The sequence below is a fragment of the Dendrobates tinctorius genome, unplaced genomic scaffold, assembly GCF_039654945.1.
Source record: "Dendrobates tinctorius isolate UK_male_01 unplaced genomic scaffold, ASM3965494v1 ptg000047l, whole genome shotgun sequence".
In the NCBI taxonomy this organism is placed as follows: Eukaryota; Metazoa; Chordata; class Amphibia; order Anura; family Dendrobatidae; genus Dendrobates; species Dendrobates tinctorius.
In genome coordinates this window covers 11,658,312-11,802,490 of record NW_027361715.1, presented here as the reverse complement: position 1 = coordinate 11,802,490, position 144,179 = coordinate 11,658,312, and the positions used below count along the sequence as shown (strand labels likewise).

The following is a 144,179-nucleotide window of genomic DNA, read 5'->3' as shown; positions in this document are numbered from 1 at the left end:
TGACAGGATAGAGTCGCTTGAAGCTACAATCGGTCTCCCAGGAGGATGTTATAAATTTTTATGAACTTTTGGTAATGTATAGAAAACTGGTGTGACTGGGTTGGTATTGGTGAGATAGTCACAAGTTTTAGTATCAAGGACACCTAGAAGTGAGTATTTATGGAGTATATCAGAAATCTTGTTTCTTATTGAACTAGTGGGGTCCCTGGTCAGTGACTGATAGATGGTATTGTCGTTAAGTTGGCGTAGAATCTCAGAAAGGTAGTCGGATTTATCCATAACTACAATTGCACCACCTTTGTCCGCTGGTTTTATAATTATATTCTTATCATCCTGAAGGGACTGTAGGGCTTGGCGTTCAGTAGAACACAGGTTTGGTGGATAATGTAATCTACCTTTATCAATGTCAGTCCTTAGTGTCTGGAAAGAGTCTTGCACAAAGTCTATGAACGTCTCCACTGCATGTGATGCATGAGGCGGTCGAAAGTGGCTTTTAGTGCGTAGGCCTAATCTCTGAGATGACAACAATTTAGACTGGTCACAAGTAGAGGGATTAGACACTATGGGGGGAGGAATCTTAGAGAAATTAACTTTCAATCTTAAGGAGCGAAAAAAACGTTGCAAATCCATTTCAAGATCAAAGGTGCAGCACCTGTATGTAGGACAAAAGGAGAGTCCTTTTTGAAGTACGTGGTATTCAGAAATACCCAATGTTCTAGAAGAAATGTTGATCACCAATGGGTACCTGTGATCTTATGTATACACTTTAACAGCGCCAATCACTTCCTTTTAGGCGTTTTCAGTGAATAACATAAAAAGCGCCCTCCTTCAAGCTACTTTCAAACATACTAGCACGGTATGTCTTATCCTTTTCTCCTTCAATCTGAGCACCCTGATATATTTTTTGGTCTCTGTTGTAGTATTTCTTGTATAATATTGTATATATCCATGACCGAATTGCATTCTATGTGATTTTTGTACATACTTTATTTATTTTTGTTTATTTATTTATTTTTTTCACACTGTAGTAACTGATGAAGGTCTATATTGACCGAAACGTTTTCTGGTACTACAATAAACTGCCTCACCAAGCATTAAATTGAGTGCCAGGTTTTCATTTTATCATATATGGTTTGGGAACCTAACTTGGCACCACTACAGTAGTGCACACGGTGTTTTCTACTAAGGAGCGTTAGAACGCTCCTGCAGTGTGTAGCGCTGATGTGAGAAAGGTCATCGCAGTTCATAGCTGATGAACCCCGGTCTCCTCACGGCACAGCTCGCATCGTGGGAAAATAATCACCCAGCATGGGTGACCTCTCTATTTTTGATAACCAGACAATATAAAGCTGATAGCTGGGGGGTTATAAACTGCAGCTGTCAGCTTTACCTGCCTGGATATCAAAAATAGTCGGGAACCCACACCATGTTTTAAATTTATTTATTTATTGCACAGGTGCCAGCTGATGAATACTCTCATCTGCCTCGCTTGCTCTCGCCACTACCAGCGAGAAGAGGTGTAGAATGATGAGAGTAGTGCTCTCATCAGCCTGATGCCTGTGACCAGCGGTAATCTTTTTACTGCTGTTCACTGCTCCTGGCTCACATGCTGTCATCTGGGAACCGCATTGCTTTGACCGGTGGTAACGATCTTACCGCCGATTAGAACCCTCGCTTCCCTTGCTGCACACAGATGACAACATGGGAAACAATGGATGTTTGAGCCCTTCATTTATCTGAATTGCATCCATGTTCGGGTACCATTCTAGTGCCCGAACCAAACTTTTTTTTAAATGTTCGACCGAACCCGCCAGACCCGAACATCCATGGGTTCGCCCATAACTACTGCTCAGCCTTAGAACTATATCTCATCTAGCTCTGGAGCTATTCTGGTTAGATGCAGAACTTGCAGTAATTTAAGCCCATAGGGTTTACAACATGTGAATGGTTTTACTATACTTGAAATCTGCTTACTGTTCAAAGGGGTCTATATGTTGAGTTCTGCTGATCTTTCATTTTGATAATTCTCATTGCTTCGGTATGGGCTGATGACAAATCCTCTTACTTTTTGCCTGTTAACTCTGGGAAGCTTTTGACCTTTAAACAATAATCTCAGGAGTTTAGTCAGGTCACGTGTATTGCCAAGTGACAAGTTCATCCTATACTATCAATACCCTGCAGACATACTTATTCTGTGTCAGCGCTACATTTTTCTTTCACCTCTATGCAATCATTTCATTGCATTCTTATCCCTGTTTCACCCAGTAAAGCTTTAAGGCTATTCACTTGGGATACACACGTGGTCAAAATTGTTGGTATCCCTCGTTTAATGATAGAAAAACTTACAATGGTCACAGAAATAACTTGAATCTGACAAAAGTAATAATAAATAAAAAATCTATGAAAACACACCATGTCACCAAACAGCACAGTGAGTGGTGAGCGGGCACACAGTCACAAATTGCTCACAGTCAGTAGGCGCATGGGTTGGCAATATGCAGTACGATCCCGTACTCTGGCATCTCTCTGTGGAGAGTAAATCAACCTTCTCCTGCTGCGCACTCTGTCTTCCCGCCAAGAGCCCTGCATTAGCGTGCAATGTACATTTTAAGTCTGACCCGCCCCCTACAGTCGAGTGCAAAGTTCTGCCCTGGTCAGAAAGCTCTCCCCCCCAGCAACAATGGTGACAGCCCCAATAGTTCCGGCCCTGACACGAGAGAGGTACCACTGGCCCGGTCCATCTCCCTATGGGTACATAGCATAATATCGCAAAAGCACTTTACCTTAATAAACATATAACATATGTACATAAAATGCAAGGGGGGGTCATATGGAAGGAGGAGAGGGTGCAACTGAGGGGACCCGCCACCTCCTTACAGGTACACAATGCGTCACTGCTCACAAAGAGCCTTCATCAGGTATATTAACAATCTTTTTTTAATGGACATGTAGGTTTTTTTTTGTTTAACTTGTAACCTTTGTGAATAAACCAAACCTTTTGGAATAGCAAAGTGTTCCCACCAGTTTGATTATTCAGTCAAAGACCAGATTGAACCACACACTGGGAATAAACCTTCAATCGAAAGCACCTCCGGAATTTTTAACCATGAACTAGTACAGATGTGATGTTCCCTCGTGAAAACCTCTTTATGGCATTCCCCACGTGGTCTTCAAATCAATTGTAGTGTCGGTGGTGGGGTGCCGAGCTGGGGGGGGTGGTCCTACTTTTGTACCGCGCAGAGATGATGACAGAGACACGATGAGGCAGATTCTGGGTGCAACAGGTCCAGGTTTATTTCATTACTTGCCGTCCGCCTGACGGCCTCCGCAGCACACCGCACGTTTCTTCACTTATCGGCCCTCCGTTTCCAGAGCCGTTTACACACCGTAATTATACGATAGGGAGGTACATATGCGTACTGTCCCTCCTTCACTTGTTCGACGCTCCTGCCAGGTCCGCCACTGTGGCCGCCCTAGGCCCAATAACCAACAGCGCTTTCACTGGTCAGTCGTCGTGTCAAATACGGTATATGGCACTCACTGCCTCGTCTCTTCTGCGGTATCTTTCTGTCAGGACCACCCCCTGACGTTTCCCTCTCCTCAGTCCCCTTGGTCGGATTCTCCTCAGGGCACACAGACTGGCGAAGTCCTCCTGTCACTTGGGCTCCCCCTGGGGACTGGAACCTTCTGGAACCCTCCCTCAGAATTTATAACTTCCCCGGTTCCTTGAAACTGTCACTAACTGTCACCACGCCCCCCATGACCAACGGTTTCTAAAGCCCTAAGCTGCTGTAAAGTCCTTTGCTCACACTCCACCCTGCCATCTAATGGTCATCCCAAGGTACTGCACGTCCACTACACTTTTCTAGTTGTTTCCCCACTGTAATCACTGTCTCCTACCTACACTGTGCAAACCTATCTTTCTTCACTCTGACTAGTCCGTCCGTCCGTCAGGTCACCTTCCCTACACTCCCCCTTCCTTTGTCCATTGTCGTCCTCGACAATCGTCATCCCTGCCTTCGTCGTTCTGAATCTACACCTACATTCTGTTGTCGGACCAGAAGTTGAGCCAAACCCACTATCTGCGGGGGCCGAACCACACTGGGAGCACTATGCTCTGAGCAGCCTACTGCTACTCACCAGCGCGCACGCCACATGACAACGTCTTTCAAATTGGGCAAGGTACACCCGTATTCTCTCTACGGCGTGTATCTTTCCCCTACTCTCCCCTACTGTTACCTTTCACTATCCGGTACGCCATGATCGAGGCCACTCACCTACCAGATCATTGCCGGCGCCCGCCTTTCCTTCTTCAGGGGTGTCCGTGGTGTCGGGGGACCTGACCTAGGACGGCTGTCTTTCTCACATCTTCCCATTCATTTTCCTTCTTTCAATTACATGTCATGGTCGGCGTCCCGGTCTCCCAGACCTCAACTCTTAGATCCCTACCGGATCTCACACTTTCCTTTGGTCCCGCAGACCTTCCCTTAACCCGGACCTGTTGCATTTTACTTTGCATATTATACATCATACAACTTTATAATAGCACAAGTACCCCATTTTTTATAATTTTTTTTTTTCATTTTCTCTTGCTTTTAAAACCAAAATATAACATAACATTGCATTTCCTCTTTCTTCCTCCCCCCCTTCCTTGGACCTGGACACTCCTCCACTTTTCCGTATCCCCGTTCTGTCAGGTAAACATATTTTCGTATATAAAGAACATAGAAAGAAGAAAGAGAGAGAGAAAATAGTTGCATCAGTTAAACAACAACAAAACTTTTTTCTAAATGCAACTGTCCTTATAATCTGCACAACGGTGCATTGAACTCCTGACAGTCTATACCACTCTCAATGGACAGAGGTGAGGGCTCCACGGGGATACTGAGGGTGTCCATTCAAGTCCTCTTCTTTTCCATGACGGCCTCTCCTTGAGTGTGGAGCAGGTTCCACACTTCCTGCTCCCGGGCCTTTTTCTTCCTGATCACCTCCGCTTCCCACACGGAGGGAACAGCACGGGCCCTGGAGTCCGGTGGGCGGGACTCCACTGAAAAAGACCGCAAGACAGAAACGGCCGAAGATTTCTGCGGCCCAGCAGCCGCTGGGGTCAGGTGGCAAATGGGGACAACCGGGTCCTCAGGGGCTGGAATCACAGGGCCCGCTAAATCGGTCGCAGCCGACTCCAGCAGCGGCATAACCGCGGCCTCAGGACAGGCCGCATCCACTACTTCCAACGGAGTCGGAGTAACGGCCGATTTCAACAATGCAGCTGCTATTAGCAGGGAAAGCGCAGCAGCATCTTCTTTGGGTGAGCTCTGCACTGGTGACTCCGGGCGGGGTAGTTCGGGGACATGAGCGGGGACCTCGCTCAGCATTACATACATCACGGGGCCCGTGGTAACTAGGCCTTCCGGTGCGCAGGGGGCCGCGTGCTGCAGCAGAATGGTGGGGGCCGCTTGCGGAGGCACTGGTAGGGCCGGGGGTACTCTCACCTTCCCTGGCGCTGCGGCCTCCGTTCCATCATCACGCAGTTTCCCCCGCAGCCTCCGTTCCTTGCTCCACTGTCCTGCGGGCCTTCCCTCCGGACTCGGGGGCTCCGCTGAGAAGTCCTCTGCTGGTATTGGTGGCAGCCGTTCTCGCTGACTCCCCTCAGGCTCCGCTCCCCGGCTCAGCATCCCGCTGCCTGCCCGTAAATCTGAAGATGACTTCTGGTGCAGCTCCATCTCTCGCCGCCATTGCCACTCTAGGTGGCCGATGCCCCGACACCCGCAGCATCTCATACCGTCCGTTGGGCAGCACTCGAATGGCGTCAGACAGCCGCAGCCAAGTTTTTCTTCTGTGCCACTCCTCCTGCTGGGTGGGGCGTTGGCAGACCTTTCCATCCATCTGCCAGGGTCCAATATATGGAAACGTCGGTCTCCGGGCATATACTGCTTCCTTTTGGGGTACGTTGGAGGGGGTCCCAGTCCATTCTGAACAACTGCAAACACCCGGACCTCTCCTCTGCGCTGAAGTAATACCGCCATCTTGGGCAGAATCAGCTACTGCCTTGGATCCTCTGCAAGCAACACAGATCCGACACAGCGTCCCAATTTGTAATCCACAGGTCAGTAATTTTTAGTCCACAGGTGTTTATAATCCGAAATAGAGCAGTCTAAGTTTTCCTCAGTCCTTCAGTTGCAGGCCTGCCGCAGAAGATAGCGTATTAGCGGCGGCGATCCTGCCGACTACGCCAAATGTAGTGTCGGTGGTGGGGTGCCGAGCTGGGGGGGGTGGTCCTACTTTTGTACCGCGCAGAGATGATGACAGAGACACGATGAGGCAGATTCTGGGTGCAACAGGTCCAGGTTTATTTCATTACTTGCCGTCCGCCTGACGGCCTCCGCAGCACACCGCACGTTTCTTCACTTATCGGCCCTCCGTTTCCAGAGCCGTTTACACACCGTACTTATACGATAGGGAGGTACATATGCGTACTGTCCCTCCTTCACTTGTTCGACGCTCCTGCCAGGTCCGCCACTGTGGCCGCCCTAGGCCCAATAACCAACAGCGCTTTCACTGGTCAGTCGTCGTGTCAAATACGGTATGTGGCACTCACTGCCTCATCTCTTCTGCGGTATCTTTCTGTCAGGACCACCCCCTGACGTTTCCCTCTCCTCAGTCCCCTTGGTCGGATTCTCCTCAGGGCACACAGACTGGCGAAGTCCTCCTGTCACCTGGGCTCCCCCTGGGGACTGGAACCTTCTGGAACCCTCCCTCAGAATTTATAGCTCACCCGGTTCCTTGAAACTGTCACTAACTGTCACCACGCCCCCCATGACCAACGGTTTCTAAAGCCCTAAGCTGCTGTAAAGTCCTTTGCTCACACTCCACCCTGCCATCTAATGGTCATCCCAAGGTACTGCACGTCCACTACACTTTTCTAGTTGTTTCCCCACTGTAATCACTGTCTCCTACCTACACTGTGCAAATCTATCTTTCTTCACTCTGACTAGTCCGTCCGTCCGTCAGGTCACCTTCCCTACACAATCTCTGGTAGTCATTTATATAGCCCAAGCTATATGACAGTCTAATGCCAGTCGGCTGGCAGCTTTCCAAACCTTGCTGAAGGTGATAGTGTCACGTCTCGCGGAGGCGGAGCAGAGAGTTTCTGATCTGGAGGACGCTGTAAAGGACATTACAGGAAGACTAGAAGCCAAAGAAAAAGAAACTTCTTTTCTATTGGACAAGGTCGATGACCTACAGTAGAAAATAGATCTCCCCACAATAATTTAAGGCTGGTGGGCCTCTTCAAGTTGGCCCCATCATCTAATCTCATTAACATCACATCAGAATGGCTTCCGAAAGCGTTGAATTTAAACCTAGCTTCAGGGGAAATCAGGATTCAGAGAGCCCACCGTGTGGGTCCACCAAGGAATGGCGTGAAAGACAGACCGCGACCAGTCATCTTCAGCGTCCGGGACTTTCAAGACAAGTTACGAATTCTATCAGCCTTCAGGAAGAAACAGAAGTTAGCCTATAACAACGACAAGCTCCTTCTTTTTCAGGACTACTCTGCGGCCCTAGCGGTGAAGCGTAAAACCTTCAGCCCTGCATGCAAAATCCTGGTGGATAACAACATTCGGTTTACCATATCGGAAAGAATTGGGCTTTTGATGATCCAACAAAGGCCCTAAACTATCTACATTCCGAGATCTAGTCATCACCTCGAGATCTGGGTGACATTTGAACACAGGGGGTCACCATGCTTGCTCATTTCTGTGATGTCACTGAATTTTTTAAGGCATTGGCTATTTTCACGCATGGGGGAGGGTCTTTGCGTGCTCCTATACAGCTTACAGGTTTCAGCAGCTCCAATATTTACTCGCTGGGATGAGTGGGGAGCTGGAATACAAATATTGATAATTTCATGGCTGTTTCCACCCTCAGGGATAGGTTAATGGCGGATACAGCCAACTCAGAGATATCCATAACACAATCTCTTTATTGGTGTTCTTGGAACAGGCTTAACTCCCCTGTAAAAGGATGAAAGTACTGAATTAATTTCAATGTGCAAACTTCCATATTATTTTGTTGCAGGAAACGCATTGGGTAAAAAATAACCAATGAAAAAATCCAGCTCACCAGAGACAGCATCCTGACATCGGAGCAGGAGACCGATGTGTCAAAGCGCTTGATTTAAAACAATGAAGAAAGGAATGTCCAGCTCCACGGTGTAGTGAATACATAAATCCTTTTAAAAATATTCAGAATTGAGAGTCCTCAGTGGTTAAATCCTTTTATTCACTTAGTCACTTCAAAGGTGAGGTTAAAAGGCCAGCATAGAAAAGCAAGGCTTGCGTTCTCAACGCGTTTCTGGTGACTTCGCACCCTTAGTCATGATGAACGGCTTTGTTACAAATAGATCTTATATACTATGTCCGGTCGGCACACCGGTAAAATAATTAACACACAAAAAGTGAGAGACATGTGAAACAGACAGAATTAAAATCCTTAACGAAATCCTAGGTTATGCATGACAAGATGTACAATTCAACCATCTACAGATAAATTATATTTTAATAGATAAAAATTTTTTTTATTTTGAATTACATTTTTTATATCTTGTTTATATTTTTTTTTATAGAAACTATTTGTATAAAACAGGGAGGGAAGAGGAAATAATTACCTTTTATTTATGTGCAAAGAAGGATTTTTTCGTAGCATAAATATGCCACAAAAACACTTGCGATTTTAGAAAAAATTGTGCGGCAAATCACAGCAGTAGAGAAAAAAAAAAAAATACTTTTATCAGAATCAACAGGTGGCAGATAATTTGTTTATAGATAAATCAGTTAGTTAGAATGTTAATCCCAAACAGATTTATAATCTTATAAATTCATAACTAAAATAAAACACTAAATATTCATCATAATTTTATTTTCAGAATTTTAACCTTTTATCCTCACCTTTGAAGTGACTAAGTGAATAAAAGGATTTATGTATTCGTTACATCGTGGAGCTGGACATTCCTTTCTTCATTGTTTTAAAAAAATAACCATCCTTCTTTCCTGAGCAAACAATATACGGTATGCGCGGAGGCCTCTTATGTCAAAAAATAAAGGGGAGTAGCTATACCATAGCTCCCAACCATCCCGATTCTCGCGGGACAGTCCCGTTTTTGACACCCCCCACCCGCGTCCTGTCTGGGACGCTATTTTTCTGGCACTGCACTGAGCCGCCATACCCCCCTGCACCGACCCCATCCTCGCCCTCCCAGAGAACCACCGCAGCCTGCAATGATGTGGCTGGGCTCTTCTGTGGCTGTGCACACAGGACCTGTGATGAGGTCACAGGAGGGGAGGAGTCAGGGGTCACATGATCAGGGGCCTCCGTGTCTGCAGGACTCTGCTGTGCTGGTTGTCATGGTGCAGGATGAGGTGAAGTTTGTGTGGGGTCAGGAGGGGTTTACAGTGTGGATGTAGCAGAGCTGTGTGTGTTCGAGGTATACGGAGCGGAGCTGTGTGTGTGTGAGGTGTACGGAGCAGAGCCGCGTGTGTACGAGGTGTATGGAGCGGAGCCACATGTGTGCGAGGTGTACGCAGCGGAGCCGCGTGTGTACGAGGTGTGCGGAGTGGAGCAGCATTTGTACGGAGCGGAACCATGTGTGTACGAGGTATATGGAGCCACGTGTGTACGAGGTGTACGGAGCGGAGCCGCGTGTGTGCGAGGTGTACGGAGCTGAGCCGCGTGTGTACGGAGCAGAACCATGTGTGTACGAGGTGTACGGAGCCATGTGTGTACGAGATGTACGGAGCGGAGCCGTGTGTGTACGGAGCGGAGCCGTGTGTGTCTGGTGCGGAGTCGCATGTGTACGAGGTGTACGTAGCCACGTGTGTACGAGGTGTACAGAGCGGAGCTCCGCGTGTACGGGGCATATGGGGCAGAACCGCAGGTGTATGGAGGGGAGCCATGTGTGTATGAGGTGTACAGAGCGGAGTCATGTGTGTACTTGGTGTATGAAGCAGAGCCGTGTGTGCATGGAGTATGCGGAGCAGAGCCATATTGTCATGATCCATGCTGGATCATGACAGATAAAAAGCACTAGTAACCTTTTTTTTTCCTTAAGCTGTGTGCTTAATGATAGTTTTGCCCCGGTGGCCATTAGGGTCATTGCACTGTGGTGCTTTCAGTTCTAGTTTTGCCCCTGATGGCCATTAGGGTCATTGCACTTGATGTTTTCTTTGCTTTGCCTTTTGCCCCCGGTGGTCAGTGGGGTTATAGCAGCTTTTTGCCCCTGATCATTTGACATCCCCTTTTCCTATATAGGGTCACATGATCTATGAGCAGGTGTTAGTGATAGTGTTCATTTCAACCATCCTTGGTGGAGGAAGGATCTAGAGAGAGGTCCTGGCAGCTCAGTCAGAGCCCTGTTGTGGAAGGAGTCAGAGGGGATTTCTTTGCAGCTCTGACAGAGCTTGGTGGCAGCTATTCAGGAGGAAAAGCTGCATTCTGGTGGTGGACTCTTGCTGGGAGCAAGAGCAACAGAGCAAAGCTAAGTGGTGTTTCCCTGTTTGTATTTTTCCCTGGTGTTTATTAGTACAGCGGTGGGGCCCGTGCCTGCATCACCCAGCTCCCTAGCAAGGGATAGGTGTAGGGTGTGCTAGGGTGACAGGTATCCTGAGTGGACTAGGGAATGTTAGGAGTGTGAGGGACATTGACTCAGGGGAGTGCAGGAGGTCTCCACGTCCCCGTTCCCTATCACAGGGCCCACCGTTGTAACTGTTTCCCCTTCCCCCGTGTCTTGTTGTTTTAGTTACCGGCCTGCAGGCAGTGTCACACAGGACAGTTTCACGTGCCGTGTCTTGTTGTTTCAGTTACCGGCCTGCGGTCGCGTCACACAGGACGGGTTCACGTGACACATATGTGTACGGGATGTACGGAGCGGAGCCAAGTGTGTATGAGGCATACAAAGCGTCCTTTCCCCACGGACATAGGAGTACACGGAGGAGCCCCGAGGAGCACTTTAAAACTCGCACATGACGGTCCACCGGAAGTGATGTGCTGGAAGCTGACTGGAAATGAGGTAATTTCATGAGGAGATTGTGACAGAACCAGGAATGCTTCAGATCCATCACCATGTCCTCCTCCGACAGTGCTGACAGCAGGATTGCTCGCCTTGGAATCAGGGATGCCGACCATGTGAGCGGATCATGATATGTCCTGCACCGGGAGGCTCAGGTGGGCATTACAATGGGAGCTGGGCTGCTATAGTATCTTTATAGAATCTTTCTTTCTTTCTTTCTTTCTCTCTCTGTTTCTTTCTGTTTCTTTCTCATTCTCTGTTTTGTCTTTCCCTCTCTTTTTCTTTCTCTCTCTCTGTTCTTTCTTTCTCTCTCTAATCTTTCTTTTTTTCTTTCTCTCTCTGTTCTTTCTTTCCCTCTTTCTTTCTTTTTCTTTCCTCTCTCTTTCTTTCTTTCTTTCTCTCTGTTCTATCTTTTACTTCTTTCTTTCTTTCTCTCTCTCTGTTCTTTCTCTGTCTCTCTCTGTTCTTTCTTTCCCCTCTTTCTTTCTTTCTGTTCTTTCTTTCTTTCCCCGCTTTCTTTCTCTCTCTGTTCTTTCTTTTTTTCTCTCCTTCTTTCTTTCTTTCTTTCTCTCTGTTCTTTCTTTCCCCTCTTTCTCTCTATCACTCTGTTCTTTCTTTCTTTCTTTTTTCTTTCTTTCTCTCTCTGTTCTTTCTTTTTTTCTCTTTCTTTCTTCTCTTTCTTTCTTTCTTTCTCTCTATTCTTTCCCCTCTTTCTTTCTCTCTCTGTTCTTTCTTTCTTTCCCCTCTTTCTTTCTTTCGCTTTCCCTCTGTTCTTTTTTTCTTTCCCTCTCTGTTCTTTCTTTCCCCTCTCTCTGTTCTTTCTTTCTCTCTCTGGTCTTTCTTTTTTTCTTTCCCCTCTTTCTTACTTTCTGTTCTTTCTTTCCCCTTTCTTTCTCTCTCTCTGTTCTTTCTTTCTTTCCCCTCTTTCTTTCTCTCTCTCTGTTCTTCCTTTCTCTTTCTCTCTCTGTTCTTTCTTTCAGTTCTCTCTCTGTTCTTTCCCCTCTTTCTTTTTTTCCCCTCTTTCTTTCTCTCTCTGTTCTTTTCTTTGTCCCCTCTTTCTTTCTCTCTGTGTTCTTTCTTTCTTTCTTTCTCTCTTTATTTCTTTCTCTTCCTCTGGTCTTTCTTTTTTTCCCCTCTTTATTTTTCTCTGTTCTTTCTTTCTTTCTTTCCCCTTTCTTTCTCTCTGTTCTTTCTTTCCCCTCTTTGTTTCTCTCTCTCTGTTCTTTCTTTTGCTCTCTGTTCTTTCTTTCCCCTCTTTCTTTCTCTCTCTGTTTTTTCTTCTTTCTCTCTGTTCTTTCTTCTCTCCATTCTTTCTCTCTGTTCTTTCTTTCTCTCTCGGTCTCCTTTCTTTCTCTCTCTGTTTTCTTTTTTCTCTCGCTCTGTTTTCTTTCTTTTCCTTAGTACCAGCCACTGTGCCCATAATGCCAGCCACTGTGCCCTCAGTACCAGTCAGTGTGATCAGCAGTGCTAAATGGGTGTGGTTGGGGCATGGACATGGGTGTGACTAGTTGTGAAATGGGTGTGGTCGGGCATGGCCTAAAATTTGCAGCATGCTGCAGCCTTTGTCCCTCTTTCCCTTCTTTAAAAGTTGGGAAGTATGCTATACTCTTTAACAAAAGTATCAGACATGAGATTCTAGATGTTGTGGCAGATTCTCAAGGAAGATTTCTGTTGGTTAAAGCTAACATAGAAGAGGTTACTTACTGTTTGGTCAGTGTGTACGCACCTAATGTTTTTTATCCTCAATTTCAGGCACAATTAATGGCAAGCATAATCGGCTGGGAAATGTCCAATTTAATAGTAGGGTGGAACTTCAATGAGGCCCATGATGTGCTATTGGATAGGTCCAACCCCCACACTTCACACCAGTCATGAAAGAGTGGTTACATACCATCACTATTGGATCATCTGAGATTAACTGACATATGGAGACTGCAACACCCCATAGAAAGAGATTACTCATATTACTCTCATGTACACAACTCCCATGCTAGGTTGGACTGCTGGTTGCTGGGCACATCTATGCTGCCATTGGTGTTCCAATCAGATATTTTGAATATCCATATATCAGATCAGCTCTCTGTGCATCAAATAGAACCCTGAGACTATCACAGAGCAGGTGCATTTATACGGAGACTTGATTACTCACAGGTGGATTATATTTATCATCATTTGTGATTTAGGACAACATTGGATTATTCAGAGATCCATAATGAACTTCTGGAGTGAGTTTGCTGCACTGAAAGTAAAGGGGCCGAATAATACTGCACACCCCAATTTCAGTTTTTGAATTTCCACAAAAATTTAAAATAACCAATACATTTCATTAAACTTCACAATGGTGTTCCACTTGTTGTTGATTCTTCACCAAAAATTTACATTTGGTATCTGTATGTTTGAAGCATGATAAGTGGGCAAAGGTTGAAAAGTTCCAGGGAGCCGAATACTTTCGCAACGCAAATTTTACATTCAAAAAGTCAAATGGCACTCTTTCCCTTCTGAGCTCTGCCGTGTGCCCAAACAGTGGTTTTCCCACTCATATGGAGCATGAGCGTACTCAGGAAAATTTGCACAATACATTTTGGGTCCATTTTTTTCTGTTACCCTTTTCAAAAATAAAAAAGTTGGGTCTTAAGTAACATTTTTGATAAAAAAAGGTAAATGTTATTTTTTTCCTTCAACCTTGCTTCAGTTTCTTTGAAGCCCTTAAAGGGTTAACAAACTTATTGAATGTAGTTTTGAGCACCTTAAGGGAATGTGCACACGATCAGGAATGGCTCAGTATTTTCTCAGGATTTGACGCAGGTGAAATCTGCACCAAATCTGCATCTAAGATCACTGGCTGATCACTTGTGTTTTAGATGCATTTTTTACATGCATTTTTGATGCGTTTTTTCATTGCATGTGTTTTTTTTGTCACTTGAAATAAAGCTAATGGAAAGTTGGCTTCTGGGAAGGAAAAAAAAGTGATTTCCTGTTTGCATATATATTTGGAGTATGTTCCGACGGTCCGGAAACGCTGCTGGATGGACGCTGCATACATCCACAGCGTCCAACCTGCAGCATCCAGCTGTTACAGCCTAGGGGATGGGATTTCAAGAAATCTCATGCCCACTGTGCGTGCACCGACGCCCGAGGCTCACCTGTGGAGACAACCACGCGGCGTGTCTTTACAGACCGCAGCAAGTGAATTTATGTAGCGGAGGCGCTCACTAAATTACCCATACACTTTCATTAGATGTGGTAAAACCGCATTATCTTCCTAGTCACATGTGTATTAAGTGCGGGAAGGCAGCTTACTATGCATGTGTACTAATTTACATAATGGTGAATCTTGTGACACAGCCGGAAGTACATGACACAGGAAGTGGAGGAAAGCACAGAGAGATGTCCCCTCCTTTTTAATAAATAAATAATAAGAAGAAATAGCGTGGGATCCCCTTATATTTGTTAACCAGCCAGAGTAAAGCAGACTACTGGGACTGGTATTTCATGCTGGTAAGGATCCGTTATCCATGAACCTTACCAGCCTGCTAAAACCAGGCCACAGCAATCTGCTTACCTTGGATGGTTAGCAAAAATAGTGGTATGCCCTCCAAAAAAAAATAGCGTGGGGTCCCCCTATTTTTTTTAATCAGCCAAGGAAAAGCAGACAGCTGTGGCCTGGTATTCTCAGGCTGGTGAGGCCCATGGAATTTGGCCCTCACCAGCCTAAAAATAGCAACCCACAGCCGCCCCACAATTGGCACATCCAAAGATGTGCCAATTGTGGCACTTTACCCAGCTCTTCCCACTTGCCCTGTAGCGGTGGCAAGTGGGATAATATTTATGGGGTTGATGTCACTTTTGCCTTGTCAGGTGACATGAAGCCCATGGCTTAGTAATGGAGAAGTGTCTATAAGACACTTATCCATTATTAATCCTATCGTTACAAAGTAAATAAAGACATAGCCAGAATAAAGTCCTTTAATTGAAATAATGACACAGACTCCTTTAATAGATCTTAATTAAACCATACTTACTACATCACCTATTCCACCGATGCCCTCATCTCCTGGAAGAGAATTAAAGTAAAAAAGCAACAATATCCTTACCTGTCTGCCCAGAAGATATACAGGGGTTGGACAAAATAATGGAAACACCTCGAAACATCAACAAAAGTTAGTTTAATATGGTGTAGGTCCACCTTTTGCAGCGATTACAGCCTCAGTTCTCCAAGGTATGGATTCATACAAGGTGTGAATTGTTTCCAAAGGAATTTTAGCCCATTCTTCAGTTAAAACACCCTCCAGTTCTTCGAGCGACGATGGAGGCGGAAATCGACGTCTAACTTGAATCTCTAAAATCGACCATAAATGCTCAATAATGTTGAGGCCTGGGGATTGTGGGGGCCAGATGAGATGCTCAACTTCATTAGAATGTTCCTCGTGCCATGCTTTAATGATTCTAGCTGTATGAATTGGTGCATTATCATCCTGAAAGATGGCATTCTCCTCCGGAAACAGTGCTTGAACCATAGGATGCACTTGGTTGCCCAAAATGCCTAAATAATCGCGGCTGATGCTGAAATATCAGTACCACCTGCGCGATTACAGCAGGAGCTCGACGCTGCCTTTGGCCTAGCTCCTGACCTCGCATCTAGGGATGTTGCCATTATCGTGCCTAACTATTTAATCCAGGGTTCTCCAACTCCATTCCTCAAGGACCACAAACAGGTCATATTTTCAGGATTTCCCTTGCATTGTACAGGTGATGCAATTATCACCTGGGCAATACTAAGGTAATCCTGAAAATATGACCTGTTGGTGGGCCTTGAGGACTGGAGTTGGGGAACCCTGGTTTAATCCACTAAATGCTGTGATCGAGAGCAATCACAACATTTAGGAGGCAGGCAGAGGGAAGGGAGTGCCGCCTGCCTTAAAATTGGCGCCCCGTCATCGTGGGAGCACGATCATTAAAATAGTGACCCAGGGTTGTCATGGCGGCTCCCAAGTCACCAAGTTATGGAAAGCTTCTATCTAGACCATGCTCAAACCGTGGTTTAAAGAGCTTTTGTAAAGATATAATGCATTGCAATGAATTATACCTGAACTCAAAGTGAAAAAAGTGAAAGTTCCATAGAGGGACTAAGTAAAAAAAATAAAAATAATAAAATATATATGCACACACACACACAATATTTACAGTTTTTTTTAACTATCTATCTATATACAGGGTGTGAGATTGGGGACCTCCGGAGTGAACCCTCAGGACGGCGACAACGAACCTCCCTCGGGCGAGCTGAACCAGGTGGACCACCCCCTATACAGGGAGCGTTAGGGGCAGACCCAAGGGAGACTATCGCCGCGGAAGCTGATACCTGGGAACAGCCGGGTAAGTAAGCAGGCAGGGAAATACAGGCGACCAGATGAGAGATAACGACGGCCACAGGGATGGCTGCTGAGACTGCGGGAATGGTGGTGGACAGCAGACGAGACTGGCAATGGCGGGAGGCAGGAACCGGTACAGGACAAGACACAGGAGCAGGAGGACAGAAGCAGGAACGGACTGGATCTAGGAGGGAACACAGGAAAGTCACAAACAGGAAGAACAGCGGAGGCCACGGAGAGGTAGACAGCACAGGAACGAAGAGGAGCACAGGAGCGCGTGGACCCGATACCACAAATGATAGTCAGGCAGTGAGCATAGGGTGAGACTGCCTGATATGGGACATGCTAGAGAACTTCCGGGTTAGAGTGCAGCTGAACCATGGGACCAGGAGATAGGACGCCAGGTCTAGGGGGTGTATCCAGCAGCACGCCTGTGTGAAGGAGCAGGAGCCGGCCGCAGGAAGGATTATCGACAGGCGCCAGCAGAGGGGGCGGAGCGAGAGGAGCGGACACGCCGGAGAAGCCCAGACAGCGTGGAGGCACGGGAGGCGGCAGGGACCGAAGGCGCCGCAAACGGTGGAGCCGCGGAATCGGCAGATGGAGGGACCCGGGCAGAGGTAGCAGAGACAGCGGCAGTCGGGACTGCGGCCGCAGACGCCGCAGAGCGGACCAGAGCCGGGAAGGTGAGCGTGACAGTACCCCCCTCCTTACGCCCCCTCTTCTTAAGACCGGAAAGGAATCTGGCCAAGATACGAGGAACCTGAATGTTTTCCCGAGGCTCCCAAGATCTCTCCTCAGGACCGAAACCCTTCCAAACAATTAAGAAGAGGGTCTTACCTCTGGACTTTTTCATTGCGAGAATGTCTTTGACTTCAAAGACATCTTGTGCAGATACAGGCGGAGGAGGATGGCCGGTGGTGGGGTGAAAGCGGTTAAGTACGACAGGCTTTAAGAGAGAAACATGGAAAGAATTTGGAATCTTGAGCGAAGCGGGAAGTTTCAGCTTGTAGGCCACATCGTTGATACGAGCCGAGACTTCAAACGGACCTATATACCGAGGCCCCAGTTTATACGAGGGTTGCTTCAGGCGGACTAAGTTAGAAGACAGCCATACTTTATCTCCGGGCTGGTACCGTGGGGAATCCAGGCGTCTCTTATCGTCATGTCTCTTGATCTTTGCCTTGAGCCTGATCAAGCGTGGTTTTGGTCTCCTGCCAGACCCTGGAGAACTCCTCGGTCAGAAGATCGGCCGCCGGCACACCCGAGACAGGACGTACCGGCAAAGGAACACCTGGATGTTGCCCGTAGACAATAAAGAAGGGTGACTTGGAGGAGGACTCACTGTAATGATTGTTGTAGGTGAATTCGGCCCATGGGAGCAGGTTGGACCAGTCGTTCTGGTGAGCATTGGAAAAATGCCGGAGATAGGTCACGAGAATTTGATTTGTTCGTTCTGCCTGGCCGTTAGTCTGAGGATGGTAGGAAGAGGAGAAATCCAATGTTACCTAAGTTCCATTTCGCTAGCGCTCCCATTCTACATCGCCCCTATGTAGATAAGCCCTTCATTCTGGAAGTGGATGCCTCTTCCGTCGGTGCTGGAGCGGTCCTGTTTCAGAAGGACACGCAAGGTCGGAAGCACCCATGCTTCTTTTTCTCCAAGACCTTCACACCGATGGAGAGGAATTATGACATCGGGGACAGGGAGTTGCTAGCGATGAAGTTGGCCTTCTCGGAGTGGAGACACCTCCTGGAAGGGGCTCGCCATCCTTTCCAGGTGATCACCGACCACAAAAACTTGGTATATTTACAAACAGCCCAACGGCTAAATTCTCGCCAGGCCAGATGGTCTTTGTTCTTTTCCCGATTCCACTTCACCCTCCATTTTCTCTCCGGGGAGAAGAACGTCCGGGCCGATGCTCTCTCCCGCTCCGTGGTGTCACGGGGAGGGAAGAGGAAGAGGAAGAGGAGCCTCGGCTGATCGTCCCATCCGAGAGCCTGAGGACTGTGGCTTCGGTTGCCCTTGAGTCAGTACCTCCGGGCAAGACATTTGTCCCTGCCCGTCTGCGACCGGAGGTCCTCTCTTGGGCTCATTCGTCCAGGGTGGGTGGACATTTTGGGATAAAACGGACCTCTGAGCTTCTGGCGAGGATGTACTGGTGGCCGCATATGGCCCGAGATGTCAAGGACTATATTCAGGCGTGCGTCTCTTGCGCCCAGAATAGGTCCTCTCGGCAGCGGCCCACTGGGCTTCTTTTTCCTCTGCCAGTAGTGGACAGGCCCTGGGAGATGGTCGGTATGGATTTTTTGGTGGGGCTACCCAAGTCCAGTGGCAGCATGGTCATTTGGGTTGTCACCGACTATTTCTCTAAGATGGTGCACCTGGTACCTCTCTCCCGGTTACCTTCTGTGCGGGGCCTGGCAGTGTTGTTCATTAAGCACGTTTTCCGCCTGCATGGCATGCCGGACAAGATTGTCAGTGACCGGGGTCCTCAGTTTGCGTCCCGGTTTTGGAGAGAGCTTTGTTCCCTGCTCAGCATTGAGCTGAATCTCTCCTCGGCCTATCATCCCGAGACGAACGGGTTGGTAGAGAGAGCCAACCAGACCCTGATCACATATCTTCGACATTTTGTCTCGGCCAGGCAGGACGACTGGGCATCCTTGCTGCCGTGGGCAGAGTTCGCTTTTAACAATGCTGTGGCCGACTCCACCGGTCAGACCCCATTCCTCCTAAATTACGGCCAGCGTCCGCGCATCCCTATGCCCATGCCCGTGTCATCCACCGACTCCAGGGTGGCAGACTGGGCGGTGGAGGCACGCGACATTTGGGATCGCACCCAGGATGCTATCCGGGCTTCGAAGGAGAGAATGAGGACCTCCGCTGATGCACACCGGCACCCTGCTCCGACTTTTGCCCCTGGTGACTTGGTGTGGCTCTCTGCCCGAAACATCAGGCTGCGGGTAGAGTCCACTAAGTTCACACCGCGCTACATTGGCCCCTTCAAGGTCCTCGAGCAGATCAGCTCTGTGGTCTACCGTCTGGCACTTCCACCACACTTGGCTATCTCTGATACATTCCACGTGTCCCTCCTTAAGCCTGTTCACTTGTCCCGGTTCTCCGAGTCATCTGCCGGGACATCAGACTTGTCTCCGGACGAGTTTGAGGTCAATGCCATCGTGGGATGCAAGGTGATGCGGGGCAAAAAGTTTTATTTGGTGGATTGGAAGGGTCATGGTTCAGAGGCTTGGACCTGGGAGCCAGTGGAGAACATCCATGCTCCACTCCTCATTGCGGCGTTTGAGCGTAGCGAGGCTCAGAGGGGAGGGGGCCCTAGGAGGGGGGGTAATGTTAGACGTCGGGTTCCTGCCACTGCACAGCAGGAATCCAGAGCCTTGCACCCAGCGGTCTCCCATTCTTCTTTGGCCGCAGTGGAGCCTGCTCAGCAGATTCGTCGGTCCCAGCGCTCTGCCCAGGCCAAATCCGTGGGTTTGCTTGCTGCTGCCACCTCTGGCACAACTATGACAATGCATGCTGCTCAGCAGCGAGAATCTCCAGGGACTAAGTCCTCATGTCGGGCCACTGAGCATGCCCGTGGAGTGATCTCACATTGGAGATCGAGGGTCACGTGCTCAGGTCCTGCTCGTGTTTGGATTGGCCCATCCAAGAAGCCAGGAAGTTCCCGGACACCCGTGGCTATAAAACGTTCGCATGGCCGCTCGCCCATGCGCTAGTATAGACTGTATTTACAGACTATGTGGAGTGAGTGATGTATGCACGTATGAATGTCTCTGGTGAATGACTCATTAAGAAACCCCTACCCTTGGTACGCATGTGTTGTGCAGCCTAGCCTGCTAGCGCCCAGGCTTAGGCGTAGGTAGGTCTGAGGTTGAGTCAGGCATCTGGCCTCACCAGGGACTCGGCACGCCTCAGTGCACGTGCTCCATAGCCAGCGTCTATAGCGGCGCTCGACGCAGCGACACCGTGCATTCAGTGGGCCTAGAAGGACTCTAACCCCGTGTCCTTGGTAGAGTTCTGTGGCCGTACACTGTGCGCTCTTTTGGCCAAGCTCTGTGAGTTAACAGGCTCCGGCATCTACTTTCAGCGGTGGTGCGGCTCTGTGCAGTAACAGAGTTCGCCCTGTTCACATTGGATCCAAAATGGCGTCGGCGTAATCTCGCGAGATTTCGCCGAAGCCATCTTTTTGGATCACGATGTCGTCCACGCCAGCGACATGTTGTTTCGGCGATGCCATCTTGAATATCTCGGGATTTCACGAAATCCAAGATGGCGTCCCGCAAGAACATGTCGGCGGCCTGGAGAACGTCTGGATCCTGGATCGCGGCGGAGGTAGATGTCGGGGCAGCGACGATGACGGTGTGAGTATGAGAAACGGAGTGAGAGAAAGGAACGTATGTGGAGTGAAAGAGTGAGTGGACATGACTGGAGGTGAAAGGTGAGAGGAGTGTGTGTTGAGGCGGTGTGGTGTGTTGAGGGTTAACATGGCAAGAGGTGTTAACGAAGTCGGCGAAATCTCGCGAGATTTCGCCGACGCCATCTTGCATTCGTGAAATTGCGTCATTTACCTCACGCCGACTTGCTGTGCGGACGCTTGGCATTGCCTGTACCACCATAACTACTGCTGCCTTGGTCCTATGCCTGTTTACTGCCGGTGTCTAATTACAGGGCCAATTTGCCTATACTGCCATAACTATTGCTACCTTGCTCCTCTGCCGGTGTCTAATTACAGGGCTAATTTGCCTGTACTGCCATAACTATTGCTACCTTGCTACTCTGCCGGTGTCTAATTACAGGACCAATTTGCCTCTACCGCCATAACTACTGCTGTATTGCTCCTCTGCCGGTGTCTAATTACAGGGCCAATTTGCCTATACCGCCATAACTACTGCTGCATTGCTCCTCTGCCGGTGTCTAATTACAGGACCAATTTGCCTCTACCACCATAACTACTGCTGCCTTTGTCCTCTGCCAGTGTCTAATTACAGGGCCAATTTGCCTCTATCACCATAACTACTGCTGCTTTGGTCATCTGCCTGTTTACTGCCGGTGTCTAATTACAAGGCCAATTTGCCTCTACCGCCATAACTACTGCTGCCTTGCTCCTCTGCCGGTGTCTAATTACAGGGCTAATTTGCCTCTACCGCCATAACTACTGCTGCCTTGCTCCTCTGCCGGTGTCTAATTACAGGGCCAATTTGCCTCTACCGCCATAACTACTGCTGCCTTGCTCCTCTGCCGGTGTCTAATTACAGGATCAATTTGCCTCTACCGCCATAACTACTGCTGCATTGCTCCTCTGCTGGTGTCTAATTACAGGGCCAATTTGCCAATACCGCCATAACTACTGCTGCCTTGCTCCTCTGCCGGTGTCTAATTACAGGGCCAATTTGCCTCTACCGCCATAAGTACTGCTGCCTTGCTCCTCTGACTGTTCACTGCCTTTGTCTAATTACAGGGCCAATTTGCCTCTACCGCCATAACTACTGCTGCCTTGCTCCTCTGCCGGTGTCTAATTACAGGGCCAATTTGCCTCTACCGCCATAACTACTGCTGCCTTGCTCCTCTGCCGGTGTCTAATTACAGGGCCAATTTGCCTCTACCGCCATAAGTACTGCTGCCTTGCTCCTCTGACTGTTCACTGCCTGTGTCTAATTACAGGGCCAATTTGCCTCTACCGCCATAACTACTGCTGCCTTGCTCCTCTGCCGGTGTCTAATTACAGGGCCAATTTGCCTCTACCGCCATAACTACTGCTGCCTTGCTCCTCTGCCGGTGTCTAATTACAGGGCCAATTTGCCTCTACCGCCATAACTACTGCTGCCTTGCTCCTCTGCCGGTGACTAACTACAGGGCCAATTTGCCACTACCACTTCATAACTACTGCTGGGAAATTACAGGATCAATTAGTATCTGTTTACTCTACAATACTCCAGGACGCCTTCTTCACTGCCAGATAACTGCCAAATAGACTCCTTTACCTGTGCCAACATGAGTCATAACAAAAAGTATGCCAATGCCAGTGAAAGGAAAGCAGCTTTAGCACAACGACAAAAACAACGCCGTGCTAATGAGACTCCTGAGGAAAAACACCATCGCCTTGAGAAGATTAAGGCTTATAAACGCCGTTGCCTCACACACGAATCCCCTAACTCTAAATCCATAAGATTGGCTGAAGAAGCCTCTGCACGCCGTCACCGCCGACAACAGACGGCCTCTTCCTCATCATTATTATTAGACTCACAACAGGATGCTTCCACATCAGCATGTGGAACAATTTACTGCTACACTTCATCCCATATGCCGTTCACTGACATAACTAATCAGCAATCTGTTTCTGCCCTATCAATACCACCATTCAATACCGATGCACAGTATGCCAATGCCAGTGAAAGGAAAGCAGCTTTAGCACTACGACAAAAACAACGCCGTGCTAATGAGACTCCTGAGGAAAAACAGCATCGACTTGTCAAGATTAAGGCTTATAAACGCCGTCGTCTCACACACGAATCCCCTAACTCTAAATCTATTACATTGGCTGAAGAAGCCTCTACACTCCATCACAGCCAACAACAGACGGCTTCTTCCTCATCATTATTAGTAGACTCACAACAGGATGCTTCCACATCAGCATGTGGAACAAGTTACTACCACACTTCATCCTATATGCCGTTCACTGACATAACTAATCAGCAATCTGTTTCTTCCCTATCAATACCACCATTAGTCAATACCAACGCACAGTTTCTTCACATACAAGCTGCAGTTAGCCCGCAGAAAGTGCAACCAAGACAAATATACGTTGGTCTCAAAACTAGGCGCACCCCATCGGTTGGACATGCACTTCTACTACAACCTCACATTTTCACTAATGATGAAAATAGTATTACCGAACACAGCTGTGGTGACATGACCCATGTATGTGAGCATTGCGAAGCTTTGCATTTTGTAGCAGAGATACCTTCTGATAACAACTTTACGCTCTGCTGTCAGAAGGGTAAAGTCCATGTACCCATACTACAATATCCTGATGTCTTTACACGTTTGCTGAAAGGGCAACGTGAATTTAGCAAAAATTTCATGGATAATATTCAAAGTATTAACAGTTCCTTTGCTTTTGCCTCCATGGGTGCAAATATTTCACCACCTCCTGGATATGGCCCATACTGTTTCCGCATACATGGCCAGATCTATCATAGAACTGAAACACTACATCCCTCAGATGACCAGCAACGCGCATTTGCCCAGCTTTACATTCTCGATACCACTACCGCAAACGAACAACGCTTACGATGTAAAGAAAATCAAAAATGTCATCCTACATTGATGAACATTATTGCCCTTCAAATCCAAGCTATTAATCCTTTTGTGGAAGCTAAATCAAATGTTACGTGATGTGGAAGAACAAGAAAAAATTAAATCTCTACAAAACGGAACTGTCATGCCAAACATCACTATGGCTATTAAACAAGATCGTACTCAAGACCCTCGACGCTACAATAATCCCACTGTCAGTGAAGTAGCAGTCGTGTTTCAAAATGACAATGGTGAGCCACTAATGTCCACTCGCAGGATTTCAGAATACTCAAGATGGCATGGCCGCAAGAACATGTCGCCGGCGTGGACAATGTCGGGATCCAGGATGGCGCCGGCGGAAGAAGATGTCAGGGATCGTGGAGCAGCGACGATGACGGTGTGAGTATGAGAGACGGAGTGAGAGAAAGGGTCGTATGTGGAGTGAAAGAGTGAATGGACGTGAGTGGAGATGGTGAAAGGTGAGAGGAGTGTGTGTTGAGGCGGTGTGGTGTGTTGAGGAGGTGTGTGTGTATTGAGGGTTAACATGGCAAGAGGTGTGTCACAATCCTCTCGATGCGATAGCATCGGGCCTTAATCTACTATAATAAATGCGCTAAGCAGCTTCCGGGTTGTAACAACTTCCGTCCAGTTGTAACTGGTGACGTCACAGCACACCTCTTGCCATGTTAACCCTCAACACACCACTCCTCAACACACACTCCTCTCACCTTTCACTATCTCCACTAATGTCCACTCGCAGGATTTCAGAATACTCAAGATGGCATGGCCGCAAGAACATGTCGCCGGCGTGGACAACGTCGGGATCCAGGATGGCGCCGGCGGAAGAAGATGTCGGGGATCATGGAGCAGCGACGATGACAGTGTGAGTATGAGAGACGGAGTGAGAGAAAGGGTCGTATGTGGAGTGAAAGAGTGAGTGGACGTGAGTGGAGATGGTGAAAGGTGAGAGGAGTGTGTGTTGAGGAGGTGTGTGTGTATTGAGGGTTAACATGGCAAGAGGTGTGTCACTATCCTCTCGATGCGATAGCATCGGGCCTTAATCTAGTGAAATATAACAGTCTAAGGGCCTGTTCACATGACTAAATCTAAACGTGAAAAAAATAACGGCATGCACAAGTTTCTTGTGTAAATGGGTGCACCCAAAAAATCAGATGCCATATGGAGTCACAGTACAGCATCTGCTTTTGGAGATACTCTGCAATTTTGCAACTTGATAAACTGTAAATGGTCTTATAAATGATTAATCACTTCTGCTGTTAGAATTGGGATTGTATAAGGACTACACACAGGTGACAAGTGAGAAAAAAATAGTCAGGGTTGCCCGGATGAAACTTTGACAATTTTTTAAATGCTCGTGTGAAACTGGACAAATAATAGCAAAATTGGTCTCAAATACAAAAAAAATACTTTCTTTATCCCACACATTAAAGGATATCCTTGAATCATGGAAATTCCAGCCAGGTATATTTTACTCTGGGACAAAGCAGCATTTCAGAGTAAATATATGTCGGGACTCGAGCCCAACAGCTCTTGTGCACCAGTTCTTCCTTCTGAGCTATTCAGATCACTGGACAGTTCCTTGCTACACAGATACTAATACCTGTGTTGTTCCTGATTGGCTCCACCCTGAGTTCCTGATTGAACACCCTACTTAAACCTGTCACTGCACTTCCTTCCTTGCAAGATTATTGAGTTCCCAGCCTTTAGTCAAGCTCTCTTTCCACCTGCTGCTAATCCTCAAGACTATACTGCTGCTTCCTTGTACCAACCTCTGGCTATTCCTGACTATGCTTCCTGCCGATGTTGCCCCTAGTGGTTGCAATACCACTACTCCAACCCAGGTCAGTCCATAACAATATAGTTTGAAAAATTGGCCAGGGACTATGCTCTTGGCTGTGTACACCAACCAGGTTTCCCGGTGGCTTCTCTCTGATTGACAGGTCTCTCCCTATGTGCAAATATAGAATAAGATCTGTCATTCAACTGGAGCAAGGCGGGGAATTTCCACTGGGGACAAACCTTCTGGACTAATCAGCCAACGTACCTAGTCCCTGTCACAGGGATGCCGTGATGAAGAGAGGGGCTAGAAGATTGCAGCATCTGGTTACACAAAATCCTGCACTGATTAGAACTGCTTCGCAATCCTATTAAACAGTGCAGGCTTTTATTGCTCTGTCATATCATGGGTTAATCAGTTCAGATGCTCGTCATCCAGAATTTCCTCAGCTGTTCTCTGTTGGCCACTCCCCTCCGGTATATATGCTCCCCACTGTACTTGGGAGTTGCCAGTAATAGTTCACACTTCCTGGTTAGGTGTTGAAGGAGAATTTGAGTGTTTGGAGTAGGAGGTTGGAAATTTGTTCTATAGATTTCTGAATGAAGTTGGTTTGCATGCTTATCCTCATCCTCTCCTATTTTGCTTCTCCTACCTATCCCTCCCCTGCGTGCCACACTTTTGTTTAGTTAGTATATGTCTATGATTGTAGTTTTCTTTCGTTCCTGTCTGTCTTCCCTTGACCGTCTGTTTAGTATAATCCTATATACTTCAGCCTCATACCTCACTGGGTGGGGGAGTGAACAGATAAGGTTTAAGATAGGAGAATAGCAAGGTACATGACCCCAGCGTCTCCACTTTCTGGACTAATCTGGGGGCCAGGGATAGACTAGGGCACCCCCTACTTTGAGGGATCAGGTAGACACTCACCGTTCCTAGTCACTACATGATATTATCATGGGTCATACTTTCTTGGATCCATTATGGATCCTGTGGTTGCTCTGACAGGGCAGCTACGACAACTCAGCCTGAAGGTAGCGGACTTGTGCTAAATAGCTTTGCAATGCTCATTAGCTCTAGGCTTAGGGTCTGTGGCTCTCAGGCAACCCCTGGTGAAGCCCAAGATCACTCTGCCTGATAGATTCTGCGGGGGTCAGAATAAGTTTGTGGCTTTCATGGAGGCATGCAAACTTTATTTTAGGTTGAATCCTCAGTCCTTGGATACCAAGGAGCAACCGGTGGGGATCGTAATCTCTTTTGTCTAGGGTCACCCTCAAGCCTGAGCATTTTCTCTCCTGTCTGATTCCCAGTCGCTTCAAATGGTAGAGGAATTTTTTCAGGCTCTGGATCTTAATTATGATGACCGTGTCTCTTTGGCTGAGTCTAACCTATATCAGCTTCAGCAGGAAGACTGGTCATCAGAGGAGTATCACTTCGAGTTTCATAGGTGGTCTGCTGATACTAGGTGGTATGACTCCTGCACCTCGTAGTCAGTTCTGTCAGGGGCTTTTGGAGAGGGTAAAAGATGCCTTAGCTCTGTATGAGATACCAGTTTCACTGGAGGAGGCAGTGTCTCTAGCTATCCGTGTGGACCTCCGTCTACGTCAGAGAAAAAAGTGACACCTCAATTTTCGTGGGTGTCAAGGATCAATGCAACCTAGGGCCAAGTCTATCAAGGAACCCATGCAGTTGTGGGGGACAACTATTTTTTATCAGTCTTCCTGCACTTTGGTGCAAAGAGAGAGTGTGTTTTTTTCTGTGATAAGAAGGATCATTTTGTGGGTACTTGTCCATCCATATGCAACCGCAAAAAGCCACTGAAAAACTAAGGAGGCTGGGTTGTAGGTACAATAAATTATATGTGAAACCAGAGAAATGTATGTTTTGATTCAGGAGATCAGTTTTCTGGGTTATTTCTTATCGTCTATTGGTTTTCGCATGTATACGGCGAAAGTTTGGGTGGTAATGGATTGAGATCGTCCTGAAGACTTAAAAGCTTTACAAAGATTTTTATGGTTTGCCAATTACTACCTAAAGTTCAGCAAGAACTTTTCAGTAGTGGCCAAACCACTGAAGGGTGTGACCAGAAAAGGAATGTACTTTTCTAAAAGGTCCAGTCTGCCCATTGAGGCATTTGTAACTTTGAAGAGATGTTTTGCTTCTGCGTCAATTCTTATACAGCCTGATGCCACTCAGCCATTCATTGTAGAGGTTAACGTGTCAGAGATGGGCATTGGGGCTGTTTTGTCACAGGGTTCATCTCCAAGTAAACTTTTCCAAGAAACTGACATCAGCTGAGTGAAACTATGACATTGGTAATAGGAAATTCTTGGCAATAAAATGGGCCTTTGAGGAGTGGCATCATTTTGTGGAAGAGGCAGTTCATCCGGTCTTGGAAATCACCAATCATAAAAATATTTTGTATTTGGAATTTGCAAAACGTCTTACACCTAGCCAGGCAAGGTGGTCATTATTCTTTACTAAATTCAACTTTTTTGTGACTTATAGGTGTAGTACAAGAACATTAAGACGGATGCTTTATCTCATTGTTTTCCTGGGGAAAGAGGTAATTGCGAGCTGGTTCCTTAATTACAGAAAGGGGTAGTTATTGCTACTATACCTTCTGATCTGGAGAAGGAGGTCGTAAAGGCTCAGGGAGATACCCCTGTTGCCTGTCATTCAGGTAAACTGTTTGTTCCTGTTACCCTCTGTCTTAAAATTTTGAGCAAACATCATGATTTGGTCTGGGATGGACATTCTGGTTGCAAAACCACCACATATCTTCTTACTCGTCATTTTTCATGGTCAGGGGTGCACCAGGTTGTTTTGGAGTATATAGCTGCCTGAAATTAAGTCCCAGGGCACAAGGACGGGATAGTACGTCAAACTTTAGAAAGGGGTTAAAAGTAATTTTCAAACAAACATTCAAAAGGGGAAATGCAAAAACCTGGAACTTTAGGAAAGCTGATTTCAACAAAATAACAGAGAAGAGTTTAATTGTGTAGACTGCTGCCATGTCATGGTACCTGGGGATTCCGAACATAACTTGGGTGTGTTTGAGGATATACTACTAGAATCCTGTAGAAAAACTTATTCCAGGTGCTAATAAAATGTCCAGGAATAAAACGAAATCACTACTATTATCCATAATGGATAAATAAGACAGTATAAAATTTAATCGGACTAAAACAAAGGGCTTCAAAATCTTGAAGGCTGAGAATACAGAAATAGACCTGAAACGCTAAGTAAGAAATGTAAAGAAAAAAAAAAAAAAAGAAATCAAGCTGGCAAAGTTATCCACACAGAGAAACAAATACCAGCAACACTAAAATAAATCGATCAAAGTTTTCATAAATACATCAAATATGACATGGCATCCGCTAATTCCGAAAGTCAAATGGCGATCCTTCCCTTCTGAGCCCTGCCGTGCGCCCAAAGAGTGGTGTTCCCCTACATGTGGGGCATCGGCGTACTCAGGAGAAATTGCACCAATTTGTTGCTCAATTTCTCCTATTCCCCTGCAAAAGTAAAAAAAAAAAAAAAAGGTTTAAAAAGGAAAGTTTTTGTGAAAATAGATAAATGTTTATTTTTTCCATACACATTCTATTAATTCCTGTGAAGCACCTGAAGGGTTAATCAACTTCTTGAATGTGGTTTTTAGTACCTTGAGGGGGCAGTTTTTAGAATGGTGTCACTTTTGGGTATTTTCAAATGTGATGTGGTTCCAATAAAAAAAAAAAAAGTTTTGCAAATTTTATTGTAAAAATGAATAATCGCTGATCAACTTAACCCTTATAACTTGAATCCTAACAAAAAAAAAGTCTCAAATTGTACTGATTTAAAGTAGATGGAAAGTTTTTTTTTTTAACTATTTTGTGTGACATGACTAATTTAAGGGCATAAAAATGAGAAGTTTGAAAATTGCAACATTTCAAAAATTTGACAAATTTCTGATTTCATATCAAAGAAATGTTACCGCTATCATAAAAAAACCCAACAACTCAGAATCAGTGGAATCCGTTGAAGAGTTCCAGAGTTATGACCTCAAAGTGATAGTGGTAACTGGTCAGATTGGCCTGGTGAGGAAGGTGAAAACAGGCTTCAGGGTGAAGGTGTTAATATACACCTATAGAGAACTGCTGCAAAAATCTTGGAATGCCACATTACCTCTGCAGTGAAAGTTAATGGTGGAGCAGAGGTTTCCCAGGTGATTAATAATGCAATCTGTAGCTTCACTCAAGTGGATGGCCAGTCATAATTTCAAAGATAGCCCCTGATTCTTAAACAGATTTAGAAACTAAATTCATGAAAAAATATAAACCTTTATTCATTAGAAACCAGGCAGGCAATTTTACAGAGTCATTACAATGATTTGGAAAAATAATCTCATTATTTATAAAGCAGAATAACAAGTGCTACAACAGAATGATGGTTCATAGTCAGAAGAAGTAGGATTTAAAACCAAACATCACTTTGTAGTGAGGGCCTTCATACAGTAGTGCCGATACTGCGCCGGTAGACAAGAGACGACGTTACATAGAAAACTGATCATCAATAAACCATACTAACTCGGAATAAAATGTTGTCATTTTGTGATCTTGTCACCGCTCCATCTTGTGTGACCTGTGGGTTGTCCAGAGGGAGAAGCCAATGTAAGGCAGGAGACAGCAACATCTGACTACACACAAGGCTACCTTGTAGTCTGTGAGCAAGGATACAATAGGAGCTGTATACACATGGTTTCCAAAATTTCAACTTTGGACTATTTATACATTATTATTGGTCTGATGTGCTGAAGAAATACTTGTACATGGACATTAGATATGTTCAAAGATCAAGGTATAGTGTTTATGGGGTTTCTCAGAATGTTTGCCAAAAAGCAAAATAAAATATAAAGAATTAAAGGATGGATGTCCAGATCGGATTAAGCAACACTGGCCTCTCCTTAAAGAAGGGACTCTGTTTGAACAGCGCTGACAAATTCCTGCCGCTCGGTGCTTAATGGCGCGACCTAGAATTTCTATACACCGTCCCACCTGCTTGTTTTCCCCCAATCTCCTCTTTGATTGAGAGTTCTGGCTTCGCAGAACCATGGAAGGGAGGAGACGGATGGAAAACAAGCAGGTGGGACGGTGTATATAAAAGATTGGCATCCACCATGAAGCACCGAATGCAGAATGACTCTTCAAACAGATTCCCTTTAAGTCCCTGCAGAATTGGGTAGCAGATCTGTTGTCTCAACAATTGTCCTGTAGGTGTAACCACTGACTCCAAGAACAGTTTCTACAACTTTATTAAAGGTGCAGCAGAGAATTGAAATTCATGCCTGAATGACAAAAATTAAAAATTGCTGCATTAGTGAGAAAATGAGGTTTAAGTGTTCTGGCATTGAAAAGCACTTCAAGTCTTTTGTTTTATTCCCCTCCCAATCCCTTCTTCCACTGCTTGACTACACAATAAAGGAGCCTTGGGTCAAGCAGCAGAAAACGGGTCTGGGCGGTGAATAAACCCAGGGAGGCAGAAATTTGGGAAGTGCTTTGACACTCCCAGAGCACCTATGCCTCATTTATTAAATCTGAGATTTTTCAGCAACAGATTGCATGTATAAAAGGTATATATGACATTTATGTGATCATGTTGCACACTGAAAGATAAACAGTTTGATGGGGAAGGATGAATTGTTCTGACAGATTCCCTTTCAGTGAAATCAATGCAGTAAATTTATGACAATAGTAATAATACAATAATAAACAGATTATTATAGGAACACATAGCCCACAACTACTACATGAAACCGAATCATAATAAAATTATCGGATCTGCTGATTTGATTGATAATTGTACTAAACAGATCATCCCTTAATCTCATAACAAAACATTTCATTTTATGATTAGGATTAATCCAAAATTTTCAAAGACAAAAAAAAAATAAAAATAAAGTATTATATAAAGGATTCAAAGTGATGAAAACTACAATCCTCCAATGTCCATTCTGCTCTTTATTGTAGTCTCTATACTACGACACAATTATGGCTGCTGGTAGCTACACCAACATCAACTCTTGTGGGTAAAAAAAATTTTGGGAGCAGATTAGGATTTTTCCATTTCAATTTTCTTATTTACTCCAAGAGGAGCGATGTTGTACCTGAAAATAAGAGTATTTGGTACATTTCTCCAAACCGAACAATCTCAAAAGGAAATTATTTCATGGCTATAAAGTTCCTTCTATTTACGGGTGTTGGACCAGTTGGTTGTCAAGTTACAAAATTTGACCAGAAAACGATGAGAGCACAACACTGATACTGATTAGTGCAAAGTCCCACTGGTGTGTGCAAAACGACGGAGGCAAGAAGGCGCAACATTGAACGCTGGATTGTTATAACCACTTTTCAGAAACTTCTCTGGCATCCATGGTCTACCCTTTTTCCATAGCGGGATACCTGGAAATCTCTTTACAAGAAATGTTACATACTAGTGCACATGGGAATTGAATGTAGAAGTTCTATGACCTAACGACAATTTTATGAAGACACTTAAGACATTGTACACTTGCAATTAAAACCAAACTCACTTTTTCTTCAAGATTTAAATATAGAAATTAACAATTATATAGTGATTACTTAAAAGATAATTTAATATTGCAGATCTGGTGTAGCCAAATCATAAAAACCTGATCCATTCTGACCTAGAGTTTTCTTTTTTTATTAAACAAGTCCTTGAAATGATCCATTGATTGCGGTGTTTTAAACAAGACACAACTTGGACTTAAAAACCAGGTCACAAATATTAAACTTTTTTTTATGCGTTTTTAAATCAAAAACCACAAGGAGTTTTTAAAAACCATGAGTTTTGAATGGAGGGGTTCCATTTTGAGAACACAGCAAAACCTCAGTGAGCACACCTTTAAAAACATCAGAGAAAGAGACGGCAATTTCATTTGCTTGTACGGGAAGATAATTTCATCAATTGCCTTTTGTCCATGAAGATTTTAGGCATGTTTTAACATTTGAGGGTAGATTTAATGGGCAAGTTGGATTTTTCTAGTCCAATTTTGCTTTCTCCAAGATGACAACATTTGCTGGAGGTATCCAACAGGTGCTTGGTCTTACATCTACCATAGAAATTATATGCTTCTTTGAGGAGGCAAAATTTAGATAGCTACTGGTCAAGTCAGAAGAATTCTCTGCTGAAAGATAGATTTTCCGATATTAAATGAATATTCACATGGTAGTGTATTGCTTTAGTTTTTTGTATCTGCTGTCATTTTCCCAATAGGAGAGCTTTTATCTTCTATTGTGTACAGCTTTTTCCCCACATAGCTTTGCTTTGTATGCTCAGTTGTTATATTCCAGGAGTTGAGTTAACTCCTAACATCCCATCCAGCATCAGCAGTTTCTAGAGCAGTTCGCCCAATCACAGCTCTCACTTTCAAGAGCAGTGTGCTTGTTAAAAGTCACTTATAACTATATTCACATATAGTGGTAACAGTGTAGACTCTGAACAAGCCCTGACAGACTATTAATGTGTTCTAGCAGAATAAAGCGACTAAGCAGAACAGTCAATCAAGGAGGAGCACCCACGCCCAAAGCACCCTGGAAGCGAGGAGACAAGTTGAAGATAAACCTTTAAGTGCAAGACCAGTTTTAATCACTGGTCAATCCAGATGTCTAGAAATAAGTATAGTATTGATGAAGCCACAATAATTTTAAAACAGTGAAGAGGCAGAGCGTTGAAAAAAAATAAAGATTAAATGGTGGAATGTTTCACTGGAATGATTAGCATGACAAAGGCAGCAAAGACCAGTTTCACTACAAAAGTTTGCATCCTTTTTAGTTACCAAGTACTTTTCATCATGCAAAGACCTTTCCATTGCCTTATCTTCTTCTTTCCTACAATGTTGTGCAAATTAGCCAGGAGTTCCTGAAGTAGGACATTAGCTTAGAAGGAAATGTACTATTCTGTATAGAAGGTGCATGATTGAACGTCACCATATTGGTTCCCAGAGAAATCCTTCACAAATTTATAAAGTGGATTATGGAGGTGCTTTTATTCATTGTTCTTCTGCTTCTGAAGGGCTCTTGGCACACACCTATTCTTTAGAAATATGCCTTTGAAAAAGTTGTCACTGATACTGTGCGGCAAGTAAAGTCCAATGAAATACAATAGCCACGTGTTCTTGCCAGCATAGTATATCACTTTTGGGTTCTCGGACAGAATGGCATCTGTGATACTGTCCAACACAGGGCTGTAGTCAGAGCTTGCTGTATTTCCATAACTGAGAAACTTGTTTTGGGTTTCACAGATATATTCTTCTCCATACTCCAGGAGCAATTCACTTGGAAGACCAGCCAGCAGCTTTTTATGCTGATTTTCCCAGTAGGTCGTGTTGCCATGAGCACCTAGAAACAATTATACAGACAGATGATAAAGTGGAAAACAATATACAAGGAAAACATATGGGTCACATGAGCAATTAAATATACAGTAATATAAATCCGGCTGTACATATTATAGCTGTCAGCCAACTTTCCGATACACAGGAGTGTTTGTTCAGCCGAGACGTCGTTTCTGGAGTGGTGGTGCCCTCTGTCCTCCCCGATAACCCAGCTATCTCCATACAATACACACTGACAGTGCACTCCCTTTCAAATCACAGACAGTGCGCTCCCTCGCAAGCTATGCATATTAGCAAGACAATTACACAACAAATGAAATCCTAGTGAGCATACAACAGAAAAACAACTGGCGCATGCTCAGTAGAGCATGGACTCGCCCAGCCTCTGAAATGGACGATACTGATGACCTCTTGTTTGAAAATCCCAGTGCATGCTGGGATACGCTAAAAATGTTTGGACAGGAGCTTAATAAAAATTTTAAAAAATTAATTAGTTAATTAAAAAATATAAAAAGCAGTTAGAGTAGAGAATAAACAGTAGTGGTTTTTTAGTTTAAGTATATCAGAAAAGCTATAACATTAAGTTAGATAGCAATTTAGGATTAAGTCATTGTTCAAGTTTACACAACTTGTCTGCAGATTTTGTGTTGACTCTGTCCTTACAGTCAATGGTTTACTCATAATGTTTAGGTATAATTCTCCCAAAATCAGTCTTATTGGGTTAATTTTTTTGCAATGACCCGGTTGGTTGTGCTGCTCATTGGGTTACTTTACCCTATGGCAATCAAATCATGTTATTGTAGAATATAGTGAGAATGCGAGATGGCCAAATTTTTGTCAATTCATATAGTAATTGTTTAACCAATTTTACTGCTATTAGATTAACCAGCCCAGCAATGTGGAAAGCAAAATGAGCATCAAGTGGTAAAAAGGTACAACAAATGCTTTTATTGGAAGAACGATGTTTAAAAGGACAGAAAACCTTCTGTTCCCATCTACTGCTGCCAATAATCGTGTTACAAAAATATTTCTTCAGTTAAATTTTTTTGTAAGTATTTTATTACCCAGGCTTAATAATTGAGGGCTCTGTGAAGAGGACATTTCACCTTATATTGCTCAGTACATCTGCTGATATTGCGGTCTACCAGCCTAATTAAAGTGTCTGGACCATTGTTTATTAGGAGCTCAACAGAAATACACAGATCTCTGAAAACAAAAATAAAGTAGAAAATTAAAAACTACAGGACCCATCATGATGGGGCTGTTCACCTTCACATAGTCCACATGGTTCATGATGAGCCATAAGTGGACTTCTAAGTACCTGTGGGCATAGGAGTTGTTGTAAGGCAGAAAAAGGGCTGAAGTTCTGCAGGTTAATTTTGAAAGGGTAGAATAAATTTACAGGATCAAAATTAAGAAATGTGGAGGCCAAGTTTTAAAAGGCACCTGTCATGTAAAAACTATATTAACCCGCAGATAGGGGGGTTAAAAGCTTTCTGAAGTGGTACAGCCTCGCTGTTGACGGCCTGGCCACTGGGAAGAAATTAATCTTATTCCTCTCAGCAGCCTCTGACTGTCAGTCACCTCTTAGTATATTGTGAGCGGTGGCTGTAACCATGTCTCCACACAGACTGACAGTTGGCTCACTAGTGCAGAACCGGTGTCAATCAGTGCCAGGCTACAGCCGGCGCTCACTTTATACCGACTGGTGATTGAAGCCGCACCTCTGACTGAAAGCCGGAGAAATAAAGTTAAATTTCCTCTATGTAGCTTTCAGTGTGGCGGATACACAGCTTTAGAACACCATTAACCCCATATCCAAAGGTTAACAGCATTAGTTTTTATGGCAGGTTCCCTTTAAAAGTAATTTTCCATATCACAAGGATATGCCACCACTCTATAAATAGGTAGGGTCTGGCCTTTAAGACCTTCACGAACCAGAGAACAAATGAGTATGGTGCTGCATTCACCTCAGTAGTGTTCCCACCCAGGGAATGACAGCTAGTTATTTTCATTTGGTTAGGGCCAGAATATAGGGATAAACCATTAAAGGGGTGCTACACCACTAGGTACTGCAAGGAAGAGAGGTGGGAAACGTCACGTGATGAACACTGGCTGGCTGCAAATTGGTAGGCATGGGCTATTGGCTGGGTGGTGTGCAGAGAAAGTCATTAAAAGGCTGATAGCCAGACACTGCATCACACGTACCTGTGTGACTGGCGTCCTACAATAGTGCATTTTTTACTAGGCAGCCTCTCCCTCCATGAATTGGTAGCTTTGTGAGTGGCCGATTTCATCAGTATTTTGCACCTGTGCTGCCCCGCCTTTATCATGGGGGTCTGCTGCATCTTGCTAGTGCATTTGTAATCTGACTGTTGATAAGGCTTTCTCTGGTATATTTTGTTGAATGCTGAATTTATGCCCTTTGGTGAGCTGACCTGGTGTGCAGAGAACCAATTTTTAGCAGTTCTGCAAGTGTATTAAAGGAGCTAATGCAGAGAACCTTTTAGTCAATTTCCTTCCAAGCTAGACAAAGAAGTGTCCACACGGCCAAACCAATAGCATAAGAAGAAACTACTGTCTACTTCGGACAATCAACACAGTTTTTAAATGTATTCAGAATTGTATGTAGCATATGCAACCCAAATTGAACATACCTGTTCTGTAGGACCCGGGCAGTATCACGCTGACGTTTACTCCCCAGGGCAGCAGTTCATGACGGAATGTGTCCATGACTCGGCTCAGAGCAGCTTTTGAAGAGCCATATGCAGCCAAAAATGGAAATGAGTGGTCACCTAAAAAAGGACAAGAACATTTTAGTACATTATTTTCATTATAGAGGTTATTTGCTGATAGAAATAAACACTTGGTGCCAGAGGTTTAGCTTAATGGGGGAAATCCACTCAAAAAAACCCCACATTCTGCTCATCTCATACATACAGAAACATTAATGAGACTTCTCAATCTCAGTGAAAGCTCCATAAAGAAAGACATGTTTCAAATTATTGAACTGACACAATGGATTTAGGACCTTGACTTCTAAATGCATTTCGGTCTGTGCAATGACCATATCACAGTGGTTTAAAAAGTTTATTTATGGAGACCACAATCTAGTATAAGGAGACTTATTGGCAGGGCAATGCTTCATGGAAAAAGGATATTAAAATATTAGCTCTTCTATTAGTGGAAGAAAGCTGTCTCTTTGGGGTGTCACCTCTTGTAGGAACATGACTCTTGGGCAACCCTGTAGAGCCAAGGCCACCAAACACAAGATAAAAGAAAACTGAAACCACCAACTTTTGGTGGAAATGGCTACATTTAAGGAGTATAGGGGGGCCTCTACCTGTCCCCTACAGATTATGTTTGAGGATGTAGGGCGTTGGAATTCAATTGCCCGATCCTCTCGTTCAGCAGTGACTTTGGCTGGTTTCTAGCAGCAGCTCCCTCAAAGATTACAGAAATTCTTGATCGAGCAAAGTATTTGACTTGCAGCTATCTAATCTCTCCCATACAAAGAAATAATATATGGCTAGTTTTTATGCATGGCCCTTTTACTAGTTTTGCCACATGGGTTGGGATATTTAGCCAAGAAAATAAAACACACCTTTACAGATCATTACCTTTGGTGAAAATGTTGCCCAACATATCACATGCATATATGCAGATGGTTTTATTAAATGTTTGGTCTCATGCCATTCCCTTTAACATCAGGAGGCAAGCTACTCCCACTCCAGGACTGGGATGCCAAAGGCCCACCAGTATCAACTTTGTGGTGCTAGTGTTCAGCTACATGGACAGATTACACACATTCACAATTTTATATAGTTAAATTGGCTAGTTTGTTAGCTGAATGCTGAGAGGCCACCATTGTCTGTACATAATAAATCCAGGATTGTGCCAAGCACTGCTCATCTAGAAGGGTGGGAGGCCCACTCCTGTACAGGGGATTCACCTGCTCCCATGCGCCAGTCCAAGCCTAAAACCTTTACATGTGTAGTACATCCTGGGACATGTGCACGATTGGTAAGTATCATGCTCCTGTCCTATTAGAATTATACAAGATTACTTTACTGCATACACAATGGCAGGTATCATGCAAATTTGTAAAATCATGACATAATTACACCAATTCTCCTAATAAAGAACTGCGAGACCAAAGAAATTAATCTCTTATAATTGCCCCGCTGCCGTAGCAAACACAGGTCATCACTGGTTTTATTTCATTACAACAGCGACCTGCATGAGCCATTAGAATACTAAAGGTAGAAGAGAAGAAAATGTAATGGAGTTTTCCGGCATCATAAGAATTTTAAAGTCAGGCTCACATTAGTAGGACTGATAACAGTGACACATTGTGAATGAACTGGCAAAGTCTGAGTTTCCATTACAAGGTAGTAATTTCTTCATGTGAATGGCATGGATTATAAGGCACGATGACGAACACTGGCAGGCACTACAAACCTCCGCCAGAAACCTTTGACCAGATTAAACATTATAAAGCATAAAGAAATGCAAAGTATCATGCACAATACACAACATTTATGATCTTTATACAAAGTCAAAAGATATGAAAGGAGGCAAAATATACAAGTTTCATATAACAATATATCGTAGTATGGTCAAAACAGCTGTAGGTGGAATTACTCTTAAATAGCCATAGAGAAGTCTTCTGATAACATCGGACCCATTTCCAAAATTCAAGATGTACAAGCAAAGTCAACATTTACCCTACTTAAACTCAGGGAGTAAAGTCAAGCTAAAGGATCTGCACTGCTAAGCCCACCATAGATTATTAACCATCACTCAGCCAACAGCTCTCTCTCGAGTCCCCCCATACACATGAACTACTTTAGGAGAAGGCTGCTTCCAGACTCCTCTGTTAGTGGCTTATTTACCAGAGAACAAATGGATAGACCATTGAAAATAAAACCAGCTGGATCCTTCTTTCCTCAAATATCAATGGTCAGGAGAAATATCGGAGGGGGCAGCCGACTTTGGGGTCTTTTTGCTGGCTAGCATTGTAAGTCAGAGTAGCGAGTATATATTTACCAGCAGGGCTGCTAATAGTTACGATCCTTCCTTTAGATGAACGTAGCATGGGTAATAGAGCTTTGGTTATTTCGAGTGTCCCAAAAAAGTTAACATCCATGCAGCTTCTGTAGGTGGACATAAGGCACAGCTCCGCATCTCCAAAGTGAGCACAGTATCCAGCATTATTCACCAGTGCCCACAGCCCTAAAATAGCAAGAAGAAAGAAAACAAACCTTAAAATGGCAGAAACCACAAAAGGTTAGAGAGACTGACAAGAAGCTGGCCGCAGTGTGCTTCCTTTACACCTGCTGGATAGATTGAGAATTTGAAAACCTCCTGGCACTGCCACACTAAGTGATGGAATAGAAAAACTATATTAAGTTATAGTACAAGAGGCGATTAATGAAGCATTCTCTAGGGAAGAAATGCTGAAAAACAAGTTAGCAGTCCTGTCCTCAGTCTACCTTCTTGCCAAATGTTTACTTCTAAACTAGAATGGGGCACGGATACAAATGCGTGGAGCGGAATATTTTTTAGGTCATAAACTGAGAGCAAAGTCTTTACTGTTAATATACAAGAGGCAATGGACAAATAATTCTAATTATATTCAAGACACTGTATATACTCGAGTATAAGCCAACCCGAGTATAAGCCGAGGCACCTAATTTTGCCACAAAAGAACTGGGAAAACTTATTGAATCGAGTATAAGCCTAGGGTGGGAAATGTAGCAGCTACTGGAAAATTTCAACAATAAAAATAGATACCAATAAAAGTAAAATTAATTGAGACATCAGTAGGTTAAATGCTCCATAGAAAAATATGCCCCATATAATGCTGCATAAACGTTGACGATGGCCCCATAAGATGCTCCATAGAGAAATATGCCCCAAATAAAGCTGAATAAAGGTTGATGCTAGCCCCATAAGATGCTCATCATATCAGTGCAGTTTATGCTGATATGATAATATCCTATATTGCTGCTGCAATTAAAGAAAAAAAATGACATACTCACCTCTCATTGCTGACCGCTGCTCCTCAGCATCGCCGGCTGTCTGCAGTGACTGTTCAGGCAGTGGGCGCGCACTAAACACGTCATCGCGCCCTCTGACCTGAACGTCAGAGTCAGAGGACACAGAAGACAGTGCGCCGGTGGAACAGGGACAGGTGAATATATCACAAGTACCTGGGACCTGAGCAAGCGGCGGCACAGGCACCTGGCCCCCATAGCGCGCCGGTGTCCCCGCCTGCTCAGGACACAGGCATTTGCCACGGTGCCAATGCCAATTCCAGTGTCAGTAGCCGCCGGAATACTTAAGAGGATGCAGAGGAGTACAGACATGTTCCAGAGACGCCGGGGACCTCCGCATTGGGACCGTGACTCATGTATAAGCCGAGGGGGGTGTCTTTATCAGCCAAAAAAGGGGCTGAAAAACTCGGCTTATAAATGAGTATATACGGTATTCATTTTCTTGGGTAATTTTAGCTGTAATAACTGAATTTTTAAATGGGAATCTGTCAGTCAACAGATTGCGGAACCTAGAGCAGTATAATGTAGAGGCAGACATCCTGATTGCAGGGATATGTCCCTTACTTGGCTGCTTAAACTATAATAATCAGCAGAAGTTTTCACTAGACTAGTAAATCTGCTGCCATGTATTCCTCCATATTGATTTGCTTTGAATAACCCCTGCCCCACCACTAATAGGCTCTATTCTGCCTATGCACAGTGTACATAAAAAGCAGCCAGTGGTGTGGGCGGGGTTATACAGAGCTCACCATTCAGAGTACTGTTACATCGGCAGCACATAAAACAGTGATTTTATAAAAACTACAGCAAGCAACCCAGCAAGTGACACTGGTCTGGAATGCCCCTATACAATACTGTTTTCAGATGGGGTAGCAAAAACCTGGTGATAGATTTCTTTAAATGCATATTATGTAGTAATTATAAGGTATAGGACCCATGAAGAGATGGAAACCAGAAAACTCCTTTAAGCACAAAGTCTTTCTATAGGCTAGTTCACTCATAAAATAAGCTGAGCTGGTCCTCCTGTTCCCCAGCGCTGTTCTGTTGATGGCTTACAGGTCACAGGAGTGATGTCAAACCTACAGCACACCATGGCTTCTGCTGATCACCGATCTCAGCGGCTCTGCCAATATAGACAGCACAAGCCTCAGAGATCAGCGACTGGCTGCAGCGATGTGCACTGTTGTGACGTCACCACTACAACCTGGACCATTACTGGACCAGTGGTTGAGAGCCAATGCTGGGGCAGTAGAAGGAGAGTACCTGCTCAGTTTTTTACTTTATACCCATGATGACCTATGGAAAAAAAAACACTATGAAAGCCCCTTTAAACATCCCTGATATACTGTACATACGACTGATGTGCCCACCGCATAAGTGTAGGAACACTTACAGATGAAGTAAAAAAGAAACAGTCAGCTCCTAATGTTAACATATTGTAAGCAGTAAGGGTTGGAAACCATTAATTGGGTCATTTGGGTTATGACCTCCAAAGGATCATTGATGTGGGAAGTTGAACCCAAACTACAGAAAAAAAACATTGAGGGCGAGAAGGAGAGAAAGTTCAACTGTCCCACTATTCTGTGTTGGAGAACACAGTGGGGTTTATAGGGTGATCTTGCCTCAGGCTGGTTAGATGGCCAATGTAACAGTTAGAAAAGCCAAAAAAACGACATTTGTCCATCCAGTTCAGCCTATATTCCGTCAGAATAAATCCCCAGATCTACGTCCTTCTAAAGAACCTAATAACTGTAAGATACATTATTATTACGCTCCAGGAAGACATCCAGGCCTCTTGATCCCTTCTACTGAGGTCGCCATCACCATTTCCTAAGGCAAGGAATTCCAGATTCTCACTGCCCTAACAGTAAAGAATCCTCTTCTATGTTGGTGGAAAAACCTTCTGTCCTCCAGACACAGAGAATGCCCCCTTGTGACCTTCACATTCCAAGAATTTCAGCCACCGTTCACGGTCAAAGGTGCCTCATATGGTTAGATTACAGAATTGGATCATGGATCAGTAGATTACCAGGTCTGTTAATCACAATTTATTTTGTATCATGTGGACGGCTGATCTATTTGCATTTCTTACCTGGAGAAGAGATGGCACCAGGATGCATTATATGAAAAATAGCAAGTTGGAGAAGGCAGTGTGATGCACTGTGCAATTATTTTTGGTAGAGACAAGCATTGGAATTAATGTGGATTTTACTGTACCACAAGAAAGTCTAACTCACTCACCATGGGCTATGCATGGACCACATAGGGAACGTGCAGGAGCAACAAAAGAAGAGAAATCCGGCACCAACAAATCATAGATTGGTTTATTGAGTTATCCACAGATGACGATACAGACAAGTACAGTAACTGATAAATTTTGGATTAGTTATGATTAAGGACCATAACTGATCCAAAACGAGTCAGCTCCTATACAGGTGTCTATCGCCAATCTGGCTTTTTCCACATCCTTGGTGCTGGATGTTCCCCCCCCCCTTACTTACTAAACTATTGTTACACAGACCAATGGCAGTGACTTCTTTCAGGAGGAGAATGGGCTATACTGTGAAAACTGTACAGGAATGGTTTGAAAAACAAAGAATTCAAGGTGATGGATTGGATTGAGATCTTGGGATTTCTAAGACCAAGGTAACATTTGTGGGATAAGGTGGCAAATAAGTCCAATCCATGGAGGCTCACTGCTCCAAGGATCTGCTGCTAATAACGTGGTGGCAAATTCCACATATGATTTTAGAGCCAGTTTCTCAACAAATCAGAGTTGTTTTGGTGGCACAAGAGAGCACCTCAGACACGTATGGAAACCTTAGGGGACAATTTTCATTTACTTAAACGCATTTTTTAGGGCTTTTGCAGCTTTGCACCGTTTGGCTTTAATAAGCTTTGTTTCACTACACATTGCTGGCAGCTGAACAAGTAATCTTGTTCCATCAGTGTGATAAAGTATTTGTAACTATCGTTTTACCAGTTCCTCTTAGCCGATTTCTGACAACATCCAAGTTCAGCTCAACTTTGATGTGGTCATAAGTCAGCAGGGAAGTTCAAAGAAAAATAAAATCTCCCAAATCAAAACAAGTTCACTCACAGATTACAGTAACAGAATGGTAATTCACCAACTTTTTGAAGTCTGTCACCTCAAATGGAGTAAACTACAAGTCTTAATCTTTCAGCTGAACAGGTGTACAAGTACAAGACGAAAACTGTCACATGAAAGCAGGTGCATATTCATGAAAACATACCAACTTCTGCCGTTTTCTCCCTTATGATTTCAGAAGCTCTCTTTATGTCCCCAGGTATGGTCAGGTCCATTTGAATTATGGTTAACCGTTCCGAGCATCTCTTTTTCAGATCCTTGGCACCTGGGCTCTCCAGATCCAGAACACTTGCAATCACTCTGAAGCCCATTTGATCCATTTTATGAGCAGTGGCATTTCCAAAACCTGAATCACATCCTGTAAAGAAAATAATCTGCATAAGTAACAAAAAGGTTTTCAGCATTTTACGGTCCAGCAATATATATTGCTACTGGATATTTTGAATATCCTTTCCCTGCATGAGTTAACCCCCTCTTGAACTCCTGACCTAACTGCTCAGCTTCTCCCACCTGCCAGGAAAGGTAGAATTGTAGTTCTAGTGATGAATCATGCAAGGAAAATTGATCTCCTGTTTTTACATAGAGCTTAGAAAAAGTCAGCTAGTCTGCTTTTATTCACATGAGGTCATAGACCTAACGGAAAGGAAGAGTTATCTGAGTAGAAAGGCAAAATGAGCAATTGTAAGTAAACAATGCTATGTAATATGATGACTGCAATATATTAAGATAAAAACTTTGATGGAGTGCTTTAACAGAGTCCTAAATTCAAGAGTGATTAGTGTACTAAAACAGTTTGCACTATATAACAATCATGTAGCGGTAGATCTGAGCAAGTCTATTCAAGGCAAATCAAATTTGACACCTACACGTTTTACTACGGTTCCCCACCCAGTCTCTCTCTGCGTTTTTGGTGTCATTTCTTCTAGTGTGGTTTGATTATTCAGCTGACATTACAACAGGTATGTTGAGGCACCAAAGACATTATCACCACACCTGCACCTTTGTGGTGGGATAGGCAAGTGACAAGGAGTGTATACATCTATACACCTTCTTTCCCCCTCAGAAAAGACCCACGCATAGTAAAACACATTTGATTTGCATCATATTGGAAGAAAATCAAACGTTCTGTCCAAATGTGAGCCAACTAACAAATTCAAAGTTTTCGATAGTGATGTTTTGGGCCTGTCGCTGGGCAACACGGACTATCAAATCCTTCCAAAGGTTTTCAGTTGTGAACTCATTTTCTGGTCTGCCTCTGGTTTCTGGCGAGGGAGCTGGTTGTACTGACAGAGGAGTTGTGAGTTCTCTTTCCGGGCTCCCTCTGGTGGTGGAAGGAGGTAATGAAGCTGATCTAATTAACAGAGACCTGCCACCTGATAATGAGGATGAGGATTGGACCTCTGGAGTCTCAGACTGGATTTAAGACAGCCGACTCCCTATTACCATGGTAATTTTTTCCTGCCTCCTTAGGTCTTAGTTTCCAGTTCCTGCCTTCTCAAGCTAAGTTGTTCTCTGCTTATGTTCACATTTGATTGTTTAGTCTATTCAGTTTTTTGTGTGGTCAGCCAGCCCCGGCTGGGCTGTGCTGAATTTCCACTTTTATGTCATGGTATGTGCTAGTTTGCTTTTTGACCCTTATTAGATTGGCCTCTTTTTGCTCTGTTCTCAGAATATGCCAGAGTGCTGATATAGTGGGAGAAGTCTAGTGACTTCAGGGTATTTTTTTGCTATCACAAGTGTTGGACATTTTTGCAGGTTTTTTTTGGCGTAACTGCAGACAGTATCTTTCCTTTCCTGTCCTTTCTAGTTAGGCTGAGCAAACGATGGGGCCCACACTATTTTCCTGCCTATGTTTGTGCTTTCATCTTGTCTCACCGTCAATACATGTGTGGGGGCTGTCTATTCCTTTGGGGTCTGCTCTGGGGCAGTTTAGATTTCCCCTTTTCTTGCTTTAGGCTTATTTAGTCCTCCGGCTGTGACGAGGTGTCTAGAATCATCGTAGGTACGCTCCACGGCTGCTGTTAGTTGTGTGGTTAGGATCAGGGGTCTGCAATCCACATAGTTACCAACCTCTTTGGTTTTCTGTGACTTAGCTTGGTCTTGTTTTCCTCCTTGGTGACCCATTCATAACAGTTTTCTATGGGGTTATACATCTGGAGACTGGCTAGGTCACTCCAGGACCTTCATATGCTTCTTACGAAGTCACTCCTTCATTGCCCTGGCTGTGTGCTTGGGATCATCATCATGCTCAAAGACCCATCCATGTTTCCTCTTCAATGTCCTTGCAGATGGAAGGAGGTTTGCACTCAAAATCTCATCATACATGGCCCATTTATTGTTTCATGTACACAGATCATTCATCCTGGTCCCTTTGCAGAGAAACAGCCCCAACGCATGATGTTGCCACCCCCATGCTTCACAGTAGGTATGGTGTTCTTTGGATGCAACTCAGCATTCGGTCTCCTCCAAATGTAAGGAGAAAGACCGAGCTGCGGGTACCTGTACTGAGCCGAGTACGGAACTGTCAAGGCTGCATCCCATGTCGACCGGGGGAAGGAATAGGGGATCGGACAGGTCCCTTGACCCGGAAGGGGGGGCTGGGTAAATCGGAAACCAAGGCAGAGTTTCCTGCCGTCAGGCCGAGTACAGCAGGGTGAGCAGTGCACTCTGCACCAAGAGCGCTGGAGCTGCAACGGGCTGCAATTGATGGCTCCAGGTACTACTAGTGGGACAGTGAGAGTAAAGAGCGCTGTGCGCCCAGTGACTGAGTACGGCGCACGTGCGGAGAAGCGAGGGCCGGGTTTATGGACTAGGGGCTCAATGGGTAAAACCAGAGATTGCCTGTTGCTGCCAGAATACAGATCATCATTTAAGGGACCCATCTGTGGACATCTCCCTGGCCGTTGCTATACAGCAGATGATACCAGGGGGGTTGGAGGAACATAAAGGACATGATAAGTTTGATAATTGGACTGTTATTAATCTGCACTTGCTTTTCACCATTTAAACATCTATCTACCCTGTTAATTAAATTGTTAAATTTGTTAACCCTTACTCTGCCTCCTTTGCGTCACTGCATCCTGCAACCTGCTTACACAAATACGACGAGTTTTGTTTCTACCAAAAAGTTCTATTTTGGTTTAATCAGACCATATGACATTCTCCCAATACTCATCTGGATAATCCAAATGCTCTCTAGCAAACTTCAGATGGCTCCGGTCACGTACTGGCTTAAGCAGGGGGATATTTCTGGCACTGCAGGTTCTGAGTCCCTGGCGGTGTTGTGTGTTACTGATGGTCCCAGCTCTATGCAGGTCATTCACTAGGTCCCCCTGTGTGGCTCTGGAATTTTTGCTAACCATTCTTGTGATCATTTTGACCCCATGGGGTGAGATCTTGTGTGGAGCCCCAGATCAAGGGAGAATATTAGTGGTCTTGTAGGTTTTCCATTTTGTTATTATTGCTCCCACAGTTGATTTCATTACACCAAGATTTTGTTTCTGGTGTCATTCGACAGCTTTTTGCTCTTCACCATATTGGAGTGTGACTGAGGTTGTGGACAGTTGTCTTTTATACTGATAACAAGTTCAAACAGGTGCCATTACTGCAGGTAATGAGTGGAGGACAGAGGAGCCTCATAAAGAAGTTACAGGTCTGTGAGAGATGGAAATTTTGCATGTTTTTAGGTGACCAAATACTTATTTTCCACCATAATTTGCAAAAAAATCTTCCCAAATCAGACAAGGTGATTTTCTGGATTTGTTTTCTCATTTTGACTCTCATAGTGGTGGTCTACCAATGATGTAAAGGGCCTGTCACAGTAAGCGATATCGCTAGCAATATCGCTGTAACGTCACTGGTTTTTGTGACGTAGCAGCGATATTGCTAGCGATATCGCTATGTCTGATACTAACCTCCGACCGACTCCCCCGCTGATTATCGCTGATCGCGCGAGAACGTCCTGGACCGTTTCTCGTCGTCAGCTTCCTGTGGCGCTGACGAGCGACGTGTGGACGCGGGCGGGAGGACGTCAGGATCGCCTCGTCTGACAGGTAAGTAGCGATCCCCGACCCCTGCTATGTCGCTGGTGAGATCTGCCTGTGTGGCAGCTCACTAGCGACCACTTAGCGATGCACCAGCGATCCTGACCGCGTCATATCGCTGGTCGGGATCGCTGGTGCATTGCTAAGTGTGACAGCACCTTTAGTTACAGGCCTCGCTCATCTTTTTAAGTGGGAGAACTTGCACAATTGGTGGCTGACTAAATACTTTTTTTCTCCACTGTAAATGGAAAATGTATCCAAAGGTAAAGGTACACTAGAGCAGGGTTCCCCAACTCCAGTCCTCAAGGCCCACCAACAGATCGTGTTTTCAGGATTTCCTTAGTATTGCCCAGGTGAAGCAATTATCACCTGAGCAATACTAAGGAAATCCTGAAAACACGATCTGTTGGTGGGCCTCGAGGACTGGAGTTGGGGAACCCTGCACTAGAGGCACAAGGAAAGTCCATGGAGGCTAACAGCCACAATAGGAAGAGAAGTGTAGAGCAATGACAGTAAAAAAGAAGTACATGTATGCCTGAGGGATTACCTGTAAGGACATGGTACCACCCACCCCAATGTGCGTTTCCGCATAGTGCCTTCTTCCGGGGGTATCTTGTAAATAATGCCTGGGTGTTACCTTAAGCATTTCATTTTTACGTTCACGTCAGGGTAGTAGAAAGTATTTAAGCTAGAACAAAAAAAAGATGTTCGGCACTTCCAATCGGATGGAGAAAAATATAAAAAACTACTTGTAAAAAAAAAAGTGTTATATTGGCCGTCACTGGATAGAAGTGCCAAATATCTTTTTCTTTCAATTGCCGCTGTGCTCCATCAGGAGATCTTGGCCGTCACCAGCTAAAACTACATGGCTTTTCTCGGACGATCGCCATGCTTGCAGAGTTCCTTTCCGCTTTGTTTGTTTTTCTTTTTAAATCTAAAATCAAGGCCAGGGTTTCTCCGGAAACCTACAGTACATGGAGATTAGTGGAATCCCTGCACATTCTGGTAATATCCAGCATCAATTATGAACAGACAATAAAGAGTTTTCCTTGAACAGATAAAGTTTCATGTGTACACCTCAAGGTTTTATGTAATCCATTTACATAGCAAGTCCTAATGGAAGCAAGTAACCACATAGGACATTTTATTTACTTTCTTAGAAAAGACAGTGCAACCAGACCCTGGGGGAAGTTGTTGTAACATAAACAGTCACAGTTATGCAATGGTTGGATCTTGAACATACTAGTTAAGTGATTTGGCCTCTGTGGAAGAAAAGGTAAAAGAAAGAAATACATTGTAAAGGAATTTCAGAAAATAGTTTTAGCCAAATCTTTCCCTTGGACAGGATCTACTGATGCAAGGTGAATAGAGCACACAATACCAGGTGTAGCCCATGATTAAGTTGGTGCTGCCTTTATGAAAAAAATATTCTTTTTTTGGTAAACTTCTTAAAGTCCTTGTCACAGATTACAGAAATTTGGCATCATTGAACAAACTGACGGCACAGTCAGGTTGTCATCTATAGTGGTAGCTTCAAGGTGCTTTTTGGATTGTTTGGATGCCATTAAAGCAATGTGGACATATGGTAAGTAAACAGAAAACTCAAGATCCTTGAGTTGGCATTTGGGGGAAACAATTTAGTTGATAAAGATAGGGGAGCACATATCACTTGGAAGTTTGGTCAAGAAATTGTTTTTTCCAACAGTCTGGTTTTACACGTGTAACATTCATGTCATCATCCAGTTCGGGGTTTGTTTCTGATTATTCCCTCCCCGGGATGGTCATGCAGGGGTTATTCTTCCCTGCCTCATTTGGGATCCGTCTGACTTTCAGCCTGATGTTGCCTGCAAGCTGCGTCATTTATAGTTCCTGTCTCTGGCTTGAGCAACTGACCCTGTTATACCCTGATTTGTCCTCTGCCCGTTTATCTAGGTCCTGTTCCTGTGTTCCCCTGTGACTTTGCTCATTATAGTACTCACTCTCCGTGTTGTGACCCCTTGGTATTTGACTCGGCTTGTCCTCTGAACTGTTTGACTGTCTTACGTCTCTGGCTTTCCTGCTCCAGACTGACTTGGACTTCTCTGGCTTGTTTCAGACCACGCATATTGCTGTGACCACTGGTACTTTGTTCCCTCTCTGTTGCTGACCAGGCATTTCTGGCTACTCTTCCGCCACCTAGTGGCTCCTGCCTGCTGCTCTGTGGTTTCACTGTGAGTGTACCCGTTTTCCTTCACCCGCACCCCCTGGTGTAGGTTGTGTGCTGCTGCGCTGCAGTAGGCATTACAATTCAATCTCAAAGTCCTCATTTGTATGGAGTACAGACTGCAGGTCTCCTGATCAGACCGGAACAGCTGAATTTATCCATATGCAGATGTTGAGTATGGATGCACGATCTGTAACCTGTCCAGACATAGTGGTCCATACAGGGCCAGTTTCACAGGTCTAACATTCATGGTTTAGTCTTGTTAAATCACCCCCAACAGCCACGTCCATCAACAATAACACTCGACAGAGCGTACATGTGTCTTCTTTGACTAGATTGGAGAAAGCACTCATCGCTCCTTTTGCTGCATCTCATCTTACCCAAGATGAAGAATTGGACATCATTTGAAAACGAACAGTTGTAAAAATATGGCTGTACACTGGACAGTAGGTCTCAATTTTCTCATTTAAAAATCTGGTCTAGATCAACTGTTTTGTCCAGAAAGAAAACAGAAAAAAAGTTGCATTCTAGAAAAAAAAAAAAAAGTGGTCATATCCAGCACTAATGGCCCCTGTGCACTTTAGATATGTCTGCTGGCCCAACGATGCCTCATTTGATCGGCCAGCAATCATCTAGGCCGACTGGTCTATACGCAGGAGCGCTCATTTGGCCGATGACAACCTTCTCATAAAAGGCATAAGATCTAAAAGACATCTCTGGTGGCAGCTTCTCTCTGGGAGAAAAAAGTGAATCAGCAGCCAAAATAAAACATGTCCGATCAACATCTCCCCTGGCAATCAGTTGACTGGTGCCCCCATACACATTGGAGCATTGTCATTACTCTAATGAATAATGGGGGCTTAAGGGTTTCTAGTGCCATATGACTAGACAATACCTTATTTAAACAAGTAAAGAGACTAGAACCTATAGGTAATGGCTTCTGTTCACGTCATAATCCTGGTAAAAGTTTGGTGTATCTCATGAAATTTTGCCACCGTACAGTTCAGCATACTGTATGCTGGTCCGTTACCAAAATAGTGGAAAAAAAAGTATATTGGAAAGCAAATTTAAAAAACAAGCTCTGCTGGCAGACAGTCAGTACCACAAAAATCACTTTTTTGGCCTCCATGAATGTCCACTTTCGGTACATAAGCCAGGAGTTTTCCCCCACACATATGCAGAACATAATATGATGTTAACGGAGCCCACGAGATGAGGCACAAATCTTATTTCTCCAGGTTTTTTGTTTTTCTAAGTTTGGGCTAATGATTAATTCAACTAAATTTACTGTATTGTGATTCTGTATTTCTATTATCCTGCTCACACACAATGATGAGCATTTGTGTTACGAGAGAATTGTCTAGAATGACCTGTAGCATTGTGGCAAACAGCTCTCCATGTGTTGCCTACAGCAAATGCAACAGTATTGGGTTGTGTGTAAAGATTATATAATATACAGTATATACAATAATCAATATCTTTCTCTGCCATCATGAATAGAAAAATTCCATGGTTATACAATTTTAACCTAAACGTCAACGTGATTGGGTTCATACTAACAGTTGACCCCAAGGGCAAGTTAACATTAGCTTGGGGCTTTTCTATCACATGAGCTCTAATAAAGCCATATAATGCAAACGTCAGGGTGAAAAGGGGAAATAACTTCTCGAATGATGTCTCTATTGTAGACTTGTAAATGAACAACTCTGATGATACAACTGCTGTGATAAACAGGGGTAAGACACGGAGGTTTGAAACTAGGGATAGATATTTGCTGGTCAGTTCGAATGCCAATTCCGTACTGATGAAAATGCGCTTTACATGTATTGATCACAAGCTGTCAGAACAGCATGCATCAATTTGAAAATTACAGATTTTGCCCATTCAAAAAATATATACGGTATATATTATTACTACTGACATGTTTCAAGCAACTTTCCTTGACCAAAGCCAAAAGGTTGCCCAAAACGCCTCAGTACTAACCAAGAGACAAAAACATTTCTTTTAAAATAAAGTCATTACAAGTTTATTGTCAATTGAATTAGAAATGGTTCTTAGAAACTGTTTTTCCATCGATAAGGTAGAACTTGACTAAAAAGGGATAATTGACCAAATGTGTCAATAACCTTAAATGTGATTAAAAAAAGTTAAAAAATAAATAATATATTAAAAAGGAGATTGAGTCTCTTTAAATTCAAGAATGGGCTAATGAAGGGGAAGTAAAAAGAATTGTGGAGTTAAAATCATTAGTTCCGTATAGACTGAAAAGTGTGCATTGTGTTCTCCAAGATGACACAAGTTTATGGTTTAGCGTTCTGAAGCTGTTTAATAAGCTTCATAACATAGGTAAAGATTAACTGTGACCTGTGCGGTGTAGCACGTGTAGGACACATTTACCTTTCTCCTGATACAAAACCAGGAAGATTTGACATTAAAGAGAAAAACATACCACAGGAATAGCCTCACCAAAACCTTGTCAAATGACAAAGGCACTAGTAGGATGCAGCAGGCCTCATCCCGCTAGTGCATTTGCCATATATAGTGCTGGGCAGCCCACCTGGTAATATTAGGGGCGTCATCAATAGGCTGTAAGCCAGACACTTTGCATCACACTTACCTGGCGTTCTATGCCAGCCTTATCTGTGTGCATTTTTGCTACTAGGCACCCAACCCCTCCATAATTTGCCAGGTGAGTGTGTGGTTGTTCTCATCAGTAGCGTGCATCTATGCTGCTCCAGCCTTTATCAGTGGTTTGCACCTGTGCTGCTCCAGCCTTTATCAGTGGTTTGCACCTGTGCTGCCCCAGCCTTTATCAGTGGTTTGCACCTGTGCTGCTCCAGCCTTTATCAGTGGTTTGCACCTGTGCTGCTCCAGCCTTTATCAGTGGTTTGCACCTGTGCTGCCCCAGCCTTTATCAGTGGTTTGCACCTGTGCTGCCCCAGCCTTTATCAGTGGTTTGCACCTGTGCTGCCCCAGCCTTTATCAGTGGTTTGCACCTGTGCTGCCCCAGCCTTTATCAGTGGTTTGCACCTGTGCTGCTCCAGCCTTTATCAGTGGGGGCCTGCCGCATCCTGCCAGTGCATTTGTCATTTGACAAGGTTTTGGTGAGGCTATTTTCCTGTGGTATGTTTTTCTGAATTTTTCTATGTCCACTACATTAAAGTGAAACTCCAGCAGCTAGGTTGACCCACAGTCTGCCACCAATAACACAGCTGCCATGGGGCAGAGGATGTGGTCGCTCCACACTCCGAAGGGCCCACGCAGAGATACACTACTTTTAACTACTAGCGTGTGCAGCATGCCAATACAGTCACTCTGCATCAGAGCAGGGAGATAAGATATCCCTGCACTACCGTTCTCAGTTCTGTAAGTCGATTTAGTCCTGCGGCCTACAGAATGACAGGTCCATAGCAAAGGGTTTACATCACGATACACACAGGACGCGAGTCCTGGTGCGATGACATCACCTCATTCATCAGCCCAGGACCAGCTGCTGGACTCACTGGAATAAGGAGAAGAGTATATGAGGTTTATTTTTTCTTTCAAAATTATGTTATGGCCAATATGTGGGGACCCCACAAAAATAGTGTGGTCTACTAAGAGGGCCAAGGTATATTGTTGGAGCCAATGTGGAAGCCATCATAGTGTGTTGGGGCATTATACTGTGTAGAAGGGAGCCTCAGTACATTATTAAATGTTAACTGGGCACTTGTTATAAAGGCACTCAGGTTATTACGACTGTCAAAGGGGCATTACTATATTTTAGGGTTTGTTTTTACTATCTATAGGGCACAGTACCATGCAGTAGGTGCAGCAATATAGACACATATGGCAGCAGCGGCTCAGAATTGGGGTATCCGCAGGATAAGGAGTTTGTGCAGGTTGGGAATATCTGGGGACGGGGCTGGAAGTGTGAAAAGTCATATGTCTGCTGTAATCTCTGCAGACGAGTCGTGGCTGGAAGATGTTGTCATGTCGGTCTGGGCCAGATGGAAAAGACGGGAAAAGTGAATGACTCCACTAGAAAGATCTTCCTCTGTAAGTCACCATCTATAACTATGCTGTAATCTTACATGTTCTGCAGGACTGATATCTACTACTATATGGCAGTACAGTAATATCAGTTTTCATCTCTGTAGAGGAGGTTTTTTTACCTCCTTATTCTAGGAACAGTGCCGTCATCTTCTGAGGTTCTCATACATAAACTATTAATGTGCGCCACCATAGTTGCAATCAGGATTACCTGATTAGGGGCCCACTTAGAAGTTTTAACCCCCTCTAAACCACACCCATACCTACACCTATGACCTGACTGTTCTGCTCTGATTGTCTCCAAGGATGGTATTTACAGCCCATCTGTTGGGGGAAGAGCCCAGGAAGACCCCATACATACTACAGGGTGATTCCTACTACTTTACCTGGAAAAAATTGCTGTAACTTCCAAAAGTCTGTACTGAAGTTTGAACCGTACATACTTTGAAAAGCAAGTCCAATGAACCCTAATGACAGCAACGAGAAACATCCTCTCGCCTACTGGTGTTGTCAACTTGTCGCTCCGGTCGTCTCCACTACAAGATAGACTTGCTGCAAACCTTTCTGCTCGTTGGTAGTTTGTGTTTGCATTTCACTCCTGCCGAATGCCTTCGTGTGTTACCAAACTGTATGTGTAAATTGGTAAGTGTGTGCCTTCATTGTAAAAACTGAGTCCTTAAACTAGTGCCATAGGGAGTTTCTAAAAGAAGTTTGGAGGTGAAATCTGCAGTCCAAACAGTGTATTCTGCCATTGGTGAATAATCAGGAAAATTACTAAAGAAGCATGATGAAGGATGTTCAAAAAGGTCTAAGGAAACAATTAAAGTTGTCAAACGGCAACTTCTGGCACCTCCATAGAAATCGTTGCACAGTCTTTCCCAGGAGGCAGGCATATTGAATGCCACACGTCAACTAGCAGCCAGGAAAGGTTGTATTGCCCGTACAGAGTCACCATGATTGGGGAATTGAAAGGGCCCAAATCAAGAGAAAAGAAGGTTATTGTCCAGATCTTAATTGCTGAAAAAGAAGACATATTGGACTATACGTGGTACATTGATGAAGCCTGTGGCTATGGCAATTCACTAAACACGCTTTTTTTTGGACAACTGAACCTGCACGCTTAATCTAGAAAAGTGACAGTAATCTCCAAGATCACCAGATTTAACGTTGCTGGATATTTTTCCTCTGGGGCCATTTGAAAGATCGGGTGCACTGTATCAAGCCACAATTACAGGAAGTCAGAGAGAACATAGCCCAAATTTCTTGCTGAATGACCCCAGACGTTCTGCGGAGCACTTTCAACAATATTGAACGTTGCACGCAGGCGTGCTTGGATGCCAATGCTGGACATTTTCAACGCTCGCTTTAAAAGTATCAGTGTCACAGAGTGACTGACCAGTGTGACACGATCCAACGGTTGGTCAGTCACCAAATGGCACAACAACACAACGCCAATGGAATAGGGGAGAGGAAGGCCCTGACAATAGGGAATCAGGGACAGTCACCTTCTAAGCTCCACCCTGAGCCTGTCCCTGTTCTCACCTAACACCCTATGCAGGTCCTTCCCCCTGCCGACATCAGGATACCTCATCCCTATTTGTTACCTAGATCTGTCCTGGCTAGTGCACTGGCCGGCAAGGTGCGCTAGTCTCACCTCTGCAGATAAAACACACAGGAGGAAGTGACAGACACCAAAGGGACAAGGTAACAAAAATACAACATTTAGCTTGTGCACACTGCTGCTTAACTCCACACCACAGATAGCACAGCAACAGGACTCCAAACACCAGACATGGCTGAACACCAGAGAGCTGCTTCTGAAAAGGTTGGTCTCCAAAGAGGAACTGTATCACCAACAGTCAGCTGATGCATCAAGTGACCTTTTAAAGGATGGGACCAGGAGTGGTCACCAGCAACATCAGCTGACCCAGCAGCACTGCAGTAACACCAGCTTGCTAGTGGGGATAAGATGCATTTAACCCTGGTGGCCTGAAAGGAAAAACATTTTAATTTGAGAAGCCAGATCTGCCACAGATCCAAAAATGGATTGTGACAATCAGTTTATCATGTACCAAGGTATATACAGTCCAAATTGCAATACTATTATCCAGGGGATACAATGGCAGAGAGGGGTCAGAAGATCACAGAGTCTGGTCACATGAAATCCTGCATCATCCTATTCAACAGTATAGGTTTTCCTTGCTCTGTCATTGCAATGGTTAATCAGTTCAGTTGATCTCCTGGAGCTCTCCATCATGGATTGACTCAGCTGTTCTGTGTTAAGCCCCTGTCTCACATAATGAGATCGTTAGCGAGATCGCTGAAAAGTCACCGATTTTGTGATGCAACAGTGATCTCACTAGCAATCTCGCTACGTGTGACACATAGCTGCGACCGGCCCCCCCCGCTGGATATCGCTGATCGTGCTCGAATGTCCTAGGCCATTTTTTGATCGTTGGCGTCCCGCTGGCCAGCATGCATCGCTTAGTGTAATGGTACCCTTATTCACTCCCTTCTGGTATATATACTAACCACTAGCACTCGGGAATTGCTAGTGACAATTCTTAATTCCTGGTTAGGTGTTGGAGGGGAAAATCAGTGTGTTTAGAGTAGGCAGTTGAGAATTGTACAGGATATTTCTGCGTTGAGTTGGTTTGCATATTTATCCTACTTATCCCGCTGCTGTCTTCCACACTGTTTTGGAAGTACATTTGTATGATTGTGGTTTTCTGTCATCCCTATTTGTCTGGTTAGTGTAATCCTAGACTCTTCAGCCTCACACCTCCCAGGGTGGAGAAGGGAATAGGTAAGGTTTATGATTGGGAGACTAGCAAGGTATGTGACCCCAGTGTCTTTACCTTTCAGGGCAATTCGGGGGATAGGGATAGACTATGGCGCCCCCTTGTTTGAGGTATCAAGTAGGCACCCACTGTCCCTAGTAACTATGTGACAATGATAGATTGTATATAGTCTGCAGGTTCAGCTGGTTTAAATAAATATCTTGGCTTCATAGGGGGTCTTTAAAATTAATATAACTGTTCTGCAAACAGCCATGTTAAAAGGTCTGCTCACTGTAGCACTGGAAGCATCATCAAAATGGCAGAGGGAAAGCTCACATTATCAGGAGCCCTATGTCTATGTTCCCACTATGTGTTTTTGGCAAGTTTTTGATGATGTTGCAGATCTTCTGCACCTATTAAGTACTTGAATTTCGTGTGCTATTTTGTTTAGTTTGTTCCTATGAATTTTTATCTTTTTGGTAAGCTATGCATTTTCGAAAAAATGCATCATGGGATTGTAGCCTTAAGATCCATGGGCTGAGATCATAAAACGATTTACCCCTCCAATACCTTTTTAATAATTTGTATCTAAAAGGCTATGCATGTGTTTTAAAGGATGAAAAATCTTTCTTGTGGGTAGCTGACTAGTTGAAATCTCTATCAATCATTGCTACAGCGTGCCAAGATTACGCCCGACTGTGGTCCCGGACTGATCCACTCCTCGCAGGGAGAGCAGCAAGAATTTTTTTATTTTAAGTAGAGTTGAGCGACTTTTGCTTTTTTAGGGTCGAGTTTCGTTTCATGAAACCCAACTTTTCCAAAAGTCGGGTAGAGCAAAATCGGCCGACCAAAACACAAAACCCAATGTAAGTCAATGGGGAATTAAAGTCGGCAGTGAGAGGAGGACAAGAAACACACCTACAGTGCCCATTTGAATGCCAAAAGCATCAATTCTTCTTACTTAAGCTTGTCAACCTTAATTTACTTCATAATACAAGTTACGCACTGAAAAATGGGGGTTATTTGGCTAAAGTTGTGGGGGGGGAGGGCTGGCTCCAGGTTTTCATGTGCCCTGGGAAAAAGAGCGCCCCTTTAACACATACCACAACTCATCATGCTCCGATACGGCAGAGAAATAGCAGTATAGTACAATGAAAAATACTTCACTTTTTACATCTCATGACGAGGCCCATCTATTTCTCCAGACAGAATCATTGGTCCCATATAATGTTTGAAACAGTATATGATGAGCTCCACATAATGCTACAGTATATGTTGGTCCCCATGGATGAAGCTCCACTGTCTTATGGGCCCAAATAATGCTCCAAACATAATGGGCCCCATTTCTAATGCTCTAGTGTATAATGGGCCCTGTAAATGCTGCTCCAGTGTCTGATGTCCACCTTTGGAATGTTCCAGTGTATGGTGGGCCCCATCTATCATTCTCCAGAGTATAGTGCTCCCCAAAAATTGCTGTCCCAACATTGAAAACAATGAAATAAGTCTCCTCGCTAGGGAATCCCTGTACTAGTCTGGAATCCTCGTCGTCCCCATCTTCCATCTCACTGCACAGTATTTCAACCTTGCAAGGGCTGTGATCTTGAGCAAGCAGGGGGGGGCCCACTCGTTGGCGATGGCACTGGCACAGGGCCCCTGATAGTACGGTGGTGTGTCTGACGGCGGGTAGGCCGAACCTGCACTTTCATCTGCAGCTTCCTCTTTGTCACTGTGTAAGATGGAACTGTATATGGGAAGGGTAACCTGAGTTTCATCAGGGTCAGATTCAGGCCGTGTAGCGTGCGAGGGGAATGTAGTGGTCTGGGTCAATGTACCAGCAGATTCATCGAGCAGTGGCTGGGCATCAGTGCACTTGTGTCGCCCCCAGGAGTACGGTCACCACAGTGGCATTACCTTCCTCCTAGGGAGTGTGATGTCATGCTTGGGAGCAACGAAAGATCTCTCTAGCAGGTTAACTGATTTGGCAGCATTATTCCCACGAGTCACGACCCTCCAAACAGCGTTCATGAAGGCAAAGTGTTTGTTTTACGTGGGGAGTATGATTGCAAAACTGAACCTTAAAGGAATGTCCAAAAGGGCACCACCAGGAGTGGAGCCTGCGGCGTAATTTGACTCAACACGGGCAACCTCAACCATCCAGCAACAAAAAAGATGCACACATTGCAAGCTTAATTCCGTTAACTAACGAGACTCCGTCATGCCCCGCGGTCCGAGTCCGGCTTACTAGAGGGACACGTGAGGCTCTGGCACGTGAGACTGGCCAACAACTGGTGTGTCATGCCCTTACATGTCCGTGGCTGCATGTGCGCTACACTGAAAAGGCCAGCGTTTGTCGCTTACAGGTGCAGATAACCCGCTGAACAACGTTAGTGATGGGGATCACTGATTACAATTATTACTCGCGAACGATGATTTCCCAGTAAGTGCAGGTCAACCGCAGTTCCAGAATTAGGCCTAACCGTCATTCCTGAAAAAATGAAAAACTTACGTGTGCAAACCACAGGTGCTGTAGCTTGCTTAACAGCTCGCCAGCCGTTCTCAGGCCCAGTATGGATTACACGTGATTGCACAAAGGTGAGAAAGGGTACCGTATCCCCGGATAACATGTATGGATAGCGTACACATTCAAAAGATATGTCTATACATCAGGAGGCAGGCTCAGACGGTGTTAGGCCCAGTATGGCTTGCACAAAGGTGAGAAAAGGTACCGTATCCCCGGATAACATGTATGGATAGCATAGTGTACACATTCAAAATATATGTCTATAGATCAGGAGGCAGGCTCAGACGGTGTCAGGCCCAGTATGGCTTGCACGTGATTGCACAAAGGTGAGAAAGGGTACCGTATCCCCGGATAACATGTATGGATAGCGTACACATTCAAAAGATATGTCTATACATCAGGAGGCAGGCTCAGACGGTGTTAGGCCCAGTATGGCTTGCACGTGATTGCACAAAGGTGAGAAAGGGTACCGTATCCCCGGATAACATGTATGGATAGCAGAGTGTACACATTCAAAATATATGTCTATAGATCAGGAGGCAGGCTCAGACGGTGTCAGGCCCAGTATGGATTTGACGGCCCAGACTACACAGCGGAGGAGCAGGGAGAGGTAAAGATTGCAAATGCTGGGGCCCTGCCCAAGCAAGGGGGGCCCACTCGTGGGCGTCGGTACTGGCACTAGGCCCCTCATAGTACGGCGGTGTGTCTGACGGCGGGTGTGCACCACCACCGTCAGAGACACTTGATTGCACTATGAGGGACCCTGTGCCAGTGCCTGCGCCCAAGATTCAGCCTACCCACCTGTCCAGGGCAACGGCACTCGCACGGTTTCATGCGCTTGGTGGTGACCCCGGCCATGGGGGGGGGGGAGGCAGCACAGTTAGGGAGTTTTAGAAAGTGGCATATGTTGATGTTGGACATTCAGCTGATGCAAAAGGCGAAATTGTTCAAGTCCCAGGAAGAGGAGGGCCAAAGCAAGCCATTTTTCTGTCACCCTATGTGTCATCAGGGGAAGGTGGGACAAAATCCTTGGAAACCCATGCATGGTTCATTTTAATGAACGTTAGATCATCCACATTTTGGGTTGACAGACGGGTCCTTTTTTCTGTCAGGATTGATCCAGCTGCACTGAAGACTCTTTCCGATAGCACACTTGCAGCTGGGCAAGCGAGCTCCTGTAAGGCATATTGTGCCAATTCAGGCCAGGTGTCTAGTTTAGCGGCCCAATAGTCAAAGGGGAATGACCTGTGTGGGAGAACATCGATATGGGAGGAAAAGTAGTTTGTAACCATAGTTGACAACTGCTGTCTCCTGTCACTTTCCATCGATGCAGTATTACCAGTTGTGTGAGCGGTATTTGAAAAATCAGTCCACAACATTGTCATGAAACCCCTGTCTCCAACGCCACTTCTGCTGTGTGCACCACGAACACCTCTGCCAAGCTGCCCCCGGCCCGTACGGCTCGTGTAAGAACCATCACCGCTGCTGTGTGCTGGGAATGCCTCAACCAACCGGTTTACCAGAGTTGCTTGTTTATTAGCCAATATTAGGTGAAAGGTTCTCGTGTGTCATGATGTTTTGTAATTTGCCTTTATAGCGTGGATCCAGGATGCTGGCCAACCAGTAGTCGTCATCGTTCATCATTTTGGCAATGCGGGGGTCCCTTTTTAGGATCTGCAAGGCATAATCTGACATGTGGGCCAATGTTCCCGGTGTCAATGATGCACTGCGAGTGCTGGTTGGAGGAGCACTTTCTGGCAAATCCACATCCCTCCAGTCACGCAAAAACCCTGTACCAGACCTTGCCACGCCAACATTTTCACTTGCCCCACGAGATGCATCCTCCTCCCCTAAGTAATCATCCCCATCATCATCCTCCTCCTCCTCTTCTTCCTCCACCTCGTCCAGGAGAGGTCCCTGAGCAGACAATGGCTGAATGTCATCAAGGATTCCCTCCTCCTCTTCCTCCTCGTCAACATTGGCTGCAGACGCCTGCTCCTTAAGGTGCGTCAAAGTTTGCATGAGCAGACGCATAAGTGGGATGCTCATGCTTAGGATGGCGTCGTCTGCGCTTACCAGCCGTGTGCATTCCTCAAAACACTGAAGGACTTTACAGACGTCTTTCAGCTTCGACCACTGCACACCTGTCAACTCCATGTCTGCTCTCAAAGTGCCTGGCCATGTATCCTCCCACAAATGCATTATGGCCTGCCTCTGTTCACATAGCCGCTCAACCATGTGCAGGGTGGAGTTCCACCTTGTTGCAATGTCGATAATGAGGCGGTGGTTGGGAAGGTGGAGCAATCGCTGCAGCTTCTGCATATGAATGGAGTGTACAGGCGACCGGCAGATGTGCGCGCACAGTCTTCGCACCTTCTGGAGCAGGGCTGTTAACTCCGGATAATTGTTGAGGAAGCACTGCACCACCAGGTTCAAGGTGAGAGCCAAGCAAGGTATGTGGCTGAGTTTTGAAAGGGCTATGGCTGCCACAAAATTACGGCCATTATCACTAACTACCTTGCCTGCCTCAAGATGTACACTGCCCAGCCATGACTCAGTTTGTCGCTGAAAGTACTCGGCCAGCACCTCCGCGGTGTGTCTGTCGCCCAAACACATCATCTGCAACACAGCCTCCTGACGTTTTCCACTAGCTGCTCGATAGGGGGACACCTCATGTGCAACAGTGGCAGCTGCAGATGGAGTGCTCGTACGACTGCACTCTGTGGATGAGCTTTCTCTTCTGGAGGAGGAGGAGGGTGGAACGCCTACAGCCAACTGTTTCCTGTACCGTGGGCTAGGCAGCACTGTCCCACCACCGCTGTCCCCTGTGGACCCTGCATCCACCACATTAACCCAGTGCGCAGTGATGGACACGTAACGGCCCTGGCCATGCCGACTGGACCATGCATCTGTTGTGAGGTGCACCTTTCCACTCATTGACTGCTTGAGTGCATGGACAATGCGGTCTTTCACATGATGGTGGAGGGCTGGGATGGCTTTGCGAGAGAAGAAGTGGCGACTGGGTATGTCATAGCGTGGTACTGCATAGGCCATGAGTTCGCGGAAAGCTGCGCTTTCCACCAACCGATAGGGCATCATCTCTAACGAGATTAGTTTGGCAATGTGGGCGTTCAAACCCAGTGTACGCGGATGAGAGACTGAGTACTTTCTTGACCTACTCATAGTCTCTGGGAGGGTGAGCTGGACTTGAGAGCTGCATATGGTGGAACTAGCGGTGGACAGGGCGGACTGAAAGAGGGTTGATGATGGTGATGGAGTTGGTGTTCTTTCTGATGGCCTAGAATCAGTCTTTCGTTGATATAACAGTGGGATTCCCTGACTGCTTTGGCCTTGCAATGACACCTCAACATTTGCTGCTGTGCTAACCGGTGGGCTTACAGTGGGGGAAACAATGTAGCGTTGCTGACTACCTTCTTTGTGATCAGTTGCACATGTGGTACTTGAGGTTTGGTGTTGTGTCCACGCTTGCAAGTGCATGCTGGTTAAATGTCTAAGCATGCAACTGGTATTCAAATTTTTCAGATTTTTCCCTCGGCTAAAGGTCTTTGCGCACTTCTTACAGATAACCTTGGCCTGATCATGAGGATTTTGTTCAAAAAAGTGCCACACTGCACTCTTCCTACTTTGGAAGACATTTTGCGGCCTAGCACGCTGTGCTATTTTGACCGTCTGGACAAGCTGTCCAGCAACTCTTTTGATTTTTGGAACCTGTCTTTGGAGTGCTCCGGGCCTGCCAGATAACAGCTGTTGCGATGTTGATGTCTGCTGTGGATGCTCCTCCTCCTCATCTGAGCTATTGGAAGCAGCACCCTCTTCCCCCAATGGATGCCAATCTGGGTCAACAACTGGGTCATCCATCACCTCCTCTTCAATGTCATGTGCACCTTCCTCTGTGTCACCGTGTATGGTGGTATAGTATGCGGGAAGGGGCACCTGAGTCTCATCAGGGTCAGAATCTGGCTCATTACACTGCGAGGACAATGTAGTGCTCTGACTGAATGTACCAGCAGAATCATCTATCAGTGGCTGTGCATCAGTGCACTCCATGTCAGATTCATCTTGGCCTAGGTAATTCACCATTTCACTTGATTACTCCATGGAGCTGTTTTCACATACCATGCCTGGGTTATCAGTTGTATGGCCTGCGTCATCCTTCAATCTTGGTTGGGGTGAAGGACACAAGGAATGGTGTGGTTCATGAACATGACCCTCCAATGACGACTCAGTGCTTTTATTTTTTACAACTTCAGAAGAGGAGGCGATAGAGCTGGAGGCCGAGTCAGCAATGTAAGCCAAAACTTTTTCCTGAAGCTCTGGCTTTAAAAGCGGTTTTCCAACTCCTAGAAAGCTAAGCCTTTGAGGCCTTGTGTAGCCAGACGATGACGCAGGCTCAACACCTCCTGCATTCGGTCCTATTTTGCTTTTGCCACTACCATCAGATCCACCACCAACACCATCATTACCAGCTGGCAACCCCCGCCCAATTCCACGGCCTCTTCCACCAGCCTTCCTCATTTTTGGTAAAAATGTACAGAAAATCCCACAAACTATATAGTAATGTAAAACAAGGTACAAGGTGTATATAGGACAGGGGAGACGTAGAATTTCTGAACACACTTGTGGACACTGTTGGATTGTGTGAGGCCCAGTTAATATCACACCGCTATGTCACAGGCTCAATGTCGCAGGTGTGAAAAATGTCACTATAGGACAGGGGAGATGTAGAATTTCTGAACACACTTGTGGACACTGTTGGATTGTGTGAGGCCCAGTGAATATCACACCGCTATGTCACAGGCAGAAATTGGCTAGTGTATGACAAACTACAAGGTGTATATAGAATTGGGCAGAATAGGAATCTCCCTAGAGTGTAGGTCTGTAAGAACGGAACATGTCCTCGACTTATCCTTACAGAGTGACACACAGCTTCACTGTGGCCGTGATAACAGCCGTTACACGGTACTGAGAGAGGAGCGTGCACGTACACCGCTGTCTGGTGTACGTAAAATTGTCACGCTCTGTGTTTTTTAAGTATACGGACTGACACGCTGTCTCTCTATAGTTTTGAATGTGATCAAACAGCAAATATACTTAACTGTTTGAAAAGCAGACAAAACTAGAAGGTGGAGGCCTGTAAGAACGGAACATGTCCTCGACTTATTCTTACAGAGCCACACACAGATAGCTTCACTGTGGCCGTGATAACAGCCATTACAGGTACTGTGTGAGGAGCGTACACCGCTGTATGGTGTGAAAAAATGCACGCTCAGTACCTCACCAGGACAAAAAAAAAATTTGGATTGCTTTTAAAAAAGCAGTTTGCAGAGCAGTGGGAAAACAGCAATGCAGCTATCAGGAAGCCTTATAAGGCAGCCTAACAACCAACATAGCTGATCCAGCAAAATATAGCCTCCACTTGCACTGCACACACAGTGACTGGTGTGTTGTACAGGCAAAATCGCTAGCAGCAGAAGCAGTTTTTGGTGTCTTCTTCCCTGCCCAATGCTCTCCCTACAGAATCAGCAGCAGCAGCAGCTCTCCCTATTCTGAGATCAGCATGAGTAACATGGCAGTCGGTGTGCACGCCCTTTTATACCCCCTGTGACGCCCCCCAAAGCAAGCCAATCACTTGCATGCCCTTCTCAAAGATGGTGGTGACCCCTGCCTATGTCATCACGTTGCCCACAGTGTTCGTGGATCCTGATTGGTTGAAAAAGGGCGGAAAACAAACTTTTGAAAAGCGACTTTGGCGCTAAAGTTGCCGAGCTCGTGGCCGACCTCACCCTAGGGTCGGGTTTTGTTTCATGAAACCCGACTTTACCAAAAGTCGTCGACTTTTGAAATTTTTCGACCCGTTTCGCTCAACTCTAATTTTAAGTAACTGCACAAACTCATATTAGATATAACATGTGAAAAGAGGTATGGTGAAGGCCATACCAACTTCCAGACTAGAATTCTGCCTTCATGTTCCCTTTGAGTAGCATGTATTAAGAATGAACTTTGCATAGTTTTCACTTTTTAAGGTGTGTTTAACAAGCCTGACAGCACTTTGTGTTATCTTTATCTATCACACGCCCTTGATTCTTTCTTATTTGATTTCCCATAAGGTTAGTCATGAGGATGTGCTCAAGTAGAAGATCGGAAAGTTGAATTGGGAGCCCACTGGGGACAAAACAGTTCTGGGAATAATTCAGAGGTGCCACATACAGTTGTGGCCAAAAGTATTGACACCCCTGCAATTCTGTCAGATAATACTCAGTTTCTTCCTGAAAATGATTGCAAACACAAATTCTTTGGCATTATTATCTTCATTTAATTTGTCTTAAATGAAAAAACACAAAAAGAATTGTCCTAAAGCCAAATTGGATATAATTCCACACCAAACATAAAAAAGAGGGTGGACAAAAGTATTGGCACTGTTCGAAAAATCATGTGATGCTTCTCTAATTTGTGTAATTAACAGCACCTGTAACTTACCTGTGGCACCTAACAGGTGTTGGCAATAACTAAATCACACTTGCAGCCAGTTGACATGGATTAAAGTTGACTCAACCTCTGTCCTGTGTCCTTGTGTGTACCACATTGAGCATGGAGAAAAGAAAGAAGACCAAAGAACTGTCTGAGGACTTGAGAAACCAAATTGTGAGGAAGCATGAGCAATCTCAAGGCTACAAGTCCATCTCCAAAGACCTGAATGTTCCTGTGTTTACCGTGCGCAGTGTCATCAAGAAGTTTAAAGCCCATGGCACTTTGGCTAACCTCCCTAGATGTGGACGGAAAAAAAAAATTGACAAGAGATTTCAACGCAAGATTGTGCGGATGTTGGATAAAGAACCTCGACTAACATCCAAACAAGTTTAAGCTGCCCTGCAGTCCGAGGGTACAGCAGTGTCAATCTGTACTATCCGTCGGCGTCTGAATGAAAAGGGACTGTATGGTAGGAGACCCAAGAAGACCCCACTTCTTACCCCGAGACATAAAAAAGCCAGGCTGGAGTTTGCCAAAACTTACCTGAAAAAGCCCAAAACATTTTGGAAGAATGTTCTCTCGTCAGATGAGACAAAAGTAGAGATTTTTGGGCAAAGACATCAACAGAGTTTACAGGAGAAAAAAAAAGAGGCATTCAAAGAAAAGAACACGGTCCCTACAGTCAAACATGGTGGAGGTTCCCTGATGTTTTGGGGTTGCTTTGCTGTCTCTGGCACTGGACTGCTTGACCGTGTGCATGGCATTATGAAGACTACCAACAAATTTTGCAGCATAATGTAGGGCCCAGTGTGAGAAAGCTGGGTCTCCCTCAGAGGTCATGGGTCTTCCAGCAGGACAATGACCCAAAACACACTTCAAAAAGCACTAGAAAATGGTTTGAGAGAAAGCACTGGAGACTTCTAAGGTGGCCAGCAATGAGTCCAGACCTGAATCTCATAGAACACCTGTGGAGAGATCTAAAAATGGCAGTTTGGAGAAGACACCCTTCAAATATCAGGGACCTGGAGCAGTTTGCCAAAGAAGAATGGTCTAAAATTCCAGCAGAGCATTGTAAGAAACTCATTGATGGTTACCGGAAGTGGTTTGTCGCAGTTATTTTGGCTAAAGGTTGTGCAACCAAGTATTAGGCTGAGGGTGCCAATACTTTTGTCTGGCCCATTTTTCGAGTTTTGTGTGAAATGATCAATGTTTTGCTTCATTCTCTTTTGTGTTTTTTCATTTAAGACAAATTAAATTAAGATAATAATATCAAAGTATTTGTGTTTGCCATCATTTTCAGGAAGAAACTGAGTATTATCTGACAGAATTGCAGGGGTGTCAATATTTTTGGCCACAACTGTAACTCACTACCAGAGAGAGACAAGACAACAGTACTGTCTGTGCCTGTATATTTCAGTAGTTAATGGTTGTCTCGCTCTACTAGCCCAAACAGAAGCTATGAAATGGAATCGGTCACCAGGTACATGCTACTCAATCTCAGGGCACTATGGTACTGGGTGAGAAATTCTGAGCTCAGAGCAGCGTCATTTTTTTTTTGACAGATTTCATAAGAGCAGTTTTATTTGCTAGGCTTCTTAATGACATTTTCTGTATACTCTGCACCATAGATCGGAAGAAAACAAAGAGTCAATGTTGAAGGGGGGGGCTGTCAGTACAGCCAGAGCTCAGGAGTATGAAAGATTACATATCAGGTGCCTATCATTGAGAGCACTAGCAGAGCTGCAGCAGAGAAAGCAGTGAATTTATCAGAGCTACAGCAGAAAGCTCAGTAGGTAATCAAGGTTTCTGCCCATACTATGTGGCTCTTTGATATGGCAGGATAATCCTGGTCACAGATTTCACTAAGGTTCATTTCTTCCCACACATGTATGCCAATTATATAATATATAAAAACATTTGTTTAACCCCATTGCACATATGGATGTTACTGTGCACCCCCACTGGGGGTGACCACATGTCTCTGGTGCTGAGCTCCCTCCAAATGCCGGCTGTCAGTTTAACCCAACTTTTATCTCAGTTCCAGTTAGGAACTTGCAGCTCTCTGGCACCCCCCTCACCCTCAGGTCTGTCAGGGAACTGCACCAAGGATAAGTAGTCGCCGGAAAGGCTGTCCGGTCACATACTGGCTATCGGGCACTCAGCAGTGAGGGCGGTATGTGAATCAACAGTCCCAGTCTGGGAATACACACATAAACCTCCGATTCGACACTGCCAGGGTTCTCCAACAACACCAGGATGTTACGCTGCCACCAGTTCCTCATTTGATACCAAAACCTGTATCGGATCAGGAACCAACACAAGGTAGTAGGATTTTGTGCTAAGTAGGTGTCGGTTCGATCATAATGCAAAAAGAATGAAACTAGTAATTAAGTTTACTCCAAAAATAATCAGCAGTGTTTACAAAAATACAAAAGATATTGTATTTTGTCTCCTTTTGTAATATGTACAAACAGTTAGAAATAAAAGGGATTAAATATGAAACTTACTCTCTCAGTCACAGGCATGATGTGTCGATAAAGGGGAGGAGAGCCTTCCCAAAGCAATGGATCAGCAGCACAGCCTGTTGCCTAGCTAACTCTGGCTTCTTACACCTCCCAAATTGTGCACTTCAGTTTTATGCTTTGGCCACAAACCTAGAAACTCCTTCCTTGCTGACCTCACTGGTGGGCCATGTTCAAGGGTATATACCTCTTTTGGAAGAATATTAAAACACTTCTATGCTCCATATCTTTGGCTGGAAAACTCACAGGATGATGATGGGGCATTACGTTTTCCCCTGTGAATGTACTATTCTTTTCAGACCAGACATGGCTTGTCTGCGTATTACGGGGGACAGAAACTAATTTCCCAGGTTTTTGATGGCCCTAAAGGCCGCAAAATGTTGCCATGTGTAGCCCTACGTGTACTGGTCCTGGAACCCAATTTTCACTTTTCTAGGTTTAACGAGAGTTATTAAATTTGATTTCAAGTAGGTTGGGATGAGAACAAAGAAAGTTATAGCGGGAAACTACATTCCTTGCTAGAGCTGGCTGAATTTTACAGAGGGAAAAAGAAAAGAGGGGTTGCAGCCATGTGGGCTGCATGTGAAGTGTAGTGTTAGACAAACCAATAAGGGGGGGTAGCAGGCAGCTTTGTATGTGTACCTAGGGCAGTAGGAAGTAATTAATATTTTCCTGACACCGGCTATAATAAAAGGCCGGCATCTGTCTCCAACAGTCGGAGTAGAGTTTGTAGAAGTCTGATCTATCAACATATTAAAAATAATAAACCTGTTACCTTATCAGTAATCATTTCTTATATAATAGAAATTATATATACACACAGAGTAAGCACATATGCATGACGTCTTACAAGTAGAATGAATGCATTAATCTTGATACAACTCTTGAGTAAATTATATTCAGAGTCAATTTCTCCACCAAGTCACCCAGCTTTTTTTTTTTTTTTAATTGCTCAGTTTGTAATAATTTAAAACCTCAAATGAGCAACTGCCAAGTCATTAACTGAACCATCCACCGGAGGTAAAAGGTTGGCAGAACGCTCTGACACAGGAGATGTGGTGTTGTCCAACAATTGCAGTACAAAGCGTTCTCTTGGCATGAGAATTAAGATGGGGCATCCCTCCCTTCCTGATGAGAAAAGACGTTTTGTGAACTCCACCCCAAGCAGGTAAGATGAGCTCATAGCAAAGAGAGACCTACACAATACTGCTTTGGACTGAGGTTTACTCCCCCTCTATTACACCAGAGTTACAATACAGTTGAAATAAGTGGCAAATTCAGCAGAATTGCGTAGCAAAAAGATATATATTTTGTATTTTTGGCACCATTATTTTTGGTTTCTGAATATTTTGTTAAATATTTCCACATTTTGCTGCATAGTGCATGTGGCGGTCACTCGGTATTAGTCCTTTTGGTACACAAGTATGGCCGATCTAGTTGATAAGGAGTCAAACACCAGGTATGTGAGAAGAACATCTGAATGCAAATGACACATGGGGACAATAGAGGTGACATACTTTACCTTAGGTAGAAAGTGTCAAGAAAATAACCTGTTTGCAGAACACGCTACACTACAAATGCTAAAAAAAAAGCACCCAACACCCCAAGTAGCTGTTTATGCAATACATGTTCTGGCTGATGACAGTCTGGTCTCCATGCACATCTATGTTTGGTCAAGCCAGACCTGCACGATTTCCCTACGTGGAGTAGGACCAACCTGCTGCCCGATACCTCTTGTGATGGCTTCTAGTATCTCCTGGGAGTACAAAAAGCATCAAGAGTTGAAATGTAACATGCCCTATACTTCTACCTCCCAAAATAATCCAAAGACCCTCATACCTATTAGATGAACAGCCAACTTTTCTTTATTGTGTATGGGGGCTTTATGGATGCCATGTGATGTCAACTGCATGGACTTTTGGGCTGTTCATAAGCGACAGTGGTAATGGGGTTAAGAACCACTAAAGCTGGTAATGCAGCTCAGTGCAACTCGTACTCAGTTCTGCAAAACATTCTGTACTCGTCCTGATGGCAGGTTAATGAGCGTAAAAATCGGATTTATTTTAATATGTTGTAATTAGCATGTACATAGTACATGATATATAAGAAATTAATTCCATCTAATTGCTATATTCTAGTCTGCCATTAAGCAATACTGGAATTCTCGTCCGTCTTCTCTAGTTGTAACAACGAGTACAGGGTTAGACAAGAAGTTTTGTAGGTCAGAGATTTTAAATATTAGCTTGATAAGGGACTCTCCCCAAAAAGTGGGTCACATATTGCAGCTACGACATCATAAAGTTACTATATAGGCAAATGCTGCAATAAGAGAAGTTATTAAAGAAGCCCTCCTCCTATCAAAGTTTATCCTCTTACAATATTGCAATCATATTATATAGGCACTGTTCTTACAATTGCTCATCTTACCTTTCTACCCAGCTAATTATTTCAAAAGGATCAGAAAAGTGCTGAATAGACAGAGAACGGCATGGGCAAAGACCCCTGGAAGCTTCTGACTCCCAGATAGCTGCTGAGAACAATGGTCACACTTTTACTCCACTTTAAGGAGTCACAATAAAACATTCAAATTTGAAGAGAACGAGCATTTTAGAGAAAAATACAAACTTTTTTCCCGGTATAATGACTTGTATATAAGGCAAAATTTAAAAAGTATTTAAAAAAAAAAAAAAGATTTAGGTTTACTTAAATGTGTCAAAGGCGTCTCGTGGATAGCTCCTACACTGCTGACTTAAAGACGTCAATCCAAGTGTGTTCTTAATAAATTAGCTTTTTTTTTTAATTAACGCGTTTCAAAGTGACAAGCGCTTCTTCTTCAGAAAATAGTGTGGTTGTCGGATTGATGTCTTCAATAAATCAGCAGTGTGGGAGTTAGGCTGGTTTCAGATTAGCGCACTTTACATGCAGCGCACGGCGCAGCTAAGCCCCGCCCCCTGCCCGCCCCATCCGGTCATTTCCTCCTACTATCGCACACAGCTGCATGCGATCTGCGCACCCTATCTTTAGCATAAGGTGCACAGACCGTGCGCTGGCTGTGCGCTAGTAGGATTTTTGCGTGCGCTGCGCACTTTTGAAGGTGTGCCGGTGTGCGCCGAACGCACCATGTTGCATTTTGGTGCGCTCGGCGCACCTTCAAAAGTGCGCAGCGCACGCAAAAGTCCTACTAGCGCACGGCCAGCCCACGGTCTGCACACCCTATGCTAAAGATAGGGTGCGCAGATCGAACGCAGCCGTGTGCGATAGTAGGAGGAAATGACCGGACGGGGCGGGCAGGGGGTGGGGCTTAGCGGCGCCGTGCGCTGCATGTAAAATGCACTAATCTGAATCCAGCCTTATCCAAAAAACTCTTTTGACACACATATTCGTTGGTTATCTTATAACCTGTGGATCTGCAGTAGCAGAACATCGCAACCTATAAAATGCTTACTACTATGGATCAGGTTAGCATAATTTGATATAAATACCCTAATTTTTTTTTTATAAGACCCTATTTTATGCTGTTTTCTCTCCAGTACTAGCAGGTAAGAATGTTGAGAGTTATATTCAACTGATAACAGCAAGAGCGGGTGGCTGTAGATGGGAGTATTCGGTCCCCCTACCACACCCATATCCCTCCCCCCCATTTTTGACAACCAGCATTGCTAAAGCAGACAGCAGGGGGCTGGTATCCTCAGGCTGGTAAGAGGCCATGGATATTGACCACCCAGCCTAAAAATAGCAGCCCCACAGCTTCCCAGAAAAGGCAATTCTGGTGCTTTGCTCGACTCTTCCCACTTGCCCTGTAGCGGTGATAAGTGGGGTTCATATTTGTGGGGGGTTGATGTCATCTTTGTATTGTCTGGTGACATCAAGCCCAGGGCTTAGTAATGAAGAGATGTCTATAAGACACCTATCCATTACTGATCCTATAGTGATTCCCTGATCTCCTGTAATAAAAAAAAAATTAAAACCATGTGTATCCCACACCTATCTGATGCCCTGTCCCACAGCGTAATCCATGTCTGGGGATTAATAGGCTTCAACCTGGATGGTACCAAGATGCGATGGTCCAGGCTGAGAACCACTGGCGAGTGAGCTGCTGTGAATGCAGCCTCAGTGATTTAATTTAGGTTACAGCTGGTCACTTAGGCTATGTTAAGTGCCGGGCTGAACTGCGGTGACCTCAAGCACCATGAGAAAAAGTCACTGAGGTCACTGCAGTTCAGGTCTGACCACCCGGTCATAGCTGTCACCGGCGTTACAAGGTGGGAAAGTCGAGCACGCCATGACCACCCATCAAGGAAAGTCCTGATGTACCAATGTCAGCATTCATCTTGACGTGCGCTGCGGCGGTTCTGATAATGAAAGCTGCGTGCACGTGCTCTTGCACATTCTCTGCGTACACTTTCAAAGGACCTGTGCCCCTAAAAACTTGCATCTCTGCTACTGGAGGATTTAACAGATATCTCACCAGGACAGTCAAACACTGATTGCAATATATTAAAGAGGATTAGATTGCATTTTACAGTTCAATATACATGTGTAGTATCAATACTTTGAATTACTGATTCAATACCGTCTTACGCTACCTGCAGTTATTGGTAAAGGAATGGAGGGTAATAGACGGCTGTAATTTAGAAGCGAGTTTTTGGAATCTGTGCGCAGCAGCAATTACATTCTCACAGCCAGTTCCTAGACAGAATACCCTTTGGAAAGGAGCCAAGAACGATCAACAAACACAGCAGGTTGGCGGCGAGCCACCGTACCATTCCCGACTGAATCTGTATTTACACTCTGCGCTTTCAGACATTTCTACAACTTTGTTACGGCACGTTAGCTAAAATTATCCCGCACTGTCATGTTATGCTGACATCAGGAGGATCTCAACAGAAACATGGAAGACAATAGACTAGAACAATCAGGAAGTACCAAACGAGCAATGAGGAGGTCAGTACTGTGATCAACAAGAGCTGCCCTTACATGGAGAATAAGCAGCTCTATAGTTAATAGAGACAAGACTGACACCATGTTTTCATTCATACAGACAGCCAATACAGTGATTAAAGTGCCAATTACACGGAGCTGTTACTGTAAAACTGCAAGAAATACAAGTTCTCCTAAAGAAAAGCTGCCATTTCTTCTGACATGACCACTTAGTAAATATAAAAAATATTTACTTATAAAACCAGTTCTGGAGCAAAAGTAATGAATAGACCAACTGGTTACCTGCCTGAAGAAAACATTAGACTGTTGAAACATCATTGTAGTGTTACCACCACCAGTATTAGCAGAGAAAAAGTTGCTATACTTAAAGCAAAGAAATGGTTAACCACAGGTCTGAGCCAGGAAATAAATGCATATAAAGGATATATGCAAACAAGAGCTCCACCCTCAGCTGTTAGAGGCACTTGATGACTGACTGATTTAAATCAGTCATCAAGTGCACAGAAAGATGTGGATCCACATCAAAGGCAGGGACACTACATTGACGTACATGTATGTCAAAAGTAGTGAATTGATTAGGTATACTGTTTGAATTGTAAAATCTTAACCCCTTAGTGACAGAGCCAATTTGATACTCAGTGACCAAGCCAATTTTTACAATTCTGACCACTGTCGCTGAGGCTATAGCTCTAGAACGCTTCAACAGATCCCACCGAGTCTGGGACTGTTATTTCGTGACATATGGTACTTCATGTTAGCGGTAAAATTTCTTGGATAAAACTTACATCTATTTATGAAAAAAAAAAAATGGAAATTTGGCAAAAATTTGGAAAATTTTGCAATTTTCAAACTTTTAATTTTTGTATCCTTAAGTCAGAGAGTGGTGTCACACAATATAGTTAATAAATAACATTTCCCACATGTCACCTTTACAAACACACCCCGTGACGAAGCCTCTGGGTGAAACGTGCGTTGGGGCAGGTGGACCAGAACACATGTACTAGACCCACTTTCACTGACATACTATATTTTCTGTAAGTACTAACCTTGTGCATTTTTTCACTTTGCCTTTTCCTTTGTCTTATTTGGAATCTGTTGTGTTACATAACATCTCTTACTTTGTACATGTTACTGGTGCCACTTCTAGGAACATTCTGTCTTGGTATATGAATGTCTTTTGCATTTAAAAAAATCTTTAAGTATATTTAATAAATAGTTAGCTTTTATGAGACCTTTGTGTGCACTCGTTTTGATACGTGGGGTTGATGTCAACTGTACATCAGCACAATTTTGGAAACAATTTTTTTTGTTAGGACATTACAAGGGTTAAAAGTTGACCAGCGATTTCTAATTTTTCCAAGAAAATTTACAAAACCATTTTGTTTTTAGTGACCACCTCACATTTGGAGTTTTTTTTTTTGTTTTGGGGGGGCAATATAACATAAAATACCCAAATGTGTACCTAAAAACTGCACCTCTCAAGGTGTGCAAAATCACCTTCAAGAAGTTTATTAACCCTTCAGGTGCTTCACGAGAACTAAAGCAATGTTGAAGGAAAAAAAGAAAATTTTACTCTTTGCACAAAAATTTACTTTGGAACCAATTTTTTTATTTTCACAAGGGTATCAGGAGAAAATGGACCACAAAATTTGTTGTTCAATTTCTCCTTAGTACGCTGATATGGGGGAAAGCCACTGTTTGGGTGCATGGCAGGGCTCAGAAGGGAGGGAGCACAGTGACTTTTTCAATGCAAAATTGGCTGGAATCAATGATGGTGCCATGTCATGTTTGGAGACACACTGATGTACCTAAACAGTGGAAACCCCCCAATTCTAAGTCCAACCCTAATGCCAACACACCCCTAACCATAATCCCAACCATAAACGCAACCCTATCCCAACTCCAACCCTAACAGAAAAATAGAAAGATACATTTTCTTATTTTTGCTTAACTAAGGAGATGATAAAGGGGGGTTTATTTACTGTTTTTTTCACTTTGATCACCGTGATAGACCCTATCACAGTGATCAAAATGAACCAATAGGAAAAAAAATAGAAAAAATTTCCTATTGTTGCCGGCTGATCTCAGCGGGCGCACTACGCATGCACCCGCCAATTTCTTCCTGGAAGAAGATGCTGGTGGCAGGGGGACTTCAAGAGAGGTCGCAAGGATCGGTGGACCCCATTTCTCTCTCCTTTGATGTGTGATCACATCAGAGGAGAGAGAAATTAAATGGGAAATCAGACTTTTTTGTAGTTTTGTGGTTGCCGTTATTCCATTAATAATGGCATCCGCCATACTGGGGTCGGTAAAAACCGACCTGAATCATGTTCTCTGGGGGTCTCAGCTACTCTACTCTCTTTCCATCAACCAAGACAGATGTGTGTGTGCGCGCGCGCGGGTGTGAAGTTCCAGCACAATTGCAGACAGGAGTGAAAAGAATTATCAGACAGGTTGTCCAACAGCCAAGGGCCATCTGAGGGGAGCTACAGAAGGACCTGCTGATCCCAGGTCCAATTGTTTCAAAGAAAACTGTAAATAATGTACTCAGCCTCCATGGCCGGCATTCACGCTCACCACGCCAGACTCCATTACGGAACAAAAAGCATGTTCAAGCAGCTTTAACATATGCGCAATAACATTTAAACACATCTAAAATATTGGGAGAATATAGTCTGGTTAGACGAGACCAAAATTGAACTCTTTGGGTGCCATAGTACACACCATGTTTGGAGGCCAAATCATTACAGAAACCCCATACCAACAGTGAAATTTGGAGGTGAGAACATCGTGGCGTGAGGCTGTTTTTCTGCATACGGCACTGTCAAACTTCATACAATGGAAGGAAGGATGAATGGACAAATGTATCAAGACATTCTTAGTAAAAATCTGCCACCATCCGACAGGATGAAGATGGAGCCAATGAGGACATTTCAGCAAGACAGTGATCGCAAACACAGATGTAAGGAAACTCGATTAATTTCAGAGAAAGGAAATAAAGCTGATAGACTGGCCGGCCGATCAGTGGACTTGAATTCAACAGAAAATGTATGGAAGGAACAAAAGCTCAGCGCTTACATAAGGAAACCACTAATTTGGGGTTTGGCCCAATGAACAAGTGTAACTTTGAAACGTGTTTTAACTAGTGATGAGCGAGTTTACTCGTTGCTCGGGTTTCCCCAAGCATGCTCGGGTGATCTCCGAGTATTTGGAAGTGCTCAGAGATGTAGTTTCTCTCACCGCATCTGCATGATATGCAGCTACTTAACAGCCTGAATATATGTGGGGAATGCCTGTTTGTTAGGGAATTCCCACGTGTATTCAGGCTGTCAAGTAGCAGCAAATCATGCAGCTGCGGCAACAGAAACTAAAGCTCGAGCACTTCCAAATACTCGGAGATCACCCGAGCGTGCTCGCTCATCACTAGTGTTAACCAATAAACCGCTTTTTACATATCTCACCTCCTGCGCATCACTGGAACTGCAAATTTTAACCCACTCTTCTCCAGCTTCATGTGTTCAACATCATGGATTTGCAGCCGCCTTATTCTAAGCTTGTACATCGTTGTGAAGTCACAATCATATCAGGTGAGCATAAATGCACTGTGTCTCCCCTGCTTCTTCTCAGATAAGACTACTATTCTTAGGCCGGGATCACACTTGCGATTTAAACTGCCGAGTCTCGCATGGTAATACACGGCGCTGCCGCCGGGACTCAGGAGCGGAGCGTGCGGCTGCATAGCAATACATGGAGCTGCACGCCCCGCTCCTGAGTCCTGGCGGCAGCGCCGTGTATTACCATGCGAGACTCGGCCGTTTAAATCGCAAGTGTGATCCCGGCCTTATTGTTTTTCCAGTTTCTCTTGTCCAATTTCCACTATTTCCATTACTTCACATAATTTATGGACATTTATGGATGGATTTCTTTGCCTGTATGGATTGGATGCGTTGTTACCAACATCTGATGAGAATTTCATGTCAATAGCACCTATAGAAATATATTTCATTAGAAACTTGGTGACGCGTTTAAGATTTATTTCACTTGCTGTATATCAGAAGGTTTTATGATAGAATATTAGATTTATTGCAGTTTTCACCGCATCCATAAAAAGTGTACATCTCTCGGCAAAGGGCCAAAATTTTGGCAAACAAACTTATTGAATGCTTCCAATACCTGTATTAGCCTCCACAGACCATAAAATATTGTAATAACGTGTCCCCATATTAACACTCGGGGACCTGACTCATACCTGCTTTCATCAAAGGATAGGTTATTATAACCTCTAGCAAATTACATAGATAAGAATTTACTCAAGAGTGACTCAGAGGTGCTGTGCCTTTTGCACAGCCCCAGAAAGTTCTATGAATAGAACACAAACACATTTTTCATGATATTCACACTTCTTTAAAAATGTACTGAAGTGAACGTTCAAAAGTTGTCCACCCTCAACTCAAGGCAGGCAGTGTTAAAATTATGTAGTCAGAGGGCCCTGATAATAAATTGATCTTGTGGTCCAAGTAGTCTTCAAAAGATGTCCTTCGTAGGATCCCTGCATTGATATATATATATACTGTATATATATATATAAAAATAGAGTGCACTGCAGATATTTTTTTAAACCTGAATTATAAAATACTGTACATGATATAAATAGTGAGTACACATCCCATGCATACAGATGAGTGGGTAGGAGAGTTTTTGCAAACTTTAGATGCATCCTGAACTTGGATCAAGTGAGGCTGGACATCATGTCTGTATATAGCCCTTCCTCAATACCATTGTGGTCTCCAACAATTTTTTAAGCACTGTCCTTCTAAATTGATGTATCTTCCATACATTGGATAAGGGATAACATTCTGACCACGGGGGACTGAACCCCACTGGTCCTATGTAAATGGATTACCAGAAATAGGTAAGAGCTGCTCTCAACTGGTCTTCAGCACCCCATAAGGAATTGTTATGGGTTTACCGCAACAGAGAGGAGCCAGAAGACCTCATCGCTTGATTTCTCCTCCACCTGCACTGTTTAGAAGCATTTCACCTTCATATTAAACGATGCAAGTTTATTTTAGCAGTGTAGGGTTAGTCTGCTCAGTTGAGAGCGCCTGAAAGCTTTTCTGCTTTAAGGCTTTCAGCCGTGCACTGTTAGCCACTGCTATCTCCTATATAATATAGGCTCTGGCTAGCACTCATTGCCACAGCTAGCTTATGCTGCATGGCTGGAGGTTGTTTGAGAAGGTGTTTGGTGGATTTATCTGAGACTGTTGCTAGGTTTTGGTTGTCTGCCAATTCCCTTCCTTCTCCTAATTTGGTTTTCCCCCCATCCTCCACTCCCCGGTGTTTACCACTGTGTGTGAGTATATTTGTATGTTTGGTATTTTTAGCGATCCCTGTTAATATTACCTTGTTAGTCTGGTTGGTGTATTAAGATACACTACTATTCCCCTCTTCCTTGAGTGGAGGAAGGGTACAGTCTGAGGGCGGATTCAGGAGCTAAGGCAAGGTACGTGGCCCTGGCGTCTTCACCATCAGAAGTAATCCGGGGAGCAGGGCAAGCTAGGATGCCCCTAGCGTTAGAGACAGGGAGAGAATCCCTGGTTCTGGGACATCTGACAGAGTCATGACAGGAATAAATGGAGTGTCAATACGAGTGACCAACCTCCACTCCATTCACACATGGCTCTACAGACCCCCAATTCTTGGGGATCAATGGGGAACCTAGCAGTCAGGCCCTCAGTGTTAGGGGATAATCTCCAAACTTGAGAATTCCTCTGTAAAGGCACCTAAAGACATAAGGACATAAGATAACTGTCAGCTTTACATTACATTGGTCTCTTTGAAAAGCCGGATTACTTACCGGTAATGCTCTTTTAATGAGTCCACGACAGCACCCACTGGAGGTATCGGATCCGCCCCATTTGGAACAGGAAACCCTACAGGAAAGATAAAAGGGGGCGGTCCGCCTTTCCTCCTCAGTTTTGCATTTCAGAGTACCAGGAGGACCGCCAAGGATTAGGCAATGTCTTGTGCTTGTAACTTTACTTATCCAACTTTAGCAGATATACTTTTAATATTGATATTTCTAGCAGGGAGGGAAGTGAGCGGGTGCTGTCGTGGACTCATTAAAAGAGCATTACCGGTAAGTAATCCGGCTTTTTACCCTTCGCCACGACAGCACCCACTGGAGAGATTCCAGAGACCATCACCTGGGTGGGACCACCGTGCCAAGGACAGTCCTGCCAAAGCTTAGGTCAGAAGTAGATGAAAGGTCAAGTCTATAGTGTCTATAGAAGGTAGAAGGGGATGACCAAATTGCCGCCTTACATATGGTTTCAATTGGAACGTCTCCCCTCTCCGCCCAGGAGGCCGCCATTGCTCTGGTGGAATGTGCTCTGATGTTTTCCGGAGGTTCTTCATTTTTTGCAGAGTAGGCAAAACGAATGGCATCCCTGATCCATCGGGAAATGGTGCTCTTTGTGACTCCATACCCTTTTTTACAGCCCTGAAAAGAAATGAAGAGAGCCCTACACTGCCTCCAGCTCTCGGATCTTTCAATATACTTTAGGACAGTTCTTCTGACGTCCAAAGTGTGGAATTTCTGTTCTTCCGGAGTGGAGGGATCTTCAAAGAAGGTTGGGAGGAGTATCTCCTGAGACCTATGGTACTTTGTTGATACCTTAGGCAGGTATGAGGGGTCTGGCTTTAATATTAATCTATCCCGGTATACCTGCAAAGAGGGTGGATCTATGGACAGGGCCTGGATATCACCCACTCTCCTAGCGGATGTCAGTGCTACCAAGAGGGCCGTCTTAAATGATAAATATTTAAGGGATATCGTATCTATCGGTTCAAAAGGTTCTTCTGTCAGGGCGTCTAACACCAAGTTTAAGTCCCATGTAGGGATTGTGGGTATGTGAACCGGAGTTATTCTTTCACATGCTGTAATGAATCGTGATATCCACTTATTCCCTGCTATATTATGGCCATACAGCGCCCCCAACGCAGACACCTGTACTTTCAGTGTGTTTACTGACAAGCCCAATTCCTTCCCTTTTTGTAGGAATTCTAAGATAGGAACTATCTGGACTTCTGCTGTATGAGATGCTGTATGAAACTGTAGGAATTTCTTCCATATTCTTTTATAAATTTGGGTTGTGGACTGCTTCCTGCTCTGTAGGAGCGTAGTAATTAATGATTGCGAAAACCCTCTTGATCTTAATAGGTGCCTTTCAAGTTCCACACCGTCAAGTGTAAGTTGTCCACTTGAGGGTGGAAGAAAGGGCCTTGGGAGAGTAGGTTGGGGTTTGAGGGGAGAACCCAAGGATCTGTCACTGACATAATTCGTAGCCACGAGAACCACAGTCTCTTGGGCCAGAATGGTGCTATCAGGATTACTCTCGCCTTTTCCTCTCTGATTTTCTGAATCACTTGTGGCAGGAGAATCAATGGAGGGAAGGCATATGCCAGCTTGAATTTCCATGAGGCCTGGAGGGCATCCAGTATGTCTGGGTGATCTGCTGGAGACAGGGAAGCAAAGGTCTTTGTTTGTCTGTTTTCCCTTGTGGCGAAGAGGTCCACTTGAGGATGCCCCCATAGAGCTACTATGTTCTGGAAGATTTGGCGATTGAGGCACCACTCCCCTTGCCGAAGTGTGTGTCGGCTTAAGAAATCTGCTTCTTGGTTGTCCTCTCCTCTGATATGAAGAGCTGAGAGGGACAACAAATTGCTTTCGGCTAAGCTTAAGATTCTTGCCGCGGAAGACATCAGAGTCTCTGATCGAGTACCTCCTTGTCTGTTTATGTAGGCCACTGTGGTGGTGTTGTCCGACAGGATCCTGACATGTTTCTGTTGGAGCTGTGGAAGGAAATGATGTAGAGCATAGTATACTGCTGTCAGTTCTTTTAAATTAGACGAGTATTCTCTCTCCTCTCTATTCCATCTTCCTTGACAAAAGCTATTCCCCATATGGGCTCCCCAGCCTTGGGGGCTAGCGTCGGTGGTTAGGATACCAGATGGTACTATGACCCATGGGACTCCTGAGGATAGATGGTCATCATCTAACCACCATTCCAGAGAAGTCAAGACCTCCTGAGTTAGAGTTATCTTGCTCTCGAGGTGACCACCATGTCGCCTCTCCTCCTGGAGGATCTGATGCTGAAGTGTGCGGACATGATAATGGGCCCACCGGACTGCAGGGGCACAGGAATCTAGCGACCCCAATAGCGACATTGCCCCTCTCAGAGACATGCGTGGTCTATCTATGGCTGCCTCTACTTTCTCTTTTGTTAGTGCAATCTTTACCTGAGGAAGTAGACATTTCTGGGTTATGGAGTTCAATTGGAACCCCAAAAACATCTGGAGGGATTGCGGAACGAGCCTGGACTTCTGTATATTGATGATCCAGCCTAGGTCCTACAAAGATGAGATTGCATCAGCCACTCTTTCGGTACATTGGGTATCCGAGTTCCCGATTATTAGGAAGTCGTCTAAGTAAGGTACGATTAAAGTATCTTTTTGACGAACATAGGCCATCACCTCTGCCATCACCTTGGTGAAGATTCCAGGCGTTGTTGAGAGGCCGAAAGGCATGGCTGTGTACTGAAAATGACGGACCTTGCCATCGAACACCACTGCGACCCTTAGATATTTTTGGTATCTATTATGGATAGGAAGATGATAGTAAGCATCTTTTAAGTCAATTCCCGCCATCACACAATTTGGAAAGAGAAGCTTTATAGTGGATCTGATTGATTCCATCTTAAACTTATAATTTTTTATAAACGTATTAAGCTTCCTTAAATTAATAATTGTTCTAAACGTACCATCTGGTTTGGAAATTAAAAATAGAGGAGAGTAGAAGCCTCTACCTTCCTGTCCCTCTGGGACCTCCACTAAAACCCCCTTGCATAGTAGGCTCCGAATTTCTTCTTCGAGGGCCTTTTGTTGGGCCATAGAGTTAAGGCGGGTTAGGATAAAGAAATCATAAGGGTTTTGAAGGAATTCTATTTTCATTCCTTCTTTAATAATACCCAAGATCCATGGGTTTGAGGATATTTGTTCCCATTTTGGATAAAAGAACCGGAATCTACCCCCTACAGGTGGGTCTGATTTTTTAATTTCTATTTTCCTTTCGGAATGTTGGACCCCTGAACATGGTACCCTTTTGTTTCTCTTCTTTTGCGGCCCATCTATTTGATCTTTCCGTTTGCCTCCTTCTTCCAAACGGTCGCCTCTTAAAGGTTCTCCTATAGAAAGGGATATAAGAGTCAGGGAACGCCTTCTTCCTCTCCTTTGCTTTGGCGAGTATCTCATCTAGGGCTTTCCCGAAGAGAAACTCACCCTCACACGGGGTTGCACAAATCTTAGCCTTTGATTGCGCGTCCCCCTTCCAGCTCTTCATCCACAACGCCCTTCTGGCGTTGTTCACAAGAGCTGCTGATCTTGCTGCCAGCCGTAGAGTGTCTGCCGACGCATCAGCCATAAAAGCAGCTGCCCCTCTAATTAATGGGATAGCGGCCCAAAATTTTTCTCTGGACACCTTTTGCTCGATTTGTTGATCCAGCTGGTCCAACCACACGAGCATAGATCTAGTGGTGCATGTGCTGGCTACCGCTGGCTTAAAAATACCCGTGGTAGATTCCCAAGACCTCTTCAATGATGATTCTGCCTTGCGGTCTAACGGGTCTGCCAACAAGCCTGCGTCCTCTACTGGAATAGCCGATTGTTTCGAGGTAGAGGATATAACGGCATCCACTTTTGGCACTTTGGTCCATTTTAATAGCTCCTCATCGCTAAATGGATACTTTCTTTTTGAGGCTGATGGGAGAAAACTTCTTTGGTCATGTTTTTCCCATTCCCTCTTTATTAGGGCCTTAATTGCCGGTATTACCGGGAACGCTCTCCTTTTCTTTTCCGCCAATCCCGCAAACATTATGTCTTGTGCGGTTTGGGCACCCCTTGGTTCCTCACACCCCATAGTGCTTCTCACCGATTTGACTAGGTTGTCCACACTATCCAGGGGGAAACATGACCGTCCCTCCATGTCTGATGACGACGAGGATGTGAGTGAGGAGTCAGAGATTAACCCCCCTTCCTCCTCTGACTCTGAGCTGAGGGTTAACTGCTTTTTGCTGCCAGTCTCTGAGGGAGTTTTGGCGCGGTTAATAGCCTGTATCTCCTCCCTGATTATAGCTCTAATATCTTTTGTCGACAATGCGGCCCCCTGCTTTGTCTCTCTGGTGCACTGCTTACAGAGCTTCTTAGGGTAGGAGTCAGGGAGAGGTTCAGAGCATAACGCACATTCTTTATGCTTGGATTTATCCTTTTTCTTGGTCTAGAAGGGGACACCAAGGCGGGGGGGGGGGGAAGAGGTCAGCTTAGTAGGCAGAGTATATACTTTGCACACTCACCCAGTGAAGCCTTATATTACCGGATCAGATGGCTGAGATCCCGTCCTAGGCCTTGATTCTCCTGCTTCATTCCTGCGGCCGGTGTTGCGGTCCCTGGTGGAGCTACCTCCTGCAGAATCCCCCGCTGGAGCGTGCGCTTCCGTTGGGGACGACACTGCTGCATCGCCACTCAGCTGCGCCGCTGTTTAAATAATTTGCCTCTTTTTTTTTTTTTCCTGCCATCCCCCCGGAAGTTGCTCCTCCTCCCTGGGATCACCGCGCGCATGCCTCGACGCGCTTTCAGCCATCCCGCCCCGGAAGTTCAACCATTACTTCCGGGGGGTCAGGAGACTCTGCGCCGGCCACCGCGCCACTTTGATGTGCGGCCCACGCTCTCTATGCGGTCCCTCTCTCTATGCACCGCCACCGTTGCTGTTTTTTTTTTTTTTTCTTGTTCTGCGCCACTGGCACTCTTACCACTCCCAGTAGCGGTGCGTCCCGGTGCCTACCGGCGCTCTCCTGGGTGAGACGGGGCGGCCCTCCCCGGACCCCGTCATCACCCTTCGTTCACCAGACGAGGGGGGAGCCATCTAGCGGAATCTCCCCCGACGCTGCCTCCGGACCGCAGCCCCTGCCGTTCACATGGAGACTGCACAGGCGGCATGCCTGGCCCAGGTATTCTTTCCTGAAGGATATCGTGGCTCCGTTTGGAACAGGAAACCAAAACTGAGGAGGAAAGGCGGACCGCCCCCTTTTATCTTTCCTGTAGGGTTTCCTGTTCCAAATGGGGCGGATCCGATACCTCCAGTGGGTGCTGTCGTGGCGAAGGGTAAAAGAACAGCTGTCAAATGAGTACTATCGCACTAAACAAAATGATCAGCTGTTGAAGTTTCATCAGCAGGATTCTTCTCTGTTCCCAAATCATCAGTCGGGGAGGGAGGAGTAGACTTGTGTGGCCCCATACACAATCTCATGGGTTTGCATAACTTTTATCTACAGTGTATGGGGGGGACGTCCAATTTATATAAAGACTATATCAGTTGTCCATAGCAGCCAAAGCTGGCGCATATGGTTGACAAGGTACTATGAGGTGTCTAAAAGTCCTATGACAAGGAGAAAGTGCGACCACCCCAGTTGCACATGCTCAGTACCTCTTTACTCACATCACCAGTTTGAATATAACATATTAGATATACATTGTTTATTGGGCAAACATTTTAAATAGATTGTCAGAAAGCTGTAATCCAAAAGTACAGAGTCAGGATTTAGAGAAATATTAACCAACATCCTACAATATGACTAAACAACGTTTAATAGAGTTTAGTTGGCAGTCGGCCCCAAATCTGCCATCAAACTGCTTAAATGTAATTAGCTGATATTAGAAATGTGACCTTTGTGTTCCAACACTGTACTATATAGGTCAAGGTAAGAATTTAAAAGTTAATAGAATACCATAGTGGCTGTCTGCCATGTAGCACAACAGACTCTGCAAGGAATTTGATATACAGCACGGGCTATAAAAAATAAAAAACACAAGACTGCTGTATCTGCAGGGGAGTGGTTAGCATTACAGCCATGCATTAATTACTCAACTATTAGGGTATGTGCACACGCTGTGGATTTTGCTGTGGTTCCGCAGCGGATTTGGCCACTGCGGGTCCACAGCAGTTTTTGCTGCGGTGTACAATACCATTATTCCCTATGGGAATAAAAAACCGCTGTGCAGGCGGTGCGGATTTTTCCGTGCGGTTTTGAAACCGCAGAAAGAATTGACATGTCAATTCTTTCTGCGGATTCCGCTGCGGTTTGCCATCTCCTCCATTGTGGAGATGAAAAACCGCAAGGCAGAACCGCAGGCCAATCCGCAAGTCTTTTGACCTGCGGATTTTACAAAATCCACGCGGCCAAATCCGCACCACAATCCGCAGCGTGTGCATGTACCCTAATACCTTCCACCAACAAATTTGATTGAGTTTTAATTGGATACAAGAGCATACAATCTGTCCCAAGAGGTAAAAGTGCTAGCCTCGATACATAATCCAGTCATCATTTATAAAACAAAGTAGTATACATAAAGTTATAAAAAGTAAATCAATCAGCCATTATGTACAGTTTTTGCACATATGTGGGTCGAGTAGTTGAAAAAAAAAAAAAAAAACTACTCGTAAAGAATATTTTCAAAGGGTGGAAAATGAAGAAGAATGATAATGGGAGACAGGATAGGCCTGAAAAGATGTAGTGAAAGGGTATGCTTTTAACTGGGAATTTTGGAAATTAACCTGATTGTTTGGGGGAAGATTATTCTAGAGAACTCGTGCAGCATAAGAAAAGTCCAAGATGTTAGTGAGAGGTTCAGATTATGGAGAAGGTTTAATCATTAGTAGGACAGAGTATGGGTAGAGTAGTAGACAGATACAAGAAGGTGCATTTAAGGAGAAAGAGGAGTACACAGCTAGATGTAATAGAATAAAAGAGTTTTTTTAATAGAAAAATATAATATAAAAGTAGATGAAGAAACATTTACTGTAACATGAAGCTGAAAAGGAAGAAACAGAGATACCAGAGTCACCACTCCCCACAACAAACCCATTGCACATAGCCCATAAGTATATAAAGTGCCAATAAAGTAATAAATGGGCCTGTGGCAGCACCCCCCCAGAGGGGTAACACCATGAGAAAAAGTAGTCAGTAAATTACAACAGAGGATGGTGCTTATCAGCTGTCAGAGGGGAAGGGGTAAGACCCTGGGCCAGGTGATGAATCCTAGGCTTCATATACTTATGGGATATGTGCAATGAGTTTGTTGTGGGGAGTGGTGACCCTGGTATCTGTTTCTTCCTGTTGAGCATCATGTTACACTATAAATGTTTCTTCGTCTACTTTTATATTATATATTTTTGTAATATAATTTTTTTAAATTTTATTATGGAGCGCCCCATGGGGCCTGGGGGTACTCGGTACCGGGCCCGTCGACTTCCATGGGGGACGGTGTCACGGCGGCGGCGACCTGGTCCGTGGCCCAGAGGCATCCAGTAATAAAATAGGGGAAAGTTGTGTGGTATTTATGTGGTAAAAATGAAAATAAAGTTATTAGATGGTGAAATACGTGACGCCACCTGTGGTTTTCTAGTCAGAGGTGACCAGCGCTGCGGTGTTGCTTCTCTGGGATGGAAGTTGGGCGCAGCTATGATGTTGTAGCCCTCCACAGGTAGGACTGCAGTCCCAGGGCAAAGATGTTAAATGAATAGTAAAAATGGCTGTGAACGCTGGGATGCAGAGAAATGAGAGAAAGACACAGAGAGGTGCAGTTTCTTTACCTTTTACTGGTAATAGGTTGCAGTCCGGAGTACCACATACAGGTGATGGAATGAATCCGGCTCGCCTGGAGGCATTCAGGGGATCCACGTTGCCAGGTGGGGATTTAGGACCTTCCTTTCTGCGCTTTGTGTGTGGGTCTCCTCTGTATATAACTATGCTGCGACCCTCTATTCATGATGGTTTCACTAACCTGTACGGCTGTCAGCGTGAGCCTATTCCACGGGTACCGTTCTCTTCACCGTCGGCCCTGGGCTCCTTATCCGCTGCTGTGCCCTCAGGTGTTCAATGTACACAGGAATTTACAATCCCCTGTACTTTCAGATTCGGCTATCAGGGCATACAGCTCCTGTCAGCCTAGGACTCTGATGTCCCTTTTCTCTTTATTAGCGCTTCACTCAGGGGTCTGCTATATGCAGTATTTTAGCTTCCCTAGAGTCTCTCAGTCTCTGCTCTTGTCCTTTCCCTCTTCACAGATCAGCTCTGCCTATCGAGCTCCTCTCCGATCAGCTCCCTGTCTTCATCTGACAGGATCTTCTAGAAAGGTCTTTTTACCTCACGTCCTCACGTTTAAACTGTCATTTCTCTTCACAGCTCACAGCTGCTTCGCTTCCATGACAACCCCCTCAGCTGATTTCTAGCTGACTCACCAACCCCCTCTGCTGGCCAGAATTTATAAGGAATCTCCTTTTTCTGACCTGCAGCAGGAAATTGTGATTAAATCTATGCTGCCTGGCATGGGGGTCCCTTTTCTGCCTCCAAGCATGACTTTACCCATTAGAGGGAGGTAATGTCACTGTGACAACCGGACTCTGGGGTGTCACCTTTACATCTACCCATGTGCTCCTCTTTCTCCTTAAATGCACATGCTTGTTTTGGAGTTTGTGTGTATTTTCTACTAGTGTGGGCCACTATTGAGTGTCACCACCTGGCATATAGTATGCAGATGAGGATATTTCTTGCAGATACAAGAGGGTACAGCACTATAAAGAGCTGTTTGACTGAAACTGACAAGTTTAAACTGTATTTTCTACTGGATGGGTAACCAGTGCAATGAGTGGTACAGGATAGAGGCATTAGTGCAACTGTTGTGCAGAAAGGCTGATTTAACCGTTAAAATTCGATAGGTGCGAGTAGACCGATTAGTCAATATATAACTAAATGTTAAGAGTGAAATAAATTAAACTAAAAAATAATTGTGCTGAATATTTATATAGCTGAAGGGGTGCAGTCTGCAGAAAAAGGCAGTTCACTACAAATAAAACATTGCACGGAGCAGGGTTCAGTGAAGTCAAGTAATACATTTGGCCCAGTCTGTACAGATTGTGGGTTTTCACTTCACAGCCAGATCCCTCACTTTCCGTATATTCCATTGGGAAACATAAAAAAGATCTTGGCTCTCTAAATTTAGTCCAGCCTTGCAGCCAGCGAGCTGTTCCACATTCTAGGATAGAGTGAATTTCGGTTTTTGTTTCACTGCCAGTTCCAAAAAAAAAAAAAAAAGTCCAGTGAGAGATAACAGTTATGTAAGAGTTACAGCGTTGATATTGGAATATTGCCTTGGACAATTAAAACCAGACGACTTGAATTCATCTGTTATATGGATACATGTAACTCATAAGGGGCAAATAAAGTAATGGCAGATGAACACATCACTGGAATGGTTCAGGTCACTTTTTCTTATAGGCGTTTGGACACTCATGCCAAACTTTTTGTACAAAAGGGTCATGATCATATTTCTGCTCTTTGAACCACTCCCAACACATCTGGCAGAAGAGCGGGACCTCGACCTCATTCTGCAGGACACCACTGGCTGCAGTCACATGGAGCTGGAGGTGGCCGTGCAACCATGACTATGTAGGTCAATACAAGCTTCAGAGTCAGCCGCGCAAACTCCTGTGGATCTACTAGAGAGGGCAATCCCATTAAGTTACTGAGTAAGAGAAAAGCTATACCACGTTTCCTAAGATATGGATGCACGTCAGGTCAGTTTCCTCATCTTTTAAAAGTTACATATTAAAGAGAATCTGTCACCAGGTATTTGCTGCCCCTTGTAATTTCCACAATTGGATGTGTTTAAATAAAATGTTCCTGTGCCGAGATAATCTTATAAATGTGTCCCTACCTTGTAATGCCTTGGAACTTGGTCTGATCATACCACATCTTCATATTCACGAGCTCTGGTTATTCCTGCCCTCCAACACAGATTGACAGCTGTGTGCTACACTGTGCATAGGCAGAAAGCTGCCAAAGTGGAGTTAGACCTAGCTCAGTGAGAGGACTAGAAGAGCTGCAGCAAATAAAACCGTGATATTATCAGAACTACTGCTGCCTCAGTTTGGATGCAGCCATAGAATTGCTTTAAACCCCATTTCCTAGTGACGAACTGCCGTCCAGACAGTTTCACTATAATTAGTGGTGAAAAATTATAGAAGAAATCTACTCCATCTCAGTTGGCAACGGTTCTACTGTAGATTATTGCACATCGGAAACTCACATGTGGCAAGTTCTTTAAAAGGGGTTCACTTTTTATTTAATTTGGTGCATTTTAGCCCAGTCTTGATGACTAGGCCCTTGTGGTTTTTTTTTGTTTTATTTATAAAGGGAATCTGTCACCAGGTTTTTGCTATGTAATCTGAGAGCAGCATGATGTAGGGGCAGATTACAGTCACTTATGAGGAGGTTTGGCTGCTTTAATATAAATCAGTGTTTTATGAGCAGGAGATCACCTCTACGGGACAACTGCCATCGTGCCTCCTAGTCCAACCACGGACTAGTTATATGCATCCTCGGCTATTCTCCGAGCCAAACAATATGGACTGGAGACAGAAGCATTTTACGACACATATATAACCATTGCTCCGAAGTGAAATCTCACCTACGGTACCAGACATGGCATCAGTCAGTCTAATGCACGCAGCTCTGAAAATGGAGAATTCATTGGCAGGTGTTTTGTACCATCAGTGACTGCATATCCTGCCAAGGGGTTTTATATTTCTTGTAGGAAATACTGCTAAGACTACACATTATTGGTCGGATCTATACTCCACTTTTTTTTTTTTTTTTTAAAGTGAAATGTAAATCCATAATCTGAAACATATGTGGACGTGATTGTCTTACAATGTACTACACATTGAATGGGTTACCGTTAATGGGAGCAATGCTTCCTGGATATGGTACAATCAGTCTAACTATACCGGATGTGTACGCAATTAGTTATGAATGACAAATATCAAAATTCAGCCATTAAGGGTGATGTTATCAGGTGTTCATATACATTTCATGCAGCTGCGAGCAGCAAGGAGCGAAATAAGAGTTTGTCTTCATTTTGTTTTGGCCGTTGCTGAGATTCTGACTTCAAAGTTTTGAGTTTCTTACTTTTTTTTTTTTTGGATAAAATCTCCTCCGTCCCAACCCTGCACAGCTCTTATGATTTGGCAAACACCCCTAGAGAATATCAGGAGGCTTTCTCAGTGGAATCTGGCAATACAGATTTGTGCAACCTCATCACACAGAGACCTCCTTCTCCTGGCATTAATGGTCAGCACTGTGCCAGGAGAGCTTCGCTGTTATGTAATAACATACAACACTCGGTCTATCCAAGGTATTGGGAAATAATCCTCTAATGTCTGGGAAAGATCCACAGTACTGCATGCAACAAATTCTGCTCACATGATCATCACCACTGCAAGCCTCTTCTCCAGGCTGTCAAATGACAGATAATGTCATGACAGGACCGAGGGAGGAGAGCTGCAGAGAGGAGCAGTGATGAAGAGGATTAGGAGAGCAGCATTTGTCACATACCCGGCAAAGAACCAGAGTCTTGTGTTCCAGATGCTGCTCTTATGATCACTGCAGCTCTCCTCCTCCAATCCTGTCTTGTCATTGCTTTATGAATGTAATTTAATGCCGGGAAAAGAGAGCTGCAGTGGGGCACAGTGATGAATATCATGCGAGCAGCATTTTTCGCCTGGATCTTTCCCAGGTATTGAGGCATTATTACCCAATACTTGGCATAGATCTAGAGCATTGTATGTAATTACATTAAAGCGGAGCTCTCCTCACACAGCTTGAGAATGTTAATAAGCGCCAGGAGGGAGGAGGCCTTAGGCCGGGATCACACATGCGAGAAACTCGGACGAGTCTCGCATCTTAATACCCGGCACTCGGATCAGAGCGTGTGACTGCATAGAAATACATGCAGTCGCACACTCCGCTCCCAAGCGCCGGGTATTAACATGCGAGACTCGTCCAAGTTTCTCACATGTGTGATCCCGGCCTTAGTGTGATAGTTACACAAGTCACTCTTACCACACTGTACTGAAAAATCTGTTATCCACACCTCCCCACTGCACTTCCTTTTTATGATTGGGCAGTAGCATACAGGGGAAAAAGTAAACGCCCCCAAAGAAAAGTCTCTGCCAACACCTGCTTTATTGAAACGAAAATTAGCATATTAAGTGGCTGATGGTTTAGAAGCCTATATCTCTAGAATGGATATTAGAAATAAAAAAAAGGTTAAACAGCATTGCATTCAGCTCTTCCACCCCTTTACCATAATGTCACCAGTTCAACATACAAAAAGGGGTATAGTTATCTCTGACATTCAAGTCATGGATGAGATAGGAATCTCTCTATGGGATAGAAACAGGTAGCCAAGGCTATGGAAACAACTGACTGTAGTCATGCTAAGCAGTTTTCATAATGCCTAGTGAAAAGAAGGGGACCAAAAGGTTATCTCTGAAAGAGGATTGTGAACGAACATTCTGCCCGGTATAATCACACACACACCACTGATTTGCTGCTTTCTGTGTACACTGTGCATGATTAAAAAGTAGCCAATTGGTGATGTGGGCGGGGTTAAACAGCGTTCAGCATTCAGAGCACTGGTAGATACAGTATGTAGCAGACAAAAAGGGATTGTAGCAAAATGTCAGCATAAATGACACATCACTGGAATCAGCATGCATCATAGCAAAACCCTTGTGGCACATTCCATTAAAGAATGCTTGTTTTACAATCTTTAAGTGTAAGTAGGTGACTGATCACCCAATGAATGAGTAGAATGATTTTTGAGCAGGCCTAGAATCGTTGTATAAAAACAGGACTTGTGCTGCCAAGAACAATGGCAGCCTGTCTACCTATAAAAAGGTTTTAAGTACTACGGATGTCAGGGTAACCTGACTTTTGTCTCACTTCCAGTTAGGAACTTGCAGCTCTCTGGCGCCCCCCTTAACCCCTGGTCAGTCAGGGAACTGCACCTAGGATAACTCCCAATCACTTCTATGGGAGTTAAGGAAACAGTTTGGCTCAGGCCTAATATCCCTATAACTATGGATTTAGCAATTCAAAACAGATTTTGGAACCTCTTAAATTATAAAGTTACAATACATCAGCACATTACCTACATGGCTTCTAAGCCATTTATCCAAGAAGGTTATACATTTAATTCCATGCATGATGCACTTGCTCCTCAGACCCTATATGAGGGGGTTATTATAAACTTACTTGCAGACTCCTGGTTATGATGCACAACATGTCCAGCTTTGCCTAGTAATGTTGGACAGATTTGTTGTTTTCATGTTTGGGAAGTCAGAGTAAGTAAGTGAAGTGTTTACCTAGGTTCAAAGTTCTCTACTAAACCATTATATTGTTTAAAGCTCCCACCTCCTTCTAAAATCAAGCCCCAGCCTCCTGACTAGACACAGGCAATATGTTAGTAGCATTCAGCAGCCACTAGAGGGCGCTTGGTACATAATGCTCTACATGAAAAAGAAGTGTTACTCCCCGAGTGGCGGCTACAGATTATAGATAATCAGCATGTAATATTTTTAACCTGCAGCCAGGACCTACATTTTTCTTCTTTACAATATTATAAAAAGGTCTTTCCAGGAGTTGTCCAGGGCCATTTCAATAAATATTTGCAAACAGAGGCACCTACCTGCCTGCCCTACCCGGCTCCAGCTCAAACCAGTAATCTACCGCTCCTGCCGGAGATTCAGCTGCCCCACATCAGAGGAGCTCTTCCTTTTACGAGCTGCTCGATTAGTCATGCTAATTGACAGCCAGCGTCATGCTGATTGACAGCCAACTCTCCACAGAGAGGCAGCAAGGCAACAGCTCTCAATCAGCATGATGTCAGCAGTCATGCCAGTCAACATGATGCCAGCAGAAGCTGCTGAATCGCTGGCAGGAGCAGTCTGACCGCTCTGTGCCACCAAAGAATAGCACTGGACACAACAAGCTTACTCCACAGTTAGAAAGATGGAAGGAACTAATTTAGCTAATGACCTAACCCAGAAAACCACCCTGATCCTCTTTATATACAAGAAGACGAAGGGAAAGTTACTCCCTGCCATTAGACCCTGCATGACAGCAGAAGCTCACACCTTACCGGTGGCACTGACTGAATTCGGTAAATCGCCCTGACACCACTTAATAGTTAATACAATAGACTTCTACAGTATCTTTTGGGAAAAGCTGTTGTCCACCTTCGGAGACAATGTTTTTCTTACTTAATTACATGCATTTTGGGGTTAAATAACTTTTTTGAAATTCAGTTGCATTCAGAATTGTTGCCTCCTATAGCTGCGGGGTTGCACTGAGCTGGTGTGGAATGAGTTAATTGAGAATCCACTCTGGGGTGTGACGGGCGTCTGTAACTCACCCGTCTTTCCTGAGCTCCTCTCAGCTGATTTATGACTATAGACTACATTAACAGTGCGGATTACAGAGCTTGTAAAAGCCAAACGATGCAAAAGTGATTTGTAGCCCTGAAAACAGGCACTAAAAATAAGTCATCCAGCTGGAGCACAGTGGGGAGATTTATCAATCAGGGGCTCGATGACACTTTTTGGACAAAACTAGCAACTTTTGGAGTCAAACCATACAACCCCCAATTTGGACAGCCCAAAATTTGTGCCAAATTTATTACGCCTTTGGGTCCAAAGCTGGCAACGAATCTGAGCAAGAGTCTCCATTCACTATATATCAGGCATAGTTATTGCTTATGGCAATTTAAGCAGAACTGAAATGGATTTTATTAGCAAGTACACCGGCCTCACCAGGTCTGGGATCAAATTAATAGCGTATTACAGGTTTTTTTTTTTTTTAGCGAAATCACAAAATCTGGTAACAGATAAGTCATTCCTGTGAAATGATGGTAGCTCTAAAGAGGTTTTAAGACCCTTTCAAATAAAATTATGTACAATGTGCCACTTCTTGTGATGGTGCACGGTCCCACCACAGCTTTTGAAGTTTGATACATAAACGGCTAACGCATATCAAAGTCCACATTTGTAGAAAAGTAAAGATAACAATCACATATGGTGGGATCAGTCATTGACACTTAGTTAAATCTGTAACCATCCAATAGAAAGTCTCCCTGGATAGAGACCCGTGTAACCCATCCAGGAAGAACTGAAACAGAGTGAGAGTTTCTGAGCCCGCACGTCACCCACTACTGAGAACCTCTAATTGGCTGATCGCTATATACAAAGCCATGTGCAGAGCGCGCGACAGGGCTCCATTCAAGCTGTCAAAGTTCCCCAAGACACTAATGTTCTCTAAGATGTCGTACCCTACAGAACACATAACATCAATTTTTACTGTAATGCATAGAGTTTAGGCAAAGGAATGAATTGCAGGTCCACCTTTGGAGACCCCCATCCTTTATGCAAGTGCATGCATTGGGGGTGGGGGGGGTTAACATTGTTGTAATTTGGTTTTATTAAAACTTGTTTCCCTGCAAATTCCTTCTTAGATGTGGACATAAATTAGCTGAAAGGAGCACAGAAAAAGTCAAGCTCATAGTGAACTGACTGATTCGAAGGTAACTCATTCTGCAGCCAGTAATAGACTGTGCAGCACAAAGACTGTAGAAGGCAAAGTGGGTTTCATTAAAACCTTTGCACCATTTACCTTCTTCAGCCTTACTGGCTGCAGAAGGAGTTAACTGAGAATCAGTCAGTCCACCATGATTGGAAATTTTCACTTTTTTTTTTCCTCTTGGAGAAACACCTAATCGTGCACAAATTTGGCCAGCGTAACTCCGGTGCAAGTTATTTTAGCACGGAAACATCCCAAGAGTAGGTTATGCAGCATACTAAAGACTTAAAGGGTCTCAGATAGGGGATGGTTTTGTCACTTTTCACAATGTTCCAGATTCTTTTCCAGCAGCTTACATGTCTTAGGTGCACATGTACCTCCAGGAGGGATGTTTGCCCCGGGACAGATTGCGGACAGCTCATCTGCCCCGATATGTTGTATGGGCAGTAAATCGGCCCCGTAGACCTGTTCAGCGGTGACTTACCTGTAATGAACACAGCCTTGCCGGCTACTGGTAACCTTCTTCTCGGGGCGGAAATGGTCAGGACATACCAACATGCAGAACTGAGAAGGACCATTCCTAGAAGGATTGGGAGATACAAGTGACAGAACCACTCAAAGATCACCAATAGGAAGAAATAAAGCAACAGAGCGGGGGTGAGGACCATGTCAGAATGGGAGAACTTAAAAAACAATAAAAGGGAAAAGAAGAGCCAGACAGAGCCATAGGCCCACAAGGCGGGAGACGTGGACAGGTCCATGGGAGCAGAGGTCAGGGCTCTAGGTAAGGTTGCCTTTCAGGCCAGCACTTCTGCACCAAGTCCACGGCAGACTGAGAAGTCGTGTACACTCACACCACGAACAGGCTATTTATAAAGGAGCAGCCAGTACAGGAGGGAGGGAGTGGCCGCCTCTAATCTCTACTCCAATGATTTCATGTTAGCAGGAATTCACTGGGCTTTCTCCCTTCACATGTATATACAAACTTCTCATAGTGGTTTTCTAGGGGGGGGGGGGGGGCAGATTTGGCCGCTTGGTCTCCACACACTCTTTACACCCATGTCAGATAACTGCAGCTGAAGAGCTCGTTTGTGTTCTTGGACAATCTGCTATATGTATTGATGAAGTTCTCTTGTCGTAAGCAGGTCTGATGAGTTACTCGTGTCTTAGGCGAGCACAGTTCCGAGATCATCAAGGACCAGAAGTTCACGGAGAAGCCTCTTGGAGCATCCAATATCTTACACAACATGGCCTTCGCTGGTTGGCCGGCTGGTACACACCGGTGTGGCTAATGGTGAAGGTGATGGGTGAATGCCACTGCCACCTGCCAGACTTCAGCCGCCGAGCGTTCCCAGAGCTGGAGCCAGTATGAATTTGTAATTCTAGTTTGGACAGCTGCTGCTTTCTAAGAAGACATTGGAAATGCCGAGCGTAGAAAGCCGGGCAGCGCACCGGCCGATCAGCTTTTCTTTGTCTGACGGAATCTGTCCCGTTAGACCTGATCTTTACACATATGAGAAAGATGGACCGATTATTCTGATCAGAGGGTGGTACGAGTGTTATCCGATTTTCTCGTAGGTGGAGAAATGAAAAAAAAAATTCTGCGCCTTCTCCATTCTGAAAGTCTGTGAAAAATTGAACCGCACTCGGATGTTATTTTTTCACACCCATAAACTTGCGTTGCCGATATTGATAAAATATCAGACGTGTACGCGATTTTCCACAGACCTGTGAATGGCGACATAGACTATCACAGGTAGGAGCGCCACCTGTGAAAATAATGGCTGGCGCTCGTACGCAAAACTGCAGGAGCCCTTTCTGTTTTCTATTATGTTACCCTTTCATCAATGTTTTTATGTGGTTAGCGCAAGTTAGTTCTCGTTCTGCATATATGGGGTTAATGGTTGGAAAGCAGGTGGGTTGAGATAGAAAAATGTTCTAATTCCATACACTAATTATACAGCCGGGTGTAGGCTGAAGTGACTATTTTGGCTGCTGTCTCAATGATCATTTCAACGAGAATTGAAAACATACTTAACTTTTCAACACTTCCTATTCAACCACCTGTTAAATTGTGGATCTACAGTTTTGTAGATGGACGCATATAATGTTTCACGCCCCCCTCTCCCACCTCCCCTCCAAAAACCCTGAAAATTGCTTACTTAAGGTAGCTTGAAAGTCACTTCCTACTCCGTTCTACTGCAAAAACCACTTTACTGTTCATACGTTGTCTTTTTAAGGTTTTTTTTTTTCTGCTACAAAATTCCCTAAGTGCCTTGAAGAAGAAAAAAAAAAAGTACATTTTGATTCTTTGCAGCTCCTCCTGATGGAATCTGCTCAAAAGCTCCTCAGTGTTCAATCAAAAGGCTGCAAAAGTCACAGGAAACAAAAAACTCCTCCAAAGGCCATGTTCACACAGCTCGTTTCAGATACAGGTGCAGTTACTGGGTTTTCCTAGGTGAAGAAGAATGGCGTTTTTTTTGAAGCAGCTTTGTCTGGATCCCGCCTGAAAAAGCTCTGCGAAACCACGCCAAAAATGAGCATGATGCACAGCAATGTAAGACGACACTGCTATGCACATCTTCAGACCTTTGATACTTTTTTAACTGCTTCAGTGTTCAAAAACCATAAAGCGAATATAAGAAAAAAAATCACAGAAAAAAGATGCCGGCAAATTAACCAGCAAAGCAGCTTCAGTAAAAAGCCAATTTAATTAGTGAGCGGCTCCCTAGCGGAAGCTGCCCTCAGAATTAACATGTTACTTCTTTGAAAGCTGTAGCAAAAGACGGAACATGTCCAGGAAAATGGAGTTACATTGCTGTGCGCTTTGTTCATTTTTTTTTACGGCCCTTTTTTCAGGTTGATTACTGGTAGAATCTGCCTAAGGGCTCATACTTCCGAGAAATACGGACGAGTGCAATCTGATAAAAAATGACCGATGTTATTCAATGGGTGACATCTCATCTGCAATTTTTTTCTCAGCTGAAATCGCAGCATGCTGCGTATCTTGGACGAGACTCGCCAATGCAAGTGCGGTGTTGCTATCAGTGTGTCAAGAGTGGGAGAAGAGGGTTGCATTGACAATCCAACACAACACAATGCACAGCACTTTGAACACATTTTATAAGTGATCATAAACTTGTAAATAACTCATGAAACAATAAAGTTACGTTACAACCAAGCACACCATTGTTTTTCTTGTGAAATTCTCAATAAATTTGATGTGTCACATGACCTTCTTCCCATTGGAAAAAAATAAAGCTTGATCCAAAATGACCGACTTCAAAATGGCCGCCATGGTCACACCCATCTTGAAAAGTTTCCCCCTCCCATATACTAATGTGCCACAAAGAGGAAGTTGATATCACCAACCATTCCCATTTTATTTAGGTGTATCCATATGAATTGCCCACCCTGTATATATACAGTACAGACCAAAAGTTTGGACACACCTTCTCATTCAAAGAGTTTTCTTTATTTTCATGACTATGAAAACTGTAGATTCACTCTGAAGGCATCAATACTATGAATTAACACATGTGGAATTATATAATTAACAAAAAAGTGTGAAACAACTGAAAATATGTCTTATATTCTAGGTTCTTCAAAGTAGCCACCTTTTGCTTTGATTACTGCTTTGCACTCTCTTGGCATTCTCTTGATGAGGTTCAAGAGGTAGTGACCGGAAATGGTCTTCCAACAGTCTTGAAGGAGTTCCCAGAGATGCTTAGCACTTGTTGACCCTTTTGCCTCCTCTTAACAGTTGTTGTAGAGATGTGTCTGCTGCTAGAACTCTGTATGGCATTGACCTGGTCTCTAATTTGAGCTGCTGTTAATCTGCGATTTCTGAGGCGGGTGACTCGGATGAACTTATCCTCCACAGCAGAGGTGACTCTTGGTCTTCCTTTCCTGGGGCGGTCCTCATGTGAGCCAGTTTCTTTGTAGCGCTTGATGGTTTTTGCCACGGCACTTGGGGACACTTTTAAAGTTTTCCCAATTTTTTGGATTGACTGACCTTCATTTCTTAAAGTAATGATGGCCACTCGTTTTTCTTTACTTAGTTGCTTTTTTATTGCCATAATACAAATTCTAACAGTCTATTCAGTAGGACTATCAGCTGTGTATCCACCAGACTTCTGCACAACACAACTGATGGTCCCAACCCCATTTATAAGGCAAGAAATCCCACTTATTAAACCTGACAGGGCACACCTGTGAAGTGAAAACCATTTCCGGTGACTACCTCTTGAAGCTCATCAAGAGAATGCCAAGAGTGTGCAAAGCAGTAATCAAAGCAAAAGGTGGCTACTTTGAAGAACCAAGAATATAGGACATACAGTTTTTTCAGTTGTTTCACACTTTTTTTGTTAATTATATAATTCCAAATGTGTTAGTTCATAGTTTTGATGCCTTCAGAGTGAATCTACAATTTTCATAGTCATGAAAATAAAAAAAACTCTTTTTGAATGAGAAGGTGTGTCCAAACTTTTGGTGTGTACTGAATATACAGTATATATATACATGCCAGTGACCAATACAATTAGTATAGTGTTTGTACAAAATTATGGACTTGTACTTAATTAATAAATGATTATTTCTTGGAAAAAACGGCATGGGGTCTCCCTATAATTTATAGCTAGCAATAGCTATGCAGACAGCTGAGGGCTGATATTTATAGCCTAGGAAGGGGCCATGGATAGGCGCATCAGTAAGATGCGCCAATTCTGGCACATAGCCTTGCTCTTCCCACTGCCCTGTAGCTGTGGCATATGGGATAAGAGTTGGGGTGTTGATGTCACCATTGTGACAACAAGCCCTGAGGTTAGTAATGAAAATGTGTCAATTAGATGCCCCCATCACTAACCCTATATAGTCAAATAGTAAATAAAACACAGATGTCAGGGTCCTGACAACGCCGACGTACAGCCTCCGCTAAGCAGGGACTCACCCGCACCGTAGGGACCCCTGGGGACAAGAACAGCCGGAAAATAAAGATGCACAGGACCTGAATGTAGAAGTTTAGCAAGCCGGCACAGGACCTACGGTCATGTGAATGGTCATGTGACTGCAAGGGGGCAGGGCTTAGCGTCCTGCTTTCAAAGAAGGTAGAAAACTCAAAGTCGGGCAAAGTGGGGGTCATGCACAGTACAGGCAAGCGAGGTACAGGAGGGATAAACAGACGGGAGGTCAGACAAAGCCAAAGGTCATACACAAGATATCAGTACAGTACCAGAGATGAGACAGAACGGATAGTCAGGACCAAGCAGAGATCAAAACCAAACAGACATAGAAGGTGCCAAGCAGAATCCAAAGCAATATCCAGAGAACAGACCGAGTCATACACAGAGAATCATGCAGCCAGAACACAGCACTAACACACTCAGGGGTCACCACTAGTGTTGAGCATTCCGATACTGCAAATATCGGGTATCGGTATTTTTTCAATATCGGAATCGGAAGTTCCCATCATGCAAAGAGCCACTGCTGTGGCTCTGATTGGCTGCCGAAATGACGTCATCATGATGCGCGGTCTGTGCGCATCATGATGCACCGTCAGTTCGGGCCTTCCGGGGGGTCTGTACCGGCCTGCCCGGGTGTCTGTGCCGGCCTGCCCAGGGGTCTGTGCCGGCCTGCCGGGGGGCTGTGCCGGCCTGCCGGTGGTCTGTGCCGACTGTCCGGGGGTCTGTGCAGGCTGCGGGGGTCTATGCAAGCATCGTCCGATGGCACTACAAGTCTCATCGGGCGATGCCTGCTACCATGACGGTGATTGACACATTAGCCAATGATGGGACAGTAGTAGTCTCATCATCCGGCCTATGCGTTGAATGTAAAAAAAACAACAAACATACTACATGCTACATACATACTACATACATGCTACATACATACTACATACATACTACATGCATGCAACATACATACTACATATATACTACATGCATGCAACATGCATACTACATATATATCACATGCATGCAGCATGCATACTACATATATACCACATATATACTACATGCATGCAACATACATACAACATATATACTACAAGCATGCAACATGCATACTACATACATACTACATGCATGCAACATACATATATAGTACATGCAACATGCATACTACATATATACTACATGCATGCAACATACATGCATACTACATATATACCACATGCATGCAACATGCATACTACATATATACTACATGCAACATGCATACTACATATATACCACATGCATGCAACATACATATATACAACATATATACTACATGCAACATACATACTACTAGTGTTGAGCATTCCGATACTGCAAATATCGGGTATCGGCCGATATTCGCTGTATCGGAATTCCGATACCGAGTACCGATATTTTTTCAATATCGGATATCGGAATCGGAAGTTCCCATAATGCAAAGAGCCACTGCTGTGGCTCTGATTGGCTGCCGAAATGACATCATCATGATGCGCGGTCTGTGCGCATCATGATGCGCCGTCAGTTCGGGCCTTCCGGGGGGTCTGTACCGGCCTGCCCGGGTGTCTGTGCCGGCTTGCCCGGGGGTCTGTACCGGCCTGCCCGGGGATCTGTACCGGCCTGCCCGGGGGGGTGTGCCGACTGCCCAGGTGTGTGTGCCGACTGCCCGGGGGTGTGTGACGACTGCCCGGGGGTCTGTGCCGGCCTGTCGGTGGTCTGTGCCGACTGTCCGGGGGTCGGTGCAGGCTGCGGGGGTCTGTGCAAGCAGTGTCCAATGGGACTACAAGTCCCATCGGGCGATGCCTGCTACCATGACGGTGATTGACACATTAGCCAATGATGGGACAGTAGTAGTCCCATCATCCGGCCTATGTGTTGAATGTAAAAAAAAAAAATACATACTACATGCTACATACATACTACATGCTACATACATACTACATACATGCTACATACATACTACATGCATGCAACATACATACATACTACATATATACCACATGCATGCAACATGCATACTACATACTGTATATACCACATATATACTACATGCATGCAACATACATGCAACATATATACTACATGCATGCAACATGCATACTACATATATACCACATATATACTACATACATGCAACATACATACTACATATATACTACATGCATGCAACATACATACTACATATATACCACGTATATACTACATGCATACTACATATATACCACATGCATGCAACATACATATATACAACATATATACTACATGCAACATACATACTACTAGTGTTGAGCATTCCGATACTGCAAATATTGGGTATCGGCTGATATTCGCTGTATCGGAATTCTGATACCGAGTACCGATATTTTTTCAATATCGGATATCGGAATCGGAAGTTCTCATAATGCAAAGAGCCACTGCTGTGGCTCTGATTGGCTGCCGAAATGACGTCATCATGATGCGCAGTCTGTGCGCATCATGATGCGCTGTCAGTTCGGGCCTTCCGGGGGGGTCTGTACCGGCCTGCCCGGGTGTCTGTGCCGGCCTGCCCGGGTGTCTGTGCCAGCCTGCCCGGGGGTCTGTACCGGCCTGCCCGGGGGTCTGTGCCGGCCTGCCCGGGGGTCTGTGCCGGCCTGCCCGGGGGTCTGCGCCGGCCTGCCCGGGGGGTCTGCGCCGGCCTTCCCGGGGTTCTGTGCCGGCCTGCCCGGGGGTCTGTGCCGACTGCCCGGGGGTCTGTGCCGACTGTCCGGGGGTCTGTGCCGGCCTGCCGGTGGTCTGTGCCGACTGTCCGGGGGTCTGTGCAGGCTGCGGGGGTCTGTGCAGGCATCGTCCGATGGGACTACAAGTCCCATTGGGTGATGCCTGCTACCATGACGGTGATTGACACATTAGCCAATGATGGGACAGTAGTATTCCCATCATCCGGCCTATGTGTTGAATGTACAAAAAACAACAACATACTACATACATATTACATGCTACATACATACTACATACATGCTACATACATACAACATATATACCACATGCATGCAACATGCATACTACATATATACTACATGCATGCAACATACTACATATATACCACATGCATGCAACATGCATACTACATATATACCACATATATACTACATGCATGCAACATAATACAACATATATACTACATGCATGCAACATGCATACTACATATATACTACATGCATGCAACATACATACTAAATATATACCACATGCATGCAACATGCAAACTACATATATACCACATATATACTACATGCATACTACATATATACCACATGCATGCAACATACATATATACTACATGCAACATATATACTACATGCATGCAACATACATACATACAACATATATACTACATGCATGCAACATCCATACTACATGCATGCAACATACATATATACTACATGAATACTACATATATACTACATGCAACATACATACTACATATAAACTACATGCATGCAACATGCATACTACATATATACCACATATATACTACATATATACCACATGCATGCAACATACATATATACTACATGCAACATGCATACTACATATATACTACATGCATGCAACATACATACTACATATATACCACATGCATGCAACATGCAAACTACATATATACCACATATATACTACATGCATACTACATATATACCACATGCATGCAACATACATATATACTACATGCAACATATATACTACATGCATGCAACATACATACATACAACATATATACTACATGCATGCAACATCCATACTACATGCATGCAACATACATATATACTACATGAATACTACATATATACTACATGCAACATACATACTACATATAAACTACATGCATGCAACATGCATACTACATATATACCACATATATACTACATATATACCACATGCATGCAACATACATATATACTACATGCAACATGCATACTACATATATACTACATGCATGCAACATACATACTACATATATACCACATGCATGCAACATGCAAACTACATATATACCACATATATACTACATGCATACTACATATATACCACATGCATGCAACATACATATATACAACATATATACTACATGCAACATACATACTACATATATACTACATGCATGCAACATACATACATACAACATATATACTACATGCATGCAACATCCATACTACATGCATGCAACATACATATATACTACATGAATACAACATATATACTACATGCAACATGCATACTACATATATACTACATGCATGCAACATACATACTACAAATATACCACATGCATGCAACATGCATACTACATATATACCACATATATACTACATGCATACTACATACACTCACTGGCCACTTTATTAGGTACACCATGCTAGTAAGGGGTTGGACCCCCTTTTGCCTTCAGAACTGCCTCAATTCTTCGTGGCAGAGATTCAACAAGGTGCTGGAAGCATTCCTCAGAGATTTTGGACCATATTGACATGATGGCATCACACAGTTGGCGCAGATTTGTCGGCTGCACATCCCTGATGCGAATCTCCCGTTCCACCACATCCCAAAGATGCTCTATTGGATTGAGATCTGGTGACTGAGGAGGCCATTTGAGTACAGTAAACTCATTGTCATGTTCAAGAAACCAATCTGAGATGATTCGAGCTTTATGACATGGCGCATTATCCTGCTGAAAGTAGCCATCAGATGTTGGGTACATTGTGGTCATAAAGGGATGGACATGGTCAGCAACAATACTCAGGTAGGCTGTGGCGTTGCAACGATGCTCAATTGGTACCAAGGGGCCCAAAGAGTGCCCAGAAAAAATTCCCCACACCATGACACCACCACCACCAGCCTGAACCGTTGATACAAGGCAGGATGGATCCATGCTTTCATGTTGTTTACGCCAAATTCTGACCCTACCATCCGAATGTCGCAGCAGAAATCGAGACTCATCAGACCAGGCAACGTTTTTCCAATCTTCTACTGTCCAATTTCGATGAGCTTGTGCAAATTGTAGCCTCAGTTTCCTGTTCTTAGCTGAGAGGAGTGGTACCCAGTGTGGTCTTCTGCTGCTGTAGCCCATCTGCCTCAAAGTTCGACGCACTGTGCGTTCAGAGATGCTCTTCTGCCTACCTTGGTTGTAACGGGTGGCAATTTGAGTCACTGTTGCCTTTCTATCAGCTCGAACCAGTCTGCCCATTCTCCTCTGACCTCTGGCATCAACATGGCATTTCCGGCCACAGAACTGCCGCTCACTGGATTTTTTTTCTTTTTCGGACCATTCTCTGTAAACCCTAGAGATGGTTGTGCGTGAAAATCCCAGTAGATCAGCAGTTTCTGAAATTCTCAGACCAGCCCTTCTGGCACCAACAATCATGCCACGTTCAAAGGCACTCAAATCACCTTTCTTCCCCATACTGATGCTCGGTTTGAACTGCAGGAGATTGTCTTGACCATGTCTACATGCCTAAATGCACTGAGTTGCCGCCATGTGATTGGCTGATTAGAAATTAAGTCTTAACACACAGTTGGACAGGTGTACCTAATAAAGTGGCCAGTGAGTGTATATACCACATGCATGCAACATACATATATACAACATATATACTACATGCGACATACATACTACATATATACTACATGCATGCAACATACATATATATAACATATATACTACATGCATGCAACATACAAATATACAACATATATACTACATGCATGCAACATACATACTACATGCATGCAACATACATATATACAACATATATACTACATGCATGCAACATACATATATACAACATATATACTACATGCATGCAACATACATACAACATATATACTACATGCATGCAACATGCATATATACAACATATATACTACATGCAACAAACATACTACATATATACCACATGCATGCAACATGCATACTACATATATACCACATATATACTACATGCATGCAACATACATTCTACATATATACCACATGCATGCAACATGCATACTACATATATACTACATGCAACATGCATACTACATATATACTACATGCATGCAACATACATATATACTACATGCAACATGCATACTACATATATACTACATGAATGCAACATACATACTACATATATACCACATGCATGCAACATGCTTACTACATATATACCACATATATACTACATGCATGCAACATACATACTGCATATATACCACATGCATGCAACATGCTTACTATATATATACCACATATATACTACATGCATGCAACATACATACAACATATATACTACATGCAACATGCATACTACATATATACTACATGCATGCAACATACATACTACATATATACCACATGCATGCAACATGCTTGCTACATATATACAACATATATACTACATGCATGCAACATGCATACTACATATATACAATACATATACTACATGCATGCAACATACATATATACAACATATATACAACATGCAACATACATACTATATATATACACACCACATGCATGCTACATATATACTACATGCATGCAACATACATGTATACTACATGCATGCAACATACATACTACATGTATACCACATGCATGCAACAAGCATACTACATATATACTACATATATACTACATGCATGCAGCATACATATATACTACATACAATACATTCATACAATACATACATATAGACATACAGTACATATAACATAGAGTACATACTCACCATCACTTGTCACTTTGATCCCCGAAGCCATTGTCATCTTTGGAATAAATATTAAAATAACAAGGCACCAATATACTTACCCCTGATCTCTAGAAGTCCACGAGTGTCCCACGACGATCTTGCGTGGAGAACAGCAGCATCAGCTGATGCTACCGTTCTCTACGGGCTCCAGGAAACCAGTGTCGGGAGATATGTATCCTTCCGCCCTGTATTCCTCCGCCACTGTAAAAAAAAAAAAAAGTCCCAAGTCTCACTTTATGGCATTGCTGTGAGAGAAATTTCCCATGCAGCTTTTGCCATAAAGTGAGACTAGGGACTTTTTTTTTTTTACAGTGGCGGAGGATTACAGGGAGGAAGGACACCTACCTCCCGACACTGGTTTCCTGGGGCCCGTAGAGAACGATAGCATCAGCTGATGCTGCTGTTCTCCACGCAAGATCGTCGTGGGACTCTCTTGGATTTCTGCGGATCAGGGAGTATATTGTTTGTTTGTTATTTTAATATTTATTCCAAAAATGACAATGGCTTCGGGGATCAAAGTGACAAGTGATGGTGAGTATGTACTCTATGTTATATGTACTGTATGTCTATATATATGTATTGTACGAATGTATTGTATGTAGTATATATGTATGTTGCATGCATGTAGTATATATGTAGTATGCATGTTGCATGCATGTGGTATATATGTAGTATGTATGTTGCATGCATGTAGTATACATGTATGCTGCATGCATTTAGTATATATGTAGCATGCATGTGGTATATATGTAGTATGTATGTTGCATGTAGTATATATGTTGTATATATGTAGTAAGCATGTTGCATGCATGTGGTATATATGTAGTATGCATGTTGCATGCATGTAGTATATATATGTAGTATGCATGTTGCATGTAGTATATATGTATGTTGCATGCATGTAATATATATGTAGTATGTATGTTGCATGTAGTATATATGTTGTATGTATGTATGTTGCATGCATGTAGTATATATGTGGTATATATGTAGTAAGCATGTTGCATGCATGTGGTATATATGTAGTATGTATGCTGCATGCATGTAGTATGCATGTTGCATGTAGTATATATGTATGTTGCATGCATGTAGTATATATGTAGTATGCATGTTGCATGTAGTATATATGTAGTATGTATGTTGCATGCATGTAGTATACATGTATGCTGCATGCATTTAGTATATATGTAGCATGCATGTGGTATATATGTAGTATGTATGTTGCATGTAGTATATATGTTGTATATATGTAGTAAGCATGTTGCATGCATGTGGTATATATGTAGTATGTATGTTGCATGCATGTAGTATATATATGTAGTATGCATGTTGCATGTAGTATATATGTATGTTGCATGCATGTAATATATATGTAGTATGTATGTTGCATGTAGTATATATGTTGTATGTATGTATGTTGCATGCATGTAGTATATATGTGGTATATATGTAGTAAGCATGTTGCATGCATGTGGTATATATGTAGTATGTATGCTGCATGCATGTAGTATGCATGTTGCATGTAGTATATATGTATGTTGCATGCATGTAGTACATATGTAGTATGCATGTTGCATGTAGTATATATGTAGTATGTTGCATGCATGTAGTATATATGTGGTATATATGTAGTATGCATGTTGCATGCATGTGGTATATATGTAGTATGTATGTTGCATGTAGTATATATGCATGTTGCATGCATGTAGTATATATGTTGTATGTATGTTGCATGCATGTAGTATATATGTTGTATATATGTTGCATGCATGTAGTATATATGTGGTATATATGTAGTATGCATGTTGCATGCATGTGGTATATATGTAATATGTATGTTGCATGTAGTATATATGTTGTATATATGCATGTTGCATATATGTTGTATGTTGCATGCATGTAGTATATATGTAGTATGCATGTTGCATGTAGTATATATAGTATGCATATTGCATGCATGTGGTATATATGTAGTATGTATGTTGCATGCATGTAGTATATATGTAGTATATATGTAGTATGCATGTTGCATGCATGTAGTATATATAGTATGTATATAGCATGTATGTAGTATGTAGTATGTATGTAGTATGTATGTTGCATGTATGTAGCATGTATGTAGTATGTATTTTTTTTTTTTTTTTGTACATTCAACACATAGGCCAGATGATGGTACTACTACTGTCCCATCATTGGCTAATGTGTCAATCACCATCATGGTAGCAGGCATCGCCCGATGGGACTTGTAGTCCCATCGGACGGTCCTGCACAGACCTCCGCAGCCTGCACAGACCCCCGTCAGTCGGTACAGACCACCAGCAGGCCGGCACAGCCCCCCGGCAGGCCGGTACAGACCACCGGCAGTCCGCACAGACCCCCGGGCCGTCGGTACAGACCACCGGCAGGCCGTCACAGCCCCCCGGCAGGCCGGTACAGACCCCCACAGCCTGCACAGACCCCAGGACAGTCGGTACAGACCACCGGCAGGCTGGTACAGACCCCCGCAGCCTGCACAGATCCCCGGACAGTCGGTACAGACCACTGGAAGGCCGGAACACCCCCCCCAGCAGGCCGGTACAGACCCCGCAGCCTGCACAGACCCCTGGACAGTCGGTATAGACCACCGGCAGGCTGGCACAGCCCCCCCGGCAGGCTGGTACAGACCCCCGCAGCCTGCACAGACCCCCAGGCAGTCGGTACAGACCACCGGCATGCCGGCACAGCCCCCCGGCAGGCCGGTACAGACCCCCGCAGCCTGCTCAGACCCCCGGACAGTCGGTACAGACCACCGGCAGGCCGGACAGCCCCTCGGCAGGCCGGTACAGACCCCCGCAGCCTGCACAGACCCCCGGACAGTCGGACAGCCCCCCGGCAGGCTGGCACAGCCCCCCGGCAGGCCGGTACAGACCCCCGGACAGTCGGTACAGACCACCGGCAGGCCGGTACAGACCCCCGGCAGTCCGCACAGACCCCCGGGCAGTCGACACAGACCCCCGGGCAGTCGGCACAGACCCCCGGCAGGCCGGTACAGACCCCCGCAGCCTGCACAGACCCCTGGACAGTCGGTACAGACCACCAGCAGGCCGGCACAGACCCCCGGCAGGCCGGTACAGACCCCCGGCAGTCCGCACAGACCCCCGGGCAGTCAACACAGACCCCCAGGCAGTCGGCACAGACCCCTGGCAGGCCAATACAGAGCCCCGGGCAGTCAGCACAGACCCCCGGCAGGCCGGTACAGACCCCCGGGCAGTCGGCATACACCCCCCCGGAAGGCCCGAACTGACAGCGCATCATGATGCGCACAGACCGCGCATCATGATGACGTCATTTCGGCAGCCAATCAGAGCCACAGCACTGGCTCTTTGCGTTATGGGAACTTCCGATTCCGATATCCGATATTGAAAAAATATCGTTAATCGGTATCGGAATTCCGATACAGCAAATATCGGCTGATACCCGATATTTGCAGTATCGGAATGCTCAACACTAGTAGTATGTATGTATGTTGCATGCATGTGGTATATATGTAGTATGTATGTTGCATGCATGTAGTATATATGTAGTATGCATGTTGCATGTAGTGTATATGTAGTATATATGTATGTTGCATGCATGTAGTATATATGTATGTTGCATCCATGTAGTATATATGTGGTATATATGTAGTATGCATGTTGCATGCATGTGGTATATATGTAGTATGTATGTTGCATGCATGTAGTATATATGTAGTATGTATGTATGTTGCATGCATGTAGTATATATGTAGTATACATGTTGCATGTAGTATATATGTAGTATATATGTATGTTGCATCCATGTAGTATATATGTGGTATATATGTAGCATGCATGTTGCATGCATGTAGTATATATGTAGTATGTATGTTGCATGCATGTAGTATATATGTAGTATATATGTATGTTACATGCATGTAGTATATATGTAGTATGAATGTTGCATGTAGTATATATGTTGTATATATGTATGTTTCATACATGTAGTATATATGTTGTATGTATGTTGCATGCATGTAGTATATATGTAGTATGTATGTATGTTGCATGCATGTAGTATATATGTAGTATGTAAGTAGTATGTACGTAGTATGTATGTAGCATGTAATATGTATGTAGTATGTATTTTTTTTTTTGTACATTCAACACATTAGCCGGATGATGGGACTACTACTGTCCCGTCATTGGCTAATGTGTCAATCACCGTCATGGTAGTAGGCATCGCCCGATGGGACTTGTAGTCCCATCGGACGATCCTGCACAGACCCCCGCAGCCTGCTCAGACCCCCGGACAGTCGGTATAGACCACTGGCAGGCCGGCAAAGACCCCGGCAGGCCGGTACAGACCCCCGCAGCCTGCACAGACCCCCGGACAGTCGGTACAGACCACCGGCAGGCTGGCATAGCCCCCCGGCAGGCCGGTACAGACCCCCGCAGCCTGCTTAGACCCCCGGACAGTCGGTATAAACCACCGGCAGGCCGGCACAGACCCCTGGCAGTCCGCTAAGACCCCCTGACAGTCGGTACAGACCACCGGCAGGCCGGCACAGCCCCTCAGCAGGCCGGCACAGACCCCCGCAGCCTGCATAGACCCCCGGACAGTTGGCACAGCCCCCCGGCAGGCCGGTACAGACCCCCGGCAGTCCGCTCAGACCCCCGGACAGTCGGTACAGACCACCGGCAGGCCGACACAGCCCCCCCGGCAGGCCGGTACAGACCCCCGGCAGTCCGCACAGACCCCCTGTTAGTCGGCACAGACCCCCGGGCAGTCGACACAGACCCCCGGCAGGCCGGTACAGAGCCGCGGGCAGTCGGCACAGACCCCCCGGCAGGCCGGTACAGACCCCCGGGCAGTCGGCATAGACCCCCCCGGAAGGCCCGAACTGACGGCGCATCATGATGCGCACAGACCGCGCATCATGATGACGTCATTTCGTTAGCCAATCAGAGCCACAGCAGTGGCTCTTTGCATTATGGGAACTTCCGATTCCGATATCCGATATTGAAAAAATATCGGTACTCGGTATCGGAATTCCGATACAGCGAATATCAGCCGATACCTGATATTTGCAGTATCGGAATGCTCATCACTAGTAGTATGTATGTATGTTGCATGCATGTGGTATATATGTAGTATGCATGTAGTATATATGTTGTATATATGTAGTATGCATGTTGCATGCATGTAGTATATATGTATGTTGCATGCATGTAGTATATATGTATGTTGCATGCATGTAGTATATATGTAGTATATATGTAGTATGTATGTTGCATGCATGTAGTATATATGTATGTTGCATGCATGTAGTATATACAGTATGTAGTATGCATGTAGTATATATGTTGTATGTATGTTGCATGCATGTAGTATATATGTTGTATGCATGTTGCATGTAGTATATATGTAGCATGCATGTTGCATGCATGTGGTATACATGTAGTATGTATGTTCGTTGCATGCATGTAGTATGTATGTAGCATGTATGTAATATGTATGTAGCATGTAGTATGTATGTAGTATGTATTTTTTTTTTTTTGTACATTCAACACATTAGCCGGATGATGGGACTACTACTGTCCCATCATTGGCTAATGTGTCAATCACCGTCATGGTAGCAGGCATCGCCCGATGGGACCTGTAGTCTATTCTAATCATTTAAATTAATGAGTTAGAAAAAGTAAGTTTCCACGGTGTCATCATCTTCTGCGCTGTTGCACCCTAAGCACCTGTTGACACACCAACAAGAGACAAAATATGCAGTGTCAAAAACGTGATAAAAATGCACATTAAAAAAATCACACAAAAGCTTTATGGAAAAAAAAATGTAACCTAACTGAAATAGGTGCAGAAATTCTGCAACATCAAAATCTCTACAAAAGCTCATCATTAGGGATGAGCGAGCACTAAAATGGTTGGGTGCTCGAACAAAGCAATTCCTAATACTTGCATTTTTCGCTTGTTTCGAGTAAAGAGTATAATAGGAGTCAATGGGAAAACCGAGCTTTTTCACGGCAGACCCTACAAAGAGGTCTGGGGCAGTGAAAATGTTGAAATGGATGGAAAAGTGCTGAATGGAAGGAAAACAGCATGGGGAAGACCCCTGGAAACATCTCTCACTCCCAGATCACTGCAAAGAACAATGGTATGACACTTTTACTTCTCTTTAAGGAGTCACAATAAAACAAACTGACGAGAAGTTGTGTTTTACAGGAAAAAAATGTTTAGAAACATTTTTTCCTGTATAATGACTTGTATATAAGTCAAAAGATTTTAAAAAATATGATATTAGTAAACCAAAATTGATTTTTTTTTTACTGAAAAATAGGACATTTCAGAGTAATTTATGAAGGAAGTAAGAACTGCCAAAAATTAGGGACTCATCCACCCTGTATTAGACATAAAAGAGGACCTCATAATCATTTTGTTCACATTGTCATGTAGTGGTCTCCTAGACACATAAAGGATATGCACTTTTGAGGGTTATACCAAGGAAATGTCCTCCAGACCACGGAATACCCTATGCATGAGCAATACTGTATAATACTGATAAGGGTATGTGCGCAGGTGGAGTAAAATTTCTGCATCTAGTAAAGATAGTTGTTAAATAAAGGATGATAATGGTAATGGGGAAAATGATGGGGAAATGGTAGGGAAATGGAGTTATGATGCCACCTGTGGTTTCTGGTAAGAGGTGACCAGCGCCGTAGAGCAGATCCTCCGGGACTGATTATGATGCAGCTAAGTTGTTATAGCTCTCCACAGGCAGAGTTTTTGTCCCAGAGCAGCCAAGATGTTAATGGTCGAGTCGGTGACTGTGATGGTGCGTGCGGTGTAGGGCAGGCGAGACGCAAATTACATGAGGGACACAGTTGGGTGCAGTTTCAGAGTTTTTACTCACGATTCAATTGTGCACTGGTGCCCGCTTAGTGCTATGTCCTTTGGGTGAGGGGTCCAGCCAACTCTCAGGCAGATCGGGAAACACCTTTTCAAGACTCCCTTTAATGTTACCTTTCCTCTGGCCATCTCACTGCACTGCTTCTCACTAGTTCTGTTTGGCGCCTTCATAACCAGTGTCCCTAAGCCAGCAGCCCCGGATCTCGCTGGGCGACGTGGGTCAGGCCCTGGGATCCTCTATAGCTACCTTTTCAAGGATTAAATACATAAGAGAGACAGAAGATTCGGCACTGCTCCTTAACCCCAAAGCAGTTCCATGACTGCTATTCAAGTTGGAAATCGCACACCTGGACCGACCGCCAAAATACCGTCAGAATGGGTGCTCAATCCATAAAAGCAAACATGTAATCTGATTTTGTACAAAAGAGAAAAAAAAGGGATGGCACTCACCGTTCTGTCGTGAAAATTCTTTATTAATTAAAAGGCATTGGCGGAACGTACAGAGAGTGGACAACGGCCGTTTTCACGCACTTCGTGAAACGACCGTTGTCCACTCTCTGTAAGTTTCTCCCATGCCAATGCCTTTTAATTAATAAAGAATTTTCATGACAGAATGGTGAGTGCCATCACTTTTTTTTCTCTTTCGTACAAAATCTTTACAAGGATTAGTTGTGGATGTGTCTGAGGTACTTGCAGTCACCTCAGCCTCCGGCTTGCTAGCTGAGCCTTTATTCTTCTCCACTAGTCTCTGGGGCCAGCTCTCCCACTGCAGCCTGGTCCTTCCACTTCTGGATACGGGCCCTACTGGTGGCTTCCGCACTTCCCATGCCCCATGGACCCCTTCTCTCTGTCCAGGAGCTTCCTTCCAGATGTTTCTCACTTCTCTCTGACTCTTACTCTCCCCACGTCAGTCCTGCTCTTCTGATGTCCCGCTACCAACTGACTGAATCTTTCCAGAACAATCCTTTTACCTCACCACTAATTCCACTCACTAACTGTCACTGATTGGATGTTATCTCTCACACCACTTACCAAGCTCTGCTCCTTCTCTACCTTTCCTATTCACCCACCAACACCCTTTCCTAGCCAGCCTGGGATGAGGCCATCCTCCCGACGGGTACACCCTGATGCCCTGACTGAACTGGCGTGTGTTGGGTGCAAGTGTTGGAGTCCCGGGTAGTGATCCCTCCTTACCTGAGGGTGGGATACCACACCTCTGGATGAGGTGCAGTACCTCTGTGGTGACTGGACCCTCAGGGGTGCCACATATGTGTCCCCGTTCTGCCCCTAATGCATAATTTAAAACAAAAACATTCTACTCACCTTTCTTCTGCTCCCACCTCACCCTGTGTCTTTTGTAGCCACCGCACAGCCCGGCAGATGACATCAGAGTGTGCGCCATTGTCATGCTCCCTGTCACTGCACCTCCGATGTCAGCTCACAGCCACTGCGACGGCAGCATGTATGGAAGTGCAGGGACCCGATGGGTCTCTGCAACAAGATGCATGTCATCTAGATCTGTGTCTTCAGTCAGTTAGCAGATCCAACAGAAGCAGGCATCTGTACCCCCGTGCCTTGTCGTGGCCTTGATCCCTGTGACCACAGTAGTTACACCTCTGTATTTTTTTCTGCTGGCTAACCAATAGTCTTACCAATGTGTGTTCCCCTCACCCTGTGTTGTCTAAGTGGTGTTCTACCCACGGGTATCGAGTGCGGGCATTCAGTGGAATGAGCCCTGGTTCTTGCAGGCTCTCAAAAGACAGCCAGGCCAGCAGACAAGAGCACCCATTGACCGATGAGTCTCCATAGTGATGTCACTGAGCAACAGAGGAGGTGGAAGTGCCATTGCAGCACCGCTCTCCAATTGATTTCATTGGCAGTGAATCTGGCGCCTGCACTTCCTTCCCTGTCCACTTACGACTACCAAGAGTAAGAGTGAACAGATCCTGCATAGTTATGTATCATACACATATACTGCAGGTGCAGGCAGGCTTAGGATGAAAGAAAATGCAGATTGGATTTGGATAAGGGTCTCTATTCCCATACACACCACACTGAGCGTGGAATTATTTTTAGCACTGAAGTAATCGCAGGAACGCGGGATGTCGTCATAGTAGGAGACAGATCAAGAGTTAACAGATTTATTAACAAGTATACACCACGCAGGGAGTGATGGGAGATGGGGGTGAGATAGGGATTTGGGTAGACCTAGGAGCTCAGTAGGGATAGGACTGGGGCGAACGATAGTTCAATAAGTAAAAGGCAGAAAAACTTATCAGTCTGTAGTCGTCTTGGTTGCTGCGTCTCGGTTCTCCAACGATGACACTGACAACAGCGGCACGTGATGTCTCGAAGGTTTCCGGTTTCCGTAGGGAAGGTGGTTCTAATCCGCGGGGCAGGGGGAGAACCTTTGATGAATGAGGGGAGCTTCCACGCTCCCAAATGTCAAACACTGTGCTCAGTTCAGTACAGAGAACGACCGGAGCGAGGCTTCGCTCCGCGCTGTATACGGGTACTTGATTAACAGGCTCTGGCCTAGTCACTTGTTGATTACTGCGTCGCGCACACATTACAGTCTCTGGCATCCAATCTGAGCCACCTCCCGGCACAGATAATAGCGGGGAACCGTCTGTCGGTAGTCCTTCTGCAGTGGAATGATACACAGGAGATGAGTCAAGTTACCCTGCGTTCATGGTGTACTCTGCTCTCACAACTGACATTGCACCTGACCATCCACTTAGCTTTCCAGCCTGGACTCTGCCCCAATTGCTGCTGGCAGCGCCTTTTAACGTGGCCTTGCCTGCCGCAGTCACATGCAAGGGTCGGTCCTTGTCCGAAAGTCTTCCCCCTGCAACATTGGTGACAGCCCCGGTGGTTCCGGAACCGGGGTGAAAACAGTACTCCCGATCTTGTCCTTCATCTTACAGTACATTGCAATGACAACTCGTAAGAACAGAATCTGTCCTCTGGGACTGGGTATGAGTGAACTAAACCTGTAGAACCAGGAGAAGTAAACTGGGCCCAGATACCTTTGTTGAAATTTATTCTGCTTTTTCTTTGCTGCCTGTGTTGCGCTGTATTGTATTTCAATTGAGCCCATGGAAGTCAATTGGCTTTCCTTGTTGACATTATTTCAAATGGGCCTTCCAGCGCTCCCCCACCCCCCATTGTTTCCTATTGGCAATCGTGTCAATCCTTATTTCTTTTCAATAAAAGCGTATTTTGAGTTCATCTAAAGTATTCTATTTCTTCTTGTAATGCAAACAATGGAGTTTTCAAGAAGCCAGAGAAACAACAAAGTTATGATTTACTTGGGGTTTGAATATCTTGCATTTCGTACTATCAATGCAGTGTTGACTTGGAGATACCGACTGTATCACTCTTCAAAGTGCCATTCAATTCTCAAAACAAAAGATGGCAACGTAGTTCAAGAACCAACAGAACATTGTCATGACTCCTGCCCTCAAAAATCAGAAGCAAACATTGCCAGAAGTAAAACGAGAGAAGACATGAGAGCAGTAAGTGCTACTCCTCGCAATGTGATAGGAAAGGTGTTGTATGTGTTGAGTAATGATGTATTGGCCCATATGCCAAGACAATCATCTCTTGCGAGAAGCCTGGTGTATCATAGAACAAATGGAAATTTGCCTAACCCAAAAACTATACATTTTTGAATTCCGGAAAAGTATAGTCAACTGATACTTCATGATTCAGGAAAGGATGATCGAAACAGAATTCTGGTTTTAGGAGATAGAAATCTTATCCTTGAACTGAACAAAGATACTATCTATGGAGATGGCACCATTGATAAAGTGCCCAATATGTTTTAGCAACTGTACACTTGCCATGCCAAGGTGGGTAACTCATATCCGCCATGTTTGTACATTTTAGTACAGAGAAAAGACATGAACACGTATAAGAGAAGTTTGAAATAATGAAGTTATTGATTCCAAATCTGGCACCTCAAAAGGTTTTAGTGGATTTTGAGAAGGCTTGTGTGTCTGCAGTAAGGATTGTCTTTCCACTTGCTGATGTTAAAGGGTGTTATTTTCATCTTTGTCAGAATCTCATTAGAAAAATAAAAAATGTTGGTTTGAAAACAGAATATGAATCTAATATCAACATTAGCCTTTGGGCCAATTGAAGATGTGAGATGTGTTTTTAATAAGCTTGCTGCCACATTCCCAGATGATGAATGCTATAATGAGGTGCTCACATACTTTTTTTCTACATATATTGAGGGTGCAGCTGGTAGAGATCCTCAATTTCCTATAAGAATATGGAATCATCATGATGCAGCCCTGGAACAGTCACCAAAAACCACAAACTGTTGTGAGGGATTTCACAATGCCCTTAATTCCATGTTCCACTGCAGTCATCCCAGTTTGTGGTTTCTCGTTGATGGATTGCAGAAGGACCTGGCTTGCCACAAATTAACACTGGCTAATGGCTAATGCACAGGCAGGTCACCTTGAGATAAAAAAGAGAACGTATGAGGCGCTGTATCCCATGGTTGCAATTTCTGTACAGGACTATCACCAGGTGGAAGATAAGCTAAAGTACTTAAGGAGAATAGCTAATTTGCAGTAAAATGGCTAGTTTGCAGGTGTGCAATGATTGTTTACTACATCAGAGTTATTGTTGTTATTAGACCTCCTTAATAAACTGTTCTTAATAAACTTGTGGGTAGTTTTCTGTGTTAGCAATTTTTGCCGACATTCTTCTGTGCTGCAGAGCATCTCACCTATAACTCTCTACTGTTTTCCTGTGTGTATTCATGTCTGTGGGCAATTTTCACATATCATATGAACATCCTCACCTTGTACCTCAAATATCATAGATCTGAAACTTTGTGAGGCTGCAATTGGCAATTTTCTGTGAGGGCAACTTTCCATGTGGGCAATTTTTCTTGTGGGAAATTTTCTGTGTGGGCAATTTACTGTGTGGGCATTTTTCTGTGTGGGCAATTTTCCTGTGGGTATTTTTCCTGTGGGCAATTTTCCTGGGCAATTTTCCATGTGGGCAATTTTCATGTGGGTATTTTTCCTGTGGGGAATTTTCTTGTGGGCATTTTTCTGGTCACCAGTACATCCGTATGACATGCGTATGCAATCCGTATGCAATGTGATTTTAACATGAGCTTTTACATACAGCAGTTCTCGTATGTAAAAGCTCATGTTAAAATCTCACTGTAATACACAACTGTACACATTGTTTTAAAAGCAAATTTTCTTCAAAGCATATACTGTACATACGAGGGGCGATCCAAAAGTAATGATAATCAATAATAACACAATGAATATAGTCAAAAATTTTTTTTTATTTTTCTACATAGCCTCCTAACAAGTCTATACATTTAGTCCATCTCTTTTCTAAACTTAGAATTCCCTTCGAAAAAAATTCTTGATCTTGACCCTCAAAAAACTCCCCAACAGCGGTTATCACGTCACTATTGTCGTCAAATTTCTTGCCCCGGAGGTGTTCCTTGAGCCAAGGAAAGAGAAATAAGTCACTGGGGGCTAGATCTGGTGAATAGGGGGGGTGTTCCACCAGTTCAAAGCCCGCTTCTTGAATGGTAGCCATGGCAACTGCAGCTTTGTGAGCCGGTGCGTTATCTTGGTGAAACAGCACTCCAGCCCACAGTTTGCCACGCCTTTTCTCCTTGATAGCCTCCCGCAATCTTCTTATTTGTTCTGCGCAGTAGGAGCCCGTAATAGTGGCTCCCTTCTCCCGATAATAATTCCTTCAGCGTCCCAAAAAACGGACGCCATAACCTTCCCTGCTGAGCTTGACACTTTGAATTTCTTCGGCGTCGGTTCGTCGGCTCGTTTCCATGTCATCGATTGTTGTTTAGTTTCGGGATCAAAGTGGTGGATCCAGGTCTCATCCATGGTCAAAAAACGTGACAAAAAATTATCCTTGTCTGCTTAGAACTTTTCGAGATTTGCTATTGAAATGTCAACTCGTTTCTTCTTTTGCTCGTCGGTTAACATTTTTGGCACCCAACGCGCGGAGACCTTTCTCATATGCAATTCTTTTGCAAGGATTCTTTGAATACTGCCATATGAGATCCCTGTGACCTCAGCTACAGTTGTGGCCAAAAGTATTGACACCCCTGCAATTCTGTCAGATAATACTCAGTTTCTTCCTGAAAATGATTGCAAACACAAATTCTTTGGTATTATTATCTTCATTTTATTTGTCTTAAATGAAAAAACACAAAAGAGAATGAAGCAAAAAGCAAAACATTGATCATTTCACACAAAGCTCCAAAAATGGACCAGACAAAAGTATTGGCACCCTCAGCCTAATACTTGGTTGCACAACCTTTAGCCAAAATAACTGCGACCAACCGCTTCCGGTAACCATCAATGAGTTTCTTACAATGCTCTGCTGGAATTTTAGACCATTCTTCTTTGGCAAACTGCTCCAGGTCCCTGATATTTGAAGGGTGCCTTCTCCAAACTGCCATTTTTAGATCTCTCCACAGGTGTTCTATGGGATTCAGGTCTGGACTCATTGCTGGCCATCTTAGAAGTCTCCAGTGCTTTCTCTCAAACCATTTTCTAGTGCTTTTTGAAGTGTGTTTTGGGTCATTGTCCTGCTGGAAGACCCATGACCTCTGAGGGAGACCCAGCTTTCTCACACTGGGCCCTACATTATGCTGCAAAATTTGTTGGTAGTCTTCAGAATTCATAATGCCATGCACACGGTCAAGCAGTCCAGTGCTAGAGGCAGCAAAGCAACCCCAAAACATCAGGGAACCTCTGCCATGTTTGACTGTAGGGACCGTGTTCTTTTCTTTGAATGCCTCTTTTTTTTATCCTGTAAACTCTATGTTGATGCCTTTGCCCAGAAAGCTCTACTTTTGTCTCATCTGACCAGAGAATATTCTTCCAAAACATTTTAGGCTTTTTCAGGTAAGTTTTGGCAAACTCCAACCTGGCTTTTTTATGTCTCGGGGTAAGAAGTGGGGTCTTCCTGGGTCTCCCACCATACAGTCCCTTTCCATTCAGACGCCGACGGATAGTACAGGTTGACACTGTTGTACCCTCGGACTGCAGGGCAGCTTGAACTTGTTTGGATGTTAATCAGGGTTCTTTATCCAACATCCGCACAATCTTGCCTTGAAATCTCTTGTCAATTTCTCTTTTCCGTCCACATCTAGGGAGGTTAGCCACAGTGCCATGGGCTTTACACTTCTTGATGACACTGCACACGGTAGACACAGGAGCATTCAGGTCTTTGGAGATGGACTTGTAGCCTTGAGATTGCTCATGCTTCCTCACAATTTGGTTTCTCAAGTCCTCAGACAGTTCTTTGGTCTTCTTTCTTTTCTCCATGCTCAATGTGGTACACACAAGGACACAGGACAGAGGTTGAGTCAACTTTAATCCATGTCACCTGGCTGCAAGTGTGATTTAGTTATTGCCAACACCTATTAGGTGCCACAGGTAAGTTACAGGTGCTGTTAATTACACAAATTAGAGAAGCATCACAGGATTTTTCCAACAGTGCTAATACTTTTGTCCACCCTCTTTTTTATGTTTGGTGTGGAATTATATCCAATTTGGCTTTAGGACAATTCTTTTTGTGTTTTTTCATTTAAGACAAATTAAATGAAGATAATAAAACCAAAGAATTTGTGTTTGCAATAATTTTCAGGAAGAAACTGAGTATTATCTGACAGAATTGCAGGGGTGTCAATACTTTTGGCCACAACTGTACATGCCTGATAGTCACTCTTCGATCTGCCAACACAACTTCTTCAACTTTTTTCACTTTTTCTTCATTGAGGGACGTGGATGGGCGTCCTTCGCGATGTTCATCTTCCGTCGATGTTCTTTCCAGCTTAAATTCCTTGGCCCAGCGTGCAACTGTGGAATACGAGGAGAAGAGTCCCCCAATGTTTCCACCAAGTCGCTGTGTATGTCTTTGGTAGACATTTTTTTCAAGCAGAGGTATTTGATGACAGCTCTGAGCTCGTTTTTTTCCATTTTGATGTTCACTCTTTGGCAATTCATATTCAAATTAATGTAGCTCCCGGGAATCGTGGCCTATTTAAGTGATTTTTTTTTCCTGGACTAGTGGGTACCTAAGAGAGAAGAAAAAATTTTATTTTAATTTCTGTGTGCCATAGAAATAACCATTATCATTACTTTTGGATCGCCTCTCGTATATATACATATATATATATATATATACACAACATTTTACTCAAAAATATACCTATAAAGAGAAAAATATACATATTAGATAGATTAAAAGCCAACAAATGAACGGAGCATAGAATAGGATAGAATATGTATATATATATATATATATATATATATATATACATACTGTATATATATATATATATATACACACATATACTGTATATATATATATATATATATATTTCAGTGACACACATATATATCTTTATATTACATATTCATATTTAAAAAATGGTGTGGGCTCCCACGCAATATTCTGCACCAGAGAGGGAAAGCCAGCGACTGGGGGCAGATATTCATAGCCTAGGAAGGGACCATGGTTATTGACATCTCCCCGGCTGCAAACATCTGCCTCCAGCCGCCCCAGAAATGGCACCTCTCTAAGATGCGTCAATTCTGGCACGTAGCCTCTCTCTTCCCACTGCCCTGTAGTGGGTAGCATATGGGGTAAGGTGATGTCTCTGGCGAGCACCTGGAGAGCTGTGTGGCCCTCCAAAGAAATTCCACCCCACACCATTACTGACCCACCGGTCATGCTGAAGGATGTTGCAGGCAGCAGGTTCACACTCAGCACATGTGACAGATGTGACAGAGTCTGGAGACGCCATGGAGAGTGATCTGCTGCCTGCAACAGCCTTCAGCATGAACGGTTTGGCAGTGGGTCAGTAATGGTGTGGGGTGGCATTTCTTTGGTGGGCTGCACAACCCTCCATATGCTCGCCAGAGGTAGCCTTACTGCCATTAGGTACCGAGATGAGATCCTCAGACCACTTGTGAGACCATATGCTGGTGCGATTGGCCCTGGGTTCCTCCTAATGCAGGACAATGCCAGAACCTCATGTGGCTGGAGTGTGTCAGCAGTTCCGGCAAGATGAAGACATTGAAGCTATGGACTGGCCTGCCTGTTCCCCAGACCTGAATCCGATTGAGCACATCTGGGACAGCATGTCTCGCTCCATCCACCAATGTCACGTTGCACCACAGACTGTCCAGGATTTGACGGATGCTTTAGTCCGTGTTTGGTAGGAGATCCCTCAGGAGAACATCCGTAACCTCATCAGGAGTATGCCCAGGCATTGTAGGGAGGTCATACAGGCACGTGGAGGCCACACACAAAACTGAGCATCATTTTGACTTGTTTCCACTTTAATTTTGTCTTGTTTTGATTTTCATTTTGACTTGTTTCCACTTTCATTTTGGGGGTCTCTCCAAATCCAGGCCTCCATTGGTTCAAAAATGTGATTTTCATTGATGATTTTCGCATGATTATGTTGACATCACATTCAACTTTGTACAGAACAAAGTATTCAATGAGAATATTTCATTCATTTAGTTCTAGGATGTGTTATTTGAGTGTTCCCTTTATTTTTTTGAGCAGTGTGTATATATATATATATATATATATACAGTATATATATGTATATATATATATATATATATATATAATATGTGTAAAAATCAGACAGCAGTCGCATGGTGTGAGTGGTGCGCGATTTTTTTTCTCACACCCTTTGACTTGCATTCGCGAATCTTGTTTGAGATATGCAGCAATATGCAGAATGCTGCGATCTTTTTCTCAGTACGATTTCAGCTGAGAAAAAAATCGCAGATGAGATGTCACCCATTGAATAACATTAAATAAAAAAAGAGAGAGAAGCCAGAGCTGCCTATGGTCAGAACGCAATACATAAAGTGCATATGCACATATTGATTTCTAACTGTATTTGAAAATGAGACATTTAGCAAACAGTTGATCAGTTCTTTGAGCTACCCCGAAGCGCCAAGGTATTCTCAATTGGGGCAGTCCTACGCTACGTTTTTTATATTCGCTATGCCATTACTTCCTCCTAAATGTATTAAAAGCAAGACCACATTAAATGCAAATTGTACCTGAAGCATTTCTAAATAACTCCCATGGAGCCAGAAAGGGCGAGCGCAGATAAAGGTTGACCAGGTCCAGACATAGACATTTCAGGTCCAACTTCCACGCTAACTGACCAGCAACCACAGATGAATATAAAAAACATAGAGTAGGACTGCCCCATATGAGAATGCCTTGGCATGGCGGGATGGCTCAAAGAATTGATCAATTGTTTGATAAATGTCTCATTTTGAAATACAGTTAGAAAACAATATGTGCATATGCACTTTATGTATTTCGTTCTGACCATAAGCAGCGCTGGCTTCTCCCCTTTTTTATATTGAATAACATTGGTTCAAGTGCAATCTGTTTTTTTATCGGATTGCACTCGGCCGTATTTCTCGCAAGTGAGTATGCCCTTATGATTGGTTCCGAACATATTTGGTCATTTCTACTCCCATTGACTCTAATGACGTTCGGCAGTGTTTGACGAATATTGCAAAAACAATATTCGAATCTGATCGTATTCGGAACCAAATCCGATCAAAATTCGCTCTTCTCTAGTTATATACCAACAAAATGTAATCCAGACCACACAATACCTTATAGGTGAACAAAATAATCTCGATACTTTTTTAACAAGTTTTTGGAGGCTTTTATAACAATGAAATGGACTGCACACCACGGAATAGTCTATGGGGGAGCAATATAATACTGAGAAATTTTTATAAATGTTTTTTGAAGCTTATACACCAATGAAATGAGCCCAAGAACAAGTAATACTGTATGGCTGAGAAACGTAATACAGTAACATTTGAAACATTTTTGAGTCTCACGTATCACAAAAATATACCTCAAAACACAGAATAGTGTTTGGGTAAGAAATGTGAAGAAACAAGCAAAATTTTCAAATGCTTTTTTCTACTGTTATATACCACCAAAATGTGACAGAAAACACGTAATACTGTATGGATGAGTAATCTAACCCTGATCTGTTTTTCTATGCTTTTTGTAAGTTTTACACATCACTGTAATGCAATAATAAGAGTCACAAAACTCAAGATAAAAAGCAGACGACACCGCTGTTACCATGTGACTTCAAATGATGTGCGGCATACAGAAGCCCAGCAGCTGGGAATCTCGAGTGCCAGACCTGGAAACAGTCAATCCTGGGAATCCATGCAAAGAGAAGAGGTCGCACTCATCGAGATGGAAGTTTCACTGATTTATTGACATATCATGAACATGTCAAGTCGGGGGAGTGACATAAGGAGTGCAAGAAAGGCTCACAACGGCCGTTTCGCGCTACTCAAGCGCTTCAACGGGTCACAGTTGAAGCGCTCCAGTAGCATGAAACGGCCGTTGTCAGCCTTTCTTGCACTCCTTATGTCACTCCCCCGACTTGACATGTTCATGATATGTCAATAAATCAGTGAAACTTCCATCTCGATGAGTGCGACCTCTTCTCTTTGCATGGATTCCCTGCAATAATAAGAGTGCTAAACTGTATGGATGAGTCATTGAATTCATTACAAAATTTTGAACGTAAACATTTTCAAAGTATAGATGATGTAATTTGCAGAAGTGCAAAGCCAGACAGAAATCATAAGGAGAGTCATCCATAGACCCCTGAAACACAACAACTGGCGGGCCTCATTAAAATATTGAATATTACAAACACTCTATATGTTGCTGTCATTTGGTGGTGTCTAAAAGTGTGGGCTAATGCAGGCTTTGTTCATTTTTATGAGCATGAGCCTGCCTGCATTCTCTGCTGACAGGCTTAAGCACCTGTCTGTTATGACCCCCCTAAAAATCTGCTTAGACAAGATGCTAGTGGCAGGGCAGCACAACATGTCCATGGTATAGAGGAACAGCTCATGCCAGGTGTCCAGCTTTGAGACCCTATATTTTAAAGATCATCTTTAAAAACTTTTCCCTCCTTGTCAAAAATACTCAGCTATCAGGCCCTGGGCGCTGGGCTGGTGTCATTAAATTGGCCCACGTCTTTGACAGTGTAACCTTGCCTCTGCTGTGTGTCTCCCTCACCTCTTCTCCTTGGTTGGGCAAGGAAGCTTGCCCCCTTGCCACTATCATTGTCTGATGGGATTTTTTTCAACATATTTTCCACAATGGCCTTCCGATATAGCACCATTTTAGAAGACTTCTCCTGCTCAGGAAGAAGAAATGCAAAGTTTTGTTTGTAGCATGGGTCTAGCAGCGTGAACAACCAGTACTCTTTTTGGGCCAAGATGATTGTAACGCAAGGGTCACGGGAAAGGCAGGGGTGCATAAAGTCGACCATTTGTGCCAAGCGCCATACTATCAACACTTCCCTGTCTCCACCGTGGTGACAAATCTTGATCTCTTCCTTTTCCTCCCTCTTTTCATCCTCATGCCAATCCTCAGCCCATCCACATAGGAGAGACGGGATGAAGGTTGTGTGGCTTCTCAATGTCCACCTCCTCATTGTTACCCAATCCGAACTGAGCAGATGAGATGAGGCTGGGTTGGCTACATCTCTCTGTGTTACTTCTACCTTCATCCCCAACTGATCCACATGCAAAGTTTCATGTTTAATTGTGAGCATTGACTGTTAAGTAGGCACAGAAGTGGGATAGTTACACTGACTATGGCATCATTGCCATTTACCATCTTTTTGGAGACCTCAAAATCTTGGAGGACTACACAAATGTCAGGTATCCATGCCCACTGTTAAGTTGTTATGTACGGAGGTTGACCAGAAACCAACGGGCGTGTTGGAGCTGATATTCTACAATTGGCCTCTGATGCTCACAAAGCCTTGCCAGCATGTGCAGTGTGGCGTTCCAGTGCATGGTCACATCACACACCAGTTGGTGAGCTGTAGCCAACTTGCGGAAATGGGTGCTGATGCTGTGTACCTTGACCAGAAGCTCTGGCAAATCTGGGTATGTTTTCAGAAACCACTGAAGGTGAGCACATGTACCTAGCAAGGTACGTATGTGCTTTGTTAAAGGCACGGATGATGTTCCTGGTCACATGCTGGTACATGGCGGGGATGCCTCACTGGGAGAAAATGTGGTGGCATCCCCTCAGTGTCTACCAGACTAAATGGCAACATTTCCATGGCAACCAGTCTGGAGATGTGCTCGTTTAGCAGATCTTGGCATGGCACAGGTTGCAAATGGCCATTTTTTGTCTCAGAATTCTCTTTAAAAAAAGTCCCAGACTGGGGAAAACCTAACTCTTTGACGGAGAAATTCAGTAGTGTTGGTCTTCTGCAGAACAATTGCCCGCCTTCTCCCTCTGGTCACCCCACCACCTCTTCTTGTCTGTTTCGATGTGGCCGATCTCTCTCCCTCAGCGCTGCTGGCCTTGCTCTGCACGCCAGGTTTTAAGGTTTGCTTGGTGACTTCGCAATCCACCACATCATCTTCCTCTTCCACCACCGCACCCTGGTCCTCCTTACTTTGTGACTTAACAACAACAAGACTTAGCGGCAACTGTGTCTCATCATCATATTCCTCCTTATCCCAAATTTGCCATTCCCCACTGTCATGTTCTTGTGGTCATGGCTGGTCTAAGTTTTGAGCCTCACTAAACAACATGTCCTCCTGTCCCTCTTGGAACATGCAGGTTGAGAGGCCACAATCATGAAATGTTGTGGTAAAGAACTCCTCGCAGTGTCCTTGTTTGGATTCACTAGTCTCATGGGACTCAACATGGTGGGAGGAAGGAGGATCAGGGTGAGGATTAAGTGATCCAGACTTTAGGCTGCTGTATCTAGACCGTGAGGAAGACTGTGTGGTGCTGACAAGCCTACTGGAAGCATTATCTGCTATCCAACCGACCACCTGTTCATACTGCTCTGGCTTTAGAAGTGGTGTCCCTTTCCTCCCTGCAAAGTGAGACCGAAACTAGCACCTGCCCCATGTCCTTGGCATCTGCATGCACCATCATCAGCACTTCCACTTCCCCTTCCCTTAACGCATGCCTTAAGCATTTAGTAATTGCTTGGTTTATTTTTAATAAAGGAAAAAAAGTGGTCACCTCCTGCAGTCAAAGCGGTTTTTGTGAGTTTACTCCACCATAAGGCTGAGTTCACACGTCGCGTTTTTTTCGCGTTTTCGCGGCAGTTTTAAATGCGTGATATTGCCTCGAAAACGTGAAAAATAAGCATCCCATGCAATTCTATGGGATTCCGCAATGCTGTGCTAATGCTGCGTTTTTTTCCGTGGCGGAATCGCTTCACGGTAAAAAAACGCAGCATGCTCATTAATTTAGCGGAATCGCGGCGATTCCGCCCACATAGGAATGCATTGTTTTGCTTACTTTCCACATGTGGCTGTGCCCACCATGCGAAAAGTAAGCAGAACATTTGCGGACGGTACCCACAGTCCGGAGGAGAGGGGTAAAAAATAGAATTAAAATAAAAAATATTGTTATTCTCACCTTTCGGCGTCCCGCGCAGCCTTCCCGCCTCTCTCCACACTCCCAGCATCTTCCGGTCCCAGTAATCCTTTGCAAGAATGACCGCGATGACGTCACGGTCTCGCGGTCATTCGCGATGACGTCGCGGGAGTGCGGCGTCTTGCGGTTATTCGCGCAAAGGATTACTGGGACCGGAAGATGCCGGGAGCGTGGAGAGAGGCAGGAAGACTGCGCGGGATGCCGGAAGATGAGAATAACAATATTTTTTATTTTTTTAATTATTTTTTACATCCTATCTAATGTATCAGAAAGAACGCAAACGTGTATGGATGACAATCACATTCAATCCAGAAAAATGTTTCAATACTTTATTCAGTTTTATAGATCACAGAAATGTTCTCAGACCCTGTAACACTGTTTGTCTGAGAAATTAAAGCCTACAAAATTTTTAAAAGCTTTTTAGCAGTTTTAGAGATCACAGAAATTAACTCCACACTACGGAATAATGCATGACTGAGAAGATTTTTGAGTGTGTTATATCACACAAAAAGACCTCAAATGTAATACTTGATGGATGAAAATATATTCAATTTTCTGATCTCCCACAAAAAAACTGCAGCTATATATTTGCCAATGGACTGCACAGCCATAATCCCTGTATACAGACTGGATTCTGTCAGTCTTCTTGCGACTCTCTCTCCCACCTTAGGCTAAATGCAGATTGTATGTGATACAATGGATTAGCCCTTATAAATTCTATTGGTATGATGGCTCAGCTTCAGCACCAGTATCACCACTACAGGCCTCTCATTCATTATACTGTGCATAAAGGACTAGACAAGCACTCTCTCCCTCCTATACTAAGTGGCACAGAGCTGTGCAATGGCATCAATGTGCCGAGCCGGGTAGCAGCTGTTCTTTTATAATCAATCCCTGGTGATGTCAGACGGCCATCAAGTCACAGTAATACCACAACTAAGATGGCTATGGCATTACAGTGACTCACAGGTAATCCCCGCATGCTTATTGGCTGCATAATTGGTGCCCAAAGTTGTGGGGCGGGGATTTGAGTTTTACATCGAGCACCGCCCATCGCTCGCTGAGTAATGAGCACATGTGATCACGTTCGCTCATTCCTACTCATGATGAGTACATAGCCCAAAAGTGGCAATTTTTTTAGTACAACCTCAAGTTGAACCAAAATTATGCAGATTTTCAAAGATTTTTATTCCAGAACACTGGTGTAAAAGTTTTGATGAACTGGGACCTTGGTGTACACATAGAAGATGTATACACTTGTTTTTTGTTTTTTTTTCTAGTGGAAGATACATCAGTAAACTTCCCTTTTTGAATGTCTTGTAATCCTGTAGCAATGAAGAAAACATTAGCATTTTTTTGTGGCAGAAACACAAAGCGGGCAAAAAAACTTTCTGGCTTATTTTTAGCTTTCTCATTTACTTCTATTATAAAGTATTGAGTGTCTTCATAGCAGAAAACTTGAAGCATTTAAAAGAAGCTCAAAAGCCTGAATAAACAAACAGAAAGTTGCTTTTACATTGCGTGCCTGGAACACTTGTACCATGTAAGTAATGCACTGGGACTTTGCTAATCGACCTTAATTATTTTTCCCTTGTGCCTTGCCTTTATAGATCTGCTTCTTTCTTCCGACTTCACCACCCCCTGAGGAAGTGTTTGTGAAACTTACATTGGAGGGTGAGGTGGAGATCACACAGCCAACATGAAGACTCCTCGTCCACATTGACTTATGTATTGTTTTGCATTGCAGTATTTTTCCACTATGTATTTTGTATCATCTCATTTTATAATAGCTGTTTCCCTTAACCATGTGACATAGTTATATCATATGCTGTGTCTCTGCCTACCATCTGCCACAAAATGGTATCATCCACATCACCACTCACTCTTAGTTCCAGATATATTGAGAGCCTGTAGTCTGATCCAGACGTCAGTCTGATCCTGCATCGTTCAAACTCCATATTTCAAATGACAGATTTCTAATTATACTACTTGGAATTAGATTAGAATTCTATGATGCATTTGGCTACTCATCACCATCACTCCTATAATATTATCATCATCATTATCACCATCACCATCGGTATCATCTAATCGAGTTGTCTCGTCTTCCAACAGGTATGCTCTGAATGTACATATCTTTCCCCAGCTCCTGACTGCCTTTGTGAATTGCATTTACTTTCTCTGGTATGAGTCTGCTTACCCATCATTTTGTATCCATAATGTGTTTTCTTCTATTTTCTGTCACGATCCATTTTTGGATCTGTGGCAGAGTCTGGACTCTCTTATATGAACCTTTTTCCTTCTGGCCTCGGGGGTTAATATGGAGTTTTGCCCCCCGGTGGCCGCTGGTTTTACTACAACTGTAGTTGGTTGGCTGCTGAGTTTTTGCCCCGGTGGCTGCTGGTGCTACTACATGTTTAATTAGTCAGCAGGTGGTGACCTCCCCATCCTTCCTATAAAAGGTTGTCAGCTGCTGCTCCTTGTTGGTTATACTGGTAATTCACTAACCAACCTTTGAGAAGAGAGGAGCTATATGGTGCAGTGCTGTTGCAGCTTATCTGGAGCCTTGGTGTTTCTGCTGGAAGCTGTGTTCGGGTCCCATACTCTGCTGCCTCAGGAGCATTGGCAGCAGAGAAAGCTAAGTTGTTTGTTTTTCCCTGTCTGTTGTTTTCCCTGGTGTTTTACTAGTACAGTGGTGAGGACCAGTGTCCGCACTTGCCAGTTCCCTAGTAAGGGATAGGTGCAGGGCAAGTGAGGGACTGAGGTATCCTGGTCAACGACAGGTTGAAAGAATCTGTATAGGGAACGTGAGGAGAGTTCAGGGCTCTTTCTTAGGGAGTACAGGAGGTGTCCACTTCCCCATTACTTATTATAGGGCCCACCGTTGTAATTGTGTCCTCGGTGTCCCCTTGTCTGTCTTGTGGTTTTGTGACCGATCGATCATCGGGTCGCGTCACGTCAGACATACCGTGACAATACCATAATATTTTCCATGCATATCTCTGAGTGGTCAGTCTAACTCCTCCTCCCCTTTTTATGACCTTTGTTTGACTCTGAGCATGTAGTCTGGCCTCACACATCCACATGGCCACTCACAGCTGATGGCTCTTAGTTCCAGATATACTGAAAGCCTGTAGTCAGTCTGATCCTGCATCTTTCAATTCCATCTTTCAAATTACAGATTTCTAATTACACTACTTTGAATTAGACTAGAATTGGACAGGAATTGACTGTAAGGTAAAGGAAACAATAACCACTATAATGTTTCTGTTTCTGTCACGCCCATACTACTTTCTTTCATCATATCTCCTGTAATCCTGCTACCAAGTAAAGAAGTAGTCATTTCTGTCTCCATCCTCCCCAGCCATCTCACCTCCTTCTCAGAACTGTTCCTCTACAAACAATCCTTTTTCTCCAGACACACTCGGCCACATCATGTCCTATCCTGCTCCCACCTTCTAATGCTCTGTCTGCTACTCCTCATTGCTGGCAACGTATCCCCAAATCCTGGCCCTCCTCAACACATCCACACATTCATCTTTAACACCCTGCCAGGATCCTTTTCAAGTTTTCGCAACCATGAGCACTATGGAATGCACACTCTGTCTGCAACAAACTGTCGTTTATCCATGACCTTTTTATCACCAACAAACTCTCCTTCCTTGGCATCACTGAAACCTGGTTCACCCCCTCTGATTCAACCTCTCCAGCTGCACTTTCAAATGGCGGATTCAATATCTCTCACACCCCTCGCCCCAGTAACAAATGTGGTGGAGAAGTTGGCTTGCTTCTGTCCAATACCTGCTCCGTTACCCCAATTCCGCTACCACCTTCTGCTACTCTTCCCTCGTTTGAGGTGCACTCCATCCACCTCTAATCCCCCTCCAACCTCCAGCTGGCTGTCATCTACCACCCCCCAGAACTAGCCATCTCCACCTTTCTTGACCACTTCACTACCTGGCTACTTCATTTCCTTTCTGCTGACATCCCCACTATCATTATGGGTGACTTTAATATCCCCATTGACCCTTCCACCTCAGTTGCCTCTAAACTTTTATCGCTGACTGCCTCCTTTGGCCTCACATAATGGTCCATCCGCCACCACTCACAAAGATGGCCACACACTGGACCTTATCTTCACCCGCCTCTGTCCCCTTACTAATCTCACTATCTCACCTGTCCCGCTGTCTGACCACAACCTACTAACATACTCTTCCCACTCCTCTCCTGGTGTGCAACCCCCACTCCACAAACTCACTCACCCTCGCAGAAATCTCAAACACCTCTATTAACACTCACTTTCTGAGTCCCTTCTCCCTCTTACAGACATAGCTTCCTTACATGGCACAAATGCTGCTGCCCCTTTATACAGTATAACACCAAAATAACTGCAGCACTCGATTCGGTCACCCCCCCACGCACACCAAAACTCATACAATCCACAGGCAACACTGGCTGACCAGCCTGACCAAGGAACTGAGACAGGCTTCCAGAGTCGTTGAACGGAGATGGAAGAGATCCTGTTCTGCCGAGCACTTTTTCGCATACACGCAGTCCCTCACCAGCTTCAAGTCCAAGCTCACTGTCGCAAAACAAACGTACATCTCATCTCTCATATTCTCCCTGTCTCACATCCCTAAACAGCTTTTCAAAACTTTCAATTCTCTACTCTGTCCTCCAGCACCTTCTCCCTCTCCTCTCATTTCTGCTGAAGACTTTGATTCTTTTTCTTTAAGCAGAAGATCGACAATATCAGAGAAAGCTTTGGCCCGCAGCCCCCAATGCCCCTCCTCTTGACTGCTCAGCCATGTTTTTCCAAAACCAACTTCTCCACCATGACAGAAGATCAGCTCTCCACCTTTCTGTCAAGATCACATCTCACCACTTACACTCTTGACCTGCTCCTGTCCCACCTCATCGCTAACCTCGCCACAGTCTTCATCCCAACCCGAACACATCTCTGGTGTCTTCCCCTCATCCTTCAAACATGATTCAATCACACCCATTTTCCAAAAGCCCTCCCTCGACCCATCCTCTGTGTCTAGCTATTGCCCGATATCACTTCTACCTTATGCCTCAAAACTACTGGAACAGCATGTCCATCTTGAACTGTCCTCCCACCTCTCCTCCTCCTCCCTCTTTGACCGGTTACAATCTGGCTTCCGACCGCATCACTCAACTGAAACTGCTCTACCTAAAGTCACCAACGACTTACTAATCGCCAAGAGTAAGCGACACTACTCTTTCCACCTCCTCCGGGACCTGTCTTCGGCCTTCGACACTGTTACAGATTCTCTCATCTCTTGGCATCACAGACTTGGCCCTTTCCTGGATCTCGTCATATCTAACAGACTGGATATTCAGTTTCTCCATCTCCCACACCACCTCCTCACCTCGCCCCCTGTCTGTCGGTGTTTTTCAAGGCTCAGTTCTAGGACCATTACGCTTCTCCATCTACACCTTCAGCCTGGAATAGCTCATAGAATCCCACGGTTTGCAGTATCAACTCTACGTCGATGACATGCTGATATACCTATCTGGACCCAACATCACCTCCTTACTGACCAAAATTCCATAATGTCTGTCCTCTATTTCATCTTTATTCTCTGCTCGCTTTTTAAAACTGAACATGGACAAAACAGAATTCATCTTCTTTCTCCCATCTCACTCTACCCCTCCACCAGACCTACCCATCAACGTCAATGGCTGCTCACTTTCCCCAGTCCCGCATGCTCGGTGCCTTGGGGTGATCCTCGACTCTGCCCTCTCTTTCTTTTTTAAATCAGATTATTTTTTATTAAACAGTTTTAACTTACAAAATTGAGACAAGGCACACACAGTTTTAACATACAGATTTGAGACATACCTCTGATACACAACCTAACCCCCCAATTATCAAATTATAGCTAATATAACCGTGGGTCCCTTAGAATGTGACCTATAAATGTATAGTAGAAAAAAGGGAGAAACACACACAAAAAAAACAACAACAATTTTTAAGGGGGACAATATGAAACAAGATAACACTTGTACAGCATAGAACTATGAACAGTCAGGCGCATAGTACAAAATGAGCAATAGACATATTCATGAACCCAATTCATAAAGCAAGAGATCATATGGAACCAAGAGGGAATAAGGGGTACCATAATTAACGAAGCATAGGAACAGATTCTCCAGCAGCAAAATTTGGGATGGCAAACCCGGGGTGTTAAGCCAGGGGCTCCAAATTTTATCAAATTTTCCGATAGCTTTTCTTTTAACATACACTACTTTTTCCAGCCTTATAGAACTATTGACTCTATTAATAAACTCCTCCACCATCGGGGGTGCAGATTGCTTCCAGTGCAAGGCAATTGTTTTCCGTGCTAGCAATTGTTTTCCGTGCTATATATAGAATTCTAGCCATACCGATCGCCAGCGGGTCTTCCACAGGAATATCCGGTATAATACCCAGCACACAGACCTTTGAATCAGGAGTCTTCTAGCATAAACTCTTGCCAACGTATTCAAAACATTATTCCAGAACCGTCCAAGCCGAGGACACTCCCAGAACATATGCATAAAGTGTGCATCAGGTAGGCTACATCGGGGGCAGCACGAGTCACTCCTTATCGTGATTTTGTGCAAGAACGCAGGCGTTTTATATTTCCTATGTATTAGATACACCTGCGATAATCTCTGGGCCTCCGATAACGAAAGACAGGGCACTGAATTCAACACATAGTCCTACTGATCATCTGAGAGCTGGCTAACATCCTCCTCCCATTTAGCTTTGGTGCAAAGGGGGTACTTATCATGGAATGCATTGAGAAGAATTCTATAGATGGAGGAAATCAGTCCTCTTCTGGAGCCCAAGCTCCCCTCCAACATTGTCAAGGGATTAGGGTCTATACTAAGATCTCTAGTTTTGATTTGAGCTGCATACACCTGCCGGAGCTGTAAAAATCTGTAGCAAAACCTATGGGGAATGTCAAATTCAGTGCACAGTTGTTCAAACTATTTTAATGTATTTTTTGACTGAATGTGTGCCACCGTCATCACCCCCTTCATCTCCCAATCAGAGCACCCTTCTAACATTTGAAATTCCAGAAGACTAGGATTATGCCACAATGGCGTAAACAAAGAGCAATCAGAACCACCCAACAGGTGCTTTCCTCTAACTCAAACCTTATATATCATGGCCAGAGTTGGAGCTTGAGATAATTTGTTTCCCCCTCGCCGGGCGTCTACCATATACATTGGTACTCTCCAGGGGCTATTCTGAATTGCCAGTCGCCCATTTTTCTCCAGTGCACCACACTGATCTCAACCCTTCAGTTGCTGAATCTGAGCCGCCAGATAGTAGATCCAAGTATTTGGGATAGCCAGCTCCCCATTTGTTTTTTCTCTTTGTAGGTACTCCAGATGGATTGGAGCCTGCTTTTTTTCCAAAGTAATTGTCTGAATAACTTATGAGCCCTCTGAAAGCACCATGCTGGGATCCACACCAGGGAGTTGTGAAGTATATAGAGCAGTTAGGGCATTCAAACCATTTTGATGAGATTTCCTCTCCCACTCAATTTTAGTTACAAATCTATCTAACAGGGGTGTCAGATTAAGAGGCACATAGTCAACAGGTTTAGCTGTACCATTGATCCCCAGATACTTAAATTCTGTTACCAGTTTAATATTTGTTTCCTCTAACCTCAGCATGTCTACACACGGGTCTATAGGCGTAAGTACCGATTTGTTCCAATTTATAAGGAGGCCTGACCACTTACCAAATTCCTCAAGGATAGCCATAACTGGTCTAATAGAGGAAGAGGCATCCCCCAGATACAGAAGCATGTCGTCCACATAGAGCGAGATGCGTTCCTCCAGGTCCCTCACCCTAAATCCCCGCACTTCCTTAGAGGCCCTAATAATACATGCTAAGGGTTCAATAGCGATGGCAAATAGGAGGGGCAACAGAGGACATCCCTGTCTTGTTCCCCTCCCCATCGCCACCACCCCAGACAACTCACCATTGACCCCAATCCTAGCTGACGGACCATTATAGAGTAGCTTAATGAGGGTCAAGAACTTAGGGCCAAACCCCATTCTTTCTAAGATCTTCCAAAGGTAACTCCACTCAACCGTATCAAAGACCTTAGCTGCGTCGAGCGATAGCACAGCCCTGGCCCCCGCCTCAGGAGAACTTAACTGCATATTGAGGAACAACCAACGCAAATTAATGGCAGTAGACTTCCCTGGCATGAACCCCGACCGATCCTCATGAATGAGCCCAGCAATAACCTTAGCCAGTCTGACAGAGAGAACTTTGGCAAGAATTTTAACATCTGTCTGGAGTAGAAAAATGGGTCTGTAAGATTCAGGATGGAGGGGATCCTTACCCTGCTTAAGGATGACCACTATAATAGCCTCTAGCAAGGACGGAGGGAGCTGTCCCGTATCACTTGCAGATTGAAAGACTTTTAGCAGCAGAGACCGTAAAACACTGCTGAAGCGAAAAGTTTGATTTTGGCGCGCACGGCGCACCGTCAAAAGTGCGCAGCGCAGGTCAAAGCGCAACTAGCGCACGGCCTGCGCACGATCTGCGCACCCTATGCTAAAGATAGGGTGCGCCGATCGCAGGCGCCGCTGTCCGCTAGTAGGCGGCGCTACAAGCAAGGGGCGGGCACGCCGGGCAGAGAGCCGGCTCGGGGGCGGAGCTACCCCCGGCCGTGCGTGCGCTTAAAAAGCGCTAATGTGAAACCGGCCTTAGACAGATATGTGTCCTTTTCTCCCTCGCAAGGCGGGGCCCCAGAAGCATACAATTCAGAATAGTAGTTTTTAAACTCTGCTAAGTAGAGTTGAGCGAAACGGGTCGAAAAAATTCAAAAGTCGCCGACTTTCGCCAAAGTCGGGTTTCATGAAACGAAACCCGACCTTAGCGTGAGGTCGGCCATGAGGTCGGCGACCATCGCGCCAAAGTTGCGTTTCAAAAGATGCTTTAGCGCCCTTTTTCAGCCAATCAGGAATAACAGAGACTGTGGGCAACGTGATGACATAGGCAGCGGTCATCATCATCTTTGAGAAGGGCATGCAAGTGATTGGCTTGCTTTGTGTGGCATCACAGGGGGTATAAAAGGGCGTGCACGCCGACCGCCATGTTACTTATGCTGATCTCAGAATAGGGAGAGCTGCTGCTGCTGCTGCTGATTCTGTAGGTAGAGCGTTAGGAAGGCCAAAAGAAAAAAAAACCTCTTCTGCTGATATCGCTTTTCACTGTAGTTAGTATGCAGTGAAAGGTGAAGATTTTTGCTTTTGTGCAGCAGCACTGGTGGTGATTAGGCTGCCTTTTAAGGCTACCTGCATTGCTGTGTGCACACTGGTGTTCAAACTGCTTTTTTAAAAACAATCCAAATTTTATTGTTTTGTCCTGGTGAGGTACTGAGCGTTCATTTTTTCACACACCGTACACCGGTGTACGCGCCTCACACAGTACCGTGTACCGGCTGTTATCACGGCCAAATTGAAGCTATCTGTGTGTGACTCTGTAAGGAAAAGCTGAGGAGTTTGTCCGTTCCTACAGACCTACACCTTAGAGTTTTGTCCGTTTTTCAAACAGTTTCGTATATCTGCTGTTTGATTACATTCAAAACTAGAGAGAGACAGCGTGTGTCAGTCCGTATACAAAAACACGGAGCTTGACAATCTGTGTGTCTCTGTAAGGAAAAGCCGAGGAGTTTGTCCGTTCTTACAGACCTACACCTTAGAGTTTTGTCCGTTTTTCAAACAGTTTCGTATATCTGCTGTTGGATTACATTCAAAACTAGAGAGAGACAGCGTGTGTCAGTCCGTATACAAAAACACGGAGCTTGACAATCTGTGTGTGACTCTGTAAGGAAAAGCTGAGGAGGTTGTCCGTTCTTACAGACCTACACCTTAGAGTTTTGTCCGTTTTTCAAACAGTTTCGTTTATTTGCTGTTTGATTACATTCAAAACTAGAGAGAGCGTGTGTCAGTCCGTATACAAAAACACGGAGCTTGACAATTTTACATACACACCGTACACAGTACAGCGGTGTACGTGTACGCTCCTCACACAGTACCGTGTACCGGCTGTTATCACGGCCAAATTGAAGCTATCTGTGTGTGACTCTGTAAGGAAAAGCCGTGGAGTTTGTCCGTTCTTACAGACCTACACTCTAGGGAGATTCCAATTCTAGCCAATTCTATATACACCTTGTAGTTTGCCATACACTAGGCAATTTCTGCCTGTTACATTGCGGTGCAATATACACAGGGCCTGACAGAATACAACTGTGTCCTGAAGTCTGTAGAGAGATTCCAATTCTCCCCAGTCCTATATATACCTTTTTTACACCATCCAGAATCAGCTTGTTACTTTGATGTGTAAAATACACAGGGCCTGACAGAATCCAACTGTGCCCTGAAGTCTGTAGAGAGATTCCATTTCTCCCCAGTCCTCTATACACCTTTTTTTACACCATCCAGAATCAGCCTGTTACTTTGAGGTGTAATATACACAGGGCCTGACAGAATACAACTTTGTCCTGAAGTCTGTAGAGAGATTCCATTTCTCCCCAGCCCTCTATACACCTCTTTTACACCATCTAGAATCAGCCTGTTACTTTGAGGTGTAAAATACACAGGGCCTGACAGAATCCAACTGTGTCCTGAAGTCTGTAGAGAGATTCCATTTCTCCCCAGTCCTCTATACACCTTTTTTACACCATCCAGAATCAGCCTGTTACTTTGAGGTGTAATATACACAGGGCCTGACAGAATACAACTGTGTCATGAAGTCTGTAGAGAGATTCCATTTCTCCCCAGTCCTCTATACACCTTTTTTACACCATCCAGAATCAGCCTGTTACTTTGAGGTGTAAAATACACAGGGCCTGACAGAATCTAACTGTGTCCTGAAGTCTGTAGAGAGATTCAAATACTCCCCACTACTATATACACCTTGTACCTTGTTTTACAGTACCATATAGTTGGTGGTATTTTGGGTACATTTTCCCCAAAAATGAGGAAGTGTGGTGGAAGAGTCCATGGAAGTGGGCGGGGGTTAGCAGCTGGTAATGATGGTGTTGGTGGTGGATCTGCTGGTAGTGGCAAAAGCAAAATAGCACCAAATGCAGGAGGTGTTGAGCCTGCGTCATCATCTGGCTCCACAAGGCCTCGAAGGCTCCCTTTTCTGGAAGTAGGAAAACCGCTTTTAAAGCCGGAGCTTCAGGAACAAGTTTTGGCTTACATTGCTAACTCAGCCTCCAGCTCTATCGCCTCCTCTAGTGAAGTTTTAAAAGATAAAAGCACTGAGTCATCATTGGAGGCTCATGGTCATGAACCACACCTTTCCTTGTGTCCTTCACCCCAACCAAAATTGAAGGATGCGGCAGGCCACACTACAGATTACTCCATGGAGCTGTTTTCACATACCATGCCTGGGTTATCAAGTCAAATCGTGAATTACCCAGGCCAAGATGAATCTGACATGGAGTGCACTGATGCACAGCCACTGCTAGATTTATCTGCTGGTACATTCAGTCAGAGCACTACATTGTCCTCGCAGTGTACTGAGCCAGAATCTGACCCTGATGGAACTCAGGTGCCCCCTCCCGCATACTATACCACCATACACGGTGACACAGAGGAAGGTGCACATGACATTGAAGAGGAGGTGATGGATGACCCAGTTGTTGACCCAGATTGGCATCCATTGGGGGAAGAGGGTGCCACTGCCAATAGCTCACAAGAGGAGGAGGAGCATCCGCAGCAGGCATCGACATCGCAACAGCTGTTATCTGGCAGGCCCGGAGCAGTCCAAAAACGGGTTACAAAAACCAAAAGAGTTGCAGGACAGCTTGGCCAGACAGTCAAAATAGCACAGTGTGCAAGGCCTCAAAATGTCTTCCATAGTAGGAAGAGTGCAGTATGGCACTTTTTTGAACAAAATCCTAATGATCAGGCAAAGGTTATCTGTAAGAAGTGCGCAAAGACCTTTAGCCGAGGGAAAAATCTGAGAAATTTGAATACCAGTTGCATGCTTTGACATTTAACCACCATGAAATTGCAAGCGTGGACGGACTACCAAACCTCACGTACCACATGTGCACCTGCTCTCAAAGAATGTAGTCAGCAACGCTACATTGTTTCCCCCACTGTAAGCCCACCGGTTAGCACACCACCAGCAGCAAATGTTGAGGTGTCGTCGCAAGGCCAAAGCAGTCAGGGAATCACAATGTTATATCAATGAAAGACTAAATCTAGGCCATCAGAAAGAACACCAACTCCATCACCATCATCAAACCTCTCTCAGTCCGCCATGTCCACCGCTAGTTCCACCATATGCAGCTCTCAAGTCCAGCTCACTCTACCAGAGACTATGAGTAGGACTAGAAAGTACTCATCCTCTCATCCGCATACACTGGGTTTGAACGCCCAAATTGCCAAGCTAATCTCGTTAGAGATGATGCCCTATCGCTTGGTTGAAAGCGCAGCTTTCCGCGAACTCATGGCCTACGCAGTACCACACTATGACCTACCCAGTCACCACTTCATTTCTCGCAAAGCCATCCCAGCCCTCCACCTTCATGTGAAAGACCGCATTGTCCATGCACTCAAGCAATCAGTGAGTGGAAAGGTGCACCTCACAACTGATGCATGGTCCAGTAGGCATGGCCAGGGCCGTTACATGTCCATCACTGCGCACTGGGTTAATGTGGTCGATGCAAGGTCCACAGGGGACAGCAGTGGTGGGACAGTGCTGCCTAGCCCACGGTATAGGAAACAGTTGGCTGTAGGCGTTCGACCCTCCTCCTCCAGAAGCGAAAGCTCGTCCACAGAGCGCAGTCGCACGAGCACTCCATCAGCAGCTGCCAGTGTTGCACACGAGGTGTCCCCCTATCGATCAGCTAGTGGAAAGCGTCAGCAGGCTGTGTTAAAGATGATGTGTTTGGGCGACAGACACACCGCGGAGGTACTGGACGACTACTTTCAGCGACAAACTGAGTCATGGCTGGGCAGTCTACATCTTGAGGCAGGCAAGGAAGTTAGTGATAACGGCTGGAATTTTGTGGCAGCCATAGCCCATTCAAAACTCACACACATACCTTGCCTGGCTCACACCTTGAACCTGGTGGTGCAGTGCTTCCTCAATAATTATCCGGAGTTAACAGGCCTGCTCCATAAGGTTCGAAGACTGTGTTCGCACATCCGCTGGTCGCCGATACACTCCAGTCGTATGCAGAAGCTGCAGCGATTGCTCCACCTTCCCAAGCACTGCCTAATTATGGACGTTGCAACAAGGTGGAACTCCACCCTGCACATGGTTGAGTGGCTGTGCCAACAGAGGCAGGCCGTAATGTATTTGTGGGAGGATACAGGGGGAGGCACTTTGAGGGCAGACATGGAGTTGACAGGCGTGCAGTGGTCGAAGCTGGAAGACCTCTGCAAAGTCCTTCAGTGTTTTGAGGAATGCACACGGCTGGTAAGTGCAGATGATGCCATCATAAGCATGAGCATCCCACTTATGCGTCTGCTCATGCAAACTTTCATGCACATTAAGGAGCAGGCGTCTGCAGCCGAGGAGGAAGAGGAGGAGGGAAGCCTTGATGACAGTCAGCCATTGTCTGGTCTGGGAAGTCTCGTGGACGATGTGGAGGAAGAAGAGGAAGAGGAGGAGGATGATGATGGGGATGATTACTTAGGGGAGGAGGATGCTTCTCGTGGGACAAGAGAAAATGTTGGCGTGGCAAGGTCTGGTACAGGGTTTGTGCGTGACTGGAGGGATGTGGATTTGCCAGAAAGTGCTCCTCCACCCAGCACTCGCAGTGCATCATTGACACTGGGAACATTGGCCCACATGTCAGATTATGCCTTGCAGATCCTAAAAAGGGACCCCCGCATTGCCAAAATGATGAACGATGACGACTACTGGTTGGCCAGCATCCTGGATCCACGCTATAAGGGCAAATTTCAAAACATAATGCCACAGGAGAACCTTGACTTAATATTGGCTAACAATCAAGCAACTCTGGTAAACCGGTTGTTTGAGGCATTCCCAGCACACAGCAGCGGTGATGGTTCTCACACGAGCCGTAGGGGCTGGGGGCAGCTTGGAAGAGATGTTCGTGGTACACACAGCAGAAGTGGCGTTGGAGACAGGGGTTTCATGACCATGTTGTGGCTGATTTTTCAAGTCCCGCTCACACGACTGGTAATATTGCATCGATTGAAAGTGACAGGAGACAGCAGTTGTCAACTATGGTTACAAACTACTTCTCGTCCCATATCGATGTTCTCCCTCACAGGTCATTCCTATTTGACTATTGAACTGCTAAACTGGACACCTGGCCAGAATTGGCACAATATGCCTTACAGGAGCTCGCTTGCCCAGCTGCAAGAGTGCTATCGGAAAGAGTCTTCAGTGCAGCTGGATCAATCCTGACAGAAAAAATTGGCCCGTCTGTTGACCGAAAATGTGGATGATCTAACCTTCATTAAAATGAACCATGCATGGGTTTCCAAGGATTTTCTCCCACCTTACCCTGATGACACATAGGTTGCCAGAAAAATGGCTTGCTTTGGTCCTCCTCTTCCTCAGACTTGACCAATTTCGCCTTTAGCAGCAGCTGAATGTCCCACATCAACATATGCCATTTTGTAAACCTCCCTAACTGTGCTGCCTCCCCCCCCATGGCCGGGGTCACCACCTAGCACACGCAACCGTGCGAGTGCCGTTGCCCTGGACAGGTGGGTAGGCCGACTCTTGGGTGCGGGCACTGGCACAGGGTACCTCATAGTGCAATCAAGTGTCTCTGATGGTGGGGGTGCACACCCGCCGTCAGACACACTGCCGTACTATGAGTGGCCCAGTGCCAGTACCGACGCCCACGAGTGTGCCCCCCTTACTTGGGCAGGGCCACAGCATTTGCAATGTTTACCTCTCCCTGCTCCTCCGCTGTGTAGTCTGGGCTGTCAAATCCTTCACTGGGACTGCCACTACAAATTTGTTGAACTGATAGATGATGGATAAGACGTAGCTATGCCCTGTCCCGCTGGCCGGGCTCTAGCTTCAGATGACAATGGCTTCCATTTCTTATGGATATCGATTCACAGTGACATGCAGTGGTGGTTTATCATCAGCTTTCACAGTTTTCCTACTCACAGACGTTTGACATTCTCGCGCACATTTTTAAATGTGCCCTCTCATGCCAATCCCATAGAATCGCCTACGGCCTGTGGCTTCTGTCTTTTGCACTCCAAAGTTACGTGACAGATCATGATAGGCAGTGAGCACCATGTTTACATCTCTCCCTGTGATAAAAATTTGATAGAGATGAGTAACGCTGATGGGATCAACGGTACTGCGATACAGCAACACTTTCTTCACAAAGAAATGTTTTCGCTGTCTCCACACACAAATTAAATGAGGGTCAGCATCGCCTCTGAGAATTGTGACGGAAGTTTTTCCCGTGATTCTTAATTCCTAGATTTCTGCAATCACTAGACTTTATGTCAGTAATTGTATGCATCTCATTTCCTATTGTGGAGAGGCTGGACTGTCTTACTGAGACAGAAATATATATGTATATTTAAAAATACCACCAAAAGTGTATACTGGTGTACGCTTCAAATACATTTCCTTTTTTCTACTTTTTAGATTGTTGTCTAATCCATACTGAGAACACAGAGATTTTACATGTTTAAACTATGCTATATATACCTGTTATCCAGTGATAATGTACCCTTTCTCAACTTTGTACTATCTGGTCAAATCCATACTGGGCCTGAGACCGTCTGAGCCTGCCTCCTGATTTATAGACATAGGTTTTTAATGTGTAAACTATGCTATACATACCTGTAATCCGGTGATACGTTACCCTTTCTCACCTTTGTCCAATCACGTCTAATCCATACTAGGCCTGAGACCGTCTGAGCCTGCCTCCTGATCTATAGACATAGGTTTTTAATGTGTAAACTATGCTATACATACTTGTAATCTGGTGATACGTTATCTTTTCTCACCTTTGTCCAATCACGTCTAATCCATACTGGGCCTGAGACCGTCTGAGCCTGCCTCCTGATCTATAGACATAGGTTTTTAATGTGTAAACTATGATATACATACCTGTAATCCGGTGATACGTTACCCTTTATCAACTTTCTACAATGTTGTGGAATCCATACTGGGCCTGAGAACGGCTGCCGAGCTGTTAAGCAAGCTACAGCACCTGTGGTTTGGACACGTAATTTTTTCATTTTTTCAGGAATGCCGGTTAGGCCTAATTTCATAATTGTGGTTGACCTGCACTTACTGGGAAATCATCGTTCGCGGGGAATAATTGGAATCCCAGATAACCATCACTAATGGTGTTCAGCGGGTTATCAGCACCTGTAAGCGACAAAAGCTGGTCCTTTCAGTGTAGCATGCATGCAGCCCCGGACATGTAAGGGCATGATAGACCTGTTATTGCTCGATCTCGAGTGCCAGAGCCTCGCATATCCCTCTAGTAAGCTTGACGAGTACAGCGGGGGCATGCCGAAGTCTTGGTCGTTAACGGAATAAAGCTGAGAAATCGCTAGCACAACTACAAACGGACATACCACACCACACACAGAACAAAGCTTGCAATCTGTCCATCTTTTCTGTAGCTTGTATGGTTGTGGTTTCCCGGGTGGAATCCATTTAAGCCACAGGCGCCACTCCTGGTGGTGCCCTTTTGGACATTCCTTTAAGGTTCAGCTTTGCAATCATACAGCCCCCGGAAACCAAACACTTTGCCTTCATGGACGCTGTTTGGAGGTTCGTGGGAATAACGCCGCCCCATCGGC

The 144,179-nt window shown here is 44.5% G+C and overlaps 1 protein-coding gene across 1 annotated transcript; it reads right to left on the bottom strand.

Annotated features, from left to right (window-relative positions):
- Window positions 1-29,840: 29,840 nt before the first annotated feature.
- HSD11B2 (hydroxysteroid 11-beta dehydrogenase 2) lies at window positions 29,841-95,012 on the bottom strand. Its single transcript, XM_073576205.1, has 5 exons — window positions 94,647-95,012; window positions 43,247-43,459; window positions 38,983-39,168; window positions 36,591-36,728; window positions 29,841-33,937 (listed from the first exon to the last, which is right to left on the bottom strand). Exons 1-5 carry the CDS (start codon window positions 94,921-94,923, stop codon window positions 33,585-33,587), a joined length of 1,167 nt encoding a protein of 388 aa, XP_073432306.1. The 5' UTR covers window positions 94,924-95,012; the 3' UTR covers window positions 29,841-33,584.
- Window positions 95,013-144,179: the final 49,167 nt, after the last annotated feature.

Bases quoted from the DNA above. Each gene is read 5' to 3' on its own strand.
- HSD11B2 (XM_073576205.1), bottom strand. From the start codon at position 94,923: ATGGACCTGTCCACGTCTCCCGCCTTGTGGGCCTATGGCTCTGTCTGG. The intron at 43,460-94,646 runs GTAAGTCACCGC...TTTTCTTTACAG, and splicing joins CAAGGCTGTGTTCATTACAG to GATGTGATTCAGGTTTTGGA. The intron at 39,169-43,246 runs GTATGTTTTCAT...TTGCTATTTTAG, and splicing joins GGAGAAAACGGCAGAAGTTG to GGCTGTGGGCACTGGTGAAT.